General features: G+C 46.5%; 1 protein-coding gene across 1 annotated transcript; it reads left to right on the forward strand.

Moving 5' to 3' along the window:
* The first annotated feature begins 1,228 nt into the window (after positions 1–1,228).
* Positions 1,229–54,478, forward strand: EPHA2 (EPH receptor A2). Its single transcript, XM_086921680.1, has 17 exons — positions 1,229–1,612; positions 13,732–13,799; positions 18,013–18,673; positions 37,083–37,238; positions 37,800–38,132; positions 38,625–38,749; positions 39,248–39,407; positions 39,835–39,937; positions 40,362–40,417; positions 41,634–41,759; positions 42,510–42,695; positions 43,092–43,153; positions 43,316–43,525; positions 44,295–44,444; positions 44,898–45,091; positions 47,670–47,825; positions 51,109–54,478. The coding sequence occupies exons 1-17, from the start codon at positions 1,528–1,530 to the stop codon at positions 51,212–51,214; spliced, it is 2,937 nt and encodes a 978-aa protein (XP_086777806.1). The 5' UTR covers positions 1,229–1,527; the 3' UTR covers positions 51,215–54,478.
* Positions 54,479–144,179: the final 89,701 nt, after the last annotated feature.

Consider the following 144,179-nt stretch of genomic DNA (forward strand, 5'->3'; position numbering starts at 1 on the left):
GCTCTTGTGTCTGAGTGTCTAGCACTTATTGCAGTATTATACCTCAAATTATACTCTGTTTTCTCCTGTAACTGCACACTTGTCACTTTTTTCTCTTGTGCACTTTTTACTACCTCATGTATTTTTAGTTGCTCACAATTTTTACTACCTCATGTATTTTGTTTGCTCACAATTGTCAATATTACCTTATGTAACGTAACGTCTGCTTTTGTAATCTGTTCTTGTGTAATGTTTTCCATCATGTTTCATCTCTGTTCCTATTGTGAAGCGCTCTGACGCCTTCGGGTAAAGTCTGCGCTATATAAAAATGCATAAATAAATAAATAAATAAATAAAATTCACTCATGTATTTCCATCACTGGCCTTGCGCCTTGATTTTCTTGGTGGAGTGAGTTTGACCTGCAGTTTATGTTAAAAGATCAAAACAAAAGGAGAATGGGCAGGACAACAATGATCCTTATATTCTTCAGAGGTGAAGAGTGTTCAACATGTTTCGTGTCCTTCCAGTCCCTGAGGCTCTATGGCAATTCGTCAGAACCTATGAGGTATTGTTACCTTATCTTCTCCATGTGGGTATCCCAACATTTAAAAAGTTCCTATTTAGCCCACCACTATGTGATCTTTATGGAGTGATACCATAACAACAAAACTAATTGTAGTTGAGGAGTTATTATAACCCTGATTTAAGGAGTAAAGTCTCTATCCAACGCTATTGATCTATATATAAAGAAAAGGGAAAGAAAACAGAAAACACTGCAAACACACATGTAAAATATTATCGTGAAATTGTAAGTCAAGCTGAGAGGTTCTTACAATTCCACTCTTATTGTTTACAAGTGACTTACTCTATCTCGATCACAGCATTGGCCTGAACACACGTGCATAATATTCTTGCCTCGGGTCATTGCTTAAGTTTCGGATTCCACGAACACTTGACCAGAGTGGAATTGTCCTGTGTCTGAAATAGTGTCATGGTGTCTGTCGAACCCCCGCTCTCTGGTCCACCCGCCAGCACTGCCCCCTAAGTGTGTTTCTGCAGCTGCAGCCTCGGTGCGCTGAGGTGCAGACTGTAATTATCCTCACCCTGCGGGACACCGGGTTCCGGAGTGGGAGGGCCTTGTCAGGGCTGACATTCCGCGTGCACTGTCTCTTTAAGGCGGGCCGCATTCCTGAGGGAGGGGCTCGAGTGACATCAGCTCCAGGCATGAATGAGCAGGGCGAGCCCAGCAAACTTCGGGAACTTAGTACAGGAGCAGTCCTAGCAGACGGAGCCCGGGGCTGGAACGGCGGGAGTTGGTGGGGCTGGGGGACTGCAGCTGAGGGGGGCTCGAAGAGAGGCTGAAGCGCCGGGGAAGCTGCACCTGGAGCTCGGGCAGCAGAGACTGCAGCGCCTTGGAAGCGCGGAGCGGGAGCAGCGGCAGCCGGACAGGAGGCACTGAAGCCGGAAGGGCTGACAGAGGTGTGGAGCATCAGAGAGCACGACCTGGGACCCTGGAGCCCGACGGAGGCAGCCGGCACCGGAGCAGGATGAGGGGCCAATGGGTCTGCGCGCTCCTGCTCTGCGCGTCCCTCCTGCCCGGCCCGGCACGCGGATCGCCCCAGAGCACTGAAGGTGAGGACAGCGCCGAGGCGCGGGGCGCTACGGGGCGCTCCCGGGTCAGCGGAACCACACTGCAGGCACTGCCAGCCACCCGCAGGCTACGGGTAAAGGGGGGGTGGGTGGGGGCCCTGGTTTATAACTTTGTCGGGTTTCATGGTATCTGGGAGTGGAGCGCCGTCCCTTTGCAGATACAGGTGCATGCTGCTGTGCTGTTGAGGTACAGACGTATAGTTGAACCATTAAGTAGCCCCACCAGCCTAAGAAATGCACGCTGCGCACCTGGCTTGGTGAAGTATAGTGTGTATATATCGCACTATTATTTTTCTGTTTTTTGAACTTCACAAAGAGGTGTCTGTGGGGAAGAAGTGCCCTCGCTTCATTGATTTTTATCTGAAACAATCACTGGTGGTCGGAAGTTGAGGGCTCGCGCATACCACGCTGGGTCCACGTTTGCCGGACTGTGTCAGCACGCCGGCTTATGTGCCTTTGTTATGTTCCAACAGGCTGTGTCAGCATATACATTGGGTCTAGGTGGCACATTCACCACGGGGACATATTGCGCTTTGGATTTGCAGTTGCCCTGGGCACATAGCCTCGGGTGTCTCGTTGGCTCTGGAGACACTTTGGCTCGGTTGGCATTGTGGCGTGGGTGAAACGTTGCCTCGGTTGTAGCCGGTTGGCAGGCGTATAGTGTTTGATGTAGTTAGTGTTTGCTTGCTGGTTTCAGCATACGCTTTAGGGTGTGTGTTTCTGCTTCACTCTGATGTCCATTTGCTGTGCCTCTCTGCTGAACTCCTCAGCGTAGGAGATCCCAAAGTTTCCCATGTTTTTTAAGTGCATATACCCTGCGGAGCGGCGTTGGGCCTTCTCTGCCCAGTCGAATAGGTAATAAAACAGACACAATAATATACTTTTCATGCTATATCTTGCTGTACTTGGTCTCAGAGATGAAGAACCCACCTTGGCCATGGGCAGCCCCAATGCTACCATACATGCCACTGGCTCTGAATCTTATTTGGGGGGAGTATTTCCTTCCATCTTACTCCAGGGGTGTTGTATTTAGGGCAACGGGTCGGTGTCGCGGGGGGGGGGGGGGGGGGGGGGGCAGGTGTCTGGGTCGATCAGAGGTTCACTGTTTCATTATGCTCTGCGCGTGGTGGTGGATTCTTTCAATGTGAGGGTTGGGGGAGACTGAGGCCCGGGCGCAGTCTGATCTTTAGTTTGTGGCATGGGTGGGTACTATTCCCCCCCCCCCCCCATGCTAAGTTTGTTGAATCTGGCTCCAGCTGACTGCCCCTGACCTGACATTTTTCCGTATACTTGGGAATTAGTGGTGTTAGTGCACCTGCGTCTGCTTTCCGTTGCGCCCGCTTTGCGAGGTGAATAAGTCAAATTTCGGGGTGTTTGTGATCTGAAGGTGGCCTTGGGCATTCCCAGCACTTCCGGTGTTTAGCCGTGGTGGAATGTCGGACTCTCGCCCTTGCGCTTCCTGACTCTGGCCCATGCTCCGTCATCAGCTCTTATTCGCCAGGAAACCTGCTCTAAAGGGTGCGGACCGGTCAGGCCGGGCTATTGATTCACCCTCTGGCATGTCGAGAGGAGATGCGGGCTAATGGTTAAACTGCAGCGTGTGCAAATAACAAGATCCGATCCCGGCTTCCCCCACTTAAAAGCTCTATGGTCCTTGACAAATCGCTTTATAGCCCCGTGCCTCACTTCCTTTATCTAAAACAAATGAAGAGGTAATCACACCGCTCGCACCCGGCACACGTGGGTAACACTCCCCGGCGTTCTTAAAGGCAAGAGGGTGAATACTGTTCACTAATGTATAGTGTATCCGCACCAGTGCACGGCGTGTCACGTTGGCTAGTGCAAGGAAGCAAATGCTGCTTGAACTGTAAAATATGCCAACAATTAGGGTTCAGTGCACTCCTCGGGGCCCAGCGCGACTCCTGTGCAAAGGGAGGCTGCGCTGCTGGCTGACACCTCGCACGGGAACATCATATTCCGTCCGTCAAACCAGTCCATAGCCCCAGAAAGTAGAGGGGTGGTCATCCAACGTTGTCACGTGTGACGACATTTTGATAAGGTTTGATAAGCGTTGACTTATTGAATTGCTAGTTATGAATTCTCATGTTTATGGTAATACGCATGGCCTTTTTTCACCCACAACACTGGTTGTCGAATCACTGATTTGTGGGTCTGGATGGGAACGGGGGTGGGAGCAAACTGGGGGGGGGGGCGGGTCCTATAATCTGATAAACTAATTGCTGATCTGTAACATAACTGATGAGTACATTCAGGTAACGCATGGCCTGGTAACACAGTTACCTTTATTGAGGTAACTTGGGCGCATAGGCAATAAAAAACCTTTTCGAGTAACCTGGCAACATAGCTAGCCACCTTCTTCAGGTAATCTGTAGCCTGGTAACACAGCTAGCTTCCTAGTTCATGTGACCTGTAGTCTGCTAAGTTATCAGACCAAGTATATCATCCTGGTAACGTACCTGGCGACTTCGTCAGACAACCTGTAGAGTGGTGACATAGCCGATTACTTTATGTAGGCAGCCTATAGTCCTATAATATAACTGATGACCAGGTAACTTGTAGTCTCTTAATGTAGCTGGAGACCTGCTGAAGGTAGTAGCCTTTTCCCTGGTAAGATAGCTGATCATGTTGAAGTAACCTTTGGCCGTAGAGCATAGTTGAGTGCCTTCTTCTGTCACATTTAGTTTGTAAAAAAAAAGCTCCTGTTCAGCCTTTGATTACTTTGAGGTGAATATAGCATCTCTCAGTTCTTTGTAACCTATCTGGGCATAATTTGGTTGTTGTGCTGTAGAAGTATGCAGCAGTGGAAGACCAGATTATGTGGTAGAGTTGACTAAATTATGCATCAGAGAAAGCAAATTGTATGGCATGATGCAGCCCATCCTCTGGTAATATTATTCTGCCATATTTTGCCATTTTAAATCACATAGTCTAAGATTTTGCATCTTTGGTAACAATGTAACACCTAAATACAGCATTCAGTGGGAGAAAGGGGACCAGTTAACGTTTTAAAAGGGTATCCCAGTGTGCAGCACCACATGAGGAATTTTAAAAATGTTTTTGATCTACTTGAGCTACAAACAAAATAGGTTTCTTGTTAAAATATGCAAATTATGCAGCAGATGGCCAATTATGTGGTAAACCCTTAGCTATGGTGATAAAGCGGTGACCATAGAAACTCATAATCCAAGTGGGACTAGATATAAGAAACATACATGTTATTGATCCAGTCCACAATTGATTCACTTCCTACAAATAGTTTTGATACTTGGCCACAGTGGAATTGGAGCTCAGCTGAAATGGGATTGTAGGTCAAATGGTATGTGCTGCCGAACAGCATGACGGCACCGCTGCATACGTTCAGCTCTTTGAAAGTGTGATCTACAGGGAGCTTTCAGGAGACTTCTGGACCTCATACAGAGAGACAACCCACATCAGGAAAACGTTCTTATTTATAGTTTTTATTAGGGGTAGATAAGGTGGCCAAGGAGTGCTTCGGAAGGGAGGTTTGCATTTTAAGAGACTGCTTAAACACACATTTTGCCTCCGATTTCTTTATTCAGGTAACTTTTGTAGTTTCTATAGAGCCATGAGTGAGGTGGATATTGTGCGCTCAGCCAAATTAAAGAAGTCTACCCATGTTATAAATGCACACATGCTTGTGTATGCACACGTATGGATTAGTTAATATCATGGTTTTGTTGTAAAGTGAATTTTGCGTAATTTGCATGATAAATACTGAATGGCAAATGCTATAGTTTAAAAGAGTCCAGTGTTGAACCACAAGGGCCAGATCTATGCTAGATTTCAGGACGACCATAGGCTATGTGACTGATTCCAATTTAGGCTTATTTAATGGACAATTATTCTAAATGGATATACCTAGAATCTGGTATGGTTCCAGTGCTCATGGACCAACATTGGACACCTGTGTTCTCGGTCCTATGTAATTCATAATGCATGCATACATTAGTATGTATTCTAGACCGATCCTTTAGTATTCACAACTAGGGGTACAGAGTGGTTGTACAATAAATAGACTTAGCTCACCATTAGTAACCACACACTTCAAGCTTGGAGTGCTGTATACATTATCCAAAATGCATGCAGGGTGAATTTTGGGTAGAAAGCTGCTTTCCACCTAGAGGCAGGGTGATGTCCACATTTCGTTAACCAGTGTTTATAATATTGAAGTAAACTATTTAAAGTGTGAAAAAAATGCATTGTGTGACGTTAAAACTTGTTTTTTCCCCTCACATGGCCTTTGCAAATTATTGCAAAAGTCTTAGTAGAATCAGCCTAATAAAGATGTAAGTCACTGTAAATGGAGATATAGTCCACTTTATACAATGGAATAAATGACATTGTTAACGATTAACGGATAGCTTGTTGACAGTTTAAACTATAACGGAGCTCTCATTGACCTGTTATTTGTCTAAGGTCAGAGGTTGTTGACTTAAAATGGAGAAGGCTAGTTTCATATTAGAGACATCCATATGTTTCAGGCAAGTGATCTGTGCATTCTGTTCCTCCATCTATCAGATCAAAGCAGTTAAAGAGCTAATCATCTCAAATTGGTTCTCCTCTTCAGGAGATATCTTGTGCAGTATTGGATCCCAACAATAAATGCGTTACTCAAAGTATGCAACACTACGCAGGGTGTATACGCAGAGCTGCTGTCATTATTCATTTCTGAAGGCATTTAAGTTTTCTGCATCATTGTTGATTTGCCAAGGATCAATCCATTTATTGTTTTCTTTAGATTACAGCAGCAACAAGTTGTTTTATCTAGGCTGGATCAGAATTTAATACAATTACTACTTGTGGAATACGGTGTGGTTCACAACATGCTGCCGCAGTTAATTGGTCACCTTGCACTTGTTCATAGCTGTAGTCAGCAAACGAGGACGTGACAATTGCATTAAAACATGGTTACTTTTTCTAGGGTGGATGTGTGCATTTGTGAATTGCGAGGAACTTCGGGGGAACAAAATATCTTTATATTTAACATATTTCAAACAAGGTTGAAATAATGCATCCTGTAATATTTGCATTGTGGTGTCCTCAAAACACCAGTTAATCCAAGAGGGTACGTGCTACTGAAACATCCCAAACCTTTTTCATCTCTTAGGGTCTGCTGTCTTCGACCCTGAAGTGCATCCTAGTGAAATCATACATAACTGCAGTACATGATTATTGTTTTTTTCCCCTCACATGGAAGCATAGCAATGACCATATATGAATTACTACTTTTTATCTCCCAGGGTGAAATGTGTAAAATGCAAACCATCCTAATCTCAGCAGACAAGGAACCAGGGTATCCTCTTGGTTTACAAAAAAAAAAAAACTGTGCCTTTTTGAAGCTGCATATTTCAGCTAAGTTTTAAAACTTACCACCTTGGGCTCAATGTTGAGTTTATTCTATTACATCTCTTGAAGGCTGTGCCAGTGTCATGCCAACAAAAGCAGTTTTTTGGAAGAGTTTTGTTGGCAAACAACATTTTGAGTAGTATCTGCAGAATCAGAAATTGTCCCTTTTTGAAGAAAACAGTATATTTGTTGTGGCATTGGGATCCGTAGTGTGTGTGTGTGTGTGTGTGTGTGTTAAATGCACCAATAATGCCGCCTGTGTCTTTAATTGCCTGTTATTCCGCATAATTGCCTTTTGTGCCACATAATTCAACCTTGCCACATAATTTGGCTCTGCTGTACCACATAATTCTAGTTTCACTGCGAGTACATTCATATATTACAATTTTGCTAATATATATATGCCTCATAAATAGTAGGCAGCTTGTGATGAAAATTGAACCAGGCAGGACAACTCACAATTTTCTCCAGAGGGGGGGTGTGATTCCATATTGTAGCTGCAGGCCCTCTGGTGGCGTGACTCCATTCCCTAGCCTCGTTGACCAATATTGATCTTCTAGGCAGTTGCATAATAATCCACTCTGTAAAAGGAAGAGCTCTTTTTAAACTTCTATAATCATCCTGGTATTTGCTGGCAGTCCAATGATTAATGGGGTCTGCAGCTTTTAGTTTTCAGAGGCTTAAGCGTGGCAAATCTGCAGGAGGGGTCTGGCTGGGACTGCAGTTTGGAAATATGCTCTTTTAGTTCAATCATATGATTTCTGGGAAGTTATGTTGCCTACGCCCTGTTCAGGAGTTCCCCAGTCTGTTGACACAGGGATGCCAGATAGGGCCACAGTACATGGTTCCATCTGATAAAAGCTGACAAAGTGTTTCACTTCTGTGGGTTTCAGTATTGGAGACAGCAACTGAATGCTACTACTAGTATCGTCAAATGCTTCAGAAAAAAAGAGGGCGTCACTAAACCTGTTATTCCAGGTGGTTTCCTACCACAAAACCGCCATCTTTGTGATTCATTTCTCTTCCAGAGACATGCAGAGTTCAGAGGAATCTTTCCACTCAGAGGACCTGTGTGATCCGGCCACCCTCTGTAGGGGAATGCCAAAAATAATAAACACTTGGGGGCTACTTGGTTATATGGTACCAACAATAGGTCATATATTTTCTCTCTCCAGGTAGGCCTCAAAATAACCATAGTGAAGATTGTTTATAGTGCTTTAACGCCTTAGCACGTGCCATCTATCATCCAAGAAGTAGTTCTCTACATAACCAGTCATGCAGTACCTCGAAAGGCGGAAGGGCCTTATAATGCTTTCAAACAGCCCGATTACCTATCAATCAATCAAATACATTTATAGAGCGCACTACCTACCCGTAGGGTCTCGAGGCGCTTTGGGGGGGGGGGGGGTGCCGCTACTGCTCGAACAGCCAGGTCTTGAGCTTCTTCCTGAAGGAGAGGTGGTCTTGGGTCAGGCGCAGGTCGGCCGGGAGGGAGTTCCAGGTCTTGGGGCCAGGTAGGAGAAGGACCTTCCTCCTGTGGTGGCTCTGCGGATGCGTGGGACGGCGGCGAGGGCGTGGCTGGCGGATCGGAGGTGGCGTTTGGGAGCGTAGAAGTTGATTCGGTTGTTGAGGTAGCTCGGGCCTTGGTCGTGGAGAGCTTTGTGTGCGTGGGTAAGGCAGCGGAAGGTGATTCTCTTGTTGACCGGGAGCCAGTGCAGGTCTCTTAGGTGTCCGGAGATGTGGCTGTGTCGTGGGATGTCGAGGATGAGTCTGGCTGAGGCGTTCTGGATGCGCTGGAGTCTCTTCTGGATCTTGGCGGTGGTTCCGGCGTAGAGTGCGTTGCCGTAGTCCAGTCGGCTGGTGACGAGGGCCTGGGTGACTGTCTTCCTGGTCTCTGTGGGGATCCACCAGAAGATCTTCCGAAGCATGCGCAGGATGTTGAAGCACGACGAGGAGACGGCGTTGACTTGCTTGGTCATGGAGAGGGAGGAGTCCAAGATGAAACCCAGGTTGCGTGCGTGGTCCGTCGGTTTGGGTGCGGTGCCCAGGGCGGGGGGCCACCAGGAGTCGTCCCAGGCGGAGGGCGAGGGGCCCAGGATGAGGACCTCCGTCTTATCTGTGTTCAGCTTCAGGCGGCTCGTCGTCATCCACTCGGCTACCTCTCTCATCCCTTCGTGCAGGTTGGCTCTGGCGGCGGCGGGGTCGTTGGTCAGGGAGAGGATCAGCTGGGTGTCGTCGGCGTAGGAGATTATGTTGAGGTTGTGTTGGCGTGCGATGGCCGCGAGGGGGCTCATGTAGACGTTGAAGAGAGTCGGGCTCAGTGAGGATCCTTGAGGGACGCCGCAGATGACTTTGGTGGCCTCTGACTTGTACGGTGGTAGGCGGACTCTTTGTGTTCTTCCGTGGAGAAAGGAGACGATCCATTCCAGCGCCTTCTCCTGGATTCAGACGTTGCTGAGGCGCTGCACTAGGGTGCGGTGGCAGACCATGTCGAAAGCCGCGGAGAGGTCTAGGAGGATGAGGGCCGCTGTTTCCCCGTTGTCCATCAGGGCTCGGATGTCGACGGTGGCGGCGATGAGGGCGGTCTCGGTGCTGTGGTTGGCACGGAATCCGGACTGCGATGGGTCGAGGGATCCATTCGTCTCGAGGAAGGTGGCCAGCTGTTTGTTGACGGTCTTCTCGATGACTTAGGAATTAAGAGAATGCCCTGCTGTCTAATTGAGGTCTGCAGGAAGATGAAGACCTGGTTTTTCAGTTACGCAGCCTATCCTTGCACGGGCAGGGCACACACACCTGCTCAGTGCCAGGATACCCTTGCAGGTGATAGATAGTCCACCTTACACATAACAATGCATTCACATATGCTCATTTAGGCATTCTCGTGGGTTGCTCGAGGGCAACCTGAGATGTACATGGTTATAATTCCAGAGAAACCCCTGGCAAGTGCCTCCTGCATTCAGATACACCTGGCAGTATGTGTGATCTGTGGCGGGGCCTTTGCATGCCTCCTTGAGCGTTAATGGATGTCGAGGCCGTCTTAGTGTTCATCACCACCCCCTTTTCTGAATCGTTTTTGGCCACTATAGGTGTGGCAGGGTATACTCAGACATGAGTCCCTTTCTCACTGCTCCATCAGGATTCAAGCAAGCCGGGCCGAAGACGGCTGAAATGCCAGAAACCGGTCCCCGGTAGCTTGTCTCCTTTCTGGTAAAGAATTGGCTTGGTAGTTTAGTCTGCCCTGTTCCCATGATGCACTGGGCCAGGGACAGACTGATTTGCATATAGCCAGGTTCTGAGCTGGGATGGGGCAGTGAGATAAATAACGGTGATGGATCAAGCCCTGATCTTTGGACTGGGTAAGAGTGGTCTGCTTAATTCAGACACTCTGTTCATCACCACCCGCTTTTCTGAATCGTCTTAGGGAAGCCGCCATGTCTGTTACGCTTAACTGCTCCCCGCAGGTGCCTACAGGGCTAGTAGGAGACAAAGTGAAGAGGTAACCCCCCCCCCCCCCCGCCCCCATTAATACCCGATGAATTGTGTGGAACCTCCAAGTGCCCCATATATAAACCCACCTTCTTCAAAAGACTTTCAGGGCGGGTCCCTTAGAAGTCATAAACGGGCCTGTTGAATGATTTTTCAGCCTGCGATGCTCGGCGCATGAAAGCGGGCTCTGCTCCGAGGAGGCTTTTAACTTTACTTTGAAAACCCGGGTGGTCGTCTTAGCTAGAACTTCAAAGTCCATGCCTGGAGCCTGCACTCCCCCTTCGACACCCACTCCTAAACTGCTGCCATCGCAGGTGGGATGGCACTTGTGGAAATGTGGCTTTTCCAAGCCCGGAAGCATCCTGCCTCATGGCCTGGAGGGCGCCCCCGGGGCACTTCCTGTCCCTCCCTCCACCCCGGAGGGTCCCGCGGGGGTACTGCGCTCTGTTGACAGAAGGTTAGTGTCGTCGCTGGCGAGCGACACTGGAACCAGTGTTGTCCTAATTGCAGCGGCCCTGGTCAGTAGTCCAGGAACTGGAGGGGGTGCAGAGCTGAAATGGTAACCCGCGCAGACAGAAGGGATGGGAGATGTCGCCTGTGGGAGCAATGGGAGATTTACTTGAAGTAACGAAATGGAGAGCATGACCATTAAGCGAGTAGAATTGAGAGCATGTAAAAAGCATGTGGGTCACGACCATCTGGGGTAATTTTCGTTGGAGTTAGGGGCTTAAGAAGGGCCTACCGGAAGTACTTACGGACATACCGAGAGTATATGTGATCGCCGGGTATGCTGTTGAGGTCTTAACAGCGTATTTCCAAGAGGGAAGGGCGCCTCTTGTCATGCACAAGTGCCCAACATACATTTTGAACGCACACACTTCAAAGTGCATAGATTGGGTTTACAAGGGACGGATTTTTGCCACTTATTTCAAACGCTTAATGGTAATCCACCGCCTTTTGCACTAAAGTGTGAGTGGATTGTGGAATAAGGCGCGCGCAGGGGCGGTGTTGAACTCGAGCACCCTTTCCACATTGAGCACTGAGTTGAGAGCTAGATCTTGAGATACGTGAGATCTCCAGATTAGTGTAATGGCGGGGTATCCTGAATGTCGATAAAAGGAGTACCAGTGATGCACAATTGCATGCAAATCATATTGTATGTGAAGCACTGTGGTCAATTCGCTTTACTAGTCAGAATCTTGTATTGCCCTTTCTCTCTCCTTGTGTGCTTTCCGGCGCTCTGTGTGCGACGGCAGAAGCCCCCCCGTTCCGCCCCCCCCCTGCTTGTTTGATGGGAGCAGATGGGGAATCTGCCACGTGGGTGTCGTGTCATGAAATGGCACGAGCCACTCAGGTGGGATGAAGCCTTGTCTCTTCGGCTGCCTTATCAGTGGAGTCCTCTCGCCTCCTGCCAGCCCAGGTATAGTTTGCATAAATGCAAACTGCAGCTCGGCTCCAAGTCCTAATAAGCCGTGCCCGTGTGCCACAAGAAAACCGGTATATTTATGTTGGCAGCAGCAGGGCCATGCTCCCGCCCTGGCATTTCTCCTTTTTGGACGGTACTACTTCGCCTGTGATCATGCTGGTAGCTGGACATGCCCGGGCACGTGCCCTGAGCCCCTGGCTGTAAAGCCCCAGCTTACACAGCACGCAGTGCAGCAAGGGAGCAGTGCTGTGACCCTTTTTGTCGGGTTCGGGCGGGGAGACTTCTCAGCTCGTGCCAGTATTCACAACTCGCTGTGACGAGTTCGCAAAAACACAGCCTCTCGACCTCAAAGGAATTCATCCTCGGCAAACGGCTGAAAATACACTGAATCCTGTTAAACTAACACCTGTTGTAACTCCTGTTCGCACCCACACACTGAACTGCAGCTCGCGTCTAGAAACGTGATTTCAAAGACCCGGGTCAACTGAGGTCTTTAAACCATTGAACATGCCTTAATTTACGCACATGCAGGTGCTGCTGATGGCTGCTTGCGGTTTGCCAGCGGTCCCTGTAAACTGTTCTGAGATGTAGGAACACTGGGGGCCAAGAAAGAGGGACAGGTGAGGAGGGGGTTATCACTTGCAACACCCGCCAATTTGTTTGTTTGGGTAGTTTTTGTTGTCCATTTCTCCCTGATTCGTTTTCTGCATCTCCACATCTTCCTACCCCGTTGTTTTCTTCTGCCCCCCCCCCCCCTTGCCTATTTCCCTCGCCCGTTGGTGCTTTTATTGGCCCCCAGTGTTGTCATATGCTAATGAAGTGCTTAGTTTTCGTAACTATTTTTGTCCATATGGTCGATTTATAGTTATTTTTTAGCATTTTCTAGTATACTGTTTGTATTCTTTCAGGAAAACTTGAGGCCCCAGTTGGAGTTTTGGGACACTTGAGAAAGTAATTAGACTCCTCGTGTTCGAAGAAACTGGGGTGTTTTCCGTGCTTCTTTCAGTACCCTCGTTTTTGCCTTGCTTTGGCAGAGAGGGTCACCTCTGCAGCGCTGTTTCCCATTGCAGCAATTTTTGATGCAAGTTTCCTTCCGAAGAAATATGGTAAAATAACTCGGTGCATTTTTAGAGTTTCTAGATCATTTAGCGTTACTTAGTTCTGCGAGGCTCTTTGTAACGAACCGTTTATTTATAGGTAGGTAGGTCGGTGATAAACGTGTCAGTTCATGTATTACTTTGACAGCAGGCGATGTTGAACTGTGCAACATGTGCTACTGGGCAGGGTAGGACTGAAACAGAAAATAAGCCCGGGGAACCAAAATAAAAGTTGGCCCCATTAGGGAGTTATATAGCTAAAATAGTGGCCCGTATTTGTAAACTGTGGCGGGTTTGAACATGTGAAGACGCACTGTTTAAGGGTTTTATAAGGTAGGGAAGACCGCATGGGTTCGAGCTTGCTACAGGCAATGTTTGTTTTAATGTCAGGAAAAACAACAGTAAAAACCAGCCCAGCAGACAATAAAACATGCCTACAAACCAACAAAAAAACCTTTCAGGCCAGCTCATCGGGGACAGCATGATTGCCCTAGGGGTCAGCCCGGCCCTGCTGCTGGGATGTAATGGACGTGGTTTGCTCTTATCTGGGGGTTAATTTCCCAGAACGGAAGTCGAGGTTTCTTGCTGTCCTGCACTGACTCTGCCATGGAGGGAGAGTGACAGTGGTTGTGGTGATGTTGTCAAAAGTTGTTTATTTTCGAGTTTAGATCTTATAATGGATTTCCTTATTTTTTACCTTGCAGTTGAGCTCCTGAATTTCAAGAAGGCGCAGGGTGAACTCGGCTGGCTGACACATCCCTACGGCAAAGGGGTAAGTGAAAACGTGCTGGGTTTTTTGTGTTGAAGGAAGGGGGGGTCCTGGCACTTAACGAAAGGGACCATATACCATGCCAGGTAAGGGGGCTAGAGCTTGGGTGCTGTGATCCGGGTTTCGGTGCACTAGAAGGGCCTGGCTGAGAAGTGCCATTTATATGTGAGGCCCCTGGTGCTTTATTGAGCGGCTGTTAATTTGAGGGTCACATGCTGTTTGAGGGCCCCATATGCGGTAAATTGCTGTGGTGTGGCCGGGTCACATTCTGTTTGAACATGCTGCTGCTGAGTCGAGTGGTTGTGCCGTGTGTCAAACTGTTTGCTCTGCGAGGGCCCAGGTGCAGTATTATGTTTGTTTGCTGTGAGGGGCCGCGCAGTGTGAGGAGCTATCCGTGTTTGCTGTGCGAAGACCCCGTTTTATTTGCTGTTTGGGAGCCGGGGTGCCGCATTAAGTGCTCGCAGGGCTTGTTCCCTTGTCATTTCTCACCCACTAGTGTCAGGAGGTTAATTGGTGTTTGTTTTCGCCTCCCCCATCCTAACCCCGATGACAGCTTTAATCCCAGGTCTTGGCTAAATCCTGTTAAAGCCCGAGGCCTCTCGGGACCTCCTCTCCGAGGCTGACTGAGCAGCAGGCTCGGTCGCTCACAGTGAGCCCTGAGGGCCCGGCGCACTCGCCAGGTCCCTGTCAGACGCAGACCTGGTCTCGCCTGGCCCCTTCTGCTGCAGGCCGGGCCACGCCAGGTCCCGTCAGATGCGGGCCTGGTCTCTCCTGGCCCCTTCTGCTGCAGGCCGGGCCACGCCAGGTCCCGTCAGATGCTGGCCTGGTCTCTCCTGGCCCCTTCTGCTGCAGGCCGGGCCACGCCAGGTCCCGTCAGATGCAGGCCCGGCCTCGTCTGGCCCCCGTCAGATAAGGGTACGCAGGGTGCCCGATGTGAGCTGCGGACTCGGCCTGGTCCCCGTGAGCTGCGGACTCGACCTCATAAGTTCCTATCCTCGGTGTGAGCCGCAGGCCCTGCCTTCTCGCGGTGATCTTCCCGTTGTTAACCACATGTCATGTCCAGGTTTCGGCCTGGTCCCTGTGGACTGCATGTTGTTTACCTGGTGTCCAGATTCCGCCTAAGCGACAATTAGCTGATGAGTGCAGATCCGGTGAAACGCCTCCCCAGAGGGACTTGTCTTGTTTATGCTGTATTCTGGTCAGAGAACCAGCTCCAAGGGGGCCTGTGTTTGCAGAAGGAACTAGCCGTGTCTGGCTTAGACCAAGGGCCAGAAGGGATCGCTTTTCCCATTAGACCACGTTTTAGCTTCTGACAATATGCACCTGCGCTACATACGTGGTGATGGAAATTGTAGTCCGAGATTCAGCTCTAGGCCACCAGGGCGAAAAAGTGAGTGCTCAATCACTGACTCTTTGTAGCATTTACAGGACTTTATTCATAAGGATCCCAGACTGATTCGACGTCGTCCACTGCAGGTACACAAATGACACCTAGATGTACTAGTAAGTAAAATAGACTGGGTGTGTCACCAACGGCTTACCAGTTGTGTAACCTGCATTCACAGCTAAACACACAAAAACTGGCCCGCTACCGAAGTCCTACTTGCCAGCCCAGCAATCATTTCCTTGATCTGGGGATTGCCGCCAGCCATTAAGCACCCCCTCCACAGGTCCCCAGGGAAAGGTTCATAACCAGTATGTTCTTAGATTTCGCTTCAACATCTTCCCCTACCTGCTCCTATTTGGAGGTGCAATCAAACTACAGTGTGCAAAGCATTGCATGGTGGTGCACACAGATATCTGAACAGGTTGTTATCACTGTGCCCGTTTACAGGCGGCCTTGTGCATCCTTGCAGCATAAAATTGTGCTCCTGCCTTTGAGGTGGGAACTTGATGAAGAACCATGCACGCTCAGTTTGCTAGCCATGATCTCCCCCCTCATACACTAATTCATCGAAGAAGACTAAGAAGTTTCCATGCGGACTAAATGCCTGATGGTTTTGCTCGGCCTGCCGCTTGTAACCACATCCTGAGCAGGTCAAGGCACTTGCTCCGACAGAGTCGACTGGTTGGGTCCAGGCCTGATCTGGCTTGAAATAAAGGTTTCTACCAGTTACACCTCAGTATCTGTCATAAACATGCACAACTATTACATCCCTGAAAGTGGTTGGAAATTGTCTAAACATTGAAATATAGGTGCATTCCAAAAACAGGCAAACGAATCAATAAAATGACAAATACATTTGAGAGGATGTCTTCTGCATCTCCATGCCCGAGTTTGCTGTCCTCTATAATGAATTGCTGTATATGGGGGAGTTTGGGGGGCGGGCGTCATCTAACAAATAAACTGGCAGGGTGGGGAGCTGAAGGCTCATTTGGCAGGTTACTCGGGATAAGCCAGCCTCTTGCAGGCCTGCTCTCCTCAGCAGTTCAAATTCTCCTGATAATACATTTTCTCCTCAGCAGTTCATGCTGTTCCACTGTTCTTTCCTCGCCTGCCTTGACATTTCCTGCTTCTCAGGGATTAGACACAGGATTTTGCACGCATGCCATTACAGAAATGGCCACAATTGTTGAGTTAGGGTGTGTTGGGTTAATGTTATGTGTTGCTAATCTCTCAAGTTAAGTACACACGCTCTTAGCTGCTGCATTGTTGCAGTACTTCTGTTTTTTGGAGGTCGGCCAGTGTCCCTTTCACTAACCGCATGTCTAGGTGTGCTTGAATTGCATTGTTTAGCAACCGGTTGCAATGGGTGCGGTCTTTAATATCGATGATGTTTTATTCAACATTAAACTTCTCTTTTATAGTGTTCGGCCACATTTCTTGATCTCCTGTGTCTTCATGTTATGGGCTTAACTGATTGTTCAGAACCAGTATATCCAAATGTTGAGCTTCTACTGCCTGTAAGAGTCATACTTACACCTAGTATTATATGGGTGTTTGAGTATATTCCCTTCTTGTTGTCTAGTTTTGTGGTTTAGTGGTGAGTGGTTCACTGCATTGGGAATGCAGAAGAAAGTGATTTTGAGACGGATGGAAAAATTTGAATTGTTTTCCCCGTTACTTGCATTGATGCGATGAGTGCTTGAGGAGTAGGTAATTAAAAAAAAATGAACATTTAATTTTGGGGTAAAGAGAAAAAACGAAAAAAAAACAGGGGCCTTTACACTGTGTGTCCTGATTTTTGTGTCTGGTGATCAAATGTGTACTGGCGCCTAGAGTGGGCCTTCCTCTCATTCTGCGCTTTTATTCTTCTGATGTGGGAGGTTAGGCTTTTAGGGGCAGTGGTGGGTTGTGTGATATCTCTGCTATCCAGTCTACAATTTTTTTGTTTTATATTGTGTCTGCCTCTCCTTTTTTTGGTGGGATATTTAGAGATTATAGTGAGTGAAGTGACAGGAGGATTGTACAAAGTATTCACTAGGGCGAAAAATACTATTTTGGAGCAAGCATGGTTCTTCTAACTCGTTTTCTGCAGTAGCTTGTTTGGTAATGGGGGGAGAGGTAATGGTGAATGGCTTCTGATTTACAGGCCCCGGGGGTGTTGGATTTGGCGAACCCATGCAGTAGTTCATGGTCTTGGGTAATCTTCATGCTTCTGTTTGCTACTGTGGGTGTTTATGTGGCTGTGGGAGTTTCATGGGTTTTGTGGTTAGCAGTTTGTTGCCTGGTTGTCATACCCCTCTATTCTTCCTGCAATCCGGTCTGAGTTTTGTGCGCCAGTGGGTAGCTGCTGTGAGTGGACTTTTATGTTTTCTGGTCTTTACACCTCTCTGCCCCAGCTATAGTGGGTCTTGTATTTTAAGGGAACTTAAGTAAGTTATTTATTCATCATCTGGCGTAATTCCTCTCTTGCTGTTACGTGTACTGGGTGTTTGTGATAAAGTGAGCTGAGTTGAGTGGGTTTTCTCTGTAGTAAGGCCTCCTAGCTGCCTCGGGTCCTGAGTTTGTGCGGGATGCTTGGTGTGCGGAGTGGTCTCTATCCATCCATAACCCTCTCCTTGGTACATTGCGTGATGTGAGTGTTAGGGGAGCTGCAATTTGTGGTCTTTCTGACCTTATGTCTGTATGCGTTTGGGTTGGGAGAGGAGCGGAGCTGTTTGTGGTCTATTCAGCATCATGCCTCATTGCTGCAGTGGGTGCTGGGTTTAGGTGGTGAGGAGTGGCCAACCTCTTTCCTCCAGCCTCATGCTTCTCTTTCTCCCTATGCTGCAGTGGGACCTGCTCCAGAACGTGATGAACGAATCCCTCATCTACATCTACTCTGTCTGCAATGTGCTAGAGGGGGACCAGGACAACTGGCTGCGTACAAACTGGATCTACCGCAGCGAGGCTAGGCGCATCTTTGTAGAGCTGCAATTCACCGTCCGCGACTGCAACAGCTTCCCAGGAGGTGCTGGCTCTTGCAAGGAGACGTTCAACCTCTACTATGCAGAGTCTGATGTGGACTATGGTACCAACTTCCAGAAGCGCCAGTTTACCAAGATCGACACAATTGCACCCGACGAGATCACCATTAAGGATGACTTTGCATCTCGTAATGTCAAAATCAATGTGGAGGTGCGCCCAGTTGGGCCACTTAGCCGCAAGGGTTTTTATCTAGCCTTCCAGGACATTGGTGCCTGCATTGCACTGTTGTCTGTCCGCATATACTACAAGAAGTGCCCAGCCCTAGTGCAGAACCTGGCCGCCTTTCCTGAAACCATTGCTGGGGCTGACTCGCAGCCTCTCACCAAGGTGCGCGGGGCCTGCGTTGAGCATGCTGTGGCGGCAGAGGAGCCCATGATGCACTGCAACGGCGATGGAGAGTGGCTGGTGCCCATCGGGCAGTGCCGCTGCCAGCCTGGTTACGAGCGGGTGTTGGAAGCCTGCCAAGGTAAGACAGCTTGGCTTTTGTGTTGGTTAAGCACAATGATGAAGGGTCCTACACCCTGGTGGAGGGGGTGCATGGGGAGAAAAAGGAGGAGGATGGCAGAGGCAGGTGGGATGCATAGAAATGGGAGGCCATGAAAACATTCAATGAGATCCATCTGGCTGGTAGAATGGGAACATGTGCGCCTACTCTAAACTTTGCATCCAGCGTGCTCCTGAGCAAGAATATGTTTCTATTACTTTAGTTAGGGTTTATTAGTTTTAGCTCAACATGTAAGTACAGTTTTTCAAGTTTGTAAAATGCACAAAATATTTATGGAAAGGGTCCATTAATAGCATATTTTTTAATTTAAATTTAGTTTTCCGTCTTTGTACATTGCCCTTCAGGATTGTTTGTTTTTGAGATGTGGTGTAAAGGCAGATTGCCCTTCTCACACTAAGTACAATGGGGGAGGGGTTGAGGATAGCAAACCTAATACGTTTGCACAAAACCATATTCTAAAGTGTTTCTTTAATAATCTGTCTTCGAGTTTGTAAAATGGGGTATTGTATCATAAAATGGCTCCTGTCGGTAAACTTGTCCCGTTTACCTTAACCAGAAGGGGTCTTTCAGTTTCTGGAAACCTTTCCCAGCCCATTCACTCAACTACGTTTGTGTAGCGGCGGTTTAACTAGTCTCACATTTATCGGGTGTGTTTGTATGTTAATTGGCGGTCTCTCGATTAACAAGGGCCTAGATTGATTGGGGCGCCAGAACCTTCTCTCCTTTTGACTCCCCAGGCAGTGATTGGATGAGGTTTAAATGCACCTTCCGGGGCGTGATTCCTTAATCGCGCGCCCTCTCATTCGGCACTTTAACCCCCTGTGTGGAGGACGAGACCGCAGTGCCATAATCTCCGGGCTGGCTGGACACCCTGTTCCCACCTCGCCCTATGCATTAATGGCCTTGTTAACCTCTTAAGCCCCCCTTCGGGGGCACCGCACCCCTTCCCTGCCACGAACCATGACGGCAGACGAGGAGGCCCTGTCGGGGCCCCTTCCACTGGTAAATCCGCCCTTTCACACTTCTTAAGACATGCAGAACAAGCTATAAAACACCCTCCAGGCGTGGGGGAGGGGCGACGGGGGGTGGGCGAATGAGGGAGACAACAGTATTGGCTCTTTCAGCTGTTATTGTGGGAACAAACACTCGATGTCGGCTTACACGGGGACTGAGAAAGGAAGACGAAACATGAAAGGAGAGCGACTGCTTCACTTGTGTCTGCAACACCGACTTCGGGATTAATCTGTCGCGATATCCCCGCTGATTGGCAATTGTATGCGTGTTTCATGGTTGTGAACACTGTGTGTCCGAAAAGAGGCATGATTTTAACTGTTCTAAAACCTCCAAGAGCTTTAGACCCTGATGTCTTCGTGAGCAGTGAATGGCATCACGTTAGCGTGGCCTTTGAGCACTGTGGCCAGACTCAACCTCACGGAAACATATCTCAGCCAGCTGACACCGTTCCAGTGCAGTGGCGTGCTGTTGCCCAGGAAGTGCAGTAGGCGCTACAAGGCAAGCGTTTCAAGGCAGCGCCCTCACAGATGGCCATTGTTAATAAGGGAGTTGGGGTTCACCGTCTTAACCCCCCAAACGTTGTATGATCACTTTAATATATGTTTTAACATTTTATGCTGTTGCAAAATGCTTAAATCAGTAGCGTTGGTACCAGGGATGGGTACCAGGGATGATTTTTATTTTCATCATCAGCTTTGTAAATATAAATGTAAATGTATTGGCATTTATATAGCGCACTACTTACCCGTAGGGTCCCAAGGCGCTTCGACCGCTGCGAAACCCTTCCTGGCTTCCCTGAGAGATGGTCCCTTAATGGGTATCTCCAGGGTGAGACCAGGCATCCCCGGCGGTCTGGTGGGGCCGTTAGTGAAGATGAGGCAAGCTAATGCCCAGAGTTGCCAAGTGTGATCGCTGATCAGAGTGGGCACCGAGGCGAGAGAATTATCGAGTCCGCTGACACTGGTCCAGAAACCTGCCGCGCCGGGAATCGAACCCTGGTCCCGGGCCGTCCTCTGCTCTCGGGTCTGCCGCCTCTAACCAGTGAGCCACACTACTTCACTCACTTACACCCAATGCACGAGCGAGACCGAAAAAGGTAGTGAAAAAAATGAAGGTAAAGATAGGAAAAGTGGCAAATGGAGAAGGCGGGGATGAAAAACAACCTGCAAAAAGAGGGAGAGACAGGAAGTGTTGTGTGGTGGAAAAAAGCTGCACGAAGTGGAATCAAACCCAGGCCGCCTTGACATTCAGAAAGCCAGCATTTGCCGCTCCAGTGTTGGACTCAACGGAAACCTTAGGGCTCCTGCACTTGCTTTATTTATTTGCAAATTCAGCTCTGGTTGGAAAGTATGTATTTCATTTTCCACTTACCTTCCTGAATACTAATAGAATATGCCATCATAAATTACTGTTGTGGCCTATTTTAACATACCATAACACAAAAGGAGCCAAGAGGGAACAAAGAGATACAAAAGGGATCGCCCTCCACTCTAATCAATCCATTCACAAAAAAGATCCCTGGGGGAACTTGGCAGATGTTTTTACCAATTCTATGCCCCTTTCTCATAATCGGTTGCCATTCCAATCCAAAAAGAAATGCGTGTACAAAACACAGAAAATGTACAACACAAAAGCAAAACTGCGTGTAAAGAGGTGCTAGACAGAAAGCTTATAACAATAGCCAACTGGTGTGACCAACATAAACGAGTGACATAAAATCATCAGACACACTCACTATATATCTTTATTATTCGTATTAGTGTGTGCTGGTGAATTAAAACGGCTGGTAGCTTAATAATGCATACCAATACCTGATACCGACATGTTTCACTGCCCCAATGCTTTTGGCAGATTCATCAGGGTGGTCACTGCACCGATTGTGGACACCTCTTTTTTTGGACACCTGATTCAGCCCTGTCTTCTCATACCAGCTGATCAGGCCGCCATCCACTTTGTTTTGTGTCGATTGATACATCAATCGTACGACTTCGTAACCAGGACGTCAAATCATCCCATATTTTAACATGCCTACATGTGCCAACGCTCACTCAGACATTGCTTCTTAAGGCAAGTGGATTGATCGTATCAACTAAAACCAATATCTTGTGAATACCATTTATACATATATTTTTTGGTTAACTTGCATGTAGTTGAATCTGCTTCCTTGCAGTGAAAGTCGGTGGCTAAGAGGTGTGTGTGTGAGAGGGTCAGAAGACCCTTTTCCCCACTTTAAGCTCTTTTTATCTTCCTGATATTGAGGAAAGTATATGCCCACACTCCAAGGGCCAGAGCCGGGTCAGCTTTTCAGAATATCCATGTAAGATAAATTTATTGCCATTAACAAAAATGGAAATCATTTACATAGGGGTTATCAGGAAAATCTGGGTGGATCCAGCGCTTACTCAATTATGTTGGTCCCCTCTGGTTTGATGCATGTTCTTTTTCTCAGAAAAAGATGGGTTTTCATGTACTAATCATAGAAAGGAACCTCACTGTCGGGCTGGTATGATTTTCTCCATACTTCTTTATGGTAATAAGCGTTATTAGCATGGCATAGGGGCTTCCATGCTGCGTCTACTAGAGCCTGATCCATGCCAGACCTTCAAGATGTCCATATAATAAATGTACATATAACAAATGTTGATAACATTAGTTTCCATTTTTATTGATAATTTTGAGAATCTGTCATAATCCAGTGGTGCTCAGTAACCTACATTGATCAGTAAAGCACTTACTCTTCTCCAGAAACACTTCAGCATGGCGAAGATGGTCCTGTTGGTGAGGGTTTAGAATGAAAAAGTATCCTATTTAGGGTGGGCTTGTAATATGAGAGCAGAACTGTGCCTTGTTCTTTTGATCTATCCCTGGATACGTGTGTACATGTCTGATTATCTGCTTATATCCATCCCTGGAGTCCTGAGAGCTAGAACCTCTAGGAGAAAGAGCACACAGGTCCTCTGGTAGGGTGACCAGACATTCCGGATTTCCCCAAACAGTACCAATTTTCATAGGACTGTCCGGGCTTCCCAACACTTTTTATGAATTTAAATACATACCCCAGTTTTTGGGACAAATGTCAACTCCTGCTAAGCAAAATTGAAAGACTCTTGGCGTCTTCTGAATTTAACTTTTGAAATTAATCTTTCTCTTCAAGTGGCACTGGAGGTCCGTTGCGTGCTCCTAGCAGAGGGGAGACAGAGTTGGTTGGAGGGCTGGGGTGCTGAGGGTGGAGATCCTGCCACAGCTAAGGTCATGTAGCCTTGTAAATGTGTGCCGTATTTATATATTAAAAAAGTACATATATACTTACAAGGCTACAGCAAAACCGGCATAGGTCGACTATATACCTTGATCATAGTCCACCTTTAGTTCTACTTCTATGTTCTGTGTGGGGCCTCTCCCAGATTTTGCATCTCAAAATCTGGTCACCCTAGCCTTTGGGCAAACATTGCACTGGAAAGATTCTTACTCACACCGACCTCAATCTTTCGGAAGAGCGCGAGTTTCATCTCCCCGGAAGGGTAAGAGTATCCTAGCAGACGCAGGTTAAACAGAGGCCTTGCATCCCGAACCACTGCACAGAGACATCCCACTTGACACCAACACTGGTTAGGTTGGAAGATTGCTAGAATGTACTGCCTCTCCCTCTTAATGGAATACCTATATAAGTATAAGGAACAATGTGTATATGTATATAAACCCCCAGCCCAATATGGTTCAGTAATTATAGAGGTGTTCTTTTCTGAATCCATTAACAAGGTAAGTATCCCTTGCAGATAAATCTCCAGGCTCTTTGCTTGTACCTACGGCACACAGTACCGGGGGGCTAGGCCGTGTGCCCATGTGTGCGTAGCCTGGTCAGAGTTAACATTCCTCATTTCAAATAAGCCCTTTTCGGGAGTAAAAAGTGCATTTGGAAAAAACTGGTGATTTTTGTCTTGTGGAAAGATTTAAAAAAAGATCCAAACCCCCACAAAATGTTGCTATATTTTCTGGGAGTTTTTCTGATGAATTACAGAGACTGCCCATATCATATGTAGGTGGTGTTGGTTAAAAATGTGTTCTGCTAGGGTGCGGTGTATTTACTGACTGCTGCCACAGGGTCTGCCTTGCCAGGAGTTATCAATACAACCAGAATTACTGTTCTGAGCATCTCTCTTGTTGTTCACAGGTGACCGGGGTCACCAAAGAGCGGCCAATTACAAAGAGCCCTCTGCTTGTGGATGGCTTGTTGGAATAGGGCCAAGTCAATCTCAATTCACGCCACAGTAGTGTAGAGTGACGACCCCCACCCCCGCCCGCCTAGAGATGCAGGCCTATAAGAATGCATACATAAACCAGCCTGTGTATCCCCGGAGGGGGGGTGATTGTGGGTTTGCTTACCAGCTTCCGTAGGACATCGCCTTCTGTTTACTTTGTCTCCAGTAGATTTTGCATTTACTTGTTTAGCTAGAAGGATGAGCTCCTTGGAGACACGTGGGTCCCCACCCCCGCTTTCCATACCCCCCTACATCTCCCACCCCCAACTCCCCTGCTACAATGGCCCTCTGTCCCAGCCCGGCAGATGGAGCCTCGGTGGTAACTCCCCGGTGAGCGCAGTGCTGAGGAATGTGCCCTGGTGAAGGGGCTGCAGATAATGAAGAGGGCTGAAGGAGGGGTGTGTGTGTGTGTTTGAAGGATGCAGGGGGTTCGGGCGGGGGTGGGCCGCGTCGGTATACAGGACGAGGCTATTTCACCTTGCTGCAGCCTGCTGCTTGGGCAGTTCATCTCCGGAGCACTGTGCTGCGCGTTGTAAAGCGCATCGACGCCTCGTCAGGGGTAGTAATCGCTATATAAATACCATTACAATTAGAGCGAGCTCGGCACCGCTAAAACGCAGGTGTGCTATAGAATTTACACCAGCACTAGTTCACCGTTTCAAAGGCATCTTCATTTCACTGAGGAAGCCGGGGCCGCCCTACTGCATTCCTCTCCTTACAAACTGTACAATTCCTTTTGTAGTATAATGCATTGCTTGTATTTGGCAATACAAGTGTTTTCAGAACATGCATCAATATTTCTTTTTTTTTTTTCTTGGACTTAAAATCGGCCTGTGCCTTGGCTTCTGTGAAGAAAGGCGGAGGGGTCGGGGGTTGTGGGTTGTAGATACGGAGCTGTCTAGTTCCAAGTGGGAGCGTCAGGCTTTGGACGTGTCAAGGCGGAGATAGTGTAGCAAAACAGGAGCCTCCGGTACCACGAGTGTCTGACGGACCTTTAGACCTGACCCTTAGCCTGCTTCGAGGCCAATGCTCCCCGCCAGAGGCGCGGCAGGGCTCTGGGTGAGGTCTTCCACCATATTTCATTCTGCAGCACTATCCTTGTCCAACCAGCCAATCTTTCTCTCTCCTTCACCACCCCTCTAGCCGTTTTTTTTCATCCTAATTCGATATTTGTCCTCTTCACTCAGTTCTCCCCCTTCAGTCCTTCCTTTCTGTTTTCACAATAACTCCCTCTCGCCCGCACACCCTGCACAGTCTAAACCTGTATGCCCAGTTTGAGGTGGGCGTCGGGTTGGTTCCAAAACCGCCAGTCACGCCCCCTGCCCAAGTGACCCGGCCTTTTCTGGACCTAATTACTTCTTTACCAGGCCGCCCCAGTCTCCCGTCCCTCTGAGGTACCATTTTTTCCCCACCGTATTTACAGCTTCTCCAGTGGGCCTGCCCACCCCATGGACTGTGACAGTAGTTCCTTGAACCACTCGCTCAAAAATCCCCACCACTTAACTCTGCGTGGTCAACGGCAGGCAGCGCGTCATCGGATGCCTGCGGGCCGACCGACCCACCCTGTGACGCACTTCCTGTTGCTACCGGTCCGGGCCCTTTCCCCATCGGATAGAAGGGGGTAAAAACCCCACTTCCTGGTGGCCGATTGTTGGACTGCCTCTTCCAAGTTCAATCTGTCGACGAGGAATTCTTGTTGTCACCCTCCCCTTCTTTTTTTTTTTTTTTCTTTCTCTCTCATCAACCGAGATGTGCCTCGGTGTATCACGGTTTACCATCGCCCCTCGGCGTCGAACTTTCCCGAGCACATCACTAAACCGTAGAGTTGTAAAGTGGCTAAAACATTCACGTTGGTGCGTCACGGCTCAGACACAGGCTTTCTGTGTGAGCTTAGACAGGTGCCTCTACCTGGCTCCGGCTGTTTCGCCAGCAGTAATTGAGCCCTCACAAACGCAGGCCCCTCGGGCCAGGAAGCCGGCTACTTGAAGGAGTTTCCACAGCACCAGGTGCCGTGTTAGACATTTTACAGGTTTGTAGTGGGTGGAGGGGCCTCGTGCCTGGGCTTGCTCCACCACTTCCTGGTGCACGAGACTGGAGCGGCTGGTAGAGGTGCTCCAATCAGAATGTAGGGGCAGGCGCATGCGCACAGAACCAACCGACAGGGATTTGTAGGTGCGCACTGGAGCAACCTTTGACCTAGCTCTGCCCTTTGCAACAGCCAATGTTCTGTCACTGTCCAGTGGAATAGCCAATGAACTATCACTCTCCACTGGAATGTAGAATGTAGTACGACGAACTGTTGCAGTGGTGGCTCTTGGAATACACACGGATAAGTCACTGTCCTTTGGAATGGCTAGTCTGTCACGCATGTCTGGAGTATTCCGCGATGACGTCTGCTTATACTGCACACTTAAATGTGCAGTGATGTCATTCTACACATACAATGACATAACGCTGCACATTTTAATCAGTGGTGATTTAACCCTGCCCACTGGCATGCACGCTGGTCTGGAACTGCTGAATGTAATGTAAAGCGATATACCACGGCTGTGTACATTGATTTAGCACGGTCAACTGCATTTACCTAATTTCACAGTGATTTGTCAACTTTGAGCCAATTCGTCTCTGATCACCACTTACAAAATATGATACTCTGGGCAGAGCCGGGAGTATGGGTAGTATGGTGGAGAAGAGGAGGACGGACAGTAAAAAGTTCAGTCTGAGATAGAAGTCTAGGTGAACCAGCAAGATCATTTTTACGGTTCCTCAGCAGTAGAGAACCAAGGGGCCCTCTGAGACTAGGAGGCTGAGCTGAGCTGAGGGTGGGCCCCAAAGCGCTTAATGTACAGCGTTCTGTGGTGAAAGTAGTTGATTTGTGTAGAATAGGGTATTAAACAAACCAGGCCTGTGCCAGCTCGAGTTTTTATAAGATGTACATGCTGCCACCGGGTACCGTTTTAAAGCTTTGCCCAGTGTATTCTGAAGAGCTGCTCTCTGGGGTCCCAGCAACCCTTCCCTAGCAGTCCATGTTTGGAAAAGAACCCTCGACAGCCCTCGTGAGTGACTGCTGAGGTTGCCTTTTGATTGGCCAGTGAAACGTTCTTCACTCTGCACCAGGTGTAGTTTTGAGAGTATGACCTCCGCTCTAGAACCGATGCCATGAAGTAGTTGGTTTCATTCAGGCAGGTCTGTGCTAGGCCAGGTGTCCGAGACGAGAGTGAATTTCATTGCCCTGAGTCTTTCTGAAATTCTAGGTGGCCAGTAGTTGCTGGGGGTAGTGACTATCAGTACTTCTTGACACAAGGTTTTCATTATGATGACGGTATCCTTTTCTGATCCCTGCACACACCACAGTCCCACCAATGCAGCCATCTTGCTCCTCCACAGTCCACTCGTTGCATCATAGACCACATCTGGTGTGACCTTCTAACCTGGTATCTCAGCCGCGGGCATCCTCTTACTCTGGTCGGGTACGCAGAATGCAGTTGGCTTGCAGGTTCCTGCCAACTCTGGGGAATAAATCCCACTTTGTGCCATCCAGCAATAGGATGTGACTGCACATTTGCTTCTGCACCGGACTCTTAGATTCTGCTTTTATCACCCTCCTTGGCCACAACTTATAATTTAGTGCACAAACCAATACAGTGGTGTGATTTGTCTTGTCACACAATTACCTATACTTACCCATGCAACACTAAGTGTAACGGTGGACTTCTACTACCAGCCCACATTGAATTGCCACTCATAATACAATGAGCCAAGTTACAATGTGGAGTGTTCGAAATATAAATAATTTCCATCTGTCCTATTTCATTGTGTAACACCCTTTCATATTGCTTTACCTGACCTACAGGTTTATACATATAGCCCTACCAAACCAGTTAATGTTCCTAGTTCTCTGTGGTGCTATTGGGTTTTGGTTTACCTGGCCCTTATTGGCTCACCTGGTCTTAGTTTGGAGTTTCCCCTGCCAAGCCTAGCTTCCGTGTCATTCTTCTTGGAATGCCTTGCTTGTAGTTTAAACTTAGTGGAGTTATTTCTTTCCCTAGCAAAGTGTGGCTTGCCTTGCAAATGTCAGAGCTCTCCTAAGTGTTTCCTTCGCTTTCCTGGTACAGCCTGCTCACCTATCTATTCTCGTATTGGCTTTCAGTGTTTATTGAGGACTAGCACTGTTGCTTTGCTTTTCCCGGTCCATATAGGCTGTTTAAGTTGTGTAAACTTATCCTTTCCACTTATTTGTTCTAACTCGGATATTGTTGAGCCACAGGACAAATGCCTACTGTTGACTTGGTGCTGTTTGTCTTTCGTGTGCTTATACCTCGGTACCTTTTTATCCTATTTGGGCTGTCTGTTACTCGCTCTTTCTCCCTCTTGCCTCTTTCTGCACCTTCCTTTTCTCGGCAGTCTTTCTCACTCCCTCTCCTATTTGCTAAGCCTTCCATTCCTCTTTTTTTTTTTCCCCATTCGTTTCCTTTGTGGCTCTGTCACATTTTCTTCCTCTCCCTCTCCTCTGAGCCTGGCTCCCTACTCTTACTTCCTTCTGCCTCTTCCTTGATCTCTATGGCCCTGTTCCAGTAGCAGTCCTGGCCCCCGTCCCTGTCTGTTCCCTTGCATCCTGCTCTCCCCGCTCTGCAATTAGAGTTTCGATGGGCTCATAGGCTGGTGCGAGGGCTTTTTTCCGTTACCACATTGCTGGCACCCCCACTCTGGGCTCAGCAGTACTTCCACGCTGGCACTGCTATTTCTCTAGCTCCTGGGGTTGCTTGGCCCACCTGCCCAGCTTGCAGTCTTCTCCGTCTGCCCCTCTTCCTCCAGTTCTCGAGGCAGCTGCCCAGGCCGCCAGCTACCAGGTGGCACCAGTGTTCCCTAAGAGCATCCACTGTGGTCCTGTTGTCTGGATACAGGGTGGCATATGGTCACTTTGCATGGAGCACCACAAATTCCAGTGTTGATCCGTGTCGTTTTAGTGTCTTTTACAGAATGAACGCATCACCCAGTCATTTCTTGCTCTTCTGTCGAAATGCTTCTTTCATGGTATTATTTCCTTGCAGTACGAGATTCTTGTTTCTTTGAGGGTGTGATTTGCTCGTGACTTTGTCAGAGCATTCTTTCTTGTGGATCTGAGTGTTTCATTTGTGGCACGTTTTTGTCGGAGGGAGGGGGCTGGAGGAGCGGTATGAGGATTACAATCCTGTGACACAGATTCACTAATGAAAGAATAATTTGCCTCTGACGTAATTTGTCAGAAGGGGTCGTTTTACAGTAAGACTTCCGGGGTGAACGTCGGCGGGCGTAAGGGGTCTCGAAGCGAGGCTGTAATGGCGTGACACATTTTTCCATGGCAGATATTCTCCCATGACGCACAGCACCGCCTTTGAGTGCTGGCTCCGGACGTCCCTAGAAGGCCCTCCTTCCGCGCCTTCCAACACTCATCCGGGACCGATACCATCTCATCCGCCTCGGAAGTGTCCCGACATTCCCTCTCTTCCTGTTGGCCGAGCCCGGGACCTCTTGGCTCATTCGGGATGTTTCCGTCCTCGTGCTTCTGACTACCTAGCGTTTCTGGCGAAATCACAGCTCACTGTACAATGGGGGCGTGACATTTCCATAAGCCACCATTATTGATCTAGCACGCAGGAACACCTACCTCATTGGCTTAAAGCACTTCAAGCACAGACTCCCAAACTTTTATCATGCCTTAGCTATTAAGTCATATCTATTGCTAGCAGAGGTTATCCTTTTTATCCACCATAGGAGAATGAAAGGCTGAGTTGGCCCTGTGGACATTAAAAGCACTTGTCTGCAAGTTTCGCACCGGGTAATCACCAGTCAGACGCTAGACACTGACGCATCACATCCTGCCTGTGTTGAATGTGCGGCCCCGCCCAGTATCAATGTCAATCATAGAGTAATTCTTCCGCCTCTGCCAGGACAGTGGTGTCGGCAGAGTGGGCGGGTCTTGGTTTCTTTTAAGCACTTTGCTTTGCAAACAACGTAGCAGGAAAATTGCCTTCATTTGCGAACCGTTTATTCAGAAGCGTTGGCAACAGAACGTTTTAATAAATTTATGGCACGTTATATAATCTTGTGTCAACATGGTTTCTGAAAAATGCAATAAGCCCTTTATTAGTATGCGGTGGGAGGGGAGTGGGTTACTGCTGATGCTATGCATATTTTAGTGGCTTGGCCAGACTGCCAGGCAGTGGGGAAGGCTGGGCCTGGGCAAAGCTTAGCAGCTGTGCCACCGGGCTGGGGTAATGACACAGCTCCAGGGAGCCGAGGGAATCTGGGCTGGAAAGAGGCAGAGCTCCAGGGAGCGGAGAGATTCAGACTTTGGGCAGTAATCAATCCATCAAAGATTTATTATGTGATTACTTAAAATCCTATAAGCAGCATAAATAACACGGACATTACAATAAAGTCACTGTGTTAAAACAAGGCCCATTAAAATAAGAACATTTCCTAGATCGAGAGATATGTCAGACATGTTAAAATGAGTGCAGTCTTAAATATTGTGCGAGTTGACTCATTACTCTGTACAAAATTCTGCTCAAAATTAGGCCGTGCAAAGTTAAGAACATCTGAGATACTGCTAGGCCCTGAGTTTAATGTCCCTAGGGCTGTAGGATGGGATGTGCAATTTAAAACATGTAAAAATATATGAATATGTCGACAAAGTGCTGTGCCTGGAGATGTGAGTTGTTTGATTCCAGTTGAGTAATATGGGTTTGTATGCCCTAACTTATGCTCCCTGTCCCTACATGTCAGCGTGTGATCCTACATGTCAGCATGTGATGTGCTTTGACTTAGCCATGGGCAAGTCTGCCTTTCCCTGATGAACGCTGCCCCAATCATAAGTCCCGCCCCTTACTTTGCTCTGCTGCTAGCCTTGTCCTTTGAACTGCCAGAGTGGATGACTTGGTAGGCCAGCAGTAGCAGAGCCAAGAAGTTCCGGTTTGGGGCCGTAGCAGAGCTCCAAGCAGCAAAGAGATTCTGAGGGGTGGCACTTCTCCTGGCAACAGGACAGGTCTTGCATGCAAGGATCACTGAGTTTAAAAGAGAATTGAATACCACAAGAGTTGGATTCTTGGCAAAGAGAAAAACCTTGTATGTTAGCCACTGGAGCTTGTTGGTGTCTAGTGGTCAGGAGCTGTTTTATAGGAATCTGGTCCTTTGTTAGCCCACAAAAAGAGCAGGTCTGTCCACATGAAACTTTGCATTGGTTTTCAGTTGGAAACCGACATTGGGCGGAATTTGTTAAACATCCAGATGTAAACAGGCTCTCTTTCTGTGACTGACTATACCTGTCTGAGCCCCAAAAACCTAGAAAGAGTCTGCCTTCCTCCCGATCTTACTTTGAAAGTGACAGGTGAAATTGTTCCTGAAGAGACTGCTTTCCTAATTAGGTTATGGAAGCTTCTATCTTGGCAGGAAGAATGGTGCTTTCTAAAGTGGCTACCTTGATAGCGAACACTGCATTTAGGATGGCTGCCTTAACAGGTAGACCTGGTCTGTGAGTCCAATGCCGCGCCATGTGTATATATACCTTGTCTATGAAGGACTTGTCCAGCGAAGATTATCACGTGTATACCTTCTAAGGAAAGGAAAAAAAAAATTCTGAATTAGAAATGTTGGGAGGCGGTTATCAGATTAGCTTCACAGCAATTTAGACTGTCCCATTATGTTTTTGATATCCATAGAATTGGTTTCTGTGCAGTAAGGCTTACTCTGCTGTGTCTACTGTTATCACACTAGTGCATTTGTGCTCTGCAGGGCAGTCACCATGCATAGTCCTGGCTGAGAGTAAATATGTGTAAAGAGGCCAAGTTCCAATGGGCAACTCTTTACACATATACAGCTCATGCTAGGCAGACATTCAGAAAGCGTGCATGCTGATCACCTTTAACTTGTGAATTTATACAACTTGAGTAATCAGGAGTGCACAATCTACACGACTCTCTGCTGAGAGTGAACGCTCAATCAATTATTTACAATGCGACATTGGACAGGGGGGTTGCCATTGGGACTAGGTGGTTCAGTTGCCCCAGGGACGGTGGCCATTGTCAAGCGGTTCCTGCTCGGGGACTGCTGAAGCGGAAGTTCACACTTCCACATGAAAGTGGTGCAAATGGCCCACAATGGCGGCCCACGATCCAGGGCTTCCTTCCTTCGGGGTTGCAGCCTCTGCCTTCCTGTGGTGTGACGCCTGCACAACTGTAATCCTATTGGTGTGAGCAGCAGTCTGGTTTCTTGCCTTTGCGCGAAGCAGCTGCGTCCCAGTGAGAAACGCGCATGCACACTTGATTGAGTACCAATGGATACTGTTGATGCAGTCACCTGCATTCGCGGGGTCTGGACAGTGCCAGGATGGAATGATTCTGAAAAGGGACAGTATCTGGAATTTAGAGGGGCAATTAGGGTGTTTCAGAGCCCGGCAGTGCTGTTTCTGGAAGGGGCAGGCAGGTTATTCCGTAAGTGTGAAGGGTTGGCATTAAGAAGAGCAGGGATTATGTTGCAGGGCCAGGATTGCGGAAGGACACCGCACTGGTACTTGGCTGATGAGGAGTGTTGGTGTTCTGCGTCTCAGGACTGTGTTTGTACTCTGCAGGGGTTTGTCTCGGGTCTCCTGGAAGGGAGGGGCCGCTGGTGTCAGCATTCTATTGGGGGCTGCCACCAGCTGTCCCTCATCATTCGAGTCCTGTCGCCCCTTCTCGGGCTGCTGACAGATGCCCGTATCCATCCTTCACACGCTCCCGTGCCCGCGGTCTCCCCCCGACGTGCTGCCCCCTCCCCTGCCTCCGCCATTGTCGCCCCCCTCTACGCCATTCATCTTCCTAATCCCCTACACTTGTTCCTGTGTGTGCCTGTCTGTCGCTGAATGGGGGTCAACAGGCCTCGCAGACCCCTCCGCCAATCTATCCTGGGAAAATGGGGGATCAGCTCTTGTCACTTATTCCTGCCAGCCCCCCACCCCCTTCCAGCCCCTTCCAAGAAAGAAAGACGAAAGCGGGGAATATGGGGCCTCTGTCAACAGAAGCTAAGTGGACTAGACTTCAGCAGTGAATTAAGAGGCATTTCTTCTTGGGAGGAGGTGGGGTTGGCTGAAATTTGGATTATAATGTCTCCTTTCCTTTGCATAATGTAGTGAATCGGCTAGCATTATTAAGTTTGCTTAATGAAGGGGGCTGTTAGTGTTGGAGGCATGGAGAGGAAGGGTGCTTTAATCAGCTTTGCATGGGGGAAGGAGGGTTTCTTTGAGGCATCCTTGGAAACGTAAAAGTTCCTCCAAAACATAAGAAAGATTGTCTTGTTGGGCGGACACTGAAGTGGTTCAGTAAAGCCTGGATTTGGGACAACGATTCCTTCTCACTCGTGGAAGTCTCGCTTGCCTGTTCTAGGCTGTGTTTAGTGTGAGGCTCTTCGCACCCGCGCTCGATAGTAGTAGCAATGGTTCTGCACTACTCCGGAGATGCTGCTTGCAGGGTTGCTAGGCCTTAGTTCATTCCGTGCAGTGTGTTGTTGGACATCTGCCCGAGTAAAGCCCCAGGTTGTTATGGGTCTTGGAGGCAGACCTCATGGGCTTGTACAAGTGAAACCACCCACTGTGGCTAGGGGGGAGGAGCAGGGAAGGTAAAGTTATTTTAGATGTGCCTGTGCACTTGAGGAACAGCTGTGTTACTGGCATACAATTAATAAGCTATCACTAATTTTCTGATATCGCCCAGGGGCTGTGATTACATTTCTAGGTTGGAGCTGTGTGTGCAAGGACCCCCATCTTCCACACAGTAGATATTGGATGGTCGTTGCCGCCCCACCTTCACGCACAGGTCTAAGTCCTCTTTTAAATTCTGTGCATATGGTACACTGGCACTTTTGTGAACCTAATGAATAGACCCATTATCTCCCCCCCACAAACTGTCTCTAGCTCTCTCTTGTGTGCCTGTGTATAGGGCTGAAACCCCCTTCAACCACCTGCTGATTGACATGGACTAAGGAAAGGGATGCTTTAGAATTGTAAACCAATTGTAATTGGGAATCCGTGCTTGGACGATAGGCAGTTTTTCAAGGATTGGGCAGCATGCATCAGGTGACACCGACATGGGGACATGACCTGCTTGTAGACACTGCTGGTGTGGATAAGGGTGGTCGGAGTGGATCTGTCACAGCTAGTCCTGGATTCACCCCGGTCAGATGAGGTTTTTCCGCTGGAGTCACAGATAGGTGGTTGCGTACCAATGTTTGGTTGTTTACCAAGAGAGTACATTTTTCTTTGAGAACTTCTTCCCTTGTGTTGTAGTTCCGTGAGAACGTGTGTGCGTGACGACCTGTGCTTGCATATTTGCTCACACCCTAGTTAAAGTCAGTCCTGGATCCTCCAGGCAGATTACCCTTAAGTCCAAGCTGATCCTTTCCTGGTTGCAGGGACAGTGACTAAGCAGCAAGTAGTTTCTAGTGCAAGCTGTAAAAATGGAGCAGGAAGTGTTAGAGAGGATCCTCTTCTGTCCTCAGACACTTGCGTAGCAGGTGAAGTCACTTCCATACTATCGGTACTTTGTTAATCAAAGGGAAATAAGTATCTTCTCTTGCAAACATGAGTACCACGCTTGCCATCGCGCGGCAGTGTTACCCAATATTTGTGCTTATGTGCACACTTTCATGGACCAGTGCATGAGCAGGAAGCAGATAATTGTATGTCAGAATTAGGTGACAAGGACTGCCTCTGCAAATCTGTAAGGGGAGGGTGCATCAAACTGTTGAACACCAGCAAGGTGGAGGGCACGAAAATTGCACAAGATAAGACCTCTTCTTTAAGATGATGGCTGAAGGTGAGACCTTTCGGAGCAGAGGGCATGTTATGTAGTTAATCGCAAATTCTACTGCTTTAAACTCAGAAATCCCAGGGATCCCTACAGGGTTGTGAATTTACGCCCTGTAAGAAGAGTCGATTAAGGAAGAACACATTAAGTGACCTGAACATCTGAGGTGAACATGGTGCGGATTAACCAGGAGCAAAATGGAGGTCGTTTCCCACTGTGTACATCGTCTGAAGCTCTCCTGAGTCTTATCCAGATACGGAGACCTCTTTCTTCGCATTATTATTGAAACATCCTGTTCGGAGGGTTTCATTCAGAGTGATGGGACCAGTTATGTAGGCCAGAGGGCTAGTTACTTCTTGGAGGGTAAATACGAGGATTTTGTCCTGTTCTAGAAGCTACATTTCCAGGAGGATAAAGACATGTTGGTGGTATCCCTATAAATAGGGTAACCAGAATGGTGTACAGTTGACATCGGTAATCGAAGAGCAGGGCTTCTTTCTGGACCTGTTGAATGACTCGACAGCTACACCGTAGAGTTTTGCTTTCGTGTTTGGAAGTTCAGAAACTGTCTGCTCGTGGTTTGTTGGGGAGAAGCTGTTATTCACGCTTCTCTCACCCCAGGCGCAGGCCACCCGTGACTGAGTGACAGGACTGTCCGGGAGGAAAACCTTGCCTGCCTTTGAAGAACTGTGGGGGGGGTCAATACCTCGCAAATGGTGTGGGGCTGGTGGTCAGTCCAACAAAAGTGTGGCCATGTGCTGTGAAGGGACAGCTTCTCACAGGTTGGGCAGTTAGTGACATGTTTGCTTCGCTGCCCCAAGACCTGCACAGCTGAGAAAGAGGTTCCTGGCCAGGAAAGTACAGTCGCTAACCCGGAAGTGCTAGCGGGACAGCAGGTCGCTTCCCTGTGGGGTTGTTCACTGCGCCATCCGTCCCCAGAATGAACACCGTGGTTGTCCCCTGGCCTCGGCCAGCTCCGGTCTTCCTGTGTGCTGAGTGTGGGGACGGCCTTGTGCGCTCGAGCTGGGGGCAGGGTTTACAACAGGTGCTGTCTATTCCCCGTTCAAACGGCTGAAAGGTAGGGGGGTGTCGGGCCTATTTTGAAAACTAGACCGAAGGGATGACACCCTCCCACCGGGCACCAGCTGTTACCTGCTGTGAGGAAAACTGCAGTATGTGACAAATTATTTTTAACTGGGCTTTCGGCCTGATTCCCTAACCCCCCAAATACCCTTTACAAATCATCGAATGGATCGGAAATGATACATTACTGACTATGCTTCAGCCTGAGCCAGGTTCGCTTTTATCGACGTTAAAAGGGCAAGAGACCTATGAGCTGGCCACGCCCCTGTTCCACTCCTGCCCTCATGCCCCGGCTGTACTTGACTGGCAGACAGGATGAACTTTATCTCGAACTGTCACTCCCTATTCTGGTGCAAGAACTCGCCCCACTGCCTTGTATTGAAAACGTCTTGCTTCAGGGCGCTCCCCAGTGGGGAGTGGGTTAAGTAAGGCTCTGTCCGGCTTCTGTAGTGGCCTCCTTCTTTTTTTTTAAAATGTCTTATTATTGAATAATGACATTTGTGTTTATTGCCCTGCGGGATTTCTACACTGTTTCTATACAAGCGAGTGCTCTTCAAACCGACAGCTTTCTCATGAATACTTCACCCCTTGTTGATGCAGCTGTAACCAGAAAATATGCAGCGATTGCTTTTAGAAAGACAACCCTGGGCTGCAGCTAATGTAAACAGTAGAGAATGTCATCATCGCACTCCCTTCATTGAAGCCTAAGATCTGTTCCAGCTCAGGGCAAGACTACCAGACCCCTCGGGTGCCACCAGCAGGAGGCGCCAAACAATGTCAGTCACAGGTTTCCGGCGTCACGGCGGGGCTACACATTTAATTTGGTCTGGAGCAGTAACAGTCACTGCACCGACCCTGTTTGTGGGCATACCAGAGCTTTTATGTTTTATTAATGTATGTTCAACGTTCTGTTATTTTTATACTGTTAATTCTTACGCTTCTCGTACAAGAGAAAATCAATAAAAATATCTAGACATAAATATGGACGGTGACACAGTTAAACTGCTTATGTTTCATAGTGAAAATATTTCATGCTGACATTATGTAGTGCGAGCTCCATCCCGGATGGATGCTTCCTTATGCACATAGGCATTCTGTGCTCACCCAGGGTTAAAGGTCGGCTTGAATGAGCATGGCATTGAAGCTAATGTGATGTTCATCATTGCCCTAAGACTGTCCCTTTCTCTCTCTCCATAGCCTGTCCTCCCAGTCACTTCAAGGCGGATGCGTCTGACAGTGCCTGCTTGAAGTGCCCGCTGCACACCCTGCCCTCTGCCTCTGGTGCCACATCCTGCCCATGCGAGGAGGGCTACTTTAGAGCTGCCGGGGATCCGCTTTCGTTTCCATGTACTCGTAAGTGCTTTCTTTTTTCCATTTTTGTTACACTCCGCTGTCCCCATCGTCTAGACTGCGGTGGAACAGTCCCAGGACCTCCTATCTAAAGCATATTTGTTGCTGTGAAATGGCTTTCTCTTTCTGTTGCTTCAGTGTTTTTTTGTTATTTTCTATTTCGAGCTCCACTCTTCGGTCCGCTGTTTGGGACTCATACTTGGTCTTTGGCACCCTTCTGCTTGATACTTTGCTTTCTTCTGCATACTCTCTGGCCCTCGTTCCGCTTGCCCTCTGGCCCTCGTTCCGCTTGCCCTCTGGCCCTCGTTCCGCTTGCCCTCTGGCCCTCGTTCCGCTTGCCCTCTGGCCCTCTTTCCGCTTGCCCTCTGGCCCTCTTTCCGCTTGCCCTCTGGCCCTCTTTCCGCTTGCCCTCTGGCCCTCGTTCCGCTTGCCCTCTGCCCACCTACCCTGTGGCACTCTTCACGCTTAGTCGTATTGGCTGTTACATTTTTGATTAAAGCTTTACTGTCCCGCTTTTGATTTGGGCTACGTCTCAGTATGACTTTTACTCTCTTCTCTCTTTAGGTCCCCCATCACCCCCACATGGTGTAATCGCTGTTGGTTTGGGTGCCAAGGTAGACCTGAAGTGGTCTCCTCCACGTAGCTCTGGTGGCCGTAAGGACGTAACGTACACAGTCACCTGTGAGCAGTGCCGATCTGATGCACGGGAGTGCTACCCTTGCGATTCCAGTGTGCGCTACTCCGAGACACCACAGGGACTGAAGGGGACCACGTTGACAGTCTTCGATCTGGAGCCCTATGTGAATTACACCTTCACTGTAGAGGCGCGTAATGGCGTGTCTAGCTTCACCAACAGTCGCAGCATGGGCACCGCCAGCATCAGCGTCAACCAGACAGGTAAGAGACGGAGAGACTCCTGTCGCCATACCCTATGTTATTGGCCACCCCTGTCATCCCTCACCCCTAGATTGGAGCAGCCTCCTATGTTGAGGGTGACTGGGCGTTTATGTCCAGGCTTAAACATTCGACTGCCTCCTACACACGCGGCATGTCAAGGGTTAGTGGACCCCAGAGGAGTAGTATGTGCAGATGCAGAATGGCGTGTTTGAGTGAATTCATGGTGTTTTGGTTAAGGGTTATCCTGTGACCTTTGCGTCGTAGGCGTTCCTGAAACAAACGAGCGCATTTTGAGATTTGTGATCTTAATTTGGTTAATTTTACTAAATGAACTCAGACAGTGGACAAAAATAATTTATTAAATGAAACATCTGATCTGGACAGCAGGTATCCTTATGACATGGATTCCTATATTAATTCTAGCTAGAGTTGTGTGTGGTGTCTGTACCTGTCGCAGCAGCTATTTTAACCTCTTCATTGTTCGTCCACCAGAACCACCAAGGGTGACGTCAGTGAATCTGGAGAGCCGCAGCAGCAGCACCCTCAGCCTGTCCTGGATAGTACCTCAGCGTCAACTGAGCCGTGTCTGGAAGTATGAGGTCAACTACAGCAAGAAGGTAAGAGGGGTCCAGTCCAGAGAGGTGTCCTAAGTCCTCGTTGCAAATTGCCCCCTTCGCACCCGCCTGTTCTCGCTGATCCACCCGTGGGTGCAGAACTATATGCCCTTCTTCCACTACACAGGGCACAAGATTCTTTTTTTTGTTCCCTGTACTAAATTCGGTATTGTCCCAAAATAATGAAGGGAACACCCAAGTAAAGCTGTTTTCTTTCTTTGTCTATCTAACCTATTTCATCAGAGTACTCCCCAGGTTTGCTGGACAAAACAGTTCCGCTTTAAAAAAAAATAAAATAATAATAATAATGTATTTTCAGGCTTGGAATAAGAACCATATAAACACAGAAGCCAAAGCACAAGTAATTCACATGACATGCAGTATGTGGTAATCTTTCCCTGGTCACACATTTTTATATCTTGAGTTTGAGCCAGCCCTGCTGGAACATCAATTTGCTTTTTGGCTTTCTCAGTTCCTTAATCTCATTTTTTTACCCCCCAGCATGATGAAAACAGCTATTCAGTACTTCGATGTGAGGGCACTTCTGTTACCATCTCCAAGCTGGCCGCAGGAACCTCATATGTGGTGCGCGTCCAGGCGCTTACCCAGGAGGGTCAGGGCACCTTCAGTAAGGAGCATGAGTTCCACACTTTGAGCGAAGGTAAGTAGCTGGGACTGTCCATATTACTTTTATGTGACAAGTTGATGGTTTTGCTGCACTCGATGAAGCAAATGTGTAATAAAGCAGGCTGCATTTTTGTATGTTACTTATTTATTGTGTGACTTAGCATTGGTGTGGGCTTTCATTTGTAAGGTTTTCTTCCTTCACACAAGGAGCAGAAAAAGTGCCTATAATGAAAAGATAATGGTTTTGCCAGGCTGTTGTATTTGGGCTTAATCCCTGTTCTCCTTTTCTTGTCAAATATGGATTTACTGCGAGAGATTGGAAAAATCACTGTCTCATTGTTTCCTCATAAAGGGTCTGGGTTTTGGGGTCTGCTGGTAAAGGGTCTGGGCTTGAGTTTTTTCTCTGCTCTTGGCCAAGTCTGTTGTCCCACTGAGTGACCATGTTTTTTTTATCTCTCCAGCAGCCTCCAGTGGTATGGGTATGGCATCGTCCATCGGCGGGGCAGTGGCGGGTGTCCTCGTGCTAGCCGTGATAGTGGGTGCTGTCATCTGCTTCCACCGCAGGTAGGTGAAGCCAGGGACTGGCGCTGACCTATATTCCCTCCTGGGTCTACCCCTCACCTGCATGCCTCTCCCATCCAATGCCCCAAACAGCCCTATTCTGAAACTCTTCTCTTCCTCTGGCAGTCTCACCCCATGACTCTCATGGGTCTGCTGAGGACACTGTTGCACCCTTTTGCCTTCTTCCTGCTGTTTGCCTATGTCCCTCTTAACTGCTTGTTTTCCTACCTATCTCTCCTTCCTGTTTTCAACACCTGCGTCTTTGACCCCAATGCACACCCACGTCTTCCCTCCAGTCTGGCCACGATGAAAGTAGGATGCTGAGCATCAGACCATAGAAGCTCCAAGATCCTTACCTAGTGATAACCCGTTTAGAGGAGATCTTTCACCCGTCTCATCCTCACTTGCTCTTCTTTTTTTTCCGCAGGAGGAGGATGTCGCGGGCCAGGCAGTCGCCAGAGGACGTTCGTTTTTCAAAGTCTGGTAAGTGTGAGAGGTGTGACATTTGAGGCGGCTGGGGGCAGCCCCTCAGATTAGTGCCCACCACCTTCAGTACACGTGGCATAACATTGGAGAGGGGAAGGTTCATGATGGATTCTGTTACATGATGCTATTATACACCGTTCAAGACTTGTCATAGTAGTAGGTTATTCATAGCCTAGCCCTGTGCTCATTTGTCCCCCTTCATTGCCCCCACCTTGCTTGTGGCAGTCATGTGAGATTGCTTTTCTAAGAGTCCACACTTACTGATGACAGATATAGCTGTATTTAGGGTCCGATGGCTAAGTGGGCTATTGCATCTGCTACACATCTGCCTTTGACCTTCTAATCACAGATAAGAATCCCAGTGGGGTCCACTGAGCCTTTCATTCTCCTAAAGTCAATGCAATGAGTATCATTGAGTTAGATAAAATCTGTTTTTTTACACCAAGATGCTCATGAGGGCAATGTGCGGTTTACAAATTAACATGTTGTAGCCAGAGTTATTCCGCCACTGGAACGTATTCATTTAGCATTGGTTTTAAATCTGTTAAAATAGAATCGAACGACTGAGAAATTTGGCCTAGAGCAGAAAGTGTCCCAGTATTGATCTACTACCCGGCTTATTGCTGCATGTGCTGGGGTCTCTGTTAAGTGTCAACCTTTTTTAGCGTGTGGTTGCCACCTCCCTTTGTCGAATTTGTATATCAGGGTTTTTCAGATAAAAAACTTTGTTGCTGTATGTGTTAGTCCTTTGAAATCCTAGGCTAAAGCTCTCAGCACAAATATGGCTGTCAGAGGAAAGCCCATGATTGTAAGCACACTGTCCAGCTGAAGTTTGATGCAACTCAAGGTCTTCTCTCGAACCACCTGCCCTGAGGTTCGGTTCTTGCACTGCAAGCCCTAGATGTATTGCCCAATGACTATTTGGTTCAGGTCTCTTTCTGTGAGCCCTTCTTGCAGGAAGTGCCCTATAAATGGGAGACTATGGGTCTCTTGCAAGCACCCTTTTAAAAGAATGTGAAGTGATGAAGGTGGGCTACCTGGCTAGTTAGTGGCTGTATCACAGAACAGTCGGTGATTGCATGATAACTGGATTTTGCTGCCCTCTTAAGCCCTTTCATGAGGACTCTTGGGTTAGCAGGATATGGAGCACATGTGTAATTGATGTCTGAAATCTGCAAGTATTAATTGTATTTCTCTCTTCCCCCCCTACAAGAACAATTGAAACCTTTGAAGACGTACGTTGACCCCCACACATACGAAGACCCCAACCAAGCCGTTCTGAAGTTCACCACTGAAATTCAACCTACCTGTGTTACCCGTCAGAAGGTGATTGGTGCAGGTAAAGCAGACCCTGGTCATTGTACCCTTTCCCCTCTGTTGCTTTAATGGTTGTTTGTTCTTCTGAGCCTCTTGTTTGCCAGGAGTGCACTGTTACAGATTGCAACCTTCTGGTGAGGCACCTCAGTCCTGGACAGTATCCTTGACCTGCTACTCTAGTGCCATGCCCTACTCGCCCCTGTGAAGCACAATGATATTGTCATTCTAGTACCCCAGCATGCTTCTTCCAGACCTCCGTAATCGTGCCCTACATCCACCCTGCTATTCACTATATCCATCTCACTGCAGATAGGGAAGTTTGCACATGCAGAGCTTTAGAAATTCTCTGTTTCCAAGTCTGGTGGTGCAGGCCAGGGCCAGGGCACTGCTATTAGTTTTGGGGGACGGAGAATCGGTCTTTGTTATGGGAGTAAGCCCGGAAATGACTCCCCTTGAAGCCCATCTAGTTCTTGAGGATGCAGAGCTCGAAGACCACTCGTGGTATATAGACCTCCAGTCTCGGAAGTTGCTTCTTTGAAGTATGCGTGGGGCAGTTAGAGTTCTGAGTCAGAGTGGACATTTGGCTGTATTTGGGTTGCTCTAACCATGTCTATGAGTAGGAATTGTGGTGTGTGAATAATGATGGTTTGACAGCATGGGGGGGTGATCCGATTTAGATGCTGACTGTGTCAGATTAGATAGGAAGACACCTCCCAACTCTTTTCTTCACCAGCTGAGCCATCTACTTACCCTTCCTCCTTGCCTCCACAAGGTGAATTTGGAGAGGTGTACAAGGGGATTCTGAAGCTGCCAGGGAAGAAGGAAACACCGGTGGCCATCAAGACCCTGAAGGCGGGGTACACAGAGAAGCAGCGCATAGACTTCCTGAGCGAGGCCAGCATCATGGGGCAGTTCAGCCACCACAACATCATCCACCTGGAGGGCGTGGTTTCTAAATGTAAGTACGTCCATCTTCTCTGTGCCTTGCTATTCAGTGCAGCTATCGTGCCAGTGCCTTGCTATTTTATGTTCTGCCCATGCAGCATATTCACATTGATCTGGCAGCTCGCCCTTCACTATCTTACCATCAGCCCCCAACATATCACTGAACCTCCCAGGCATCTCTCTGACTTACTCCCATTTCATGTACCCAAGGCCAGCTGACCTCTCCACCCTAGTACCTCACTGACCCCTTGTGCCAGTAGCCATTTCTTGTACACTCCCTATGCATATGTTCATTGATCTTGTCCTTGCTGTCCCCAAGCATTTCAGACTCTTCCTCACTGCTTTTCAACTTTAATAAATGTGCCACAATGACCCTGCATATCACTAATCTTTGACCCTTTGTCCTCAGATAAGCCTATGATGATCATCACAGAGCATATGGAGAATGGTGCCCTCGACAAGTTCCTTCGGGTATGTGCCACAGCCATTTTTTTAATTTGCGTACGTGTGTGTTTGCGTGTAGGATCCTCTGTGAAACTAGGGGCAGTGGTACATGGTAAAGGGTCTTTGATGAGAGTGTGTAGTACAGGCTGCATGTAAGTTTCCTTCTCATAGTTCTTTTCCACTTTGCAGGACAACGATGGTGAATTCAGCGTCCTCCAGCTCGTGGGCATGCTGCGTGGCATTGCTGCTGGGATGAAGTACCTCTCCGATATGAACTACGTGCACAGGGACCTCGCCGCCCGCAACATCTTAGTGGACAGTCAGTTGGTGTGCAAAGTCTCTGACTTCGGCCTGTCACGCGTCCTGGAGGATGACCCTGAAGCTACATACACAACAAGCGTGAGTACCATGGTTTGTTGCTCACCTCGGAGCAGATTTCTGCCCATCTCTGAGCTCTTTGATTGGAACAGTTGCCCTGAAGAACCTAGAATGGCTAGCTATCTCAGGTTTGATAATTTACAGACACAGGACCTGAAGTGTCTACTATGTTGTGCCTCTCTGGCATGCCACCAGGAAGCCAATTCATATTAGTGAATTGAGGACCCAACCTACCTTTCCAGGTCTGCTACCACCCAGCTTCAGGGAATCCAGGATTCAGCCATGCTTTAGGTGTAGAATTTTTTTCCTCCTCCTTCTCAAGAGCTCAAGCATTGTTTCTGACCCACAGTGTGCCAGCAATGCTCTGGAACTGATTCTGTATATGTAGTGGGTCAGATACGCAACCACTTTTACATCCCCTTGTTAGTAAAGGGAATGTTTTGATTAAAGCTTGCAGTATCTTTTGGAGCTCATGGGTTGACTTAAGTTGGCATATTTTATTTTGTTGGATGGCGGTGCTGACTTTTTGCCAGGGGAGATTGTTTGAGTGAGATTACCAGTTGCCATTGAAGAACCTGCCCTTTGCTGCACTAGGTCACAGCACTTGAGAAAATCAAAGCATGGTGTTATTTGTTACACTCCTGGCAGTGTGACAGTGTAACATGCACAACACAGCTGGGAGGTGTGATAGGAAGAGGAATCAAGAAGGGTAGAGGGTAAATGATCATATATTTTTTTTCTTTTTCTGTATTCTCTTCCGTGTCTTAACTTGCTCTTTTCCTTTCCACAGGGTGGAAAGATTCCAATCCGCTGGACCGCTCCAGAAGCCATCTCTTACCGCAAGTTTACGTCCGCCAGTGACGTGTGGAGCTATGGCATCGTCATGTGGGAGGTGATATCCTATGGGGAGCGGCCCTACTGGGAGCTGTCCAACCACGAGGTAGGTTCCGTAGGAGTCTTGATGAGGTTGGTGAGTAGCGCCAATCTAAACTGATTTCTGGACCTAGTTTTTAGAGCTTTCCCTGTATATTTCGGAAAAGTGCTTTGCTTTTGGTGTGTTCCTTTGTGACGTGGGAGGGCTGAAAAATTGTTAATTTGTACCTGCATGAAAAGTAAGTGTTTGATCTAGGAGGGGGTGTTGTACTGAACAGTTCCTCTATGCAATTTAACCACCTGTAGAACCATAAACAATAGAAGGAAATAGATATTAGAACCTGGCATTAGAACTAAGGATGGAACCAACAGGTGACTGAGGCAGGAAGTGTGATGGTGAACAGGAATGACTTTGCAGGGGCACTGGGTGAAATGAAGATAGTGCCTTTATAATGAAATGGTACCTCTAGGTTGTCTATCTCTTTCTGAACTATAAATGTACTATATTTTTCTTACTCAGGTGATGAAGGCTATCAACGAGGGTTTCCGGTTGCCTACTCCCATGGACTGCCCGTCTGCCATCTACCAACTCATGATGCAGTGCTGGCTTCAGGATCGCAGTCGGCGCCCCAAGTTCCCTGATATAGTCAGCCTCCTGGACAAGCTCATCCGGGCACCCGACTCCCTCAAGACCATGGCTGACTTTGATCCCAGGTATGCACTAGTAGGGCTCTGTGGCTAAGGGAAGGTGTAAACTAATTTCCAATGAACGGCTTTGGCTTGTTGGTTGCCTGGGTGGTTGTATGAACTCAAAGAACACATTGTTTGTGGGACAGGGTCTTTTGGTGCTTACTTTTTATTCCTTGCGGGTTATCTGGGGGCTGGACGGGAGTAAACGGCTTAGTTGAGAGTAAGTGATCTGTACCATTTTAATGGTAGGGCCAAACGCGCCTCATAACTTGCAGCTGTCCTCTAATCGCCTAGCCCAACATAAGGGGTCACTAGCCTCTGTTTGGTGGGTTGATGGTTATAATGTGCAAACTGGATATAATGCTTGTCACTCACTGTAGCAAATAGTTTTTGGCTGGTGTGTGCTTACAAGCCCTGTGCAGACTGGGTTTCCTTATTCTGCCCCGAGGAGTGAGTGAAGCTAGCGTAAGAGCTTAAAACCAGCTGACGGCAGACTCCGTTTGTGGTTAGAGGTGTGAGGATCGAGGGTTGGTGAGTAGCGGGGCTGGGGCGTTGCTCTTTCCTGTTTACCACTATTTTTACAGAGGTCTTATCCCTGGGATCAGAGCTTTCTCCTGGGAGTTTCTGCTGCTGGTGAGTCAGTCATAGAGGGAAAAATAAAGAGCTTAAGTTAAGCTGAAGCTGGCGAGGCTGCACCTTGGACCTCAATTCAGTTCATCACATATCTTTTGTTTCTATATATAAAGCCTTTCTAATATAGACATTCCCCCCCCCCCCCCACCCCCCCCCTGGGTCGGTTGTCTCTAACCAGAACATCAGTTCCTTTGCTCTCTTGTTTTTCTATCCAGTAGATTGAAGAATGTGTTTGTTTGTGTCTCTTTACATGCACAGACTGGTTTTGTCTGGCACTGTGCTGTTTAAGCAATTTGGTCCTATTAAAAATCCTAATGTAATCAATGTTACTCTTTGAAGGGTAGCGAGTGTAAGTATGTCTGTCCTTATCTGGCCCAGATTTCGCTGTCCGTTTTGGCTGTAGTGAGCATGTGCTGGCCGTGTGAAAGCTTCAACTTGTTTTCTAGGGCCCACTTCTTCTTAATGATCAACTGACCGCGTAGAACTAGACCTTCCCTTCCAGCTGCTTGTTTGTTGCGTGTTTCAAGGCGGAATGAGCTTTAAAGCTTTTAGCATTCCCTATGTTGCTGTTTAAATGAGCATAGGTTTGCCACCATCTCCGCACACTTCACTGTTGCAGTGTTGTGAATTGGTCCAGTCCTTGTATGGGAATCTGTTCCCACAGCCAACATTTTTCGGGCATGTTATATTTAAAAAAAAAAAAAAAAAATCAATTTTACCATATTTTTGTTTTTTGAAATCCTGGAAATTAAATTCTTGTCCCCTGTCTGAATAAATTAAAAATGTGTTGGGCTCCATAGTGTTAGTGGTCTTTCCTGGCATTGTAGTAATGCCTGTTCATATTGGCAGTACCAGTCGCTACCCTTCCCTGACTTGAGAATGAGAAATTACCCCAGGACTGCAAGTAAATGTGGCAAAAATGGGCCGGTTCGAACATTGGGATAAAGGAGGAAATAGATTGTAATTGTTTAAAGGAAGGTCCGATTAAAAGCGGCCATTTACTTGTTATCACTGCTGAAATTGTAAATGGAAAAAATGTGCAAGGGCAGTGCATTTGGCTATAATTCTGCATTAGTGCAGAGGTAGGAGCCATGGTGATAGGCTGGAAGTGTGGAGGGAAGACACATAGTCTGAAAAAAGAAGCTCTGTAATAATCATCCCTTGCCCAGGCATGCAGTCCCGCACTAAATATGTGTTAAAGGCGGAATCCAGGCCTCTTTCACCGCCGGATCTTGCATTCCTCACAATCTGCAGTGCCCCCTAAAGAGAATTCTGCAAGGGCATGGTTGTGCCATTCCATCCAAGGATTCTGCCTAGGGCATAGCACCACCCCTTGGGAAAATATTCTGAGAAGCTGTCCACGGTCTGTGTAGATCTCAGACCTGTTTGGGTAGAGTTTGTCTCTGCTTCCGGGTATGACCTCATGTCTTCAGATTCGCTCGAGGTGTGAAGTTCCACAGCTATTCACTGCTGGTGCCTTCACATTCTGAGCTGTAGTGAGACTTTTGAAAACAGACCGAGCTTTCTACAGGCAAAGATTATTGCAACATTTCATCTGGAGACCGAGAGTTCCACAGTCTAGCCTGTGTGTCTGGTTTCTGGCGTACTCATGAGACACGCGCATGCCCATCCTCTGGTACTCAGCAGTACTCTTGCTTTCCAAATGTCATTATTGCTTTAGCATCTTTTGTTTTAGAACTAACATCTGAACCTCCTGCTTGACTTGCAGCCCCCCTCTATTGCAGCACTTGTACTATGCTGCCCTGTGCCTTTGTATGTCAATGGGGCCCAAAGCATCCTCCTTGGGGCATTTGTCCTCAGTGTTAGTCCCCACAAATAGCCCTTTTAGTCCACCTCTGTCCTCCCCTGCAGCACAAAGTATTTCTTTATATCGAATTCTGAGGCAACCCGATTGTGATCCATTGTTCCTAATACTGCTGGACCTTACCCTCTGCTCTGTGTTTCTTAGGATCTCCATCCGCCTGCCTAGCAGCAGTGGGTCCGAGGGGATGCCCTTCAAAAGCATCGCGGAGTGGCTGGAGTCCATCAAGATGCAGCAGTACACCGAGCACTTCATGTCGTCTGCCTTCAGCTCCATGGACCGGGTCATCCAGATGAGCCATGAGTGAGTACCTGTCCTTGGCGCGGAGCGTGTGAGCCTGAGGAGCAGTGACCAAGTGCCTGGCCTCTTTCATAAGCGCGTGAGACTGTGAAACAGGGAGCGATTACAGGGCCTCATGTGAGTGCCTGAGGAAGGCTGTAACAGGGAGCCTATGGGTCATACCTAGAGTGCAGTGTCTCTGCCACATCTTTGCTCCCTGTTCGACTAGGCACTCTTACGGTCCTATGACCTCGACTGATTTGTAAGCATAGTGACCTAATAGATGACAACAGTCTGTTTGCACCCTAGCTGTTACTTACAGCCTTTACTGTCTTTCTTCTGAGTTTGGAACTTCACAAAAAAGTGGATGCTAGGGTGGTGGCCCTGTGGAGCTGTGTTTATTAGACACATGCTCTGCACTCAAGGCAAAATCTATTATATTAAATAGAGCATTAAATGTATGCACCCTTATATAGTGCCTGTGGCTGTAAATACATAGGATCTGGACTTCTGACCTTAATTTAAATGGCATTCTTACCTCTGACATCAACCTAAAAGTGTGGAGGCCATGCATTTGATTTTTGGTGGGACCGCCTGCTGAGTGGGCACTGAGCTTGTTTCTCATCAGCTCTCCATGAATTTGAGACCATCCATGCAAAAGAGTTTATTTATTGGAAGAGCCTCCTCAGAACTTAAGGGCTGCACTGTCCTGTTGGAGGCTCTCTCTTTAGCTTGCACGATTATCTGGGCCCTTCTCGGAGCTCAGACAGAACACATTCTTCATTCTTTCCACCGATCCATAGCTGCCTGTTTTTGAGGGACAATTCAGATAAGGGGGTGGTGATGGACAGAGTATCTGAATTTAACAGAACACTCCTACCCAGTCAAGAGATCAGGGCTTGATCCATCACCGTTTTTAGCTCACTGCACCATCCCAGGTCAGAACCTGGCTATATGCAAATTAGTCTGTCCTTGGCCCAGTGCATCATAGGAACAGGGCAGACCAAACTACCAAGCCAATTCTTATACTGGGAAGGAAACCAGCTTCCGGGGACCGGTTTCTGGCATTACAGCCGTCTTCGGCCCGGCTTGCTTGAATCCTGATGGTGCAATGAGCAAGGGACATCACCCTGCTAGGTGTCTTTACTGTCGCCCACTGCTTACATCTGAGTATCTTCGGATGAGCAGTCACACAGGTATCTCAGGAGGACTCTCCTGACCCTGGTAAGGCCGAACGTAGAAGGGTAACTCTAGTGTAAGACGCCACTTGGCAAGATTAATGCTGACATTGCAATGTCTTGCAAAGGTTTGTCAAGACTCCATTTTCTTTGCTACTTTCCAGCAGGATCAGTGCTACATTGGGCCATTGCAGGCTGCTACCTTGTTACTGCCACCAGGTGGTTCAAGACCGCATCAAACGGTCTTTAAAAAAACACAAGCCTTGTTCCTTAAGGGCATGGGAGCAACAGACGGGAAAAATTGCATTTTGATTGGGGCTCAGAAATACATCACAACAAAGTGAATTCCTTTAGTGTAGAAAAAACCTTTGGGCAGGGAATAAGTGAGAGGAAGAGGCTCTCCAGCAGGATAAGTGTAACAAAACAAGAGCCTCTTAGGCAGAGTGGAGGTAAGAAGGGAAGCATCTCGGACAGGATAGGATAAGCAGGATGTTGAGTGAAAATGCAGTTCCCTTGGAGAAGGCTGCTGGACAAGAATAAGGGTCTTTAGGGATGAGCTTCAGATAAGGGTACAGGAGGTTCTGGAGCAGGGCATGGGGAAAGAGCAGAGATTCCCTAGCATGTGTGACTGTCTCGTTGCTTTGTATGGGGGAGAAGTGACTTCTAGAGTAGGAGGTGGTACACAAGCTATTCACAGCCTTACTGGGGGCAGAAGGATCACTTTGACTACTTCACCGTCTCCAATTTTTTCCATGTCTCCTGTGCATCTCTCTATCTCCCATATCGCTCACTCAGTTGAGTGGCACTTCTCAATTTTGCATGTTCTTTGACAAGTGTGAGTGGTTTCTAGTCTTGATGCATTGAAAGCAAATCAGAAACGGTGCCTTTGTTGACAGTCTCATTAGAGCGTGATGTGTATAGTTAGGAGGATATATGGCAGTATGTAGAGACCTCTATCTCTTGTGTTGTGGCGCACGAGTCTCGAGAGAGAGGCCAAGTTTGAATGTCTGCCTGCCAAGACCGAGTTGGTATCTTTGTCTTGCAGATCTATGGATGTAGGTCTTTTGAGCTTTTTGGCCCTCTCTGGAGCCTTTAAGGAGCACTGCATAAACACAGTAAATGTTTACAGTGCTTGGAAGCCCCAGCGCTCCAGCGTGTGCTTTAACCTCATTTGTTGCATTCCTTCTGCTGTGCTTGGCCCGCTTCTGTGGAACGTTTCCGGTTTCCCATACCCTGTCTCCCATTCCTTGTACTTTAAGTAATTTCTCTGCCACGTGTTGAATCTCTTGGGAACGGCAGTCATGGGAACTTGACACACAGGGCCCGTGTCTGAGGCACAGACAGGACTTTTCAGGCACAACAAAAAGTCTCCCTGGTCTAAAACCAGAAAAGAGTCCGCTTGAAAGGTCAAGGGTGGTGGTCCCGGGCGGAGGCCACTGCAGTGTTTGAACTTCAAATGATGGGGCACCCTTTAAAGTTTTGCTGTTTGTTTATTCGGGAGGTTGGATGCTGTCCTGGGGCCGGAAAGGGATGTTCAGTTCTACAGCTCAAGCTGTCTAAATAACGTGCTCTAAGGCCTGTTGTGGAAAGGCATTCAGTAGCGCCTCCCTGGGACAGGGCAACCTGCTGGGCGCTAGACCTTTCCCATCTCCACGCCCCCTTCCGCCGCGTCAGAAGAGCATTTTCCACTGCATGACTCCATTTGAGCCTTGTGTTTTTCCAAACCTCCATCTTTAATTCGTAAGTTCTAGAAGCATTGTCGCCGGATGCTAAGCAAGGTTTGATATGCATTGCATCGTTAGTTTCTCAAGTGTTTTTAATAATCCTGGCTTGATTTTCGTGCCTGTTATAGTACAGGTGTGAAGGCTGGCATACCTGGCATTTGGGTACCACCCGCCCCAAAATGGATGTTTGATAAGAAATAAAATGCAGCCTATTAAAAAAGATTTAGAGTCTCTCTAAGAAAGTTTTAGGCATTTTAAAAAACGAAGGAGTGAAGCAGTATGAACCAGATTGGTAATAAAATATTAATGGAAAGGGATGTGGACAATCCAGGGAGGGGTGGCAATGTCTGTAAAATAATCATAGCACTCTTTTTCTAACCTTTCCATTTTCTTCCTCTCCATCAGGGACATAAAGAAATTGGGCATCCGCCTACCGGGGCACCAGAAACGCATCGCCTTCAGCATCCTTGGTCTGCAGGAACAGGCCAGCACCATGGGCATCCCCACCTAAAGCTTGACCAGTAGGATGCAGCCTTAGCGCTGTCGTATCAGCCAATCGGGATCCACCTTCTTGTGTGTGGTGATGATGGACGCTGGAAACGGTGCATCTAAGGAAACCTAGACTGAAAATACTTGAAGTTTGAAAGTCCCACCAGCGGCTGAAAGAACTGGCCGAAGGCAGCCGGCACTGCCTTACAAGGAAGGCACCTCTGTGGATGGACCGCTCAGCCACCGAGGATGGTACCAGTGGGATTCTGCATGTTGCGTGTCGAAATGAAAGGAGCCATCCTCACCCAATGTTAAGCCAGTCATGGCATTTACCCACCCAATGTGGAACCGGATGTGCCTTTACGTATCCAGCATGGAACCATGGGACTTCTGTCTACTTATTGTAGAACTGGGAGGATTTCTCCCCATTCAATGTAGAACCAATGGGGATTCTACCTGCCCAGCGGCGGTCTGGATCAGCCTGTACTGGTCCAATGATAACTTGACTGACTGGTATCTGCCTATGCATTGTTCAGCTGCCGTGGCTACCACCGCCGCCACCGAGGACTTGTTTGTACTTAAGATGTTGCTTACTCTTGTTATGCAGAGAGACATTACCGAAGCCTGTCTGGAGGTTGTAGGGAAATGGTGTTGCCTGAATCCGGCAGATATTCCCACAATGCTTTGCAGTACAGTATGTGGTACATTTCTTTAGTTTTCTCACACGAGGCCTTACAATGTCCAACTTCCATCTTTAAGTATGAATTATTTTTTGTTTGCTGTTTTAGGCAGTTATCGGTTTCGGGCAACTTAGAAACTCACTTTCTCAAATATAAAGCATTCTGGGAATTCTTGGAGCAGGTAATTGAGTTGGAACAGTAGGGCGAAGAACTGTCTCCTCCCACAATCCCTTGTGGTCGCTGTACATTTTCTTTCTCAGCTGACAGGACGAGGGATCTGATTTGTGCTTTAAAAATTTAAGTTCAGCAGGTTGCCGGTCCTAGACTAGCTTTTGAAACATTTAAAAGTCAGGAATTCGCTAAATGCCCACACTATTGTTTCTTGTCTTATGGTCCGAGGGCTCTGATAAACAAAATATGGATAAGGACTATGCCAAATATTAACTTATTCTTCACACAGAGCAGGAGCTGGAGTTGCCTGGAAGGCGGGTTTCCAGCTGGATGGTACAGTTGAAAGGCATTTAGGCCTTGGTGTGGTGTCAGCAGGGTATTGTCCCATTTTCCAGAACCACTGACCTCTTCAGAAATCTCCTGATAGTTTGCTTCTGCCCAGCAGTCTGCCTCTCCAGTTTCCATGATTTCAGAAAGTTCTCTCAGCAGTAGCATAGTGTGCTTCAAAGGAGGAATCTTGTTGATATCCAGCTCCATGCATGCCACCCATTGTTCATAATTAGAAAATGCACACCAACTCCTCTTTGGGGAGTGCATGAGGCTGTGAAAGTGCATGGAGCCCTGCTATGAGGTATGAACTACTCTGGGAGTATCAGTGGCACGTGATGCCTGGAGTGGGCCAAACTCAGTTGAAGTGCATTAGTCACCTTTGAGAATGTTGGAGGTCAGCATTCTGAGGAACCAGGGGCCCCCACTGTGCCATTCGCAGACCCCTGCGAGTGAGGTCTGCTTATCTGCAAGTGCATGGTGGCCCACCTTATAGGGCTCTGCCAGTCTGCCCTGAAGATTATGTCAGTAGTGCTCACTACATGCCAGAGTCTTTAAGCAAAATAATGTCCTCTTGATAATTCTGTCTGGACCAACTCAAATGCTGTATGTGGGTTTGGGAGATCATCAGGACCAATCTACACACCCAAGCAACCCCACAGGGCCATGTCCTGCAAGCTGCGGCCCAAGAGAAGTTGCTAAATTGGAGTGCAAGAGGAGGGCTTTGAAGGTTAGATATGTCTAACTTCAGCAGTTGGGGAAAAGGGAGGGACTGACCGGTTCTTTGTCCTAATGAGACTGGACTAGCTAAAAAAAAAATCTTATTCACTTTTGAGGCAAGCAAACCACCGATCGGAGCATTTGTTTTAAAATGTCTCTACTTGTACTCCACCACCCCCACCAATTTCAAAATATAGGTAGAATTGTAGCACCCTCTTTCTCATTCCAGCTCTCGGAGTTCTAGGATAAAGTGAGGGGGATGTTGTGCCAGGGGCACCTCATTAAACCTGTATGAAGAAGGAAACATACTTGTACATCACTCAAATTCGAGCAATAGTGTACCAAGTCATTTAGGATTCGCTCTTGCTCAAACTTCTTTTTATTGAGAAATCCTGCAAGGCTTTTCTTCCATTTCTGCAGGAAAGTGACTTTGAATTCCCAGAATGCTTTGTGCGCAAGGGCTGGTAGACTGCACCGAAACTACCCTCTTCGGTGACCCAGAGCTTTTGCCTCACCGTCTAGGCAGACAGTGGTCTAGGTATGTCATGCCTGCCAGATATCCCTATGGTGCGGGATGTGTTTGCAGGTGTTGTATTGAAGATCGCCCCCCTGTGCGAAGCTAAATGGTTGCAATGGAGGAGAAACTTGCACGTAATGCCATACCTTGATTGAAAGCTATTGAAAAATGCAGTGTAGATGAAGGTGTTATCTTTGCTGAAACAAAGGCATTGCGTTCTATGGCAAAAACTGGGGTTTTCTAACAAGTTGAGGCTCAGTGGGACAGTGGTTTGGGGCAGTCTACAAGTCCATCCATCTCATGGTTTCATCTTTGTGCCCTCCCACTCTGACCTGAATGCAAAGTAGACCTTTCGTAGGCATTGTTTCATATCTGTTTCAAAACTAGCTCTCACATGCCCAAAAAAGTATACCAGTATCTACAGTTACCTCAAGTAAACAATAGTAAACACTATAGTCAGAACATTGGTGCAATTAGCCAGGATCCTGATGTTGTACAAATCCTGAGCAAGCAGAGTTCCAGGTGCCTGCAGAGAATATCCATTCCCGTCTCCTTTAGGTGTGTAGCTCAACACTGATGGGAATACTAGAATAGTGCCTTCTAAGAACATTCCTCCCTTGCAGGGAATGCAAAGTTTAATCGTTTAAACCCTCTTTCCCTTTTTATTTATTTATCCCTTTGGGATGTCATCCTTCCAGACAGTCTGTGCTTTGATAAAAATGTGACTGCTGTTCAGTCAGTGTTATATTCCTATGATAAACTTAATAATATTTATTTTTATATATTTATTGATAGAGATTCAGAAGTGTATTTTACTTTCTCAGAATTGCCGTTCTTAAATAAATCTGCAAATAGATTTAAAGAGCAAAAACGTCTGTGTTTTCTTTTGAAAGAGACTACATTGAAAATTGTGACCACAGTAAGATGAATCCTTATGATGAGCGAGACGAGACGCTCGAGCAATTTTTCATAGAAAATCATAGATTTCTTGTTTATTCATGGAGATGAATCCTGATGATGCGTGAGATGATTAAGCAATTTTTCGTAGAAAATCCCAGGCTTCTCAGTTATGCATAGAGATGAATCCTGATGATGCATGAGACTCTCAAGCAATTTTCATGGAAAATCCTGGACTTCTGATTTTATAACTTCATCAAGTTACTCAAGGTTCCAAAAAAACACATTAGCAAACATTTGTTCTTAAACTAATGTTGATTATCATTGGCAAATTAGTCCAACTTTCTTTGCACCCGACATGTACTGTTATCATGTGCTATTAAATACCACAGTTCCTTTTCTGGTGAAGTGCATCCTTTTTATTAAATGCATGAGAAAATTCCCAGGCAATTCATCACAGTTTTCTAGGTGGGCCACGCAACCCACCTGTACTGTACTGCTGGTAGAAGCATGTGATTTTTAATAGTGTACTATTGCATATTGTTCTGGCGACACATACTACTTTTGATTTTTACAGCATTTAATATTCTAGTTAAAAATAACAGATTTTCCTAATGCTATGCTATTGGACAAATGTTGATATGTTTCACCCCACAATGGACTTATGTCGCCTTCCTTTTGACCCCTTCACAAGAATTATTTATTTAACATGTTTTATATAGTGCTAGCTGGACCCGGGGGTATCGGAGCGCTTTTCATGAGTATTCATTGCAATATAGCAACATTTACAATGAGGTAGTATTCAGAAACCAATACAGACGGTAGAAGGCAATTAAAATATTAACAATCTAATTAAACAAGTTGTCAAAGGGTTACAGTTAATCATGAGGGATTAGGCTTTAGAGAGAGAGAAATGATGTAAAATAGGGAGGTAGGGTAAAGGAAGGGGAGAGGTAAGGGAGGGGGATAGTTAAGGTGATATAAAACAGCTATACATAGATACAATTAATTGAATGTAATGGGTTTACAATGAGGTAGTATTCAATACCCAACAAGGAGGTAAAAACAGCTCTGGTTTTATACTATCACATTGTATGTGTTGCAACGGGTTACAGCAAGTCTTGAGATATTAGCCTAGTGTGGGAGGGAAAGGATTGGATAAGAAGGGGGGAAGGGTACGGGAATGTAGGGAGGCTGAGGAGAGGGGGTGGATTCGATAATACCAGGTGAGAAGAGGCTGGTCCTATAGGAAAGACTGGAGGGAGTAGTTAGTGGGCGAAGGAAGATGAGAGAGGGGGGGGGGGAGAACAATAGGAGGTAGGGGAGGGAAGAGAGCCCATGGGAGGATTTAAGGACTCCAGTATTTGTTAAGCAGTAGAAGTTTGAGGTCTTTTTTGAAGCTGGTGTAAGGGGGGTTGCAACGAAGATCTTTGGGGAGGGAGTTCCAGAAGTAAGGCGCGTTACTAGAAAGGGATCGAGATTGTGTGGTTTTCTTGTTTAATAGAGGAGGGACAAGAGCGAGGGTGTTGGAACTTCCAAGAGATCTAGAGCAGCCGGCTATGTGAAGTTTATCTGTGAGGTACTGCCGGGTGCGTTGATGCAGGGCTTTGTGCGTAATGCAAGCTGTCTTGGAGGAAACTCTTCCTTCAACGGGCAGCCACTTAAGGGCTTTAAGGACAGGGTAGGTATGATCAAACCGTTAGAGGTTACTAATGAGCCTAGCGGCAAGGTTCAGTACCGATTCGATTGGGGCGAGGTGGGCTTTAGGAGTTCCAGCGAGGATGGCGTTACCATAGTCGATTTTTGACAGGACCAGCGTTTGGACAACTAATTAAAAGTCGTCTGCTGGAATGAAGGGTTTTATTTTCTTTACGTGATGGAGTGTGAAGAGCGCTTTTGGCCCAGTTTTTTATTTGGGGGATAAGGGAGAGGTTCTGGTCAATGTTAAAACCGAGGGATTTAATGGAGTTAGATATAGTGAGAGAGCAGTTGAGTGCTGTAAGGTCAGAGATCCAGGATAGAATAGGGAGCGCGTTCTTAGGCGAGAAAAGAATGATTTCGGTCTTTTTTTGGGTTGAGTTTGAGGTGGTTGTGGTGAAACAAGGATTGAATCTTACTCAAGGCATCCTTGAGGTGAAGGATATCTGAGTGGGATTGAATCTTATAGAAAAGTTGTGTGTCATCGGCGTATAGGTGGTAATTGAATCCTGCTTGTTTAAGGATGAGCGTGAGGGGTTCCATGAAGAGATTAAATAGAGAGGGGGAGAGGATAGAGCCCTGCAGGACCCCAAGGGAGATGGGCAGAGGTTTAGAAAGGCAGTCGTGGATTTTAATTTGCTGGGTTCTGTGTTGGAAAAAGAAGGTGAACCATTTGAGGACTGAACCGTTGAAGCCAAAACGATCTATAAGTGTGTTAAGTAGTGTAGAGTGATTAACCGTGTCGAAAGCAGCAGAGAGATCAAGGAGAATGAGTAGGGAGGATTCGCCTTTGTCGAGGGCATGATGGATGTCATCAATTATGTTTAGCATTGCCATTTCAGTACTACAGCCCTTTCTGAAGCCTGATTGGAGCGAGTCTATAAGATTGAATGAATTAATGTGTCTATCTAGTTGGAGTAGGGTGCATTTTTCAAGGGCTTTTGAGAGAAGAGGGAGGTTAGAGATAGGACAAAGGTTATTTAGGTCATTGGGGTCACCAGCAGGATTTTTGAGGATGGGAGTGATTTGTCCCAGTTGGAGGGACGCAGGGACCCAAGCAGAGGTAAAGGAGGAGTTGATGATTGAGGTCCAATAGGGGGCAATGATCTGTTTTAGATCTTGTACAAGGTTGGAAGGGAGAGGATCTTTAGTGTGAGATGATGGTTTCAGTCTGGAAATGACTTTTAGGACATCAAGTTTGGTGATTGGATGGAAGTCCTGCCAAGCAGCATTATTTTGGAGTTCAACAATGATAGGGCCGGGATCAAGAATAGGGAAGATAAGAGGGAGCGATAAGGAGTCTTGAGGGAGTGTAGAGAGTGAAGGAGACTTTGAGGAAATGTCCAATGAGGGTAGTGGGTTAAGAAAAAGGAAGGGTTAAGGCGAAGGATTGATCAATTCTGTTATGTTAATATCCTTCTCTAATTTTTGCGCAGTGTTCTTGCACGCTGATTTGAGTTCTTTTTGAAGGGTTTTCATCTACTAATTCGCTTTTTGTGAATGCTTTACAGAAGACCTTAAAACTACGCTGCTACAGAAATCCCAATTCACTCCTTGGACTATGGCATGACATGTGGTCACAGATTTATAAAAGTATCCCAAAGAGTTGTATGCAAAAAAATTAGTCTGACTCCATTAACGTATGTAAGGCACTTGATTGGGCAATAATTTAAATGTATTGTGGGAGAGCACTGGGGCAAATGAGACTTCATTGAGGTGTATGAGGGAAGGGGAGAATGGGTAATGAATCTATTGAAACATGAAGTTAATGGCGTGGCGTGTCTCATACCAAGATTCGCACATGTCAGAGTTGATGTAATGAGTGAGACTTAATTGAGGTGTAGGAGAGCATCTTATAGGGAATTAATGAAATTCCTAAGATTAGAATAGTGCACAGGAATTTGATTAAACTTTCTGCAAGCAAAAAAGAACTTCGTACAGAGAAGCACATATTTCATTACCTGTCCACCCCAAGAGACCAGCATTACGCACAATATTAGAGATGAAGGAGAGGAGAACTATGTAAAACGTGCAGGATGATTATAGGGTTAGCAGGCCCTGAAACAGGTTAGGGTGGAATCCTTCACTTGTGCATGTTGAGTCGGAATGCCATAGACTCAGTGCTGTATAATCAGTCAGGTATTCAGACTTACCATGCCCGTAATACGCCCAAGATAATTCATGCTGACTGGATATGCTGGCATACACACATCAATGCGAGTGTGCTGGGGTTTTGTTGGAACTCCTTATGAGAAAGTCAGTGTTGAAAGCAACTTTTATAAGACCAGCCTTTTCTGTTAAGATCTTCTCAACAAGTGCAGCCAGGAAAAACATTTTTTGATCAGCTCGAAATGTACATACCTAGAACATAGTATAAATGTTCCTGCTCACTTTTGTTGGGTATAAGGAGGATTGGTGTATTGGTATCTATTTTTAGCCATATGAATATCTGAAATACCAGCCGAGGATTTGTTCTTCAGCACTTCACACTCCTCTCCCGGATGCCATGGCTTATGACCCTTCCCTTGAATGAATATAACATTTTGAATGAATGAATATAACATTTTTAAAGCGCGGACTTAGCCCTGGGGCATCCAGGCTCTGCGGACAGAGATCATTGTGTCGGAGGCTCATAAGCTGCAGGGCTAAAAGATTGTGGCAGATGACCATCAGAACAGGTGAAAAGCCAGGTCTTCAAAGATTTCCGTAATGAAGAATGTATTTCCAAAGTTGAAATTGGGAGAAGGAGCAGATTCCACAGATTGGCTCCTATCAGCGAGAATGCCCCCCTCCTCCCTCCCCACCTGACAAAGGTGGCAGTCCACCCTGGGGACTTCCACTGAATCAGAAGGGGGAGTTGTATTAACACTCACCAAATTAGAATTCTCCAAAGAATCGATATCCTTAATTTTAGCATCGAAAAAAACCTGCCATTTTGTCACAGAAGTCCTGGGAGACCTCTGTGCTGGCACTGGTCGAGGGGACTAAGAGGGAGTTAATAATAGAAAAAAGTTCCCTGGAGGATCTGGTAGATTCGGTCATTGCCAAGAAATAGAGTGCATGGCCTTCCACCAAACACAACCTGCTGAGAAGCACCAATCCCTACACTGCTGTTTGCTTGCTAAAGCCCTTCTGGACAGGCTTACTCTGTCACCCTAGACTTTAGTGAAGCACATTAGCGGCTGCTGCCACTATATGCAGGCGCTCCTGAGAAATGGAAGCTGTTGTACCCTTCAACCAGTCTGGAGCATCAGGCGGACATTGACAACCTTTAACCTCATCTCGCACACTGAACTCACCAACGTCCTTAACTCACTCAAGTTCACCTCCTCATCCTACCATCCTCAATCCCTCCTATCATCAACATTAAAAAAACTCCCTCAAACCGAGACCTTCCAGAATGCTCCCAAGAGAAGACACATCCTCCCCTTCTGAAAAAACCTTCCTGGAGTTGTCTACCTTTTCAACTCCACTGCCATTACCTATCTGCCTTTCATCATTAGCAGTCTTCGACACAGTTGAATATAAGCACTAATCTAGAGCCTGGAAAATGCCATGATTCTATGACTAAGTCCTGCTGTGGTCGATCACCTACGTCACAAACCCAGCTCAAATGGATATCTCAAGATTCCAGAAACTTCAAATCTTCTACTGCCCTCAGGATCTTTGCTCACACCCCTCGTCTTCATCCTCTACATGACGCTTCTCTGATCCTTACTTGCCAGCATCAAGACCCATCACTACAACAAGGCCACTGAACTCCACCTCAAAATCTCCTCAATTAGCTCAGAACCTGTCTCAAGCTTATCAAGAATTAGATGTGTAGCACCTACCAAAACCCTCCAAATTCTAGTTTGCTAGCAGCACCAAACAGCCACAGACTCAAACTCCGCTATCTGACTTCAACCTAGACTCTGACCTCTCCTTCATAACCCGACAGACTTTTCCCAGCCACTAGTAAGCACAAAATCATTTTGAGGCACTCTCGACACAGACCTCTCCTTCAAAGAATACATTGCCCACCAAACCATAACAGCTTGGTACCTGATCTTGTTCCTGAAATAGTGAAAATTTTCCTACAGGAGTCAAATTTAGAACCACATTAAATGCCCTGGCCGGACAACAGTGCTACAATACTGTTTCAATGACACCACGGTGAACCCCTGAAAAGGCATCTTATATGCCACTGCACATTCCATCCGGGGCTTGAAGAAGTTCGACCAGACAAAACCCCAATGTGGAAGGAAATACATTACTCCCCCTTCAGGCCCGCATTATCTTAATGACCAGCTGAGTCATCTGTAAGGCCATCGGAAACAACAGTCCACACTCATTCTGTCAAACTACTTTCCTCTGGTGAACTGTGCTAAATCAGGAAACAAGCCTCACTAGCCTGAAGACAAGCACATACAAGAACAAAATACCAGGAGATAGACCTTCCTCTAATATTCAGTTGGGGTCTGAAATATCCATCTCCATTGATATTAGTACTGCTCTACCTATCCTCCAGTTCAAAAATAAATCCAAGATACATCTCTCAGAAGAGGACAACCTCACCGTATACATCACTCCGAACAGAACAACCTCGTCACACGATAGAAACTTACTTGCTACTTGTATCCTTGTAAACAATCTTGAAATAACCTCGAGTCAGTGGCCCTGTTCAGCACCTCTTTGCTCCACAGCTAGGTTTGCACTATAGAAATATATTTATATACATTCATACATCCGTCTGTGAGCAGCAGTGTTACTTGCTTGGTTTGGCTAAATGACTGGCCCTGAAGTTTAGTCTGAGGATATACAGAGGCATAAATGAAGACCTAATCCCAGTATACAGTACTAGAACTCCTACATCTGATGCAACGTGCAATACATAGGATAATAAAGTACTGTAGCAACAATCTGACAACTGAAAGACCACAACAGTCATTGCACTGGCCAGAATCCAACTATATTTTCCGAGATGCAGCCAACAGAATAAAACGGGTCTAACTCATCTTATCCAACAGCACTGTGAGGGGCTAAAGTTTGTGACCGGATTGGACAAATTATGGCACAATTTGTGGCACCTTCTGTGGCATTGTCCCTATTTTGATATTTTAACAGTCTTTATCGAAGTATATTGCCAGCCCTTTTAATTTCCGATGACTGCAGTCTGCAGCTGAAAGGTGACTAGTTCTCTTTTGCAGGTGTCTGATGTGCCGTCATGTTAATGTTTGATCCGTTTGAGTCAGAATCAGTTTTTTGTCAGATTCCGAAAATTAAGCAGTAGATGTTGGATTGTCCTGTGAGTGACACAGATGTTCAACACCAAGACGTGTCCTTGAACATTCAGGGGACGGCAAGCCATCGAAAAATCAATTGTGCGATAGGTCTCACCCAATGTATATTATTAGAATGCTCTAAGTAGGCATCAGTTTTGAAGTACAATGGCATGGTGGTTGGTCTCCAGATTGACAAAGTGAATGAAATCGCAGTCTCTGATACCCCTTGTAGTCCAGGGTCTGGTGAGTAGGAGGATGAGGAGTGGAGGGGGTGGAAGGTGAGGTGGGGAGCATGCTGGCAATGGCGCTAGCATTCAAACAGAGGTTTAAGGAATGTCTTACGGCAGTCATGTTGCGCATACCTGGCGAATATGTGTTGTTCAAATGTAGGGAAAGCACATCTTCACATTGGAATGGTTCTTTGTAAGCAAGAGAACTGTGGAGTCTGGCACGACAGTGGTGATTTACGTAGCTCCACTATAACTTTGTTTATTTGGTAAGCGTTAGTATGCATTAGCTTCTAGGCACTATGTAACTATACTTCATAACATGGTTTCCAAGTAGAGAGAATTGACATATTAAAGCTGTTAATGGAAATCCAATAGACCAGGGCTCTTAAATAAAAAGCTGGGTTTTTAACAGTTTCATAAAAGAAATTAACCAAGTTTCTGAGTGCAGATGTAGAGGCAAGGAATTCCAAATTCAGCTAGTGGCAATGGAAAACACCACCCTGTCTCCATAAAAAGAAAGTCTAGATGTTCAAATGCCGTCCCAGCCTGGCAATATCATGTTATATATAGATGTTTAATGTAGTGTGCAAGAAAAATATACTCCAAACCCACTTGTGGTCTAAAACATGATTATTAAAAAAATATATAGCAATATCACTGCTCAATGAGACAGAACATCTCCTCACCAAGCAATTGAGCACCCACTGTTTACCTCTCCCCACATTTCCACACCTTTTAAACATTTTCTTCATATATGCAGTAGAAGCAGCGTACAGAGGACCGAAACCGAAACTTTAGAACAAAAAAGGACTTTGACACGAGATTCAACAGCAGAGATCCAAGACACAGAGGTAGCCTAACCATTGCTTAATTTGAGCAGGTGTTTTCCAGGGCTCGGCACCAGCACTTAATTGTCAACACCGGCGCTTATGACAGTCTGCCACAAGGAGACGCTGTCTGGCTAATTTAGAGATGACCACAACTAGTCATTTATTCATGCAATGTACAATTAACCCCTTCGAGGCTAATGACGAGCTGGGCTCGTCATGGCGCTTACCTGCCGTGCGCGGATGACAAGGCCAGCTCGTCATAAAACAATGAAAATCAATCATCTGCAGCGCAGGACGGGAAAACGCCTAGCAGCCATGGGGTTAAAGGAGTGCGATGGCTAGTAGTTATGTTGTTATCATTGGCAGCATACCAGGGGCAATGTGTGGTGCCAGCTGCAGAGACCTCCTGACGGGAGCCCAGCCACTTATGTTTTTATTTTTTAGAAATGAAGCACTGACTGCCTGAGAATCGGCGTTTCACAGTGCCAGGCATGGAAACAAGCCCTGGTATTTCAGAAACGAGAGAATTCAAGCACCATAGTATAACATAGGCACGCAAAGTGGTTGTGGTGTACTCAACATGGCTTACATATGAGTAACTAAATCATTGTAAAACTGCAAAACAAGTTCACAGTAGGAACGTGCCATTACAGTGTTTGCTCTCCGTACTAAATCTGTGTGGACACCGGAGGAACAGCAGAACATGCAGTCCATTGAACACCACTAATGTGTGACTCCTGGGCTTGTTTAATAAGTAACCTGCACCTGTCCTTGTGTCCTCTGCAGCCATTGGGCCCTCAGCAGTTCATTAGGACAGTGAACTGTTGCCTTTCTCATTGAGCAGCATTTGCCCTTTTTATGAGCCACAGTGATCACAGCAGGCAGGTTGTCCTATTGAGCCAATTCCATGTTTACCTTAGCAGCACTCCTAAACTGGCATATTTAGCATCCTATTCGCAGCACAATAGTTTTAATGGACTCTCACCTTGCACACACTTTGATGGGCATCCTATCTTGCCATTTAATTTAAAGCTAGAGTTATTCCTTCTAGCACACTATTCTGTACGGGTGCTCCATCAATGCATCTCTATATATCAGACAGGCAGTACATCTTCAGAGGCACACATGTATATCTGCTTTTCCACCAGTTGTCTTGTATCTGGCGCACACTTTCTTTGGCAAATGCAGTATTTTCTGCTTTTAAGAAATATTACTTCTGGGTATTGCGACAGATCCTGAAATATTGCAATATTTCATATTACAATATTTCATTATTCCCTCCAGAACTTCTGGTAAATCCTACTATGCTGTATCCTTGATCACTTTGCCACTGAATTCAAGCTAGCCTGGCTGATGAGGAGTGATGCCCTGAAACCGATCCCACGATGCTTGTTTCCGGTCCAGGTTAGAATTGGCTTGGCAATTCGAGCTGCACTGTTTCTATGAGGCACAGTGTCGAGACTCATTTGCATACGACTGGGTCTGATCTGGGGTGGTGAAGTGAGCTAAAGAACGATGATGGATTCAGCTCAGATCTGTGACTGTGGGTGAGTGTCTGAAAAGATTCAGCGCTCTGTCCGTCCTCTCCTTGTGTTTACTATATTCCGACCTTCTAGCACATTTATATGAAAAATTGTGGTATAATATGCTTTTTGTCTCATTTCGCACTGTGCATTCCTGGGCTTGTTTCCGCACTTTTAGCAGAGCTGTTTTCAGTTTTCAGTCTGGCCCAGTTGGCTGTGTTATCCCACATGGTTAGACCACGGCAGCACAAATTGTTTTCCAACCAATCCACACTTGTGATTGCAGAAAATCCAGACATCTTGCTCTGTCATTTGAGGGGAAATCTATAATTTTCACTTCTGAGGGTTTGAAGAGTTGGACCACAATCTGAATAATTACAGAGACTTTTCCAGGCTGTCTCTGCTTTATGCTGCACTGAATACTTCACTAAACAACTCCATATATTTGTATATTCATATTCAATGTTTGATACGTTAAATGGTTTGGATCAATTCTTATAACTATAAGGGACTTCTGTTTGACCCAGTAAATTCAATCCAGCTGTCATTCCTCATTGTTCCTCAACTTTTAGCTGATATCTACTTCGAGATAATGTTGATCTGTGTATTTACTGGGTCTGGGGTAAGCGGCACAGCCCGGCCATTGATCGCAATCTTTGTGTGGCTCACTGGTTAGAGGCGGCAGACCCGAGAGCAGAGGACGGCCCGGGACCAGGGTTCGATTCCCGGCGCGGCAGGTTTCTGGACCAGGGTCAGCGGACTCGATAATTCTCTCGCCTCGGTGCCCACTCTGATCAGCGATCACACTCGGCAACTCTGGGCATTAGCTTGCCTCATCTTCACTAACGGCCCCACCAGACCGCCGGGGATGCCTGGTCTCACCCTGGAGATACCCATTAAGGGACCATCTCTCAGGGAAACCAGGAAGGGTTTCGCAGCGGTCGAAGCGCCTTGGGACCCTACGGGTAAGTAGTGCGCTATATAAATGCCTATACATTTACATTTACAATGAGGGAAACGATAAAAGGTAAGAATTTGAACGTTTTGATCCATTTAGACTGGTGAGTGAGCGGAATCCTCTTTTTCCCCTTTACTTTTAGATCAAGCCTACTAGCTGTCTGGTTGGGAAAGACATTATAGGCTTACCAAGAAAGTATAGTGGCTTGCAGCGTGCCTATTGCTTGCCATTTGTTGTTTTTAATGTCACTCTTATTTGCTTGCTATTCAATGGCTTTCCTTATTTCAGCCTGTCCATTTTGTGTTTGTCCCTCCCATTGAGCATAGCCTCTTTACCATATCTTTGATTGGCTTCTATGTATGTATTCTCTGCTCACTTTTAGGGAACTACTTTTTTCTTTAAGTACTCCCTGGTATTGGATGTCTTTTCCAGTTGTCTCCCTCGCGTGCTCCCCACGTTGCTCTCTCTTGCCCATGTGGTTCTCATGTTGCACTCTCTCTCCTGTGTGGTTCTCCCACCTGTGCTCCACGTTGCTCTCCTTTAGCGTATTTCTACATTTGGCCCCATGTTCTCCCCAGTGTTGCTTCTCCCCTGCCCATCATGTTGCTTCTACCCTGCCCGTAATGGTGCTATCCACTCCCCCAAATCGTTCCCACAACTGACTTATCTGTTGAATTTTTTAAATGTGTTTTCGCGCCATGTTTTACAAAAAGCACTTTTGCATAATTATTTTTTAATTTACAAAGACTTCTTGGATGGGTAAAAAGAAGAAAATAAAGCCCCAAGTTCTTTTTTAGGTATGCACATGTGTGGGGGTGAATGCATACGCATGACTACAAAATGATGGGGCGACTGCGTCCTTCCCCCTTTTTTCTTTCCGGCTGTGATACTGTGAGGCATGGCTAAAAACACTGGCAATGGCGATAGGTCTTATAAACGAGGAGATTTGGATTGCAAATTGTTCTTTAATTTTATATCCATCCACCGACAAAGGCTGTTTGGCAAATGAAACTTCACGAAGATGAGATGCATATGGAGAGTTTGGAGCAAAAACAGTTTACTTAAAATAGAGCTGTGCAGCACTGCATAAAAACATAGTGTTCCATCTAATGCATTGGAGAACATAATGCAGCAGGGTTTTTGCCATGAGTCACATGCTGATGATGTCATCAGCTACACGTATGATACAAATGGTGTGAAAGAGTAACACAAAGGCAGCAGTGAGATCTATACCTGGGGCACACCTTTCAGTACAAATTTTTATGTGCACACAGCTATCCAAAGGCAAGATGCGTACATTTGAAGGAATTGCACGTTGCATTGGAAATGTCACATGATGTCCAGATTGCTCTCTGTCTAATTTCAATTGTCGCTGGTATTCCATGCAAAGCCAGGTCATACCACTGTCGTTGATGGGCTTTGAGTGGAAAGTAACCTAGGGGTGTCTACAGTGTTCCTGTGAAAGGTATTTATTAGAAGCGGGGCTTACCTGTGTCCTGAATGACTGCTCTTGCATGAGGCTACCAGCTTTCCTGCAGGCCACCAGTACTGTTCACTCACCACTACTACCTTTGTCTGGCTTCCAGCAGGCGGAACAATGGGAGAAGACCCTAAACCAGGAGTACACAACGGTAAAACCGGGTGAAGCAAATGGTACCGGGTTAGTGTGTCGGCCATTGCCAGGGTCCTGGCCCCCTCTTTGCCAAATTGCGAGGCCTGTTTGCCTACTTCTGCAATTAGGGTACCTTGCCCCACTATAACTACAAGGACGGAGTGAGACCCTGGAAAGGACTGAGGACCACTCCCAAACCTGAAAATGACTTGCACATCAGTACGAACTGAAATCTACCAACCGGCTCACCAGCAAGGCGCACCCCTTCCACCATGATGCCTCAGATGAAGGCGTCGGAGAAAAATGCATCTCTGAATGCATGGAACGCTTTACACTAGACTGATGACAGCATTGCAATGGAAATGTGAGTAGCCAACATGACCCTTTACCTAGTACGTGACGCGACCTGTGACTGTGTCACCCCTAGCCGCTCCGGTATTGCTGCCTGCACTAATCTTGGTGGCCATCTTTGTACTGTATGTTGTGGAGAGGGGAATAAGCAAAAGAAAAGAGAATACTGTACTCCTCTGATTTGGTTGCTGAGCTCCTGGAGGTAGCTACCCAGAGGCCATCATTGGGCGTCACTTTTGTTCTAATTCTGAGGCTCTCTAGCTTAGGGAGGGTTTCAAGCTACATTGTGTTGATGACCAATGGCCTGGCTGCAGGGAGAGATGCAAACCACTAAAGGCATACACTAGTCTGCAACAGGGTGCAGTACCAGAGCAGCATTTGCCTGGTGGATGTGACTGTTCCATCATATACATATATACCGATCCCTGCGCCCTTGCGTGAATTCTCTGCACACCTTGTTGACCTTCCTTGCCTGCCTTGTAGCCCGGCATGAGTTATAGTTCCTCATACACTGGGCAGTGGGTGCTTCCCCAGCTAGCACTGGTACCAGGCTGGTCTGTGGAATTCATATGCTTTCCACACTAAAGAAGTCATGCGCTCTTGCACCCCCTTTTACAATGCTGGTGATTTACTAACCCCTTTGTCTAAATGCATCATATTCAATCTTCCCTCACTTCATCCCAGATTGGACAACATAGACAAGAGGTTTGGGGCTGTGTAGGAACAGCTGGAACAAATTCACAGGTTCCCTAATTTAGGGAAAGCACTGTAAAACCTAAGCAGAAAAGTCACAGATTTGGAATACAGGAGCCACTGAGACGAGGCCCAATACTTAGGTGTTCCAGATCATTTGAGTAGCAAGACATCCTTCTTGTCGTCATTCACCCCAGAAGTGAATCTTCTACCTTTTCAACCCTCCCTTAGAGATCAAAAGGGTGCATTGCATTTGGTCCAGTTAGGCTGTGTCCCAGAATGTACCTGTGGCAATACTTTCGCAAGGCACAGTCAGGCGAAACCGGCGGCTTAAGCGGCTAAAAAGAATGATAGGCCATTTGTGTACCAAAATCTTAAAATATGTGTTCCGGTCAACGTATGCCAGGAAATGGCACCAAAGTGTAGAAAATTCCCTGCTCTAAGACCCAAATGGGGAAGCGGGACAATAGATATGGCCTTTTGGAATCTGCTTCTTATCATGAATGACAAACATGGAGAAGTTCATGAACCTTTCGACTTTGAATGATTCTTGGAATCGCTGGAATCTCTAATATATGGACACTTCATGGTATGTTGATGACAGCGCAGCAACACAAGCGACTTCACCGGCTGCCCATCACATGCCTGATCTTGAACCACCCCTCTCACAGAGGGAAAGTGAGTGCCTGACCTCTTTCACTAAGGGCTGGGTGGACAGTGACTCAACCCTTGACGGTTTGCTGGACAGAGACAGGTTTAGAGACAAGTCCAGATGCCCCTTGAAGAATTAGTTACACCAACTTTAATACGGACTCTTTGGGGACCGATGGTGTCCCTATCTTGAGTAGGCCTTCACTGTTCACCTCCTTGTTGAACCTCTAACTTCCAACAGATTATCCCCTAACACCTGGCCAGTATGTGCCTGGGGACCTACTAGGGGTAGTTGGAGCATAATCTATATACTGACCGACATGTCGGAAGTTCAGTTATTCTGGACTGCAAAGGTTCACAGGGCCTGCTAGGTGGTACATTCCACACTATGAAGTAGTTCATTGTTATTAATGCTTCCACTGTTAAAGAAAATGGCTGAACTGTATGGGAACTCCGGCTTTCGCCAGGATGTGTGTAAGGCAGGCTGCGGGTACGTGTTTCTTTTCTTGGTTAGGATGGTAGCTTGAGGGATAGTGGAATGAGAGTCTATACTCTGCCTGTTCAAATGTAGAGTTAGCATCAAAAGCATTTTCACTCATTTTTTCTTTTTTTCCCTTTTTGATCTTTGCTCTTTGGACAGAGTTCAGGATTTGTTCTAAGACCTGTGAAATCTCCCTTCCCTCACTTTTTAGGAAGCAGTTTGGCCAGATCGAGCGACTTCCAAGGGGTATTTGTCTGTCATAAAACACTCACTTTATTACCTAGTTATGTCTTACTGATCTCCTTGCTTTTGCTTTACTGATAGCCTAGCCACTTCTTTCAGGGGGTGGAAATTCCATTGACCCTGTGCTGGTCACTGTTATCCCAAACCTAAAATGAAAATATTTTGTGGGTCAAGGGAGAACATTAGGGCCCTATTCTGAGCCATTGTTAGTGGATTAGAGGCTGCTGTAGACACGTCAACATAATTCAGATCAGGCTGACATTACTATGGTGCCACAAGTTACACAGTGTACATTGATGGAGCAAGCTTCAGAAATTATTTTATTCTGACTCGCGAAGTTTAGTCCCTGTAACATGAACTAATCTATTAATGAACTTTTGCATGATTTGTTTAATTAATCCAACTTAGAATAAGATTGCACCACACACTTGAACACGCGGGAACTAATGATATGTGCTCTTGTTGCATTTGCAAGTCGGTTTTGTAACACATGATTAATATTGTTTTGTTTGTCATGTTCGTCCTATTGTCTTTGTCACTATTAATATGAGGCTGATCATTCATGGCATGTGCTTTATTATATGTGCTTACATGTTTGTCCTATGTTGTGATTGTCTGTCTGTGTATTATTTAATCATCGTTTTACTCTTTCAGAAACTTAAAGCTGGACTATATGAAGAATGGTAGATATTTTATGTGCTGCTTTATTTGTGTGCTTCTGCTAGATGTAATTTATTAATGGGTTAATTATTAGCAATGGTCGGGTGGGTAACAGAAGGGTTTATTTTACCTGAATTAATCATTCTTTTGTGTTTGTTTAAATACTAGCCCGAGAGAGAGGCTTGAGGCCTAGTACTAGTTCTGGAGAATATTGGTTGGCCTGTACGTGAGCAGAGTCGGAGCTAAGCGCAGTCATATTGGAACTTTTCCATGGAAAGCTATACTTTTGAATGGACTGTGGCTCAGACAAAAGAGACTTGTGTACAGAGTGCTCTGGATGTTCTTTCTCCAAGCCCAGGAAGTGACAGATGATTTTGCACAGCTCTGGAGGAAATCAAAGAAATAACTTTTAAAATTGTTGCGAGTCTTCGGAAGCCGGTGTCGCCTCATGTCAAAGAACAATGATGTTGTGACGTTCTCTCTCTGGAAGAAGTGGTTTTGGTGGTCTGACGGTCAGCAACCAATCAGGGTGCTGAAGTTTATTAAAATATTACATTTAGTTAGATTAGCGAGCAAGAAAGGTATAAAAATTGGGCCTCTTGAGGGGAACGGGGCTGACTGTTTCCTGAGGGCGAAGTGCTGTCCGATTTCCTATGGACGCATAAGAAATCAACTGTTTATTAAAAATTGTTTCCTTTTCAGGTCAGAAAGCTAATTTAGGGAATAGGGTTAATGTTTTCTTAAATTCATTATTTTATGCAATGTTGAACTGTCGGATCTTTGAGCCAATGATTAATGAATAAAACTGAATTAATAAAATTAAATGTTTGATATCAATAAAGAGCTAATAAAGTTTATGAAATTTGAGAATTTAAAAATAAAAGACTTAAAACGTCAAGCTGGTCTTGATTTTTGAGTTGTTACCATCAGTTTAAATCTATTGGCCTCTATGGTCTAATTAAATGTTTGTTTGATAATTCATGAATAAAAATGTTATACTGCAGTTGTAAATATGTACAGATGAGTTTAATAGTGTAGTGAATTAGGCCATATGATTCAGCTTCATGATTTTCTGTCTTTGTGCACGGGCCTGGTTATTGATTAGTTTGGTGAGTATTAGGTAGTGAATGGTGACGCATGTGAGACAGAATTTCAATAGTGACGCTGGATCAGCATGATACATGTAAAAGAATTGACTACTTTTTGACCTTCTACATAACATCTCTGGATATGAAATGCTGGAGCACAGCATACTGGGTAACTCCCTGTTATTCCAAAACCCAGGAAGGGTCCACTGCTGTTCTCCAGCTACAGGTTCATCTCCTTCTCAGCAGACAGACCTAAAACCTCATCAGATTACTTTCCGTCAGATTGAAGAGAGTCATTCCATTTCGGATAAATCATTCACTGTGGCCTTTGTTCCAGGCTGCTCCTCAGGGGGAACATGAGGATGTTGCTTTATCTGTTGTAGTACGCGAGGACCCATCAAGAATACATTGTGCATTTTCATTGGATACAAAGAAGGCATTTGGCTGAGTTGAATAAAAATATCTGTTTTATACACTTCAGAGATCCGGCATGGGCAGAGGGTTTGTGGATATGGTCAGGTGGCTCTACTCAAACCTAATGCTGTGGGGGATTTTGACTGTAGCTTTCTCAGTTAAACATGGCACCAGACAAGAGTGCCCACTCTACATGCTACTTTTTCTACAGAGTTTAGGACTTTTACCAGTGGCTAAATGCAAAACAGAACATTTGGGACACTGGCCCTCCCATCGGGCAGCTAAATAAAAAGTTTTTTATGCAGGCAACATATTGCTTTCTGTAGCCCATTCAGAAAGGTAAATGTTTGATCTTACGGAGCTGACTTCAGAGTTTTCTGCTTGCCCAGAGTACAGGGTTATTTGGTCCAAGAATTCATTTCTGACCGTGACCTGCACTACGAGAAGTACTTCAGGCAATGGGCTTGACTTTTGATTGGCTTCCAACAAGCTGAAGTACATCGGTATGCTGGTGAATCAGGGACTTAGGCTATGGTTCATGAAAGTTTACAAACTTTAATTTAGAGGAGGTCTGCCGATTTTTAAAGAAAGCTGCCCCTGCAGTTCCCCTTATGGGGTAAATTTCAAGTAATAACAAGGAAGGTGGTATCAAGGCTTAGTTATGACTTCAGCGTACTACCATTGAAGATTCCTAACCATGTCCAGAAGACAGTAGATAACTTCAAACGGTTTCTGTAAGACTCTGCAAAGCTGAGACTGAAAGCTATAACACTATACGCAGCCACATTGGCTGCTGGCATTCGGTTACGCCATGTCCTCATACCACCTGGCCACCGCGTGGCATGCCTCATGCAAATTCTCCCCTCCAGCCAGTAGAAACTTACTTGGGTCACACTGGAAAGGAAACTCTTGGGACTCCACGCTGCCAACTACATTTTGTATTGCGATTCAGGAACAGTAATGGAGGATATCATTCCCAAGATACACTCAATGACCTTGGCCTGGTATTAACAACATCACAAAATAAAATGATGGACGGAGTGTTGAAACTTTTCAGACACTCATCCCCAGTCACAGAGATGGGTTTAATCCATTGTTATTTAGCCCGCCACGTCATCCCAGTTTGGTCCCAGCCCAGCCCGAACTGCCAAGCCAGGTCCTCTCTTGACTGGAAACAAGCATCCTGGGACCCATTTTGGGGTATCACCTCATCAGCCAGGCTCGCTTGAGTCCAGCGGCACAGCGAGCAGAGAACTCACGTTTGGGCATATCCATAGCCACTTAGGGCAAACAAAGCAACATCACTAAATTGGCATGGTATTCCCTTCATAAATAGCTAAGAACCATGACTTTCTGCAGGAAGAAGCACCCAGATGGAAAAACACCAAGATCCACATTGGTTCCTCTTAGCCTGACTGGCAGGCCTGGCACGCATTACTTATCGAACACTGAAGTACCTGTTCACTCGAGACACATTGACATCCTTTCATGATTTACTACAGGAAGATTATGGTGTAAAAGCACCTCAGAAATAGAAGTATTTACAGCTAAAACAATATCTGAAGCCCATCTTGGGGCTTCATATACCCGGATAGATGACAATCGACATCTATCCAGTCCTGTGTGGTGGTCTGGGGCCAATCCAGTTGAGTTGCTATTGGGTTTATAAAGAACTATCTTTGCGAAATGATTCTCGGGCCCCACTAGAAAGCCTCAGAAAGGGGGATTGCAATGTGATCTGGCATTGGAAATATAAGCCGATTGGACTACCCTCATCAACCTCCATGATATAGTTTTGAGATAATAGTCTCAAATTCATTTACTTTAGGATCTTCCATTGTTGGCACTGGTTTTTAACCCCTCGCTAGTGCTGCCGTCGGCCAACGGTCGACGCGGCCCGCCCATTTTGGGGAAGTGCCGCACTGCCGCGGCAAAGGGGTTAAGTAGGCAAAAGTCTGCTGCTGCGGCCCAGTCTCGAAATCTTGGCATTGTGGCGCAGAGAACTTCCATACTCTACATGTTCAGTGAGCTTGTTCAATTCCATCTCTATACTGGTCCTAGGTTTGGTGTACCTTGAAAGACATTGCCAGGTCTAGCTCTGTGGCCTTCCTTTACAAAGTCTCACATATTCCTCGTCTGAAAAACCAATGGAGGAGTTGGCCCTCAAATTAGTTGGCAGTTTTGAAGAAATGCAATATCCAGGAAATGGAGATTGACAAGTGTACCTGCGTATGCTGAATGACTCAAAGACTTAATGTCATGGTGGAACAAGAGTGACTGTTCTATTGCCTTTAGGATCATGGTCATATATTTGACTGGACATGGGGACATTTCTTGCCTGTTGGATTACAAAGATAGTTATTGTTTTACCCCCAAACCACCTTTGCCCTATTGCTGCCCATTTTGAATTTACTTTGTTCCTGAATGTCGCCAACCCATGCCACACATAATGTTTAAATGAGATTAATCTCACCTTCATATATACCTCTACTGTTGTATGATATATTGAGACTTCGCATTACCGATTATTACACAACCCTTAAAAAAAGAAAAGTATTTGTTAAGCAGAATAGCCCTTTAAGAGTGAATTGTATTAAGTTGTACAAGAAATCTATTTCATTAGTTGAAATGGGTGTATGACATTACCCTGCATGCATTTACCCTGCATGCTTTTACCCCACAGTTTTTACTCCGCAAAGTCTTTACAATGCAGGACTTTACAACGCACTCCTTTACAACGCATTTCCCATTACAACACAATTACTATTCTAACTCGACGGGGGCGTTACTTTGGGGAATGCGTTGTAACACCCTGCGTTGTAAAAGTTTTTGCGGAGTACAAAATGTGGGGTAAAGGAGGTTTCCCATTGAAATATCACAGTTTACTGTATTAAGCAAGAGTGTTGGCTATGTCCTCTCACCAAGGCGGGGGGTAGAAGATGTGCACTCTGATTATCTTTTTAAACATGTATATTTTTACCACTTGTAATCTTGTACACATTTGTAATTTTGTGACGTTTTGCTTGATGATAGCTCTGGGGGCAAAGCTTATTCTAAATGGAGCAGGCCGGAGTTGCTTATGTTAACAAGCTAACAATAAAGGCCATACTCCATTGGTTCATTGGAAAGGTTATGTCAGATGCCATAGGCTTTATATTAATTTATTATGAAAAGTTATGACATAAGCAGTAGGCCTGATTTGTTCCTTGTGAAAAAATATATGTTAAAGCCAAAAGACTTTAAGTATGCCGTATACACGTGCAGAATACCATTCCAAGATGGCTGTCTGGTTCTTTAACTGTTTACTTATTATTGCATTTTGTTCCACTTTTATTCTTTTAATTTATCTTGCATGTACGTGCTTAGTTTGTGAGCAGGGCTTCATTGTGAATGAGTTTGAGGTTGGTTGTAAGAATGATTCAGAGGCTAGATAAATGGATGGATGCTTTTGAGGATGAGTGACATAGTGCATATTTGAAGAGTTATTGAATGTCTAAATTCACCAGTCACTGAAGAGAGCCTTTCGGTTATAAGCAAGGCCTATTAGTTTGCATAGTTTTTAAAGTTGGTTATCAGTCAAAGTGAGGATACAGTTTGAGACGCAGAACATCACATCGCAGGCAATTTGGGAGAGGGGCCCTGTGTATTTTCACCATTTCAATGGGTGCAGCCCCAAAAGAGTGCTCTGCTCTTTCCGATGTAACTCGTTGTCAGGAGAGATTTTCAGATCAAGAGGGCAGGTGGTCGGCTGCTCTGGGCTTTGGGATCGACAGACAGGGGTACGGTCCACTACGTTCCCAGTTAATAAAGCTAAACTGTTGACAGAAGTTTTTTTCCATGAGGTGGGACTCATTCCCTGAATAGCACCCGTAACTCACCCTAAAATAATAGAAAGTCACTCCTACTGTGCAGTTTTTTTGCTATACGTGTTACAACCATCTGCATTTTTAGGTCTTGTGCCAAGCGTTGCAGTGCACAGCACTGCCCGCGCAGCACGAGACCTCTTGTAAAGGGTTGAGAAAGCTAACCACACGCTTGTGCGTATGGTTTTGCTTTCGCATGCCAGCATTGGCTGTAGCATGCATTTACAAAAAAAAAAGGCATGCGATTGGGCAAATGCGGACGCATGTCCCGTCTTTGTTACGCCCATTCCCGTCCGTGTCTAGCACGTGCACAGCCGGCATCTGTTTTGCATTATTGTGCCCGTTAATGCAAAACAGATGTCGGACTGTGGCGCACGCACGCGCACCACTTGCGTGCTTGGTTATGTTTTCCCCGACTCCGGGCCAGCGCATTTACGACTCTCTGCAAAAGAGGCTGTATGCGGCTTGTTTTAATTGGACATTGTTCTTTTGAATTGCTAATCTTTACTGTTCTCTGGCAATTTTAAATAAGACACTGACTTTAAGTGTACCATACAACCTGAAAGAGATCATCTTAATCATGTTACGTGTTTTGACGGCGTCTAAGTCCGTGAGTGGCACGAAGTTACAGCTCCAAACTTTGCGCTCAGCTAAACCAGGATCTAATTCAGTCCTGCCCCAGTGAGTGGGCATTGACTGGGGAGTTGTGCCCTGCAGGATTGTTAAAACGGACTGTACAGCATACCATCATCATGTCGGAAGCGCAAACGTCACACACAGCGTTTTCTCAGAGGTGGTTTGTAAGAGCTGGAGGGGTGGAGCGCTGGATAGGAGTTTTAACTATGTGTACAATTGACACTAAGCACTGCTGGGAGAGCTGATGCACGGGAGGGAGTGGTGGAGGGGACGCGAGAGGTGCTCGTGACGCAGGGTACAGTGTCTCGGGCTACGACTCCAGTTCACTCAGAGGTACAGGCAAAGTCATTTAGCGAGAAGTCCTGGAGCCCATCAACCAGCGGAATGTGCTGTAGATAAACTATTTTATTTTATTTATTTTATTTTAGCGATTTCTACAGCGCCTGGTGACCCAAGGGTATCCCCGCGCTATGTAACTTGAACCCAAAGAGAGGGGAGGTAGCCGAAGGGTGTTATTTGGGAAACAAATGGGTCTTAAGTTTTTTGCGGAACGCAAGGAAGTTGGATTCCAGTCTGAGGGCGCGAGGGAGTGCGTTCCAGCCTTTGGCCGCCTGAACGGAGAATTGACGGCCTCCTGTGCGGACTTTTCTGAATCTGGGGATGAGGACTAGATTCTCATTCTGAGATCGTAGCGATCTGGTTGCTGTATAGGGAGTGATCATTTTCCTAAGGATCGCTGGGCCAGAACCGTTGTAAAGCTTGTGTGTGGTACACATTGCTTTAAAGTGTACCCTTTGGCGAACAGGGAGCCAATGCAGGGTTTTAAGGGCTGGCTTGGCGGATGTTCTGGAGGGGGTGTTGGTGATCATGCGTGCTGCCGCGTTCTGTGTCCGCTGGAGTTTCGAGATGGTAGCCTCAGGAGCTCCCAAATAGACCAGATTGCTGTAATCTAAACGGGACAGCACTAGGCCCTGGATAAGGAGCTTTCTGGACATAGGAGGGAGTAGGGGCAGGATTTTACGAGTCGTACGCATGAGCCCAAAACATGTGCCCGCGGTTTTGGTTGCCTGGGTCTTCATCGTAAGTTGTGGCTCTAGCCACACCCCGAGAGTCTTGATTTCAGATTTGGGGAGGGGAATTTCGCCGAACACGTCAGGCCACATAGTGGGAGGGATCGTAGCCCATTGCTTACCGAGTAACATTACCTCTGTCTTTGTCCCATTTAGTTTCAATGATGATTCGTTCATCCAGTTGTGAATGTTTTTGAGGCAATTAGTCAGGTTTTCAGGATGGTCAGTCAGCTGGGACAGGGAGACGATTAGTTGGGTGTCATCGGCGTAACTCACCATTTTGATGTTAAATGGTGTTACCACGTCCTCGAGGGGGGCCATATAGACATTAAAAAGCGTGGGGCTTAGGGAGGAGCCCTGTGGGACGCCGCTAGTAAGTGGGAGGGTGGAAGAGTGGTGGCTGTCATCCCATACTTGAAAGGTGCGTCCTGTAAGATAGGATTCGATCCATTTGATAGCTGTCCCGGTAAGTCCTGCATTTGCCAGTCTGCTCAGAAGGACACGGTGGTTGACCGTATCGAAGGCTGCACTTAGATCCAGGAGGATCACTGCCACTGATCCTCCTGAATCTAGTAAGCCCCTTGCCTCTTCAATCACCGCAAGCAGTGCGGTGTCCGTTCCGTGGCCTGGGCGAAATCCGGTTTGGGATTGTCTGAGCAGTATGTTCGTTTCAAGGAACTGGGATAATTGGGAGTTTACTAATTTCTCTGTGACTTTACTAATGCCAGGGAGTAGGGATATTGGCCTATAGTTGGATAGGTCCGATGGATCTAGCTGGGGTTTTTTTAAGAGTGCTTTAACCACAGCACTCTTCCAGCTATCGGGGACGGTTCCATGAGAAAACGAACAGTTGATAAGGTCCGTAATGGTAGGAACAATTACTGAGGCTACTGTCTTGAGGAACCTGATAGGGGCTGGGTCCAGAGGAGATCCACTTTTCATTTTTACAAGGGTTCGCTCGACCTCTGCGGGGGTGACAGGTCGGAAAGTCTTGAGCGAAGGACGACAGATGCTTTCAGTCGGTTCAGGGGCAGTATTACTTTCCGTGAGACTGGGAAGGCTGGGGGGAGGGAGGGAGGCCAGGATACGGGTAATCTTCTCGTTGAAGAAGTTGGCTAACTCGTTACTTCTGTCAACTTTGGGTGTATTGGAGGAGGAGGTGGTGGGGACCTTGGTCAGCTCTTTGACGATCAAGAAAGATTCTCGGGCTGAATTGGATGCTTCTTGTATACGTAAGTTATAGTAGGAAGCTTTGGCTAATTTGATAGCCTCTTTGTAAATTTTGACCGCAGACTGATAGGCTTCTTTGTTGGCATGTTGCCAGGTCTTTCTCCAGAGACGTTCGGCCTTTTTGCAATTTTTGCGCAATGTTCTTAGCTCTGTGGAGTACCATGGTGCTGAGCCACGTTTGTCGTTTTTATTTTCCCTATTTCTGAGGGGGAGTATACGGTCTAGTGAGATGGTAATCCGATCTCTGAATCTTCTGTCAGCTGTATTTGGGTCTTCGGCCTGAGCAGGGATGTTTTTTTCCAGGGTCTGAGCCCATTCGTCCGTGGAAAGTCTGGGCCAGGTCCTATCCTTACTGAAGGTAGGGAGTGTACGGTTTTTCGTGGAGGTTCCCGGTAATTGGAAAGGGACCAGAAAGTGGTCTGTCCAGGGAAGGGGCAAGGCCTCCTTTGCTAACATTGAGGGCGAGTTGGTAAGTACGGGGTCTAGAAGGTGGCCCTTGGTGTGGGTGGCTCCGGAGTTTAATAAACGGATATCGAGAGCCGCTAGATCTTGAATCAGATCAAGGGCTACCGGGTTGGCCAGGTCTTCAAGGTGGATATTCAGGTCTCCAACTATCATGTAGTTTGAGAAGGAGTGGGCTTGGGTTGTGACTAGGTCCAGAAGCGAACAGGTGAAGGGACCCGGAGTACCGGGAGGACGGTAAATGAGGAGTCCTGTAAGGGAGTTGGTTGGGTTGAGTGTGACGGAAAAATGCAGGCTTTCTGCGTCGGTGATCTGTGCGTCGTAGGTTTTGAAGTGAAGGTGTTCTCGATGGATAATGGCTATCCCGCCTCCTCTACCTAGAGGACGGGGTAAGGATTGAATACAGTAGCCTTGAGGGGTTGCTAGGACCATGTCAGATTGTGAATGAGGGCCGAGCCACGTTTCCGTGAGTACCAATATATCAATTCCATGGTCCTCTATAGTGTCCGCTATCTGAGTCGCGTGTTTGGGAAGTGAACAGCAGTTCAGGGAGGCACAGTTAAGGGTGGCAGGTTTTCTGGGTCTAGCGGGTAGCGTGAGCTGCGTAGGTTTGCATAAGGAGCAGCCAGGGAAGGGTCCCATGAGATTATGGATGTAATCGCAGGACGGTGGGGGAGGTCTAAGGCTCAATAGGTCTCTGCGGGAGTACCTTATGGATGAGTGGAGGGAATCGGGCAGGGGTTCTGGCCCTAGGCCCGGTCGTGCGCGGACGGGCGCAGACGGGCTTGCCTTAGGCGCGCCATCGGCGCGCAAACGGCGCTCCCGCTGCGCTCGTCCGCTGCGCTGGGGAGGTCGACACATTTATAATGGACGTTATGGGCGTGGCCTCGCAGTGGGCGTGGCTCCGCCTTTGGCGCGCTGGCGCTGATGTCGTTTCCCTGAAGGTGGGGGTCTGAGTGAGCGCGTAGCAGCAGCGCTTTCAGCTTTCAGGTGAGCAAGAGCGTTTTTGTGAGTTAAAAGCAGTTATTTGTGACAGTTTTAAAAATAGTGAAGCTTTAGCAAAAACCTCCGGCTTTCCGCCTCAGAGGGGATCAAAGAATGGATTCGTTGCGCTTTTCAAGCGTTTAAGTAGTGGTCGGTGGGCGTGGCCTCGCAGTGGGCGTGGCTCCGCCTTTGGCGCGCTGGCGCTGATGTCGTTTCCCTGAAGGTGGGGGTCTGAGTGAGCGCGTAGCAGCAGCGCTTTCAGCTTTCAGGTGAGCAAGAGCGTTTTTGTGAGTTAAAAGCAGTTATTTGTGACAGTTTTAAAAATAGTGAAGCTTTAGCAAAAACCTCCGGCTTTCCGCCTCAGAGGGGATCAAAGAATGTACTATGTACTAGAGGCACCTTTGCGAGCAAGGAAGGAACCCGGTGTCCTTGGCTGGCCATTTTGCATCGATGACCTAGGCTCAGTACGAGGACGCGGTGATTCTCTGTAGCGAGAGATGCTGCCAGTTGCTGTGTGATTGTGTCTAATACTACTTGCGCTGAATTGTTTTAATAATCGTCACACTTTTTAAAATTATTGTTTGTGAGCACTCTTACCTGCCTATTCTCCCCGGCCCCGGTCCGTCGTTGCTATTGCTGTTTGTGCGGAGGGCCTTCGAGAGCAGAATCTTACTTCCGGTGAGGTAGCGCTCTAGTTCTGGAGCACCCTAGGCTATATAGCTACCATGTCATGAGCATGCGCAGCGTGTTAAAGATTGGAGGGATTTGTTAGCATGAGCTGAAAGCCATTTTGTATTTGGCAGCCATTTTAGGTAGCCATGTGCTCGCCATGTGCTGTTTCCCTCTTCAGAGCCTTGCACATGCTCAGAAGGGCCTAACTAGTAGAATGCACCTGCTCCTGTTATCGAACTGTCAGGCTATTTTTTGCTCCTTTATGGAGAAGTAACTCTCCTCCCACTTTGTTGAGCAAGCAGATCTTTCATGCCCATATTAGGCATTTTGCATGCTTACATGAGCCAGGACTGCCCCTTGGTCTTATGCTGACTATGTAACCCTAAGCATTTATAAGGCCTCAGTTTTCTGTACTCCTTAGAATGCATCATTCATTTGCTAAGGCTTCTGTGTGACGTAGTCTCCCTCATCTGAGGTGAATAAATGCAGTCTTTATATATTTCAGCTTCTGTGCAATTTCTTCTTTGTTGGTTTAAAAGGACCAAGTATCAGTGAGACCGCTGAGAAGGTTTCTATGTTCTTCAAGCGGACGTGGTGATTCTCTGTAGCGAGAGATGCTGCCAGTTGCTGTGTGATTGTGTTTGATGCTACTTGCGCTGAATTGTTTTAATATTCTTCATTCTTTGAAAATCATTGTTTGTGAGCACTCTTACCTGCCTATTCTCCCCGGCCCCGGTCCGTCGCGGCTATTGCCGTTTGTGCGGAGGTCCTTCGGGAGCAGAATCTTACTTCCGGTGGGGTAGCGCTCAGGTTCTGGAGCACTCTAGACTATATAGCTAACACGTCATGAGCACGGGCAGCGGGCACACCAGCAGAACGCCGAAGGCGCGCCAAAGGCAAGCCCATCTGCACCCGGCTGAGCCCGGCCGGGACCAGGGGCCAGGACCCCTGGTAATTTTGAGAATATTAAGAATACGAACTATAGCTATAATTCACAGGCATTGTGGAATCTAAAGGCGGCACCTGGTGATATGTGTCTACATTCCATGTGCCCTGTTAATATTGTTTCAAACTGTCCCCACTGTGATTTGAAACTTATTCCCCATACTAAGGAAGTTCAGGGGTCTCGGCTAGGGTACTTATTACATTGAGCGGATCATAAAACTGGCAGAGATGGGGTCTTAGGGATAATGTTCAAAGATTATTTTCGTTGTCGTTCTTCAACTGAGGAACTACCCGACTGTGAAAGTTTGAGCTTGGCACTTGAAATTTCACCTACGGTCACCTTTTCTGGCCTGTTACTTTATCGGCCACCAGGACCGATGGGTCAGTTTCTTAACAGTCTTCCGTCCCTTGTTGTTGAGTTAGCATTATCTCCAGCGAATTTCACAGTTCTCGAAGACTTGAACATACATTTAGACGACCCCTCTGATCACCATGCAAGGGATCTTCTGTCTAATTTATCAGCTCTCCAAATTGACCAGAAGGGCTTTGCACCTACACACATCAAGGGCCACCTTCTTGATGTTGTGTTTAGCAATGACCTAAAACACCATGTAGGTCCTCCTATTCCCCTCCCATGGACTGATCACCTACTTGTTCCTATGGAATGTGAAACCATGGCCTTCTCCGCGTTGCAGAGTCCGGTCCACTGCTGGAAAGGAAATGGCCTAATCTTTCCATCAGCCAGTGGTCTACCTCACTGACTGATACCACTCCTTTGTCTGCTTCAGACCCTGGAAAGGCCAACAGTAATTTTGATGCTTGGATACAGACCTCGTTAGATTCTTTAATCCCTTTAAAAATGTCATATAAAAAAACTAAATCCGAACATTCGCCGTCTTCTTCGAGTCATGGCAGATAACCAGACCGATGAGAGCTTTGCGGCGGTGCTCTCGGTGGACATAGAAAAGGCGTTTGACAGCCTGGAGTGGGCCTTCCTTTGTAAAGTCTTGGATGGATTCGGACTGGGTGCAGGATTTGTACAATGGACGAAGGTGTTGTACACCTCGGCCACAGCTAGGGTGAGACTGGGCGAGGTGATTTCGGACCAATACTCGATTCAAAGAGGCACAAGACAGGGATGCTCATTGTCGCCCCTGTTGTTCGCATTGGCGATCGAGCCCCTGGCGGCACAGGCGAGGATGGGGCGATCCTATAATGGACTGATGCATCGGGGTGACCCGCACTACATCTCGTTGTATGCTGATGATCTGCTCCTGTTTCTCCGGGAGCCGGAAGAGGACTTGCACGGGGCGACCTTTATGCTGTCCAGCTTTGAGAGGGTCTCAGGTCTTAGGGTGAACTGGTCCAAGACATACCTCTTTCCGGTGCGACGGAGTCTCTCACCGCCAGCTGAACTGGGTACCATTAAGTGGGAACCAGCATGCCTCACATACTTGGGGGTCCAAATTTATCATGTACACCAAGATATAGTGGAGGGTAATGTGGGCCGGGGTATTAGAGCTCTGAAAAAATGCATGTTATGAGCAGAATTGCACTGCTTAAGATGGTGGCGCTCCCCAGACTCCTGTACTATTTCCGTACACTGCCGATCTGAATCCCACCGAGAATCTTCAGGGAACTGAGGTCGTTAATGGGGGGCTTCATCTGGGACAGCGGTAGGCGGCGCATAGACCTGGCTACACTGATGAGGCCCAGGTTGGAAGGGGGCCTGGTGGTGCCGGACTTTGAACTCTATTATTTGGCGGCCCAATTGCAGGTTTTAACGCAGAATGTGGCAAAGGAATATCGGGGCCCGGAGAGTTATTGGGGAAAGGGAATCCCTCGTCATGTGCAAGCCTACATAGTTCTGCAGCAAAAGTTGGACCTGAGGGATTTGACGGGAGAAGAACGGACCCTCAGACTTTGCTGGAATAGGATGCAAAAACGAGCAGGGACTCCCCACCCGTACACACCGGAGATACCGTTGGGCATGTGCTGACAGCACTGCCGCATGGTGGGGACTGGACCCCGCTGGCGGACTGGGAACAGATGGGGGTCCAGGTGGTGGGAGACCTGTATGTGAACCAGGAGTTGGTGCCTTTCTCGGTGCTGCAGGAAACGTTTGGGCTACCAGAGGGGGACTTCTTGCTCCATGCTGCGGTCACGACTGCAATTCAAAAACACTGGAAATCCGTAAAAATGGAGCCAGTGGAAACCCTTGCTTGCCAATATGTAGTGATGGCGTCTGGCACGGCTAAGGCGGTGACCTGCCTCCAATCCCGGTTGCTCCGGGAGGGCATGCGTCCTTTGGATGCCCTTAAAGCGAAATGGGAAGCAAATATAGGTCGACAGATACCAGACACCGCTTGGGCCCAAATCCTTAAATGGGAATGGAAATGCGCGAGAAACGCACGCTTCCAACTAATTCAGTACTGTGTGTTGCATAGGGCCTATCTAACGCCGGGGAAGGTCCGGAAATACTTCCGGGTCGAGGATGCAGCGTGCCCACGATGTCAGGAAGAGGGTGCAGAGCTAGAACATTTTCTATGGCTTTGCCCACACATGAGGGGCTACTGGGAGGAAGTAGGGGAGCTTTTAAACATGCTCACAGACAAATAGAGTATGACATGGCCACCTGCTTGCTGCACTGGTTCCCACATACGGCCAAGACCAAGGTAACCAGCAAATTTATTGACTTAGGGCTTTTGCTGGCGAAACACAAAATTACCTGGCATTGGAAGGCGAAGGAGGGCCCGTCATTTGAGAGATGGAGAGGGGAGTTCTGCAAATGGGCTAGTTGCGAGAGTGTGGTGCGGCTCCGGCAGGCTACCCGTTCGGGTCACGAGAAGGCGCTGAAGGTGGCTCGGTCTTGGGAGGCCCTGGTCTAGTCCTTGAGGGACAGCCGGCTGACAGAGGAGGAGGGGTAGGTTTCACATCTGCGTGATGGTTACCAATATAGCTTAGTCTTGCTGACCCAGCGATAACTCAGTTGAGGTATGTCGAGCGGATTGGTAAGCGCCCACACCACCACTCATGCCTGGGGGGGGGGGGACCGGGAGGGAAGTGAGAGCTGAAGGGAGCAACAGAGTAGAACTGTTAGTGATAGTTCCAGGGATAGTTTTAGTTTGTTTGTTGGGAATTGGAGGGAGAAAAGAAAAGCGGATGCAGCCCTCCTTCTGTTGTCCAGAACTGGTTCTATTACTGTGAAATGTATGCATGCGCTAAGACTTTGAAAATCGCCGCCCGACCCCCGGGTTTTGGGCTGAATGGCTGTGTACCTCAATTATCTCTGATCCAAGGATCACAAACGTTGGTTACAAAGTTCTTGAATGGCATACATGTGTAATAACATATTTGCAATAAAAATATATTTACAAAAAAAAAATAAACTAAATCAAAATTGCCACCATGGTACACTCCCAAACTAAGAGAACTGAAACAAATGTGTAGGAAACTAGAGAGGAGTTGGAGGCAGGTTCCAGAAGCTGACAGTAGAAATGCTTATAGAGAAGCAATCAGAAACTATAAGGCTGAAATTAAAACAGCACAATCTGTATTTTATGAGGGCAGAATTAGCGCAGCAGCCAACTCGCCTAGGGAGATCTTTCAGATTGCCAAATCTCTCATTAGCACTCCACAAAAACTCCCTGATCCTAAAGAGGCCCAAAATCGTTGTGACAAGCAGGCTGAATATTTCCATCAAAAAATTCAGCTCATCTCCCATTCCTTTACGTCTTCTCAGGGTAAATCCATTCTTCTCGGCTCTGAGAGTAGTCCTTTGATTCCACAGTGTCCCTTAATGGAGTTTCCCCTGCTCGATGAGGCATTACTTAACACACTAATCTCTAGAGTAACATCTGGTTCTCCCATTGATTCAGCCTCTCCGCGCCACCTTACGCTAGTTACGGATGTAATTCGGCCAGTGATCCTGAATGTTATAAACGCTTCCATCACCTCAGGAAAGGTGCAGCTGGCGTGGAAATGCGCCCAAGTTATAGCATTATTGAAGAAACCCAACCTGGATCCTTCCATCATGGCCAATTATCGCCTGATCTCTCTACTTCCATGGTTGGGCAAGCTGCTTGAGAAACATATCAATACCATCCTGGTCCATTACCTGGAGTCTAGCAATCTACTCCATGATTCCCAAGCAGGTTTCCGTCCTAAGCTTGGGATGGAAGCAGCCTTCTTGGCAGTCACAGAGGGCGCTCAAAGGTATTAGGACCAAGGCGGCACAGCAGCAATTATCTTGCTGGACCTCAGTGCTGCCTTCGACACTGTGGATCATAACATCTTGCTCTACCAACTAAAACATCTTGGGGTGACAGATTTGGCCCTCACTTGGCTGCAATCCTTTTTGAAAGACCGATTTTTTCAGGTCTCGGAGGGTGCTACTCAATCTAAACTATGGCCCCTTAGCTCTGGGGTTCCGCAGGGATCTTCCCTGAGCCCCACGCTTTTTAATATTTATATGAAGCCATTAGCTGGGATAGTGCTTCCTTTCGACATAGAAATCATCACCTATGCAGATGATACCCAACTGGTGGTTGCTTTTAACCACCCGGAGGGATCATCCACCACTTTGGGCAGCTGCCTCGAAGCGGTAGCCGACTGGATGGCACTTTCTCATCTAAAGTTAAACGGGGAAAAGATAGAACTGATGTTCTTGGGTAAGTCCCCGTCACCCAGAGCAGCTTTGGGCTGGCCGACCTGTCTGGGCATTATGCCGGTGCTTAAAGTGGTACAAAAGGGGGTGGTAATGGACGGAGCATCTGAACCAATCAAACACTCACACCCAGTCAACAGATCTGGGTTTAATCCATCACCGTTCTTTAGCCCACTCTGCCACCCCAGTTCAGACATGGCCATATGCAAATCCAATCCAATCCAATCCAAAAATTCTTTATTTCGGCCATATAGACCATAAAAGATGCAACAAAACATTACATACATTAAAATACATTTTAAAATACAAGTATAAAATTCTCTCTCATCCAGCGAGGAAGGAATTATAATGACATTAAAAAAGTTCAGGGGGCTTTTTTCTGTCTGATCAGCCATATTGCCATTAGAAATTTGGATACAGCGAACACAATGTGGCCCAAGGTGCTGGTTTTCAGGATTCTGTATGCCTGCGCATACTCTCTGAACCCTAGGTTTTTACAGAGCGGCGCTATCCAATATTTTCTGGGCCTTTGATATGCAGGGCAGACAAACAAGATGTGGAGGTCATCTTCCTCATAGATGTTACAGCAGGGACATATTTTATCACCCCCATTGGTCCACTTGCAGGTAAATGAGTTAATGGGAAGTTTGCCAAGCCTCCATTGAACAAACAATTTCCTCGCCAGGATGGGGAAAATAAAATCCATAAAAGGTTCAAAGACATATGAATTTTTGGATTCCAAGAATCGTGAAGTTAAGGTGCCGCTGTTTTGAGCATCCATCATGTGTGCAAGGGACCTGTCTTTGTAGATTTGGGACAGGGCTTTGCGCGAGATCGTTTGACAACCTCGCGCAGGATCCTCCCATAGCTCACGGAGATTCATGGCAAGCAGTTCATTTTTCACAAAGGTGAGCCAGGGGATTTTGCCACTGCAGTTCAAGCTCATGACGTGGGTAAGATCCTCCCTATAGTGGTGAAGTTCATTTGTGGACCAGAGCCTGTGCCAGAACTTCACTGGCTTTGACACAAGCTCCTCTGCAATAGGAGGGAGACCCATGTCCATTCTCAGAGGCTGTAGTGGCGTGGCTCGTGGGAGAGCTAGTAAGAGCCTTAAAAAGCTATTTTCAACTATTGGTAGGTCCTTTCCAGCTTTGTACCCCCATAACTCACTGCCGTACATGGCCGCTGCCTTGGCCTGGGTCCTGTAAGTTTCAAGGGCCGGACTTATGGGCTTGAAGGAAGAGGTATTAGCCACCTTCAGGATTGCGCCCGACAGTTGGGACAATTTGACCCTTGATCGTGCTATCAGTCTGACCCTGTGCCTCATGGGAACAGTCCAGCCTGAACTGCCAAGCCATGCCTTCCCTGGACCGGAAACAAGCTTCCTAGGATCGATTTCTGGCATTACAGCCGTCTTCAGCCAGGCCTGCTTGAATCCAGTGGCAAAGTGAGCAAGGGACTCACGTCTGAGCATACCTTGCCAATTTATGGCGAACAAAGTGGTACAAAAGGGTCCCTAAAGATCAGATTAAGAGTCTTGGAGTGTGGCTGGATAGTACTCTTTGCTTCAACCATCAAGCTACCAAGCTCTCTGCCACCTGCTTCTGTCTGATGAGGTTGTTGAGAAAAATTCTGCCTCTTCTTCCCTTTCAGGCTCGTAGGATTATGGTGCATGCTCTTATCTTGTCCCGCCTAGATTACGGGAAGGCCCTGTATCTGGGTGCACCACTGGCCACCATTAAAAACTGCAGTTGACCCAGGACTGTGCGGCCCATTTACTTTTGGAGCTGCCTCGGAGGCAGTAAGGGTCAGCTGCCTTGAAGAAGCTCCACTGGCTACCAATTCAGGCTAGGATTTGATTTAAGGCGAGATGCATAGCCCCTAAAGCAAAGCTCCACTGGCTACCAATTCAGGCTAGGATTCGATTTAAGGCGATGTGCATAGCCCATAAAGCTATGTGGCACTCAGGCCCTACTATGATTCGTTCTTTAGTGACTCTCTCCCATCCTTCTAGAAATCTGCGCTCTAGCACTGCCTTTCTTGCAATTCCACGGAAAGTGCGATGAGCCAGATGGGGGGGAAGCTCCTATTCATGGAATGCTGCCACCTCTTGGAATTTTTTGCCATTCACTTTGCGCAGCAAAACTGATCTACAAAAGTTTCGCAGACTTTTGAAAACTTTCCTCTTTCACTAATTTGTACAGACTGGTTTTGTTTCTGCTCGCCCGGTCCAAGCGCTACGAGGCCTTAGGGTAGAAGTGCGCTATAGAAAACCCAATTTCATTTCATTTCAGTAGTATTCCTTGTATAATTGCAAAGGTGTTAAGCCTAGTCCTGCATGCCTTTCGTTGCTCATTGTGGTGTTGGCCGGTCTTTAAAGTAGTTGACTTCAGTGTTCGCACTGTGGATCCAACGAGGGAAGGAAGATGTGAGGAAATGTGAGCACGGCCAACATTTAACTCTGCGGTGCATTGTGGCCAAAGAGAGCCACATGACTGTGGATAATGCAGTGCACGCACAAAACAAAAGTACACAGGGTGACCGGACGGTGTTGGCAGCCAATATTACCCCAGAGGTTGTCATCTGGGGAGAGGAGGTCCCCCGAGACTGAGCTGGCCTTCCAGCTTCAACAGGGCAGGACTCCTAGGGGCCTGAGCTTCTCAGGCCCCACCCTGCGGCTGATAGTTACGCGAGAGCCAAGCCCCTGCTGGGGTCCTAACGAGGAACAATGTATCCCTTTCCTCCACCCCTGGGAGCTATGTCCCGACACCAAAGGGCTGGGGTACGCTGAGTCTCCCTGCTCAGACAGCGGCTGAGGGGGCTCCCCCGTTCCCTCTTTTTTCCCCCGCAAGATGTCCAGCTCCTCGTCTGCCGGCCTGTCCTCTGCCTCTTCCTTTAATGAATCTGATGTTGATTTTGCTGGAAGTGATCTGGAGCTCAGCGGACATCACTTGATGCCTTCACTAGGAGGTAGTCCTGACGACTGCACAGGGGTAAGTACTCACTGCTTTTTAGGGCTCGCTGTGAAAAGCGTGCGAAAGCGCGCTCTCGCTGAGAGCACTATAGCTGTCGGCTCAGCCGACAACGAGGGGAGACAGGAGCTGGCCACGCGCCCATCATCGTCAATGGGAGAGGGAGAGACCAGATCTAGCCGCGCGCATTGGATTGGGTCGCGCGCGTGAGTCAGTGTCGGAGCTGACGATGTGCACGCTCACGGCGACGTCTCCGCCGCGCGCCACAGGCCCATGATGATGGTGACGTCAGTGGACGCTCGCCGTCTCCAGCGGCTGCTGCGCACGGAGCCGGACGGCGGCTGCTGCTCCTGGACTGCCGGCCCTCGCTGGACTTCCTGTGCTCCAGCGCCTTGTTATTTAAGTCGGTCTCTTGTTTATGTAGCACATGTACCATGTAAACATCACTTCAGGCATTTAAATGTGGTAACTGTAAGGGACATTTTGGTTCTGTGAGGGTCTTTGAGGAGTTCTACGTCGTTTTTCATTTTAAAAATGGTTCATATTAATACACAGATGTTGACGTGTGGTTTATGGTTAGAGAATTTGTGAAACTCAAGTTCACCATCATAGTCGTCGCTTGGGGCTAGATGCAGAGTTCCATTTCAAGATTACTTATAGAACAGCTGACTGTATGGAATGCGGTTTTCTGGTGCCTTGCATGTTCCTTAGTACACCAGGTAGGAGTACAGGGGCCCTTGCTAGAGGTCTGTTGCAATCTAATCAGATTTAAGGTGTGACCCTCTTGCAATATTCCTCTTTCGCTATGTACCTGGCTCTCAGCTGAAATACATTTTGAGCAATTTTATTTTCACGAGTCTCCTGACAGCCAGGTGGCTCCGTCCTTGGCATTTACCTTTTGATTAGAAGGATAGCATTTTGTGGTGATCTTAGCTCGGGCCAGAGGTCCAGCTTTACTCTGGTTGTTGGCGCAAAGTTAAAGGGATAGCCCTAAACACCAGGGGCCTTATTTATGAAGGACTTGCGCTGCCGATGCGTCACTTTTTCCCATGTTAAAAGTGACGCACCGGCGGCGCAAGTCCTTCATAAATAAGGCCCCAGACCTTTGCCTTCTTTCTCCCTCCGTTATGGAGATCTGCAGTAGAAACCTAAACAGTAGTATCTTTAAAATTAAAGAAGTGCTTCTGCAACAGAGTGCAAACAAGAGTATATTAAAATGCATTTACTTTCTGTTTTTAGGTCTCGCCTGTCGATGCGCATGCGCATCGAGCAAGCGAGACTATGGTGGCTTATCCACTCTTGAACCAACTTGCAAGGAATCGTGGCGATTCCTTGCAGTGCCCGTGACTTTTAAGCTCAATGCGCATGCGCATTGAGCTTAAAAGCGCGTGCACATGCCCCCAGCCGCCTGCCTTGCCTACTCTCCCAGCTGGTGCCGCTCCACCCCCTGCGGCATCAAAGGCTTTCACGGCCGGCCGGCCGGCCATGCTTTCAGTTTCACGACCGGCCGGCCGTGTGAAGTGCATTTCAAAGCCCGCTCTCCCTGCTCCGCCCCCTGCTCCGGCCGAGACGCATTTCTCCTCCCTCCTCCCCCCTCCCCATGCACCCTCAGTGGCCTGAAGAATTCCTAATCCTCGCATTGGTTTTTAAAAAAAAAAAAAAACTACTCACACATTTACTTGATGTTCGTCACACCGCATTATCTGCCCATGCTTTTGTAACTGTTCGCCAGCCTTACCCGCTCCTCTTTCACACTGTTACAAATCTCTGAAGCGCCATGAAATCTGAAATTGTGTATTTCCTTCAGAAGACCGTGTGCAACTGGATCTGTTGTACTAATGCTGTCTAAGCCCCTGATTTTTCCAGCGAAGCCCCTCAACTATCCCAGACCCCGACTCCTTTACCCAAGTGCCCCGAAGCATTTCTCCTCCCCCCTCCCCTTATCTGCCGTTCCTTCGTCTGTTCCCTCTCCCCGCTCCGCCCCCTCCCCTGCCCGCCGTGTCGCATTTCTCCTCCCCCCTCCCCTTATTTTCTCTCTCTTCTGTAACCATTTGCCCTTTAAGCTCACACCGCATTATCTGCCCATGCTTTTGTAACTGTTCGCCAGCCTTACCCGCTCCTCTTTCACACTGTTACAAATCTCTGAAGCGCCATGAAATCTGAAATTGTGTATTTCCCTCAGAAGACCGTGTGCAACTGGATCTGTTGTACTAATGCTGTCTAAGCCCCTGATTTTTCCAGCGAAGCCCCTCAACTATCCCAGACCCCGACTCCTTTACCCAAGTGCCCCGAAGCATTTCTCCTCCCTCCTCCTCTTATCTGCCGTTCCTTCGTCTGTTCCCTCTCCCCGCTCCGCCCCCTCCCCTGCCCGCCGTGTCGCATTTCTCCTCCCCCCTCCCCTTATTTTCTCTCTCTTCTGTAACCATTTGCCCTTTAAGCTCACACCGCATTATCTGCCCATGCTTTTGTAACTGTTCGCCAGCCTTACCAGCTCCTCTTTCACACTGTTACAAATCTCTGAAGCGCCATGAAATCTGAAATTGTGTATTTCCCTCAGAAGACCGTGTGCAACTGGATCTGTTGTACTAATGCTGTCTAAGCCCCTGATTTTTCCAGCGAAGCCCCTCAACTATCCCAGACCCCGACTCCTTTACCCAAGTGCCCCGAAGAGGTACAGTAAAATTGTTGATGTTCCTACTGTAGCAGGAAAACATGACCCCTCCCTATGTAGTTCCTATAGCCCACACCACCTGTCTGGTGGATCCCTGGGCTTGGGGCACCCGTAGCCCTACCCAGCAGTAGCATTGTCGACCATGCATATAATCTGTACAGCATAATTTACTATTTGTGCTGTCCGAAGCGCTTTCAGATACTTGGTGCTACTCCTAAAGTTGTAGAATTAGGGCCCAAATATCAAAGGCAGCCGAGACCGGATCTATGTCGGGCATCATTTGCCAGTCCATTAATCACACATGCTATTTGCTAATGTGTAAATTATCAATCCCGTGCTTCTTCCCCAAATGCTTCCAGCAGGTAAAACTTATTGTGAATCTTGTTGCTAAATTCTTGACAAGTTTTATTTGATCTAAGGCTAGACCTGTTCACTTTCAGCTGCTATAAAATGCTCCAGGTCACCCAATATATAAGAATATTATCCAACAGAATACCCTTGCACACAAACGTTACATATAATATGATGTCCGTGTGGACACTTTTACAATTGGAAACAAAGCCTCTGGATAAATAAGAAAATCATATTCTGGTTTGTAAGAAATGCAGTAATTTACTTCAAAGCAATCCAGCCATATAAGAATATTATCATCTCCATTAAGGTAGATGGGCCCGCATTTCACCTGACATTGAGGCATTGGCTGCCAACTCTGCACCAAAGCTCGGATGCTTGTTCCTCCGCTACAAGTGCATTCCAATAATTTAGTTCTACAGTGTAGTGTGCACGCCACAATTTCCTACGGAGCCTGAATAGCTGTGCTTGGCTGGCTAAGTAAAAAGGGCTCTGTTGCTGATTGGCTTGGCTGAGTCCTTGGACAGAATGGAGGTGGATGCAAGACCCATCAAGCTGTTCACAAAAATAAAACCAACTCACCCATTTAGCATCTGATTTTGATTCCATGTTTAAAAATAAATAAATATTTTTAATACTTTGTATTAATTGAACGCCCTCCCTACTTCCACCTTGGAAGGGAGTATTCAGTGCCTTCTGCTAGTAGGCAGCTCGGGGTGTTAAGGCTTCCTCCTCTAACCACAAAACCTCAGTGAATAACTCCTGCCTCTGCCGGCTGACTTGACCTGCATGTGCTTTGCAGCAGTGGCTGTCACTTAGTGTAGAGTTGAATTACAGCTGCTCAACCAATGATGCAACTTCCCTATCACTGTAAGACTTTAACTCTACAGCCAGCGTTTGCTTTAGTGCCCAGCAAATTTCCCTCTCTTTGTTCGAAGTTTATACAAGATCGTAAGATAATGTAGCTGGTGAGACCTAACTTTAAATTGGACCCTCGTGGGTTTGGCGTGCTGAAGTGCCCCAGAAACCTGCCACCGAGGCGCGTATGGAGGAGTAAAGCTTCATACTGAAATATCATTGGCTTTAATCGGCTTTCTTTAACAATTGTGCACACTGTTCTTTCTGTTCCCTGATCTACAGCTTGCATACTAACTGGAGATTACTTCTTTCTTTTTCTGTACAAAGATTGTGCTGTTTTTTTTCCTGTTTAAATCCTAATGTTGTGCAGAGAGCAGATCCGTGAATCCATACCAAGCGGAGCACCGTCCGTCACCCTCACAACCCCTCTCACACACCCTCACACTCACACACCCTCACACCCCTTCACCCTCACACACTCACACACCCTCACTCACCCTTACCCTCACACCCCCTCACACCCCTCACTCACACTCACCCCCTCACTCACCCTCACACCCCCTCACTCACACTCAAACCCCCTCACTCCCTCACCCTCACACCCCCTCAACCACAGCATCACTCAGCGCAACCACAGCATCACTCAGCGCAACCACAGCATCACTCAGCGCAACCACAGTATCACTCCGCACCACCACAGCATCACTGGTTCAAATATGTTCTTTCAATGTTTCAAGCTGTTTTAAAGCTTTCAAACTTTATTACAAATCACAAAAAAGATGTTAATATTTCACTTATGTTCTTGGATTTTCGTCACGATAAAAAAACACTGAACATAATCTTCACAAAAGTTATTTACAAAAGTTTAAGCTATTGACATTACAAATTAAATAAATTATTTAAGTATTAATTATTTAAAAAAAATTAAAAGCCATTGTTATTTGTAATATCAATACATCTAAGTCACGTAAATACAAAACATGTTGCATTACAAATGCTATAGGTGTCACATTTGCGAAAGTTATAACTATTGGTATAGTAAATGACAAAGCTATTAATTTAGCTATTTTAAAAAACAACACATAAATAAAAAAAATGTCATTTATAAGACCAATAGCTCAAACTTTCCTAATGCGAGACCTGTTGCATTTCCAATGCTTGTTTGTTTAGATGACAGTGTATGTTTTTACACAGTTGTTCATTCAGTAGCCTTTCTTGTGCTTGGGCTCAGTGTCCCTTGTAAATTTGATGGCCTGTCTATCTCTAACTTTGGTTTGTAAAACTGAGAAAGGGGGGTGTTCTTGGGGATTGGTGTTAGTGTTGAGCACGCAGTGACAACTTTTTTTATATTTATTAAAGTTCAGTCCACCAGAAATACACCTTATGAGACGGCAGCTGGGAGTATATTAAATAATTAAAGCAAATTACAGCTTCAATGTGCCACTCGGTCATGCTGTCGGCACTTGTTAACCATGTGTTCATTTATTGTAGAAGCGGTAGGTGTGCATGGATGTGTCTGTCATAATGGCACGGCCTCTCCTGAGTGCTGAATTTGAGATCACAGATGTTTAGGACAATTACTTGATGAAATGGCGCTTCTGGTAGGTTTTGCCAGCTCAGTACCTGTTCTTCTGGTCTCTGTGCTGTACTTTCCGCTATCATTGATGTAGTTTGGAAGTGGTCTGTTTAATATTTTGGGATTTTTATGCTTGCTCCGTTTATTGGTTGTGCACGTGCTAATTACAGGAGCTTGCTCCCTCCGTTTATGCTCGCGTTTAGCACTAGAACTGTTTATTTAATATTATTGAAAGGGAGTTGTGCAAACAACATTTCAACTTTTGTGTTACCTTAAATAACAGATGTATAGCATGAAAAACACCACCTGGGGTTGTAGCACGCGGCACATGCCACGTCATATGAACAAACCCTCACCATCAACATTCTCTTTCTTAGTGTGCAGGGAGGGGTTAGGGGGTCGGGGCTAGAGCAAAAAAAAAAAAAACTCTGACCAAGAGGTTGAACACAGGCCCCTGCATTCGAACATTAGTCCACTGAGCCACCAGACCCAGCATCACACGTCTGTCTGTCTGTCTATCTGTGTCTCTGTGCCTCTGTCTGTCGGTGTGTCTCTGACTGTGTGTCTCTGTGTCTGTCTCTGTGTCTCTGTCTGTGTGTCTATGTGTGTCTCTGCGTCTCTGTCTGTGCCTGTCTCTGTGTGATTCTGTCTGTGTGGCTGTGTGTCTCTGTGTCTGTGTGTCTCTGTCTGTGTGTCTCTGTCTGTGTGTCCATCTGTCTTTGTGTCTGTGTGTCTCTATCTGTGTGTCTCTGTCTGCGTGTCTCTGTCTGTGTGTCTCAGTATGTGTGCCTCTGTATGTGTGTCTCTGTATGTGTCACTGTATGTGTTCTGTGTCTCTATCTCTGTGTCTGCCTGTGTGTCTCTGTCTCTGTGTACCTCTGTCTGTCTGTGTGTCTTTGCTTGTGTGCCTCTATGACTTTTTCTGTGTCTCTGTTAGTGTGTCTCACTTTGTGTCTGTCTGTGTGTCTCCGTCCCTGTGTCTCTGTCCGCGTGTCTGTGTGTGTCTCACTGTGTGTGTCTGTCTGTGTGTCCGTGTTTCTCACTCTGTGTGTGTCTCTGTCTGTGTCTCTTTCTTTGTGTCTGTCCCTGTGTCTGTCCCTGAGCTATTGGTGTTGCATTATTTAGTAATGCCAATAGCTCAAACTTTAATAATGCGAGACCTATTGCATTGCAAATGCTTGTTCATCCTTGAATCTGCCTACAGCAAACAGCACGTTTATGATAGTATGTTAACTCACCATAACATTTGGGGAAAAATGCATAGATCACTTATTCTGCCCAAGAGTGGGCACGGGGACCCTAACTACGTGTGGGACATGGATTTCCAGTTGATAGCGAGGTAGACCACAAAGCTCCCACCAGGAATGAGGAATAACCTGAAATATCGGGAATATCGGATCGAATTGATGTTATTCCTCTCTAGCGTTTAGTAGTACCCCTCCCCCGTCATCCCCCAATTTCCTCTCCTGGAGTTTCACCACTGAGCTGTGGTTTCCAGGTGAACAAACACCTGGTATGCGCTTACCGTGGATCATGTAATTTCGACGAGGCTTGACTTGTTACCAGCCCTGTGGGATGCAGGAATTAAAAGGGCAACACATAATGACGACCAAAGCCGGGGGGTGGGGCGAGGGGAGGGGGGGAAGACACAGAACAGGAGTCGGGATGGAAGCCTGCTGCTGAGAGAGGGAAAGGGGACGGTAGGGAGAAGAATGAGTGTGAAGAGAGAAAGCAGGAATGAGGGCAACCTTTTGTCGAGAGAGTGTTTTTTTACCCTGTGCTTGATGTCACAATTTTCACCGTTTTTAACAACCGCAAATAACACGTACTATAAATATAAAATGTGTTTCTCAAAATTCTGACCTCGGAAGGGTGCAAGGATGATTTGATCTTGCCGGTTTTTAAGTCATGACTATAACTCGCTGAGCCAACTTCCTTGCTATCATAATCTGTACACTGTCCGCCCGAGTCATTGAAATTAAATATTGAGCCCTCTTGTGTCTCAAAGTAAAATATGATAGCATCATCTCGTGTTAAAGACCAATCCGGTAGGCCACGTCAAACTTACAACTGCTAGGTAATTTTGTAAGGTAAGGCCTGGTGCAGGTCAAAGTTTCTTGAAGGGGAGCAGTTGGGGGGCATACCTTATTATCGTGTTGAGGACAGGTTGTGACCACTATGTCCTGTTTGGGGAACTCTGCCGTTCGATGACCCCAGTAAGTGCAGGCCAGGGACTCGAACTGCCCAGGATCAGGGGCACTGAGCGTAACCCTGTGCAACATTCCGTCCATCAAATGTTGTTTTTGCATTTGTCAATCCGAGTGGGACGGGTATGCTCAGACGTGAGTCCCATGCTCTCCATGCCACTGGAATCAAGCTATCCTATCTGATGAAGGCTGATAGTCAGAAACCGGTCCTAGGATGCTTGATTCCGGTCCAGGGAAGACATGGCTTGGCAGTTCGGGCTGGACTGTTCCCATGAGGCACAGGGTCAAGCCTGTTTTGCATATGGCCATGTCTGAACTGGGGTGGTGTGGTGAGCAAAATAACGATGGATTAAACCCAGATCTGTGACTGGGGGGTGAATATTTTGCCAATGTGCAACATTCCGTCCATCAATTGTTGTTTTTGCATTAGCCCTGTCTCCTGGCATCACTTAAATCAATAACAAGGTAAGTGCTGAAGGGTCCAGGCCCATTTAAAGCCCTAGCCAGGGTTTGAAGGTCATTGGAGTGCGTGGATGAGCAGCTCAACTTTATTGCCTTTGAGGAAGAGCACACACCCATGATTGTGAACTAATAACACTGTTTGCTTAATATTGTGAAGATATACCCTCTGCATGGTGCTGGTTGGTAAAGTGTACTTTGCCACCCAGTAGCACGTGGTGGATGTATTTACTTATTGATTTAAAAAATACGGAGATTATTTCACGATCTCATATATACAAACAATATATGGTTGAGAAGAATCTTAGGTACTATCTTTCATGTAAATGAAACAACATAAATTCGTGGAGGTGAACTTTTAGTTTAAACCGCATATTTATAATACTCACACTACTGCATATAATGGTTCCCTATTTTTTTGTGCAGAATTTCACAAAACTCGCTGACAGGATACTTCTTTTTTGAAAATAGTTTTTATTGGACTGACAGGATAGTTTAGTTTGGTAACAGAGGGGCCTAAAGTACTTCATAAATAGTGCCAAATAAAATTAAATGTTCAAACATGTGAGGCTTTCAACATCTCATGCTCAAATATCTTTACATCTTATCCAGTTTTGACCAAAGCTACCGGCTTTCAAATGATACATATGCCACTAATTAGTTCCGAAAATACTTAGGGTTGCATTTCCATCCCACACCACCATTTACTCTTTCCGATGTAATTTTTCTTTAAAGTCCTAATCATTTTTGCTAATGTCACTGTCCTAATAAGCTTTGCAAGATCATAATTCAAACTAAAAGTTACATTTCATGAAAAGTCATTTGGACTATAATTCCTGAATCCACAAATATCTTCTTGCAAACATGTCTTTAAATTCAAGCTAGTTTGAACAGTTTTACTTTTCCCAGGTAATGTATAGTGCCTACTTTGCCCCTAATTTGCCCAAAATGTCTTTTTTGGGAGAACTCTTCTGGAAAGCTGCTTTGAAATCCTGCCATATTAAAACACAAGTACTCATCAAGTGTTCTTTAAAAGACACCATCAGCAGCACTTGCTAAACAATCATTGTGAAAAACCCACAACATCCTATTTCAAAAAATGTCTTAAATTCTACAATTTTACCCAGGTTTCATCAGTATGACTGGTCTAGCTAGTTTTAGAATCCTCAATTCACCACTGAGGAAAATCTGCTTTTCAGCACAGTTTCCCTCATTTGTTTTCTAGAAGCTCCTGCTAGTGTTGTGACTCAATTTACAAAAAGGGGGTGGTGATGAACAGAGTGTCTGAGTTAAACAGACCACTCTTACCCAGTCCAAAGATCAGGGCTTGATCCATCACCGTTATTTATCTCACTGCCCCATCCCAGCTCAGAACCTGGCTATATGCAAATCAGTCTGTCCCTGGCCCAGTGCATCATGGGAACAGGGCAGACTAAACTACCAAGCCAATTCTTCACCAGGAAGGAGACAAGCTACCGGGGACCGGTTTCTGGCATTTCAGCCTTCTTCGGCCCGGCTTGCTTGAATCCTGATGGAGCAGTGAGAAAGGGACTCATGTCTGAGTATACCCTGCCACACCTATAGTGGCCAAAAACGATTTACAAAAAGGGGGTGGTGATGAACAGAGTGTCTGAGTTAAACAGACCACTCTTACCCAGTCCAAAGATCAGGGCTTGATCCATCACCGTTATTTATCTCACTGCCCCATCCCAGCTCAGAACCTGGCTATATGCAAATCAGTCTGTCCCTGGCCCAGTGCATCATGGGAACAGGGCAGACTAAACTACCAAGCCAATTCTTCACCAGGAAGGAGACAAGCTACCGGGGACCGGTTTCTGGCATTTCAGCCTTCTTCGGCCCGGCTTGCTTGAATCCTGATGGAGCAGTGAGAAAGGGACTCATGTCTGAGTATACCCTGCCACACCTATAGTGGCCAAAAACGATTTACAAAAAGGGGGTGGTGATGAACAGAGTGTCTGAGTTAAACAGACCACTCTTACCCAGTCCAAAGATCAGGGCTTGATCCATCACCGTTATTTATCTCACTGCCCCATCCCAGCTCAGAACCTGGCTATATGCAAATCAGTCTGTCCCTGGCCCAGTGCATCATGGGAACAGGGCAGACTAAACTACCAAGCCAATTCTTCACCAGGAAGGAGACAAGCTACCGGGGACCGGTTTCTGGCATTTCAGCCTTCTTCGGCCCGGCTTGCTTGAATCCTGATGGAGCAGTGAGAAAGGGACTCATGTCTGAGTATACCCTGCCACACCTATAGTGGCCAAAAACGATTTACAAAAAGGGGGTGGTGATGAACAGAGTGTCTGAGTTAAACAGACCACTCTTACCCAGTCCAAAGATCAGGGCTTGATCCATCACCGTTATTTATCTCACTGCCCCATCCCAGCTCAGAACCTGGCTATATGCAAATCAGTCTGTCCCTGGCCCAGTGCATCATGGGAACAGGGCAGACTAAACTACCAAGCCAATTCTTCACCAGGAAGGAGACAAGCTACCGGGGACCGGTTTCTGGCATTTCAGCCTTCTTCGGCCCGGCTTGCTTGAATCCTGATGGAGCAGTGAGAAAGGGACTCATGTCTGAGTATACCCTGCCACACCTATAGTGGCCAAAAACGATTTACAAAAAGGGGGTGGTGATGAACAGAGTGTCTGAGTTAAACAGACCACTCTTACCCAGTCCAAAGATCAGGGCTTGATCCATCACCGTTATTTATCTCACTGCCCCATCCCAGCTCAGAACCTGGCTATATGCAAATCAGTCTGTCCCTGGCCCAGTGCATCATGGGAACAGGGCAGACTAAACTACCAAGCCAATTCTTCACCAGGAAGGAGACAAGCTACCGGGGACCGGTTTCTGGCATTTCAGCCTTCTTCGGCCCGGCTTGCTTGAATCCTGATGGAGCAGTGAGAAAGGGACTCATGTCTGAGTATACCCTGCCACACCTATAGTGGCCAAAAACGATTTACAAAAAGGGGGTGGTGATGAACAGAGTGTCTGAGTTAAACAGACCACTCTTACCCAGTCCAAAGATCAGGGCTTGATCCATCACCGTTATTTATCTCACTGCCCCATCCCAGCTCAGAACCTGGCTATATGCAAATCAGTCTGTCCCTGGCCCAGTGCATCATGGGAACAGGGCAGACTAAACTACCAAGCCAATTCTTCACCAGGAAGGAGACAAGCTACCGGGGACCGGTTTCTGGCATTTCAGCCTTCTTCGGCCCGGCTTGCTTGAATCCTGATGGAGCAGTGAGAAAGGGACTCATGTCTGAGTATACCCTGCCACACCTATAGTGGCCAAAAACGATTTACAAAAAGGGGGTGGTGATGAACAGAGTGTCTGAGTTAAACAGACCACTCTTACCCAGTCCAAAGATCAGGGCTTGATCCATCACCGTTATTTATCTCACTGCCCCATCCCAGCTCAGAACCTGGCTATATGCAAATCAGTCTGTCCCTGGCCCAGTGCATCATGGGAACAGGGCAGACTAAACTACCAAGCCAATTCTTCACCAGGAAGGAGACAAGCTACCGGGGACCGGTTTCTGGCATTTCAGCCTTCTTCGGCCCGGCTTGCTTGAATCCTGATGGAGCAGTGAGAAAGGGACTCATGTCTGAGTATACCCTGCCACACCTATAGTGGCCAAAAACGATTTACAAAAAGGGGGTGGTGATGAACAGAGTGTCTGAGTTAAACAGACCACTCTTACCCAGTCCAAAGATCAGGGCTTGATCCATCACCGTTATTTATCTCACTGCCCCATCCCAGCTCAGAACCTGGCTATATGCAAATCAGTCTGTCCCTGGCCCAGTGCATCATGGGAACAGGGCAGACTAAACTACCAAGCCAATTCTTCACCAGGAAGGAGACAAGCTACCGGGGACCGGTTTCTGGCATTTCAGCCTTCTTCGGCCCGGCTTGCTTGAATCCTGATGGAGCAGTGAGAAAGGGACTCATGTCTGAGTATACCCTGCCACACCTATAGTGGCCAAAAACGATTTACAAAAAGGGGGTGGTGATGAACAGAGTGTCTGAGTTAAACAGACCACTCTTACCCAGTCCAAAGATCAGGGCTTGATCCATCACCGTTATTTATCTCACTGCCCCATCCCAGCTCAGAACCTGGCTATATGCAAATCAGTCTGTCCCTGGCCCAGTGCATCATGGGAACAGGGCAGACTAAACTACCAAGCCAATTCTTCACCAGGAAGGAGACAAGCTACCGGGGACCGGTTTCTGGCATTTCAGCCTTCTTCGGCCCGGCTTGCTTGAATCCTGATGGAGCAGTGAGAAAGGGACTCATGTCTGAGTATACCCTGCCACACCTATAGTGGCCAAAAACGATTTACAAAAAGGGGGTGGTGATGAACAGAGTGTCTGAGTTAAACAGACCACTCTTACCCAGTCCAAAGATCAGGGCTTGATCCATCACCGTTATTTATCTCACTGCCCCATCCCAGCTCAGAACCTGGCTATATGCAAATCAGTCTGTCCCTGGCCCAGTGCATCATGGGAACAGGGCAGACTAAACTACCAAGCCAATTCTTCACCAGGAAGGAGACAAGCTACCGGGGACCGGTTTCTGGCATTTCAGCCTTCTTCGGCCCGGCTTGCTTGAATCCTGATGGAGCAGTGAGAAAGGGACTCATGTCTGAGTATACCCTGCCACACCTATAGTGGCCAAAAACGATTTACAAAAAGGGGGTGGTGATGAACAGAGTGTCTGAGTTAAACAGACCACTCTTACCCAGTCCAAAGATCAGGGCTTGATCCATCACCGTTATTTATCTCACTGCCCCATCCCCGGGAGCTTGTTTCCTTCCCAGTGTAAGAATTGGCTTCTGTAGTTTGGTTTGTCCTGTTCCCATCATGCACTGGGACAGGAACAGACTAATTTGCATACAGCCAGGTTCTGAAACTGGGATGGTGCAGTGAGCTAAAAAACGGTGTTGGATCTAGCCCTGATCTTTTGACTGGGTGAGAGCTTTCTGCTTAATTCAGAGACTCTGTCCCTCACCACCCCTTTTTGTAAATATTTTTGTCCACCCTAAGCGTGGAAGGGTATTCTCAGATGTGAGACCCTTGCTCATTGCACCATCAGGATTCAAGCAAACCGGGCCGAAGACGGCTGTAATGCCAGAAACCGGTCCCCGGGAGCTTGTTTCCTTCCCAGTGTAAGAATTGGCTTCTGTAGTTTGGTTTGTCCTGTTCCCATCATGCACTGGGACAGGAACAGACTAATTTGCATACAGCCAGGTTCTGAAACTGGGATGGTGCAGTGAGCTAAAAAACGGTGTTGGATCTAGCCCTGATCTTTTGACTGGGTGAGAGCTTTCTGCTTAATTCAGAGACTCTGTCCCTCACCACCCCTTTTTGTAAATATTTTTGTCCACCCTAAGCGTGGAAGGGTATTCTCAGATGTGAGACCCTTGCTCATTGCACCATCAGGATTCAAGCAAACCGGGCCGAAGACGGCTGTAATGCCAGAAACCGGTCCCCGGGAGCTTGTTTCCTTCCCAGTGTAAGAATTGGCTTCTGTAGTTTGGTTTGTCCTGTTCCCATCATGCACTGGGACAGGAACAGACTAATTTGCATACAGCCAGGTTCTGAAACTGGGATGGTGCAGTGAGCTAAAAAACGGTGTTGGATCTAGCCCTGATCTTTTGACTGGGTGAGAGCTTTCTGCTTAATTCAGAGACTCTGTCCCTCACCACCCCTTTTTGTAAATATAGTGTTGTGACTCAGAGCATTTAGTTGTCACTAATAGGGTTCATTGCATGTGTTTTCATTAAAACACGAAGAAAGATCGGAAGACTCATCATTGAGTTTCCTGTGGCGGTCCAGTGCTGTTAAGGGATACACAGGCTATCTAGAGAAACAATAGTTGCCTTACTCGCAGGATAGTGTTGTGTAGTGGAAGTAGTTTTTGCCTCTACTGAGTCATTCTGTTTCCTACAGCCGCTAATTTTCATTAAAGAAACTTGTGGGGCAAACCCCTTCAATGTTTCTTTTATTACCTATTATTTTTTAGCTACTGGCTAAATTTGCTTTAAAATGTCCAATTAGCCACCCACCACATTTCTAAAAATATTATACTGTATATCCTATTGAGACAAGTATCCGCTACCACTGTCAGCCCAATTACATTTTGTAACAACCCTACCATTTAGAAATTGCTTGCTGCGCCAGCATGTTCAGCCTAACATATAGTAAAATGCTTGATGTCCCATGCTGGCAAACGGAATTATTGTTAGAATGTGGAAGCACCGAAGGAACATTGAGAAGCACCTTAGCCTCAAAACAGATCATGGCAACTTGCTGCGGGAGCAGTGCATAAATGTTTATAGCACAATGGAGGGTGGGATCTTTTCAGTATAGCCATACACGGCAACCATCTTTCATGGTTCTGACCATCCTGCGTGAGCAAATGGTTTTTGCAGTGCCGAGATAGGACGCTATTCTGTTACTTCTTTCGGACATTGGTCCATATCTTTGTCTGGGTCTATCAATTTATGTATTGCGTGAAATCATAACTGCACCTATTCCTTGGGTGGTTTCATGCTACTTAATGCTTGGGGCCATTGAAGCAAGTTACTAACTTTGAGCAGGATTACTCATTCCTTTTCAGGTATCTTTGATTGCTGATTTCTGGGGTCATTGGTGCTTGGCCATTGATAAACATTTATTTATTTAGGTGAGAGTTTTACATAGCATTAGCTAGACTTGAAGGCATCAGAATGCTTTACAATAGTAAATGTTAGCGCTAGCTAGACCCCCAAGGTATCAGAGCGCTTTTCAACAGTAAATGTTCATATCAAATATAACAAGTCTAAACAGAGAATCTTGAGTCAGAGCGCTTTACAACAGTACATTTTCACAACAATTAATTTATGTGAGAGTAGCAAGAGTTTTATATAGTGCTAAATGTTAGCGCTAGCTAGACTCGCAGGTATAAATCAGAGCGCTTTACAACAGTAAATGTTCACATCATAGATAGTAAGTCTATACAGAGCATCTTTGTCAGAGCGCTTTACAGCAGTAAATGTCCATAACATAGGTAACAAGTGCATACAAATTGTTATAACTAACACTCCAGCACTTATGTATCAACATCTTTTTGAGTTCTCTGCTGTCGCAAAGAGGTCTATCTGTGGAAACCCCCATTTGTGGAAGTATGGGAGGAGGACTTGGGGGTGGAGTTCCCACTCGTAGACTTGTTGCCTCATCCTGCCGAGGAGGTCGGCAAAGTCATTGTCTATGCTCGGAAGACGTTCTGCTAACAGATGACTTTTGTGATATGTAGCCCAAAGTCAAATGGTATGAGAGAGGCATGACAGCTGTAGAGAGTGTGTCCCCCCTGTTTTTGTACATGGCTGTCATATTGTCTGCCCGGACTAAGACAACTTTGCCTATTAGGTGAGGTAGAAGTGCTTTCAACACTAGGTGAACAGCAAGAAGCTCTAGGTAGTTGATGTGGAGATTCCTCTGTTTAACGTCCCAGAGACCCTGAACTGTCAGATCTTGCAGGTGAGCACCCCAACCTGTGAGGGATGCATCTGCTGTTAGCATGACCTGTGGCACAGGGTCAATGAATGGCTGCCCTTTTAACATGTTTTGTGCGTTCCACTACTGCAGAGAATGATGTGTGATTGTCTACAACACTAGAGAACCTAATTGACCCTGTGACTGAGTCCATTGTCATGCAAGACATTCTTGTAGAGGAATCATGTTTAGTCTTGCATGAGGTATTATGGCAATGCATGGTGCCATCATCCCCAGAAGACACATGAATGTTTTGACTGTTAGGAATTGATTGGTTCGAAATTGTAGTAGCGGTGTTTGATAATTTTGAATTCTCGCTGCATTTGGCTAGGTTAGACCTAATTGAGTGTTGAGTATAGCCCCTATATATGGTTGCATCTGTGAAGGTTGAATATGTGATTTTCAGTATTGATAGTGAATCCCAGCTGATGTATAAGATTTATGGTAATGTTAGTATGTTGAAGACACAGAAGGGAGCTTTGATAAGCTAGTCATCTATATACGGAAGACATGGATGTTTTGTCTGCTTAAATGTGCTGCTACCACTGCTAAGCATTTGGTGAACACTCTGAATGCAGTGGTGACCCCGAATAGAAGGACCTTGAATTGGTAACTTTTCTCTGCCATCACTTTACTTCTATCATTTGCGATGTGCTGGGCAAATGGGGATGTGAAAGTATGCATCTGTTCAGTGGCGTAGCTAGAGCTTTTGCCACCCGGGGAGGTCCCTGAGGTTGCCACTCAGTGACTGCCAATGCAGGTACGAACCGGGGTAGTCAACAGACAACAACGAGGGAAAATTAAAATGATAACAATAGGAAAACATACCTTGCACTTGCCATTGCCCCCAAAAATGTGCCGCCCAGGGAGGACCGCCCCCAGCCCCCGTAGCTATGCCACTGCGTAGTTTAAGTCTAATGTTGACTTGAAGTCGCATTGGTATAGAAGTAGGAGCACCTGTTGAAGTGTGACCATATGGAAGTATTCTGATAGCATGTATTGATTTAGAGGCTGTAGATCTGAAATGGGCCATAAAGAGACATTCTTTATGGGAATTAGGAAGTACAGGGAGTAACCCCTTAACCCATTATGTTGTAGAGGAACTGGCTCTATAGCTCCGTTGAGTAAGAGAGCTTGCACTTCCTGTTTGATCAGTTGTTGATGTTCTGGGGAAAGTCTGTGGGTGTGAGGTGGAATAGTGGGAGGATTGCTGATGAGCTCCAGGCAATAACCATGTTGGATAATGTCCGACACCCACCTGTCTGATGTTATTGACTGCCAGATGTGAAGAAACTGCTGTAATTGACCCTCAACAGGTGTAGGATGATCAGGAATGATAATTGAGACACTGTTTGTTGCCAGATGGGGCATTACAGGCTGGTGTACCTTTGCCCTGACCTCTGGAGTTGTTACCCCTATAATTGCCTCTGAAATTTCCATTAGATGGAGAGGATTGAGTTTGTGACCTGTAGGAAGATGCAGAGGCATCTGTGGAAGTGGTTTTGAAGCCCACTCTATATAAAAGTCTCAAAACTCCCAAACACATCCCACAACAGAACGCTCCCCTCTGGAGAACCACTCCAACCTCCTCCTCCTCAATGCCAGAATGGAACAATCCTCGCAGAAGAGCAGCAGCTCTGTGCACTCTCCATCCATGCTGTGAACATCCACTTCTGCAAAGCATTCCAACTCAGATGCTCTGCACAGACCCGTCATCCCCTACCTGAACCTCCACTGCTGCAAAGCACTCAAACACCCTCGGGTCCAGCCAGAGCCATACAAAGCTCTCAATTAAATAAACTAATAAATATGAGGAGCGGAGAAAGCAGGAGCAGCGCATGAATACACATAATAATACTCAATAAACCCTTGTCAAGAGAGCCCTCTTATTTTTAAAAGAAGCCGAACTTTAATGCGAACAAAGCTAAATATTGTGCATAAAATCACACACGCATGCACGAAAGCATGCACTCTCTCTCTCTCTCTCTCTCTCTCTCTCTCTCTCTCTCTCTCTCTCTCTCTCTCTCTCTCTCTCTCTCTCTCTCTCTATCTCACACTCTCTTGCAAAACAAATATATCAAATATATACAAGTTCTTTGTGAAAAAGAATGAAAAAAAATCCTAAAAGGGATCACAGATAACTGGGATACAGATCCCCCATTCTGAAGTTTTATCACAGAGGGGAACTTACTTCATAAATCTAGCCTGCTGATATTATCTACAAGGCAGCTGGTGACAAACAGCATGCTGTTGGCCATAACATGGAAACCACAATATTCCTAACTATCCTATTGCAATAAAATGAACTCTATCACAGTCAGCCAGACAAACTGTCTCAATGTAATCAGAATGATTAAGAAAGGCCTATTGTCTATGGCTACACATTCTTATTTGTTAAGCCAGACCCACAGGCTTTTTTACACCATTGAAGGCTTTCTTCCTCACAGACGCTCCTCAAGACGCTTTCTTCATCACAGAAACCTGGCTACAAGATAACTGTCTGCCTAACATCGTAATGGCACTCCCAGAAGGGTATTCCATCGCTATATGTGATCGGGTTGTCAAAGTGGGTGGAGGGGTTGCCATTATATTTAAGAGCCCTTTTAAAGCACATTTTGCTTCCATATCGATCCCGGGTTTGTGAAAGCTTCTCCTTCAAGATTGGATTTTCCCCTATGTTTTTGTTTTCTGAACTACTTGGCTATTGCCCTCCAGGGCCGGCCACTGATTTCCTACATGTCCTGTCTGGCATTCTCCTTCCCAAAATAGGAAATAAACCCCCGATAGTCGGGCAGCCAAGGGCTTCCAGAGGATGGTCCAAACTAGACACAGCTGGTAGGTAGAAGGTTCTACCTAATTCCATGCCCGAGGTGCATAACGATATATCTACATCGTATACAGTATTTGATGACTGGCTGAACGACTCACTAGATGAATGAATCCCCCTGAGCATGAGTAAAAAAGCTAGGCTGCCCCGGAGCAATGTAGTTCGTACAGACCCATTTCCCTCCTGGACCCGGAGGTCAAAATACTCGCAACGCTCCTGGCTCTGCGTCTCATGCCTTATCTTAACAAGTTGATACATCCGGACCAATACGGATTTATGCACGCCAGAAATACCGTGTTGAATCTCCGCCACCTCTACGGGGTTCTGGGTCGGGCCTCCACCATGCAGGAGGGCTCCGTAATGATGTCTCTAGATGCCAAAATGGCGTTCAACATGATATAATGGCCCTTTTTCATTGCTTCACTGGAAAGATATGGGTTCAGTACTATGTTTTTGTCCTGGGTGCGACTTCTATATTCAAAGCCCCTAGCTCAAATCGCTGTGAATAGATGTCGGTTGGCTGCCTTTACATTGGAAAAAGGTACAGGGCAGGGCTTCCCCCTTTCACCACTGCTATTTGCTTTGACCCTGGAATCCCTAGCTATCTAGATACGGGGGGATCCCCTCATTAGGGGACTCAACTGGTCGGTGGATTGGAGAGATAAGATTTCCCTCTACGCCAATGAAATATTGCTTTAACTAGCCAAGCCCCGTTTCTCGATTCATAGACTGCTGCACATTTTTACTCTCTTCCAAAAGTACTACGCTGGTTACTCCATTAACTGGGATAAATCATTGATCTATGTTTTGAGGAGAGACCCCCCCTTTGCTCCCCGCGGGCTGCAAAGCTAGGATCGATACAGACAGCTTTCAGTTTCTCGGTATCTACATTACACTTGACTCCTCTGTTTTTTATAATCGGAATCTTTTGCCCCATCTGCGCCACCTTCGGGTGGATGTATGACACTGGAAAACACTGCCTCTTACACTTTTAGGCAAAGCTGCCCTTTATAAGATGATGGCGCTTCCACGTTTTCTGTATGTCCTAGAGAACACACCCCACCAGGTTCCATCTAATTATTTTCAGTCCATTGACTCTGAGGTGCGAACCCTGCTGTGGAATCAAGGTGTTCCCCGTATTGCCCTCACCAAGCTCACAAAAAGCTAGTATGAGGGCAGCATTGCCCTGCCCGCCAATAAATCACATTACTGGGCCTCACAACTAGTTGTCCTGAACCATTGGGTGCATCGACCCATTAAGGACCCGCCTATCGGATGGATAGGCACAATATGCTTATGGGGGGCAAAGCATGTGCTCAGATTTACCCCAACTTCCACCACAGTTGCACTATGGCAAACGGCTGCCGCCGCTCTTGGATGGAAAGATAGACTTAAGCAAGTCACCCCATTGATTGACTCTGGTCAACTGGGGTGCTATCCAGACATTCAGGATTCGATAAATGGGACCTGATTGGCCTCTCGAAAATCGAGGATATGTGGAAGACGGATGGGGTGATTCCATTTACTGACCTGCTGACCTGCAGAGAGCTTATCAGCTACAGGAGGGGGAGACCTTTCATTACCTCCAGGCCTGAAATGCTCTTTGCAGAGCGATTTCTAAGGGGACGGGCTTGCCGGTCTCCTCGCCCCTAGAGGATAGGCTCCTGGACGACTATCTCCAAGCGAAGGCTATCTTATTAACCTACTGTAAAATCCTGAACAATATGCCAGATACCCAGGAGAAAACTTGCTCAAAATGGGTAGACGACATAAGAGATATATTCGATGATGATTGGCAGGAGGCCCTTGGCTCCCCCACGAAGTGGCAGTCCGTTCCTCGCTTTAAACTCATTCAGCTTCACCCAGCCTAGCTCAGTACTGGTCAAAATGGTGGTACTGGACTCCCCGGTCTGTCCACGAGGATGCGGTCACACCGGCACCTACATACACCAATGGTGGGAATGCCCGATATTACAGAGGTACTGGGAGAAGGTTATGTCAGTTATGGCCCGGATAAGTAAGGTCTCCATTGATGTCTCCCCTCTGCTTTGTCTTTTAAATATTTGGGAGGCCACCGACCTGTCCCGATCTGAGCAGCAGTGGGTCTCTCTGGGCTGTATGGTAGCGAAACGCAACATAGCCAGAACATGGAGGGAGGAGCTCTATTACAATACTCTGAGTGGGAGTCGGCTATGGATTGGTGTATGCAAGCAGAGAGGGTTATATACGAAAGTAGGGGCTGAACACATAAATGGGGCCCTTGGAATGAGAGTAGAGGTTGGCTCTGTGCCCCCTTCCTTGATCCCCCTTTATCGTTGATTGACAATGAAGCCATTTAATGTGTGAAATACAATGGTAACTATGGAATATGTGATTGTACTGAGAACCCTATGCTATGCTTTGTTTTTAGTGTACTGCCCTATCATGACTTCCTGGTAATACTGATTACGGCACCACACTGCACTTGTTTTTGTTGTACATTTTTATGTTGAATTTAAAAAAAAAAAGATTTGAAAAAAAAAGCCAGGCCTCAAATGAAAACCTTCTGGTTCTCAGCAGAGTTAGTTGAACTAAAGAAAGAATGTAAAAGAAAGGAAATTAAGTGGAGGTTAAGCTACAATATAACATGTAAACTGACTTATAAAAAAAGCACTAAAAGAGTATCATTATGCCATCAGAAAAGACCGGATGGATGACCTCGCCCTGAAAATTGATATATCCTCGTCAACTTGTTTTTGAAACCTCAGAGCCAGAGCATGGGCTCATGCCCTCCCCCCTATGAGTCTCGTTACGACTCATTAGCCAATTACTTCCTTTCAAAAGCAAACCTCATCTCTGATCAGCTGGCCGGGGCTTACATTTTAGAGAAAAGAGCAGTAATAAGATCTCAGCTTTCAGGACCAAGGGAGAAATTACTGCGTTTCCTCCAGTCAGGTTGGTGGAAATAACTAACATAGCCAAAACCATAAAATCAGGCTCCGTTCTGGACCTCACACCCTTTAACATTTTGCTGAAAGGAGGGTAATGCTATTATTTCAGTACTCACGGACATATATAACCTGTCCCTGAACCGTGGCAGCTTACCAGATGCATGGAAGCCTAGTCATGATCTTTGTTAAGGAAGTCATCACTGAACCCAGAGTTAACCGAGAGCTATAAGCCTATCTCTCTCCTCCCACAGTCAGCAAAATCCTGGAAAACATAAATTACAATCATCTCTCGACATTCATGGAAACCCATGACTGATTACACCATACCCAAACTGGATTCTGGTCAGGATGTAGTACAGAAACTGCACTACTTGCTGTAACGGAAGAGCTTAAAATGGTCCTCAACTATGGTGGCTCAGCCGCTGCCATCCTTCTCGATCTCAGCGCGGCATTCAACGCAGTTTCATATCCAATGTTATTGTGAAGATTGGAAGATGCAGGGGGTCATGGGGACGGCATTAAAATGGTTCTCTTCTTTTTTAAACAATCATAGCTTCCAAGTCAGTAAAGGGACATTTCTTTCCGCCACCCATCATCTGAGGTGTGGTGTTCTGCATGGTCCTCCTTGAGCCCGACATTTTGTAATCTGTATGTCCATCCTCTATCAGATATAATGTGTTTCATAGGTTTTTCTATGGTATTAAATGTGAACGACACACAGATTATTGTCTCCTTAACCCCCAACACAGCAATTGTCTCACAGCAACTAATGTCTGCCTACAGTAGGTTGCTGATTGGATGGCTGCCAGTTATCTGAAGCTAAATGGCGACAAAATGGAGGTCCTGGTGATCAGCAACAAGCTGTCGCTCTGGACCAGGGCTGGACTGGCCGTCGCGGGCACCGGGCATTTCCCCAGTGGGCCACCAAGGTGGGGGACGGTTATGGTGGTAGGCAATGTCAGCCCCCTGTTACAAACCCCCGGGAACAGGCTGAGCAGTTTGCCAGGGACGGTGTTCCGGTTCCCAGTCCAGCCATGTCTGGATCCAGCTTAGCTGGACATCCCCTTTGAGCAAGCGGTCACCCTATCTCAAGGCAGAAGTACAAAGCCTGGGTGTCACACTGGACAGCAAGCTCACTATGGTTACGCAGGCCAGGAAGCTATCTTCCAGCTGTTTTGTCCAATTACAAGTCCTCAGGAAAACGCTTAGCTGGCTACCTGTCACCATCAAAAAAGTGGTGGTTCAAGGCCTTATTTTATCTCACCTTGGCTACTAGAACTCTCTCTATCTGAGGAGTACACTCTCGTTCATCAAAAGACTTCAGGTAATTCAGAATGCAGCGGCTCAAATCATCCTGGATGTTTCCAAGTTTCAGACTGCCTCTCCGCCACTCACTAGTCTACACTGGTTATCTGTTAGTAAAGGGATTCAGTTCAAAGCGCTGTGCATGGTCCACCGCGCAAGACAACAGACGGGACCTCATATCCTCCATCAGCTGATGAGCCCCTAACATTCAAATAGAGCACTCAGATCCAGCAACCTGCACCTTCTTTCCATTCCTAGGGTGAAAAATGCTCTATGTGGGGGCGCTCCTTCGTTTTTCTTGGCCCCAAGCTGTGCCCCTTACAGTCAGATCAAATGGCAACTTGCTTAAGATCTTAGAGCCGTGCCTAACTCACCTTAGCACTGGGAAGCCTGTCGGGTAGCCATGCACTTGATAAGCTCATTTGAATTTAATTGAAACATTAACCTAAGATGTCTGCCCAAAGAGGCTAAAATCAACTTTCACATAGACATACCTCTTGCAAACATAAAAAATGAGTCACTAAACCTAGAGATAAACAATACATTTAGCCAGACAATAGAAATATCATGTTACCATTAACAACGTGCCCTAACCTGAGAGCTAAGCAAAATTCCAGCTGGAATGAATATTTCACTGCAAGAAAAACTGGTTGTCTGTGATTGCTGCCTTATGTATCTAGCAACCCGTAGGTCTCTTTAACCTCTTACTGGGTCAGTCACCTCAGGGACTTTACAAAAGGTAGTCTACAGCAGTCATCTCTGAACAGGCACCCTGTTGTTCTTGGACATCTGTTTTCTCTTCCTGGTGGTGGTCGCCACCCACCAGAACCAGATTTCAGGGGCCTCCTGACCTAATGGCCTGATTGATGTCAGTACCTCCCAGCTCCTGTACCACTGTGGTCTCTGTTTCTGGACGATATCCTCCTGCTTGGCACACTTGCAGTACATTTGTCCCAGCAAATGTAGCCTCTTCACTTACCTCAAGGCCCATGCAGCGCCTCAGAAGGATTAGGGCCCAAGTCCCTTCTACAACCATTAGTCACTAGGCATACTCCACGAGGCAAGCTTCTCTTCTGGGGATGCATTCCAGCAATACCCTTTTGCCAGTATGTACTTTCTTCTCTATAGAGTAGACTGCACTCCTTGCAGGGGTCTTGCTCACACTGTGGCCCTCACACTGGTCGATGAGAATACTGGCATCCTCACCTAGATTTATACCCAGTGTCTATGACTGTTTTTTGGATAAAAATGCAGGTTCCACAGATTCATCTCGGAAGCTGATTTCAGACAATACCTGACATTTGGGTAAAGGACAAAGACTGGCTAGACTAACGTATTTTGTCACTCACGGTTCAGCAGGAATTGGAGGTGGAGTTGGGAGTTCTCCAGCAGTTAAACCTACAACAAAGGCATGAAAGATCAAGAAGTCTTCTCACTCAACAGTTACAGGACACTGCAGTAATTCCTCTGAAAGAATAAAGCAGGAAGGAGCCAGGGACTGTCCCTACGCTTCAAAGGTGCATCTTACGCCTTCTTTTCACAGGAGCTCGCTCTACATCAAAGGCCCTTTAGAAAGTTCCTACAATGTACATCCCTATCTGGCAGGCTCTCTCTCTGCTCCATCTTGTGGGCATCTCACACACGGGTGAGCCAAAATGTAATTCTGACCCATGGAGGTAGGGTATGCACAACAGACACACTCCACATGGACCATTATCTATACATGCAATCTCTCTCTCTCTCTTTCTCTCTCCCTCTCTCTCTCTCTCTCTCTCTCTCTCTTTCTCTCTCTCTCTCTCTCTCTCTCTTTCTCTCTCTCCCTCTCTCTCTCTCTCTCTCTCTCTCTCTCTCTTCTCTCTCTCTCTCTCTCTCTCTCTTTCTCTATCTATCTCTCTCTCTCTCTCTATCTCTCTCTATCTCTCTTTCTCTCTCTCTCTCTCTCTCTTTCTCTCTCTCTCTCTCTCTCTCTCTCTCTATCTCTCTCTCTCTCTCCTCTCTCTCAATATGGGAGATAAAAAATGCAAAACTAGGAGTTTTCACTGTTTAGAACCCATTTTCCAAACAGTCTATGTATATCCAGTAATACCATTACAACTCATAACATCTCAGTGAGTTGTTTTCCTTGCTGGGACATAACACATTTAATGTGGGCACCAATATATATTAGCCATTTAATGATATATTTGGTGTTTATGTTAGTGAGGTGTTTGTGTTTTAATTGTACATACATTTATGTAATTTTACACACATTTTGCAGAGATTTTTGGGCCAGATGCATCAAGCGAAATGCGCTCGCAAAAGGGCCAGATTCTCAGAATCTGGCCCTTTGCGAGTGCAATTTCTGCATTTGGGATGCATCATCCCAAATGCAAAAATCGCAAATAGAGAATTCTCTAAATTGCGATTATTTGCATTTAAGGAATCTCAAATTGAGATTCCTTAAATGCAATGCATGAAAGTATCAAAAATAGCGAATTCCCTAATAGGGCACGCAAATTACCACGAAGTACAACTTCATGGTAATTTGTAAAAACTTTGAAAAATGCACTTTTGTGCATTTTTCAAAGTTTCATGTTGCGCACACACATGCCCTAAGGGCATGTGTGTGCGCAACATATGTGCACAGATCACATTCAGGGGTGTAACAGGGTGTCCTTTGGACACCCCTGCACCCTTGAACTCGCAATCTCAATTTGCGAATCGCTAATTGCGATTCGCAAATTGAGATTGTCTTCCCATTCATTCCTATGGGCCTCTAGGCCCATAGGAATTAATGGGGAGGTATTCATTAATTGCTACTCGCAATTTGCGAGTCGCAATTAAGGAATTCTAAGGAATCGCTATTTTTATAGTGATTGCGTGATGCATTCCATTTTGCTATTCCTTATTAGCGATTCCTTATTTTTCGCTAATAAGGAATCGCAAAATGGATGCTTGATGCATCTGGCCCTTTACTACTTTAAGTAATATGGAATCCTGTGATGTGACAACGGTCAAAGATTATGCAATGTTTAATCCTATGATGTCTGTAGCGACAACCGGAAAAGAAGAAACTGAACAAATGAGGTGACTATTATTTTCTGGTTCTTTCTGTTCTTTTCTGATGTCTTTACAGTCTAGGGAAGGTGTAAATAACAAGCATGTATTCGTTTCCTCCCGCTCCTGGTTTACTGTTTCCCATTCCCATGATGTCACCTACTATGCCTCTCAGGAGCTTTACCCTAAGTCACAAACAGGAGGGTGGGCTGGGCTCGATCTCGTATTGGCCGTCAGTATTTAATATGCAGTTTTCACCCAATGAATTGTGCTAGTTTTTGTTTCACTGTTCGCAGTGTTTAACTCAAGGCAGCTCAATGCAAAGTATACAATATTGGAGATTTTTTGCATTGTACAGGTGTCTTCTTCAAATGTTGACCAAAAGTGTCATTCAGTGTCACACACAAAGCATGCACATGTCACACTTGGGAGCACTCCAAACATACATATGTTTCACATTGGCTCTCTGAAAACGCTGGTGCTAAACGCCACTGTCAGTCACCTCCAGGTCTGTTCTTAGGGATGTAGATGGGCTATTTTTTTTTATGTGTATTTGGTGTTTTTTCGAAACAATATTGAAATAGTTATGTGAGTAATAATAACTGTATGAATGTTTCAGAATAACTGAAATATTTGCAATGTAATTATTAATGGCCAGTGGATCGCCGGCCTCTGGTGGTCCATGACTTACTCTGAATCCATCGATCTGGTGCTTCGTGGCGACAGGCTCTGCTAGAATGACTATGAGACACGGGGGCTGGTGCAGGGTTAACCCCTTCCTTGCGGGGCTTATTCCCCCGCGGTGCAGGGGAGAGGGGGCCCGTGAGCGGCATCGCGGTGCTCGTGACGACTCCGCCCACTCCTGTGGAACGCCCGCGAAGGAGGGGAATTAGCCCTGCATGGGCGTTCCACAGCAGTTATGACGAGCTCAGCTCCACTGTGCCTCATGACAAGCTGAGCTCGTGATAAGCGCCGAATGGGTTAAGTGACTATAGCAGTCGCGGCCGGTACTGATGGTAGGTAGGGGTGCGGGAGGACCCTGGAGGTAGGTGGGTGGGGGCGGGAGTTGGGAGGACATGGGGAAAGCGGGAATTAAAAAAATAAAATAACAATGCACCTTCTTGCCGCTTCCTTGCCTCTGGAGTCTTCCATGGCTCAGTTTTACCGATAGCACACCCAGGCTCCTAGTCAGCCAATCACAAAGCTGCCTCAGCAGCATTGTGATGAATCTGAGCGTCGTGTTTGGGTGCTCAGACGCTGACTGGGTGCCGGACATGTTCTCCTTGTAGGCTGTAATGCAGCCTGCATGGTGAGCATGACAAGACTGTTTTGGGCTGCCTGAGAGGGCCAGCAAAGCAGCCAATACGCACTTTAGGAGGGTGCTCCCACTCCTTCCCTACCTCCGCCCCTAATGCAAAGCGGCCGGAAGTAGGAGAAAATAAAATGATAATAATGCAAGTTAATTTGATCTTCTCTTTGTGTCACTTGTAAAAAGCAGCGGGGAAACCACTGGACCATAGGACACATGCGACACTGACTGACAGACAGACTGTTCCGCCAACAGTGCCAGCTTATTGCCCCATGTGCTATCCTTGTCACATGTTGACAGTGGAGGGCAGGGCCTTCATACAAGGGTCTGGAGAGGCTCTGTTAGGAGATATGTTCTTTATTCCATTTAGGCCCTTTGGTTACAGCAGATAGATCCTCTTAGGGCTCCATCCTCCCTCCACCGACCCTATCCCCTGGCTTCCACTCCACACACACAGCAACATTCTATTACAGTGATACTCAAAGTGCAGCCTGGGGGCAACATGCGCCCCTCCCCATTGTGCTCTCTACCATTCCTATGTGACTCTTAGAGTATATCCATGTGTATCCCTTCCCTATGTATAGAGAGATAACTCTAATCACTAGTATATGCGGTTGACCTTTGTACTACCTACCATTCCTATGTGACTCTCAGAGTATATCCATTCGTATCCCTTCCCTATGTATATAGAGATAACTCTAATCACTAGTATATGCAGTAGACCTTTGTACTATCTACCATTCCTATGTGACTCTTAGAGTATATCCATTTGTATCTCCTCCTTGTGTGACTTTACATCTTGTACATTTGCAATTTTTTCTGTTTGGATCCTTTATGTAACACATGTAATCCTAAGTCCTTATGTTTCTCAACTGATTCTTATGTAAAGCGCTCTGACACCTTTGGGTAAAGTTTGCGCTATATAAAATCGCATAAATAAAATAAAATAAAAATAAATGAAAGAATGTTTAAAAATATATATACAGCAAGCACTTACTTAAAAGTTAATTTGCAGTTAGGGAAAGGCAGTAACTACACCCTTCATTTTAGGAAGACCTTCATTTTTAAAAACAGCCACTAGATATACATGCTTTGCTTCCCCTACATCCACTTTACACCCCCGCTGGTATCAGTGCAGCCTTCTGTCGCACCATAGACCAAACTTTGCGGCCCCCTGGAAAATGTTTTTGAGTACCGATGTTCTATTCCATCATTCACTCATGGTATTCCAGACACCAGCTCAGACATATAGGGAAAGAGGACACACAGGACTCTACTACACTCAAAGGTTGTGCTAAACTGAAACAGCTTCCATGATTGGCTGTAAGGGCAAACAGATTCTATTTGCCAGCCAGGAAATCTGAGAGCTTCAGAAAGAGAACAAGCTGGCAGCTGGCTTGATTGACAATCTCCGATCTTTGATTTGTTGCTGGGAATTTATCTGAATCCGTTACTCTAACATGAGGTGTAGAACACTTGGCAGGGCTTCAAGAAGCTCTTTTACAAGCCCACGGGCTATGCACTTGCAGTGGCCATGTACGGGCAAAGCTTGTTAACGGGCCAATTCTTCTTAAAGGAATTATGCGCCTCGAGGGCGGGGCATCAATCATGTGACAGACACTGCCTGAAGGAATAGCTCTTCATCAGAGAATGGAATTGCTATCTCAGTTGGTACAGTCTGTGGCAGTTAAGGTTTCCTGGCTTTGTTTGTGTGGTTTTTCACTCACACATAGTGCTCTGCTACTAGGGCCCTGCAGCAGGAAGACCATGCTTCCTGTCCTCATAGGGTTTTCCAGAAATATCTAATCTGGTTTCCGTTTCCAGAGCAAGCGGATTCCTAACGCGGGCTGAAGCAAGGCGTTTGCATGGATGGCGGGGTTTCAGTTGCTTTCTCTGGAGGCAGGTTGGAGACAGATTGTTGAGGGCCCAGCCGGACTGTCATTCAGGGGCGTAGCTTGGTCAGTAACATTGGAGGTGTAAACTTGAGATTTTCCCAACAATCCCGCTGGCATTTAATGTTATAATACATTAAAGGACAAGCAAGGTGCATGAGAGGGGCCTACCGGACAGCGGAAAGGGAGAGAAATGCACATTAATAGAAGAAGTACTAAGAGAGACAACACAATATTTTGTAAAATAACCAACATTTTCGAGGACTTTCAAGACAGACAGAGAGAGAGAGAGAGTGTATTCAGCGTTTTTGTCTGTGTGAATGTAAAAAATAATGGTGAAATCCGACAGACGGCTCTCCATACTTGACTGAAAGCAACTGTACCCACATATATTTCTGAACATACATTTATTGGGGGTTGTAACCCCCCCCCCCCACCTGAAGCTAGCCCCCTGCTTTCAGTGCACTGACAGGGGAGTGGGCAGCACGGGTGTTAGTTTTACAAAGGACTCCACTCTGAGCAAGGGTGACTTCGGAGCCAGGGAGTGAGTACTCACACGCACACACAGGTTGGACAACTTTCAAGACCCTTTGGACTGAGTTGAGGTGTGGAAGGCCATATTCGAGAATCAGTTTCAAATCTATTTGTGGGACCCCCCAATGTGATTATCACAGCAGGGGATTTGATACAGGAAGGACTTATATACACTAAAATGGTCTTCCCCAGCATTCATAAATGATGACTTGCAAGGTTTGACCCGTAATCCCAGTGATTTTAGTCATGGGTTTAAGGGTCGAAATATTGTCTCATTATATATAAATATTATAGTATATTAATACGGGAAAATCTTCTTGGCTGCCTTGTAATTCATTTAGAATTTACTTTATGATCGCTGTAATACGAATGTTATATATTATTCATATTGCGGCAATAGCTATAACCCATGACACTGGCTGCTCATCTTCCATGGCAGTTCCTTTTTAAGAACACTTAAGAGAGTTATATTTTTTTCTTATTTGAACCAGTAAAAACGATGAACTCAATGTCAAAAAGCAATGCTCCAAAATTGCACAGAACAGTGAAATAGAGGATAGAATGATGTAGGACATGAAGTGAGAAAGTGGAAAGTAAAAGAAAGCAGGGCCTTCAGGGGGTCTGGACAGTGCATATTTTCAAAAGAGGTGTGATTATGGTCAACATTTTGCCTGCCACAGTCGTCCAGTAATGTGCTTATATTTTTAGGTGTAGCGTGATAACACATTTATCTGCAAAACCAAGGTAAACAATTCTTAAGATACATATAGGGATGACTTCATTTCCACTACAGCATGGGTACTCACAACCATTTTCCCTGGGGCCACCAAGTTTGGTCTGTGATGTGACGGAGGGCCGCATTGTTGCCAGCAGGGTGGCGGTCTGGAGTTCGGGGGCACTGGGAATAAAGTAGGTGTAGGGGAAGTGGAGCATATATTTCTAGTGTCTAAATTGCATATTATGAAACCAAACATTTGGGATTAATCCCAGCTTCTCCATTTAACAAAATTGTGTGATCCTAGGCAATTGTTTTATTTCACTGGCTCTCCTTTTTCACTATTACATATGAGGATCTTGAAATACATAACTTCAGGATTTGTGCTGTACAAAATCTACTCCTGTGGTTGACTAAATAAAACATAATGTTTTTCATGTATGATGTAAACCCAGGCCACCCAAAGAGTGCACGTAACAACTGACTTGCCTCTTAGTTCACTATTGGCATTGTTGTCAAGGTGGAGAATGAAAAATTCTAAATTCATGTGTGAAAACTAGTGCTTCAACCAAAAAACATATATATATATATATATATATATATATATATATATATATATATATATATATATATATATATATATATATATATATATATATATATATATATATATATATATATATATATATATATATATATATATATATATATATCAAATTGTAAATTGATACTTGTATAGCGCACTACTCACCCACAAGGGTCTCAAGGCGCTTGTACTAATACCACTGTGGAACCCATCCTGGCTTTCCCTGTGAGGCATCACCCCCAAGGTGAAGGCCAGGCATCCTTAGCATTGTGGGGGCCGTTGTGGAGATTAAGCAAGCTATTGCCCAGAGTTGCAGAGTGGGACTCCATGATTAGAATAGGCACGAAGGTGAAAATTATCAGGTCTGTGGAATTTTGAGCCCAACGCCTGCCGAGGGGGGGGAATTGAACCCTGGTCCCGGGCTAGACCTCTGCATCAGGGTCTGCCGCTCTAACCATTGAGCCACACTTCTCCAAATCAATATAATATCTGATGTACTAAGGTGTAAAACGGTTCTGCATGTTAATGATTAACACTTTTTGAAATTTGAACAGACTTTATCTAACTTCTGCTGTAAGATGTCTTTAAAATAAAAGGTTTTCTAAGTTTAAGCTATGAAGGGCAACTTAGCTTCTTTATTTCTTACACTTAAATTAACCTTGAAATAAATAAATGCATGCCTCTTTATTTAGCATCTTCTTAATGTTCTTTCTGAGTCGAGACCCAGGGCTGCTATTGACCTGGGGGCCACAAGTAAAGGTCAGGAGGGCCACATGCGCCCCCGATGCCGTACCTTGAGTTCACTGCACTAGAGAAACATTATTGTCTCGCAATATGCTATTGGCTATTCTGCACATCATTCAACTTCCTATAGAGTGCTTGCTTGTCATGAAAGAGATTGTGTGTTACATCTCAAAAGTACACTAAATCTTCACACTTTTTTTAATTCTGCGGGATTCACTGTATACAGAACCCGACTGTTTATTTTTTCCCGTTCTGTAGGATTTGTTAAATGATACAAAATGAAAGCCAGGCCTACTGGCTTTGCCAGTGCTTGTTCCCTCCGCACCTCTTCCAAGCTGATTCACAGATCTCACATTCTTAGGCTGTAGACATCAGAACTATTCCTCGGGCTAGAGAGATGTTACAGGCTCAAACAAACAGCAAAACAAGTGCTCATTTTACCAATTACAGTTTTAGACAGCACAGCAGACGTCTTCTTTACCATGCACACATCTTCCAGGATCTTTAGCATGCATAAATCTTCCAGGATCTTTAGCATGTACAAATCTTCCAGGCTCATAGTACAGGCACATTAGTAATAATGATTATCAATACAGAATATGATAATGGCTCCACATGATGAATAAAATAGCAACAATTACACCCTGGCACCAAAGTAACAGCATCAGCTAAATTCTCTTCAACGCAGCATGAATTATCAATTGAACAACAGCTTGTAAATATATTGAAATATATTGCCCATTTTGATATCAAATAGAAGCTTGCCTTTTGGATAGATGCAACTGAATTCCCAACAACGAAAACTGTACTTTTCTGAAAATTACTATATTCATGGCAAAATACCATCTGTTCATTTTTAGACAATGTTTTTTTTGTCTTCTAAGAACAGATTGTCAATTTCATCAAGGACTGATGTAGGCAATTGCACAAGTGCCTCATATGCACAGAATATGTCTCATATGGCTACATACCATCACTTTATGCCAGGGAGGCCCATCATATTCAACTAATTGCTACCGCCATACTGCCAAAGATACCCACAATATACCAAGGATAGCTACCACTATTCCAATATCACCAATACCTCCAAAATAGAAGGAGAGAAAACCGCTACACCTGTGATTTCCACAATATGCCCAAGTATCTTTCTTTTAAGCTAGGAGCGGCAACCTCGAATCCTTAGATGCTGACAATATGTCAGTTATGGCCTCTATAACGGTAGTGGGACATTATGTTAGGAATACTCACTATAATGCCAAGCATGCATACAGTATATCAGTGATAGCCACGAATGTGCAAGGAATGATCAACATTATGACATCATTGTCCACAATATGCACCTCAAAGCCTCCATTAAGTTGGGCCATCTATATGCCAAATATGGACAATAATTCCCACAATATGCCAAGAGTGGCCACAGGATGCAAGGACAATCATTATTTCAGGGTTGGGCACCATCATGCAAGCAAGGACCCTGATGTGCCAGGGAAGGTCACCAATTGCAATGGGTGGTAGCTGAAAGAAAGGTGGGCGCTTGCTAGGGAGGCACACACCCACACACACGTACACACACATGCACACACACCATACACACACACCATACACACTCACACACTCACACACTTTTGTAACAGGAAAGTGGAGCTTACGACATACTAGAATGAGCATCTACCACATTCTGCATCAATTTTTGCTTTCTCATTTATCTTGTTCTCTCACAAACAGCCACATACCAGAGATAGAGTTTGACTTTGCATAAAGGTAGGCAGAGGACTGTAAAATTATGAGAACTGATCAGTTATACGTGTATTCCATCTAGGAAGCTCTTATTTTCAGATGTTTGGGGGCTCGTGTAGACATTAGCTGGGTTTACGTAGGACAGAATTCTATCAAAGAGTGGTGCATGTTATGTTGTTACTTTTCATATTATTCACATGCTGTGCCTTCCTTTTAATAACCATAATATTTCTATCTGTAACTAAGCTTTTGCATATATCCTGCATTAAAGTGTGGATTTCTTGTGTGTGTGTGTGTGTACCCTGTGTGTGTGTACCGTTTTAGGGAAAAGTGTTGCAGTAACCCACTAAAACAAACTGCATTCCTGGAAGTCTCTGGAAGGATCCTATAGTTGTTAATTACACTTTTGAGTAATTTTACTCTTTGTAGTAAGTGCACTACTTTTGTTATTCACAAACTCTGATTATAAACTTACTGCAAAAGTGTAGGATACATGTCTCCACCCCCAGAGTAATGCAATTGGCTTACTCTTGTGTGGGTGAAGTCCCTCCCTAAACGCCTCTCTGACCCTCCCTAAGCCCTTCATACTCCTCCTTAATCCCATCCTGTTTAGTTGTAAGTTTTACCCTTTTTCCACCCACTCCCCTATTTCCCTCCCACATTTACTACTAAAATGTAAAATTAATTGTTCAGAGACTCCGTAGTCATGGCAAAGAACTCACGCATATAGGTATAGGCAAAACTTACACTTTGTAGTTTATTTTTAGTATGTTTTGTAGTACAACTAAACATGCCACAAAGTGCAGTTTGTGAATTAGGCCCATTATCTCCATGCATGTTGTTGGATATGCATGAGTCACAGATTGTCTGTTTCCTCCACACAAGCTGGTAAGTTGGTCCATACCAGTGCTTGCCTGAGTGCCAAGAAGAATCTTCTGGACCACGGTTACAGGTAAACTTGTAAAAGCATATCATCATAGAGAACAAAAGGGACTCTACTTCCATAAAAGGATTGTATTGGAAAAGTCATAAGGAAAATTTGATTGGACAGCTTGGTGAATGTCATTCATAAGGTCTTGGTTACAAACTGATTTATCTGCCTGTGGCCACACTTGTTGTTTGCAATATATGCAGAGTGGACATTGGGTCAGTCCCTTACTCAGGAATATATAGCTATGTTGTCTGTCAGGGAGCATGTCATTCTCACAAGGTCAAATTGTTTTAAATCATTGAATTTTTCACAAATGTGTGCTAACAATTGGTACGGACACGCTGTTAATTTCTAATGCCCACTGGAGGGCTTAATTACTGTTTAAATATTGTTTATAATTTGCGGTAATCATGAAACAAATTTGAACAAATGCACCGAATCGTTTGGTATGGATATATTCATAAATGACTTTTTGAAACTACATGTCCCATAAGGCCTGTGTGAGACACAGGAAGTGATGTAACTTCTTATAATTTTTTTCATTTTATTTAAATGCTAAAAACATGTCGACTCAGTTAACCTGTGAGCAAGGTCTCCGTAGAGACCGAAACGCGTAAGGTGTTGCTGGTTGCTGGAATAAAATTTACCATCGACCTAAAAAACCGGTGTGGTTTGAACTTTTATGACACACGGGAGTGCCCGAGGAACAAACCACTCTGCAAGGAGAAAATTGAATTCATTTAATCACAGCGGGTCCTGCTGCGCCTCGCGTGCACCGCCCTAGAGCACCCGGGAGCCTCCAACTTGGGCCAGATGGAATTCATATATATATATATATATATATATATATATATGAGCTACATATATATAGGATTACGAGCTACATATATATATATATATATATATATATATATATATATATATATATATATATATATATATATATATATATATATATATAGCTCATAATCCTCAAGATCACTTTTCGGAAAACAGCACTCGTAGGCACGTTGGTATTGCTTCTCCCGTTTTTATTTTACAGAGTCAACATATATATATATATATATATATCCGAAGATGCCCCTGATATATCCGAAGATGCCTCTCATTCAAGGGACACATTCTTTAAGCATAGGACTAGCAGAGTATTGTCCATGCCGAGCTGTAAAATTACAAAAGCCATTTACCACTCCAGATACAGTGTTACAGCTTTGAATTGGTAAAATACCAACCAAGCCAACCTGAAATGGGTAAATGCAACACAGTGTTTTGCTCTACTAGAGCTCTTCAGAGAGGTACAGCTTTGTCCCTTTCTATTTTAGCATGGAGGATACTGTGCTAATCCTATGCTGAAAGACTTTGATAGAAAAGCAGACATTTGAGGTGAGCAGATCTAGAGTGTCGCTGGTGTTGAGAGTGCTCTATACAGGAGCTGCTTTCCACCTAAACATGAGAACTGGCCAGAGTTCTCTGCTTCTTTTTTGTGTATATATATATATATATATATATATATATATATATATATATATATATATATATATATATATATATATATATATATATATATATATATATATACACATATATATAAGCATGTATACATATATATGTATTTGAAAAAAAACAAGGTTAGAGGGACGTTATAGTTAGGTTGGCATATTACCCACAAAAAAACATAGAAATTCAGCAGTTATAGTTATACTTATGTTCAGAAACTATAACTTGTGGCCTAAAGTTACTTACGGCATGAGTTATAGCGTCTTCAGATAAGTACAACTATAAGTATAACTATAACTGCTGAATGTCTCTGGTTTTGAGTGAGTAAAATGTGAACCTAACTATAATGTCCCTGTAACCTTCATTTTTTCAGTGAATTTCAATGTTTTTCTAACATAAAGTAATATATATAATTACCTACGTTAATACAACCACTGCCGCACATGGCCTTCATGCCGCGCATGGCGGGGATTAGCCGCAGAGTCTAGCCTGTGACCAGGCCCTCCGGCCAACCCTCCTACATGCACCCAACCCCATGCCACACATGGCCTTTGGCCATGCATGGCAGGGTTTTGTAGTGTAAGTGGGTGTATTTATTTATCTTTGTGTTTCAGCTCCGCTGATCCATCGTGGATTTACATTGAGGGCTGAGCTGAGCCCTGTGATGGGTACGCGGATCTGCTGTTTGGTCCCCCCCTAAAAAGTGGGCAATTGTTTGCCCATGAGACATCCCTCAGAGACACCTTCATTTGTCCTATGGGGTCAGGATATCTCTATCCTAACCCCTTATATTATTTTTCACTTTTCTTCCCCCACCCCCAGGCTGACCAAGAAACAAAATAGTGACTGCAACTTTCCTTTCAGGTTGTGGCAGCCAATCATGGCCTTGCTTTTTGCCTGGATCCGCAGATCCCACCCAGTTAGATCTGTGAAGGACCTGCTTCCCTAGAGATACTCATTTTTATATCTTTAATAACTACTAAGCAGATTTACGTCAAATTACAAAAAGCACTCTTTCTGGACCAGGAGCTCGCTTTCTGCCAAATTTCCCGTCAATCCGTTCAGCGGTTCAGCCTGTAGTTGTGTTTAAAAAATGCATTCCTTGTGCCTTCGTTTTCTTAGTGAATATATATAGTGTTTTTGAACTTGGTAACACTGTCTGGGCATTGGTTGCACCTCAATAGTGCCATTTTAAAACCCAAATATAGTAATAAGCAAAAAAAGGTGACAAGTCCAGCTTTGCAACTAGCCTTTCACTGCGCAGTAACACGTGTTGTTGCATTCTCAGAAAACTTTTCAAACATTTGAGCTATTTATCACCATGTGAAGGTCATGGTCCCTGGGGCTTCCACAAAGCCCAGGAGGGGGGGACTGTGTGCCACGCCCTTTTACAAAAATAAAGCCCCGGGAGGTGGTGGGTCCAGGGGCTTCAACGAAGCCCAGGAGGAGGGTCCACACGGCCCCCCTCCATCTAAAAAGATTAGGCATTGGGAGGTAGCGGTCTGCAGGGATCATAGAGCCTTAGATGGGGTGACCTGTGCGCACCCCATTTCTTTTAAAAATGCCCAGAAGACCTCGCCCACTCAGGGGCTGTTTTAAAAAAAAGCACAAGCCTACGCTTGTTTGAAAAATATATATATATGTGTTTCGAGGATCAAGCTGTGATTACCGCTGAACATTTGAACAAAAAAACGTTTAATGGCCCTGGTGGGGTCCCAGGGGAACCCCAGGACCAGTGCGACAGGGCAGGGTATTCCTATCCTGCCCCCTTTTTGTTTTGTTAAACATTTTATTTGGGACTCGGATGAAAGTGAGTCCCAAGATGGATGACAACACTTTCTGGTTGAAGTGTTGGCAGCAAATCACATTTCACCTTGGGACTGTTGGATCTGCGGTAGATCCGTGCCCTAGATATACAAATTTGGATTTCAGTTAATATATCTAAAACTACTGAATGAATTTACACAAAATCAAAAAATGCACTTCCCTAGACCAATATCTACTTTTCTGCTGAATATTGTGTAATTCCGTCCAGCGGTTTGGTCTGTAGTCGTGTTAAAAAACCCTATGGGTATTAACATCGGGAAAACGCGTTTTGAGACCTCCCTTTTTCTCTGTCCCCGCTTCACGGATCGCCCCAAATGTTTCCAGACAGCAGTTGAAGTGAGCTTCGAATTATTGGGGACAATTTCGTGAAGATTCATTAAACTAAGCCAATTACCATATATTGTAAAGGCTTGCATAGTAAAGGTATCTGCCTTTTAAAGATTGTGTGCTTAAGGCATGTTTAAAAAAAATTACAAATGCATGGTAAAGGATGATTCCTCTCATTCGGCATGTGTTCTCACACATCCAGGCATATATGTGTGAATGTGTCACGATGCATGCGCATCATGGCGCATGGTGGCCATCTTGGAAAAGTTTTCCTTTAACAGGAAACCCATTCCAAGATTTTTAAACATGATTGTGCATGTATCTTGACGGAAGTGTTTGGATGATGGTGAAAACAAGCATTGGTAACGCATTTGGCCAATAGTTTGTCCATTTACAGGCATGACTTATTGGTTTAACCAATGCTCATTTTGTTAAACTTTGTGGCATTGAGCACATGAAAAAATATACTTTTATACCAGGAATAGAAGAGTTATTGGCCACGCTTTATATGCAGAGCAGCAGTTATGGGACCTGGGTAAGTCTTTGCTTGGAGTCAGATATGCCAGCTGTATTAATCCAGCTCAAAGCAAAGGATGGGTGTCCAAGGATTTACACATCTGGCTTTGTCAGTACTCATGGTGCAGCAGCTGGAAATCTGTATCTGGTATTTGTAAAGCGCAAACTAATCACCCCTAGGTATCTCAAGGCACGGGGGGGGGAGCTTGAGTGAGCTATGGCCCAGAGTCACTGGGTGCTGAGCTGAGCTGCCGCTGAGAGGCAAACCGCGAGCCCCTTGCTACGTAGTCAGCCACTCTGGCCGCTGCACCACACCTCTCCCTTTAAGAGACTGAGGCCCCAAAGGGAGTGCAGACCTCTACCTACCTCTGCATTCACTCCTGCCATGTGCAAGCATTGTTACATCAATCCATTAATGGGACGATTGTCTCAGGGCCAATAAAAAGTGCCACTTTGCAAAACGCCCTATTGACCTTCCTTCATCCACGGCTTTCCCATAATCCCTGCATGCCCACAGCCATCACACACCTTTCCTCACAGATAGTTTCCGCTTTCCATCATCCTCACAGTGAGCATCCCTCAGTGAGTTAGGCACAGAGAGTATTTCACATTGAGCATCTCAGCTGCGACCCCTAGACTGCAGCTTGTGAACCCTAGCATGTTGCTTGCGACCCCTAGCGAGAGAGAGGTCTTGCTTGCGTGTCTCATTCAATGCTTGTGAACTGTGAGTGTATAAATGAAAGCCTTTTATAGAGCTTTACTGTGTGGTTGAGGAATGTGTGTATGTTTTACCTATGTTAGAAAGTGTTTGTGTGGGTGTATGGGTTTTATGAATGTGTGCCAGGTTGTGTGGATCAAGAATATGTGTATGACTGTGACCATGTTAGGCTCTCATACCTAAGATGGCCACAGTCATACACTTATTCTTGACACACTCAACCTGCCAAGCATTTCTAAAACACACACATATATATATATATTCTAACATGGGTACAACAAACACACATTCCTCAAACATGCAGCAAAACACACAACAAAAAAACACTCAGTTGCACTCTAAAATATGTGACTGGTTGCACACAGGTGACTGGCTCCTGTCCAATGGCAAGAAGAAATGTAGCCCGAACATGCACACAGGTGGGATGTGATTTAATGATGAAAGATGTTAAAGCACTGGCTGTATGCAAACAAGAAATGTCTACATGCACACATGGTGGTGTCATAGGTTTAAAATGTTTTAAAAATTGTTCTGTTGGGTATCACCATTAATATAATTCTAAGAGACAATTGTGAGACATGAACTATATATAAGGCTGATATAATTCATGTATGTATCCAAAGCAGATCCAGGAAGGTCCGCTCCATGCCAGAGGTTTAATAGCCATATAAAATAAAGTGATTATGCTGAAAATATCAATTTATTTAAAATAAAAAGGATTTTTTGTATTTAAAGGTAGGTCTATGCTACACAAATAAGTGATTACGGTAAAACGCTTATCCCGGAATAGGCACACATATTTCCTGTGCTTGCAGTCAGATTTGACTGGGGAAAAACCAAAGGATTGAAAATTGTGTGTGAGAAGAGTGACTATGTTTTTTGATGGGTATAATCAGGGCCACTGGAATTATGCGGTGGGAAGAGTCAAATTATGCAGCAGGGTTGAGTCAAATATGTGGCAAGAAAAGGCGAATTATGCGCCAGATTGTGTGATAGTATTTTGCTTTATTATTTAGCCATTTTTAGGCTTGTTAACACTGTCATTAGTTGTACCTCATTAGTACAAGTTTAATACAAAAATATAGCTAGAAGATGCAGAACGGTGACCAATCGGCTCTTGCAGAGGGCCTTCCAATAAGCAACAACAAGTGTTGCTGTGTTTTTACTAACTTTTGGACCGTTTGAACTATAAACAATTTTTGGAGTTAAATCTGCAGATTATGCGGCAGATGATGGATTATGTGGCAAATGCGACAAATATGCGAAAATCTCCGCAGATGCACAATCGCATACTTTTAGTAGCCCTGGGTATATTTGCTCCGGGGCTAGGTAAATGCATTCTGTGTGCAGATTGGCTCTTATAAGAAGATCTTATTCAGATGTACCAACCAGGGTGAGCCTTTGGTTAATGGTTATGAAATTATGAGTCAGCACAGGCATACTGGGTATGCCTGGCATCTGCTGGTTTTGCTAAGACACATGGAAATTCTGTCTGGGCTTTTAAAGCTGTATTTAGGTCTTTGACACTATGTCTAATCTTGTTATGGTTGTGCATAGGCAAATTATGGCTGACATACTATGGCTGAACCCAGGGTATGAGCATGTATCTGAGAGTTTGTAGCTATGTTTAGGAGAATGACTGCTGTAGCTAGTCTATGATGGCTGTTCTCTTGGCCTATGATGGATGTTCGCCTGGTCTATGATAGCTGCTCTCCTACTCTTTTCTGTCGACTTTTTGTTGTTGAGCCCCTGGAACATCAACACAACAACCTTGTGAATTTGGCTAATAACTAAAGCGCAATTGTACCTATATTAATATAATTTTGTTGTTTTTCAATATCACATATTGTAAGTTTTATTTTTATCAATTTCACAGTTGTTAGTTACACCAGGGTCAATGATTGTGTGAGATCACTTTTTGTGAAATCACCTGAGTCAAAGGTCACCCACGCACACAAGGCCCTCTACAAACTAGGACCCGAATGCCTCAACACTCGACTTTCCTTCTACACACCCAACCGCCAACTAAGATCCTCTAACCAAGCCCTCGACGCAGTCCCGCATATCCGAAAATCCACCATGGGTGGCAGATCCTTCTCCTTCCTGGCGGCCAAGACCTGGAACTCACTCCCCACTCACCTCCGCCTTACACAGAACCACATCTCCTTCAGAAAAGAACTCAAAACTTGGCTATTCGACAAAAAATGAACCCCCCCCTCCCCAAGCGCCTTGAGACCCTCTGGGTGAGTAGTGCGCTATATAAATCCCTGAACTTGAACTTATGGGACTTCCTGAGAAATCACTAGGGTCAAAGGGCATGAGATGTCAGTTATGCTACCCAGAGCATTTTGGTGAATTGACGTCCATGATCACTGACTCAGGCAGGCAGGGCCTAAAGCCCCCTTATGTGGGCCAGCAGAGCGAGCTTTCTCACTGTGGGCATCCTTCATAGTACGTAACCGGGGCGGGACCTCAGTGTGAACAGCCCTCAGTGAGAAAGTCAAATAAAGCAGGATCTCACTGTGAACATCCCTTGGAAACGATCAAGGCAGCATGTCAGTGTGAACACCCGTCTGTCTGAGTCAGCCAAGACACATCTCGCTGCTGGCGCAGCCCCCCTGTTCCAGCTCAAGATGGCATCGTTGTTTCCAAGCACCCCCACCGTTGACACAAGATGCCTCTTTACAGCGCCTGTTTGACTTGGCGCCACACCCGGAAGTTGCAGTCCACTGTGACTCGGCTGATCCAGCATCTCCCGGATACAGAGATGGCTGAGCGAGGCCTTAGGATGAGAGTACACTTATGTGTCATCTTTTCCACGCTCAGTGAGGCGAGAGAAGAGGGGGTGGCAAAATGGGATGTGTGCTGCCTCGTAGTCGCAGCTTATTTTGTGCAGGTGGACTCGGGCAGTCGGCACTGGCACTTCTTTTTGGGCAGCCGGACTTATTTTTCATCGACCCAGAGTATGAGAGAGGAAGTGAGTAAAATGAATACATAAAAAAAGAAAGAGTAAAAAAAAAGGAAAACTGAGAAAAAGAGAGAACGAGTGATTAAAAAGAATCTGCATTTGTCATTTAAAGGAATACTAAAATGGTGGAAGGGAGAGGCATGAGATGGAATTAAAACTTGTTAGCCAAGTTGTCCAGTAGCCCTGGCGCTGGACAACGCTGGCAGCAGGTTCCTAAGAAACTTTTTTTTTTTTTTTTACTAATTTAGCAATGCCAGGAGTTGCTGGATTTAATATACAAATGCATGTCTGTGTAAAAGTCTGCAAGCATTTTAATTTTCCATTCTATGCAGAAATCTAGAATCTGCGCTGGCACGTTACCTCCCCTCCCAAAACCACAGGCAGTAATTTTGGTGATTCTCGAGTTGCTACATTTACATAATTATGAAATAGTGCCACTAATGCCATGAGAGTGTGCCTCGAGGTGTCTGTCTCCCAGAGTCTTGCTTTAGACAGCAGTACATGTTTGGAAGAGGTCAGGACTGCACAGACTTGCTTTCAAGTTGTGTAAAAGTTGCCTTGATGTATAGAAGAAGAAATGCTTACAGCAAATATAGCCTTTGCCCCTACCCTCATACTGTTATTCTCTACTCACACTTCCTACACAAACCAGGGGCAGATCCTCCGTTTGAGCAAAGAAGTGTCGCCCTACTTAATTGCCCCAGAAATGCCCCATCGACGAAAAATAAAATGGTAATAAAGTTAGTTCATTACTATTTTATTTTCCGTCAACCTGTCCTGAACCGAGTGTCAGTACGGGGCAGGCCTGTTGAGTGGCAGCAATGGTGGGCTGCCTGTGCACTAGTTTATAGTGCGCATGTCCCTTTGGGACGGCCAGCTTGACATGCACACTATAAACCTCTCAAGCCGGGTTGAGAGCCTACACAAGCCTACAGTGTCCTCTGTAGTGGCGAGAGAGACCGCTTCCTCCAATCCTGGCACTGCTCTCATGCATTGCCAGGATTGGTTAAGCCCAGCTGGATGTGACGTCAGGAGAAGTAGACAACTCGAGTGAGGAAGACGTGTCTACGAATGCATGGTAAATAACTCTTTATTTATTTCTGTTGTGTATTTTTTTTATGTATTTAAAAAAAAAGTATTAACCCTTTTCCCCATCCCTCCAATTGCCATACTTTTCAGCCCTCACTGAAAGCAGCCCTTCTCTTGTGGCTCTAATACCTCTTTTCACTGTCTGACATCTTTCTCTAATGTTTTGTACCTCCCAATATTTTAACCAGTAAGTTAAAAGGGTGTAAGAAGTGGATGGGCTTTATGCTTTCCATTACATCCTCTCAAACTATCAATAAACCCATCACCTGGACCTATCAGCTGTCTGTGGACCTGTCTTACTTTTGCTTATGCTATGCAATTTAACCTCAATATGCAATCTAAACATGTAGGGCCTGTTTCACAAAGGTAATTTACATGTTTGTGTAAGTTTGCATTTTTTCAAATTCACAAAAGTGCATTTTAATAGTAAGTTTAGGAGTGCAGAGACTCTGCAGTCGCGGTGGAGACATCTGCAGATAAAAAAACATTTAAAGGCCTGTCCTAACTATTTATATGTGCTGTTCTCTGCCCCAACTGTGTAGTCTCCGCACTCCTTAACTTACTTTTAAACTGCAGTTTTGTGAATAGTGAAAAAACACGTACATTTACAAAAACATGAAATCTTACCTTTGTGATTCAGGCACCCTTTTTTCCTTAGTGATTTCCAGACCACCCAGAAAAACCTTACTCAGAAGAGTTATGTCTGTCACTCTCTGCCCTAGGCTCTCATTTCTAAAGGCCATTTTTCAATGGAGCCGCAAAAGATGTTACTGGCCCCATTGGGAATTATAAGGTTTGCTTGTTTCCCTTGAATATTTCAACCCATGAAACAGGCAAAATTTCCAGGGGAAACAGTGGGGGGAAATGAGAAATTAAGGGGGGAAATCAGACCCAGAATTGTCAGTTTCCCATAATTCCTCATTCCTCATGGGATTCATAGGTTTTAACCCAGAGTGTATGTTAATTTCCGCACCCCACCAACAGGACCCTCGGTTCCATTAACTCTGAGGCCTTAAATCACATTACATACAAAAAAACTCAACCACTGTCATCACCATCAAGTAAGCTTCAGTCCCCAAAGGTGAACAACTTGCTATCAGCAGAGACCCATTCACCAGCCACCCAAGAAAAACCAATGATGGTGGCATTGTGTCTCAACTCAACATTACCGCTTTAAAGTAAGGGGGTTCCAGGGCAGAAAAAAAGTTAAACAGGTTTATATAGAAGGTGCAATAGAATATCACACAACATCCTTGCTTCAGTTTCATAGAAACTGATAACTTTTGTAATCCCAGTAGCTTGTTTCAATTAGGTGAGCCATAGCAACACTGGTAGTAGTGCCACATAAGACAGCATTAAAGTATTCCCCTAGTTTCATTTGTTGTTAAAATAGATGTAGATCCAGAGGTTTTCTTAGGAACCTGCAGCCTTAAGCCGGGGTTACCGAAGACAAAGGCTGCTTAGTATTGATGCCTCCTTCTTGCACCAACTTACACTTCCTGTCTCTTTATCTCACTCTTGCAAGTTCTTTTTTCATCCCTGGTTTCTCCTACAGTCATTTTTTCCTGTATTTATCTTCTTCCTTCCTACTCCCTTTATTGCTTTTCTCTCTCTCGTTCTGGGTGAAAGTCCGGTGATAAAAATACACCGGCTACCCAAAGAATTAGTGCTGGGCTAGAGCCCACCAGCTGCAGCCATCAACCCAATGATGCCCTGGCTACTCCCAGTCTTGTTTTGCTTCAAACACTCTCCCTCCGCTCAATGCATTACGCCTTATAGGCACTCATAGGAACACCAATAATTTGCAGGGATATGAAAAGTTAAGCAGTAAGGTTTCTGAACTATATCAAATATAGGAGCATCACTGGCATTCATCTTTCATTGAGGTGGTGACTTGCTGCTTGTGATAGCATCCCTCTGTATCTAGACACTGGCAAGAATTCATAGAAGAGTAGTCTATGTATGTCAGAGTGGTTAGGACATTTGAGGATGTACATTAGCCAGTGAGCATCGAGTAGCAGCTCCTCCGCAATGGTGGAAGAGCGTCGCCCCACTGGCTCAGAGCCAGCAGCCAATAGGAGGAGTGAGATGTGCACTTGTAAGTGCACGAGTCAGTTTGGCTGGCCGTCTCAAGCACACTTTGCTTTCTTCAACCAGGCTGTATTATACAGCCGGGTTGAAGAAACAACACAGACTCCCTGTGCCTGAGCGAGCGTCTTTTCAGCCTTCTCAAGCCAATCCTCATGCTGCCCTCATGCTTGAGAGTAGCGCCGGGATTGGATGGGGAGTCCATGATGCTGCCCTAGGGACTACTGGGAGTAGGAGAGCAGAGAATCAGCGAGAGGCAAGGCGGCCATCATCATCAGGTACGTTTTAAAAAAAAGTATTAAACTCCTCTGCCCCCCCCACCCCACGCTCCCATGTACCCCCTCCGCCCCCCCCCCCCCCACTCTTTTAAATGATATCGGCTGCCACTGGGAGCATCGAGTACTGTGCAGAGGAACCAAACAGAATGCAGCTTTTATAAGCTACCACATGCCAATGCATTTCTTGTTTTCAATTCATGATATTGCGACAATACGTTTTTTCAATCAAAAAAATGTAAACATAGGGCCATATTATCAAGAAAGGGTGATACATTATCTCCGCTTTTATCGGAAGGAAACTGCAGCTAAAGCGGCGATAATGGGCTTGATAATATGCCCTTGTGAATTCCCATAGCAGCCCAGGTTAACACGAGTACCTGGGCTGCTATGGGAATTCACAAGGGCATATTATCAAGCCCAATATCGCCGCTTTAGCTGCAGTCTCCTTTCTTGATAATATGGCCCTTAGTTTCTCCAGTTGTTCATTTTTTATTTCTTTTTTAGGGCTAAATGGACCTTTTCTACTTCCTCTTAGAATTGCTTCAACTCATAAGTTTCATGACCTCAATACCTGCCTTTTGTGTTATCACTCACTTCTCTACTTGTATTCATCTTTAATTATCCTTGTTTTTTCCTTTCTCTATGTGTGCTGCATTCGGCACTAGAACCTCATCCAGTGTATCTTTGGACCCAAGCACGCCGCTGGATATACCCTACATGCAATCTTCTTCAAGATGGCCACCTGCCTTACTAACTTTCCTCGACTGATCACTATGCCATGCTTTTTTAATCTTAAAACCTCCCATGTCAGTAATAATACCACCATAAGCCTCACTAGCCCAAGGAGATCCAGACCTACTCAAGAACAGAAGAGCTCATGATGCCATTAGCTAGATCTTTGGCATCAATGGAACACAGTCTCATTCTTCAATATCTGGGTTTCAGACACTTTTAACTTCTTCATTCACTCGCTGTTAACACTCATTGCAAATTATTAGACTGCAGAGCCCAGATGGTCCCCACAAAGTCTGCACTCAAATCAAGGGACTGCATTTTGAACATAAATGGAAAAGCATCAGTAAACCAGCAGTCAAACGTGTATACATCCGACAACTCAGATTGTACAAAATATCAAACAGGATCACAAAGATAAAATACCACATCACAAGTCGCATTGACTCTATGTGCCCAGGGAACCTTGCAGGAATCTCTCACTTCCACAACCAACAACCGATAAGCAAACACAACAGAATCCTCTGCATCTCAACAGTCACGCATCAAAATAACTGACCATTTTGATAACTAAGCTACCAGCATCAAATCTCTTCTTGTGAAAATATTGACCCGCTCACGCAACTTCCACCCTGAGCCATTACTTCTTCCGTCCCATCTCTGCCACGTTTATCACATTTTCCAGCCATTGGGCGCAGGTTTATTGGTACTTGTGGCTTCAAGACTGAATTATTAGTCAAGCTCTGCCCGCAGCCACCGTGATGACATTAAAACGCGCTCTCACCTCTGACAGTTTACTTGATGGTGAAAGTGATCCTGAAGACCTCTTTCTGATGGGAACAAACCCAGTTAATTTAAAGCCCACCAATCTCAAGCCACTTCTGAAGACGCTCATGTATGATCCAAACATCTGAACAACCAGAGAACAACGTTCGAATGGCTATTGCTGGGATAGTTGATTGACAGACCTGCATTTCACCAACTGAGTGACTACTTCAAATCCCAGCGACTCCTGGTCCCCACTCCCCATGTGGGTTTCTGCTCAGGCAATTGGACAGAATAAACATCACAGCATGAATACAGTTGCAAAGTAGACAAGAATGGAGTTGCAGCACTGAAGTTCCTGAACCTCTCAGATGCCTTTGATATGGCCCACCACCCCACGTTCCACATACATCTTCAGGACAGAACCAGGCTCTAGGTTAGATCTTCTCCTTCTTCCTGACCCACACAGATCTTCTTGCATCTACCTTGTACGTCATCTTCTCATCCAATTAACTGTGGCATACCACCGAACTCTGCAATTGCTCCAGTCTTGTTCAACAGCTATCTCAGACCCCACAGCCCCATCTCATTGAATTCTGTGGCTTAATATTTTTTTATAACTCTTTTTATTATGATTTTTGCAAAAACATGCACATTTGAGTTCTGTTTACATTAAAATATCATAATTTAGGATAACAGGGGAATGGGTGAGGTGGAAAACATTACACATCAATGGGTACCCGCATCATTCCCATTCGCGGCACGCATTCGGAGAAACATTTCATTTAAGTGATCACTTCTCTACCGTCAGCTATAGCCCTTTCGGTTACTTCATGGCTCTCCAATGACCCCCTATAAGCACGCCAGGGTGCCCACACCGTCTCCCATTTCTTGGCACACCCTCTACTTTTATACACCATTTCCTCCGCCCTTTGACACCAATCCAAGTCCTTCTCCCACTCCGTCATTGAACTGTTGCTTAATCTTCTACATGTATGTGGATGAGAAAAGTGAATAAGAGGTACCACTTTGTATTTGTTCTGTGAATGATCCTGTTTATATGCTCATGCTGACTTTCACACCATCTTGCCATGCTTCATTTTTATGGTGGAATGACATCCCATGCTTGTGCAGTAACAGGGTGGCCAATCTCTGGGAGGCAGGGGGTTACTTACACCAGGGATGGAGGAATGTTGTCCTCTTATGGGTCCCTCAAATTCTTCATTCCTTTCATTTGTTCTCCCATTCGCTCGATCTATCATTCACTCTTTCTCATCTTTCTCATTCCCAAAATTACGGCTTAGCACAGGCACACTAATCTATCGCCTGTGGGTCGGGCTGGGTTTATGGAAGTCACATAGAAGTGATGTTTGGGCACAGCGCTACAAAATGCGGGTTCACCTGGCTGGCTGTTGGTTCAGAGACTCTAGGTGGGCACTCATATTTATTTTGGATACAATTGAAGGTTTGTCGTACATGACTGGATATAGTAGAGGTGGGCGAGTCAACAAATTAACAGGGAAAGCCGAGTCAGAGCTAAACCAAGGGTTTTCTCTAGTTCTAGGAGCCTGTGCATGAGCCTAGTCCGTGAAATTATTTGGCATGTAAATCATCTCTTAATATGATAAAGTCTATTTCAAATTCTAAAATGTCTTATTTATTTAACACACAGAATAATTTCACCTTAGTACATCAGATTATCTCTGCTTCGAGAGTGACAGTTTTAAACAAGCATTGAGAAACCCTGTGAACAATGCTATTCGGGAACTAAGAGGAAATTATTTTGTGATATGCACCCCATATGTGGCATAAGTTCTTGTTATAAATGAAGCAACGTTATTGGAAATTAAATGAAATACCATAGAGATTTTTGCACAGCTCAAACCCTGAACTCATGTATTTTTAGGTGCTTTCATCTGTGATAATGAACAAAAAAAAGGAGGCTTGCTAAAATAAAGTATTTGCCTATGATCACACAATTTGGTCAAGCAGGAAAGCTGAGACTCAGGGCCTGATTAGGATGTTAGTGAAACCGCCACCGACAGTCGGTGGTGGTCTCACCGACATCCAGCTTAGCGGTCCGACCTCCACATTATGATGTGGTCGGTTGACTGCATAATCGGAGGGACTGACCAATGCTTCCGTTGGATCGTAGTCCCTACAATAAGGCAGGTACAGCCATAGTGATTACAATGTCCCTTTACAACAGCCTTTCCATGGCAGTCTACAGCCACTAGGCCACATGGTCCCCCATGAAAAAGTGGTTCTTACGTCTCGTGACCTATCAATGCGCATGCGCATTGATAGAGAAGCGAGACTATAGGGCTTTAAACAAACTTTAACTAACTGGCGATTTGGTGCTGTGCCCGATGCGCGTGCACAACATCAAATCGCCAGCCATCTGTTGCCCAGCTTGGTGCCGCTCCACCCCCTGCCAGATCAAAGGCTTTCACGGCCGGCCGGCCGTGTAAAGTGCACTTTTTATTTACGATGCCCACCATACAGCCTTCTTGAGCTGTTCTTTTGATGGATGAATGTGGTTGCTTTAATTTCAATTTTTAGTCACTGAACGTGCGCTGCAATGGATTTCTTTAGCTTAAAAGAATTGTTAAGTAAGTTATTGGTCTTTTTTCAGTAATGCTCCGTTTCTTTTTGCACAATATATGCAGTTTGCAGAAGCACTATTTTTTGGGCAATGTGTTTTCTTTTTCACCAGCTTTCTTATTTGTCTTTTCATGCTCTTTATTTAGTTGTGTTGGTGACTTTTTATTATCGGCTGTAGAATGTGCTGTATTCTCACAGCTAAGTGGATAGTCTTATTTATTTCTAAATGGTCATGGCTGGTTAAGGTTGCGAGTCAGCGCAAAATAAATCATTATTTTATATTGTATAATCCGCACTTGATGCATGCAGGTTCAATGTAATCCAACACCACATCCACCACCACATCCACCACCACCACATCCACCACCACATCCACACCCACTACCACATCCACCACATCCACCACCACATCCAACACATCCACCACCACTTCCACCACCACCACCGCATCCACCACCACCACCGCATCCACCACCACCGCATCCACCACCGCATCCACCACCACCACATCCACCACCACCACCGCATCCACCAACACCACATCCACCACCACCACCACATCCACCACCACCACATCCACCACCACATCCACCACCACATCCACCACCACTTTCACCACACCCACCACCACTACATCCACCACACCCACCACCACTACATCCACCAACCCATCCACCACCACCACCACCCCATCCACCACCACTGCATCCACCACCACCACCGCATCCACCAACACCACATCCACCACCACCACCACATCCACCACCACCACATCCACCACCACATCCACCACCACATCCACCACCACTTTCATCACACCCACCACACCCACCACCACTACATCCACCACCCCATCCACCACCACCACCCCATCCACCACCACCACTGCATCCACCACCACCACCACCCCATCCACCACCACTGCATCCACCATCACCACCGCATCCACCACCACCACATCCACCACCACATCCACCACCACATCCACCACCACTTTCACCACACCCACCACCACCACATCCACCACACCCACCACCACTACATCCACCACCCCATCCACCACCACCACCCCATCCACCACCACCACTGCATCCACCACCACCACCACCACCAACACCCCATCCACCACCACCACTGCATCCACCACCACCACCACATCCACCACCACATCCACTGCATCCACCACCACCACATCCACCATCACCTCCACATCCACCATGACATCCACTGCCACATCCACCACATCCACCACATCCACCACCACCACCACCACATCCACCACCACCACATCCACCACCACTTTCACCACATCCACCACCACATCTAACACGTCCACCATCACTTCCACCACCACTACATCCACCACCGCATCCACCACCAACACCACATCCACCACCACCACCGCATCCACCACCACATCCACCAACACTTTAACCACACCCACCACCACCACATCCACCACACCCACCACCACTACATCCACCACACCCACCACCACTACATCCACCAACCCATCCACCACCACCACCACCCCATCCACCACCACTGCATCCACCACCACCACCGCATCCACCACCACCACATCCACCCCATCCAACACCACATCCACCATCACCACCACATCCACCACCACATACACCGCCACATCCACCACCACATCCACCACCACATCCACCGCCACATCCACCGCCACATCCACCACCACATCCACCACATCTACATCCACCACATCTACATCCACCGCATCTACCACCACATCCACCACCGCATCCACCAACACCACATCCACCACCACATCCACCACCGCATCAACCACCACCACATCCACCACCACACCCACCAACACTTTAACCACACCCACCACCACTACATCCACCACCCCATCCACCACCACCACCACCCCATCCACCATCACCACCACCCCATTCACCACCACTGCATCCACCATCACCACCGCAACCACATCCACCGCATCCACCACCACATCTACCATCACCACCACATCCACCACCACATCCACCATCACATCCACTATCGCCTCCACATCCACCATGACATCCACCGCCACATCCACCACCACATCCACATACACCGCATCCACCACCACCACATCCACCACATCCACATCCACCACCACCACATCCACCACCACCACATCCACCACATCCACCACCACATCCACCACCACATCCACCACCACACCCACCACCACCACATCCACCACCACATCCAACACATCCACCTCCACCACCTCCACCGCATCCACCACAACATCCACCACACCCACTACCACTACATCCACCACACCCACCACCACTACATCTACCACACCCACCACCACTACATCCACCACCCCATCCACCACCACCCCATCCACCACCACCACTGCATCCACCACCACCACCGCATCCACCACCACCACATCCACTGCATCCCCCACCACCACCCCCACCACCACCACCACCCCCACCACCACATCCACCATCACCTCCATATCCACCATGACATCCACATCCACCACATCCACCGCATCCACCACCACCACCACATCCACCACCACTTTCACCACATCCACCACCACTTTCACCACATCCACCACCACCACATCCACAACCACATCTAACACGTCCACCACCACCACATCCACAACCACATCTAACACGTCCACCACCACTTCCGCATCCACCACCACCACCGCATCCACCACCACCACATCCACCACCACCACCACCACATCCACCACCGCATCCAACACCACCACATACACCACCACATACACCACCACATCCACCACCACATCCACCACCACATCCACCAACACTTTAACCACACCCACCACCACCACATCCACCACACCCACCACCACTACATCCACCACCCCATCCACCACCACCACCACCCCATCCACCACCACTGCATCCACCATCACCACCGCATCCACCACCACCACATCCACCACCACATCCACCACCACATCCACCATCACCTGCACATCCACCATGACATCCACCGGCACATCCACCACCACATCCACCACATCCACCTCCACCGCATCCACCTCCACCGCATCCACCACCACCGCATCCACCACCACCGCATCCACCACCACCGCATCCACCACCACCGCATCCACCACCACCGCATCCACCACCACAGCATCCACCACCACAGCATCCACCACCACCACATCCACCACCACCACATCCACCGCATCCACCACCACATCCACCATCACCACCACCTCCACATCCACCATGGCATCCACCTCCACCTCCACATCAACATCCACCACCACATACGCATACACCGCATCCACCACCACCACATCCACCACATCCACATCCACCGCATCCACCACCACCACCACATCCACCACCACATCCACCACCACACCCACCACCACCACATCCATCACCACATCCACCACCACATCCAACACTTCCACCACCACCGAATCCACCACCACATCCACACCCACTACCACATCCACCACCACATCCACCACCACTTCCACCACATCCACCACCACATCCACCACCACATCCACCACCACTTCCACCACCACCGCATCCACCACCACCACCACCGCATCCACCACCACCGCATCCACCACCGCATCCACCATCACCACATCCACCACCACCACCGCATCCACCAACACCACATCCACTGCATCCACCCCCACCACCACATCCACCATCACCTCCACATCCATCATGACATCCACCGCCACATCCACCACCACATCCACCACATCCACATCCACCACATCCACCACCACATCTAACACGTCCACCACCACTTCCACCACCACCACATCCACCACCGCATCCACCACCACCACATCCACCACCACCACCGCATCCACCAACACCACATCCACCACCGCATCCACCACCACCACATACACCACCACACACACCACCACATCCACCACCACATCCACCAACACTTTAACCACACCCACCACCACCACATCCACCACCACTACATCCACCACCCCATCCACCACCCCATCCACCACCACTGCATCCACCATCACCACCGCATCCACCACCACCACATCCACCACCACATCCACCACCACATCCACCATCACCTGCACATCTACCATGACATCCACCGCCACATCCACCACCACATCCACCACATCCACATCCACCGCATCCACCACCACCGCATCCACCACCACCACATCCACCACCACCACATCCACCGCATCCACCACCACATCCACCATCACCACCACCTCCACATCCACCATGACATCCACCTCCACATCCACCATGACATCCACCTCCACATCCACCACAACATCCACATACACCGCATCCACATCCACCACATCCACATCCACCACATCCACCACATCCACCACCACATCCATCACCACACCCACCACCACATCCACCACCACATGCAACACTTCCACCACCACCGCATCCACCACCACCACTACATCCACCACCACCTCCACACCCACCACCACATCCACCACCACATCCAACACATCCGCCACCACTTCCACCACCACCGCATCCACCACTGCATCCACCACCACCACATCCACCACCACCACATCCACCACCACCACTGCATCCACCACCACCACCGCATCCACCAACACCACATCCACCACCACCACCACATCCACCACCGCATCCACCACCACCACATACACCACCACATCCACCACCACATCCACCACCACTTTCACCACACCCACCAGCACCACATCCACCACACCCACCACCACTACATCCACCACCCCATCCACCACCACCACTGCATCCACCACCACCAACACCCCATCCACCACCACCACCACTGCATCCACCACCACCACCGCATCCACCACCACATCCACTGCATCCACCACCACCACATCCACCACCACATCCACCACCACATCCACCACCACATCCACCATCACCTCCACCATCACCTCCACATCCACCATGACATCCACCGCCCCATTCTCCACCACATCCACCACCACCACCACATCCACCACCACTTTCAAAACATCCACCACCACCACATTCACCACCACATCTAACACGTCCACCACCACTTCCACCACCAGTACATCCACCACCGCATCCACCACCACCACATCCACCAACACTTTAACCACACCCACCACCACCACATCCACCACACCCACCACCACTACATCCACCACCCCATCCACCACCACAACCGCATCCACCACCACCGCATCCACCACCACATCCACCATCACCACCACATCCACCACCACATCCACCACCACCACCACATCCACCACCACATCCACCACCACATCCACCACCACATCCAGCATCACCTCCACATCCACCATGACATCCACCGCCACATCCACCGCATCCACCACCACCACATCCACCACCACCACATCCACCACCACCACATCCACCACCACTTTCACCACATCCACCACCACATCCAACACATCCACCACCACATCCACCACCGCATCCACCACCACCACATCCACCACTGCATCCACCAACACCACATCCACCACATCCACCACCACACCCACCACATCCACCACCACACCCACCACCACCACATTCACCACCACATCCAACACATCCACCACCACTTCCACCACCACCACCGCATCCACCACCACCACCGCATCCACCACCACCGCATCCACCACCGCATCCACCACCACCACATCCACCACCACCACCGCATCCACCAACACCACATCTACCACCACCACCACATCCACCACCACCACATCCACCACCACATCCACCACCACTTTCACCACACCCACCACCACCACATCCACCACCACCACCCCATCCACCACCACCACTGC

This window comes from Lissotriton vulgaris, chromosome 5 (assembly GCF_964263255.1).
Source record: "Lissotriton vulgaris chromosome 5, aLisVul1.2, whole genome shotgun sequence".
NCBI lineage: Eukaryota > Metazoa > Chordata > Amphibia > Caudata > Salamandridae > Lissotriton > Lissotriton vulgaris.

Excerpts from the sequence above, each read along its gene's own strand:
- EPHA2 (XM_086921680.1), top strand. The coding sequence starts at position 1,528 with ATGAGGGGCCAATGGGTCTGCGCGCTCCTGCTCTGCGCGTCCCTCCTG. Across the intron at positions 37,239-37,799 it reads GCTTTCGTTTCCATGTACTC|GTCCCCCATCACCCCCACAT; the intron begins GTAAGTGCTTTC and ends TTCTCTCTTTAG. Across the intron at positions 40,418-41,633 it reads CGTTCGTTTTTCAAAGTCTG|AACAATTGAAACCTTTGAAG; the intron begins GTAAGTGTGAGA and ends CCCCCCTACAAG.